This window comes from Anomaloglossus baeobatrachus, chromosome 4 (genome assembly GCF_048569485.1).
Source record: "Anomaloglossus baeobatrachus isolate aAnoBae1 chromosome 4, aAnoBae1.hap1, whole genome shotgun sequence".
Classification (NCBI taxonomy): domain Eukaryota; kingdom Metazoa; phylum Chordata; class Amphibia; order Anura; family Aromobatidae; genus Anomaloglossus; species Anomaloglossus baeobatrachus.
This window is the reverse complement of record NC_134356.1, coordinates 356,763,981-356,908,159: the sequence shown is the minus strand read 5'-3', so window position 1 is coordinate 356,908,159 and position 144,179 is coordinate 356,763,981.

Below are 144,179 nucleotides of genomic sequence, written 5' to 3'. Positions count from 1 at the left end.
GTGACCCCTGGGGTCCAGGGCGTCACACTTACCGCTGCCCTGTGCTTTGCTCCCTGCTTCCTGGTGCTGCTCTCCCCACCTGGTCCTAACTTAAGATCGGGTGGGGAGGCGGTGGGGGAGCGAAGCATCGGGCAGCAGGGAGGGAAACAGCACGTGGGGAAGTGAGGCAGCAGGGAGGGAAACATCGGACGGGAAAGCCGTCAGTGAAGTTTTACCTGGCTCGTGGTGCTGTTCCTCTACTTCCGGAGCCGCTCATTACACCTAATGTAATATGCACTGCATCACCCCACCCACTAAATGTGACAGCCGAGTGTGTAAATAAATAAATACATTAAAAAACGACATAGGGTCACCCCCAATTTTGATAGTCAGACAAAATAAAACAGACAGTTGGGGGTTGGTATTCTCCCCCTGGGAGGCACATAGTTATAGCCACCCCCTGGTAAGAATAGCAACCAGCAGCTGCCCCAGATTTGGCTCATCCATTAGATGCACCATACCTGGCTCATCCCAATTGCCCTGGTGCGATGGCAATCGGGGTAATTGAAGGGGTTAATAACAGGTGATAATTGACACCTGTAATTAAGCCCTGGATTGGTAATATTTAGGTTTCGATGAGACCTCCATATTACCAATCCTGTAATTAAATAGTTAATAAAACAAACACACAGACACACACACACACATATAAATCCTTTATTATTTAACAATAAACACACAAACACCCTCTTCATCAAGACTTCTGTTTTCCAATGCTCATTTTACCTGTGCTGTGTCCACTTGAACATAAAATAAAAGTGAAATATAAAATTCTGTACAGTTATGATTTCCTGCAAACATGAGACTCATCTTACAACCTCAACTCTTATTCATGCAAGATATTTCAAGATTCTGCTCAGACAGCAGTTACTTGTTAAAACAGACTAGAAGAAGAAGAAGAAGAAGACACTTCTGTTTCTTTCCTACTTCTACAGTCAGGTTGGAACTTTTGGAAAATATTCTCTTTTCTCTATTATTGAGGAAAAACGCAGAATAAAGTTTATTCTTTGTTATGTGGCAACAGTGGTATTGTATGGAAAGGCAGTGTGAGGTAGACTTCTAAAAAGCATAACAATATTTAAAAGTGGTAAAACACCAATAATACAGCTACAATTTGAAAACAGTAAGATTTTGCAAACAAAAACAGCAGTGTTTAATAGAGAATACAGTTGTTGCTATCCAGACTGTAAAGACAAAGCTTTGTCGGGTTTCATCTTCATAGCTGTTAGCTTAGGCAAAATTGCATAATACTTTTACCACCATCTTTCCATTGAGTCACTCTCAGCTGCAGAACGTAAATGGCTGTTATATTAAAAAGATCTCTGATCAACAGTATTTATTGTTTGCAATATATAAGGTGAGTTGCAAAAATAGCATTTTGGGCTTCCTCTTTGCAACTTTTTGTGCATTTTACATATTTGCCCTTGGTGCATCAAAGCTTTTATGGCAGAAATCTGGCATAAAAGCTTTGAATAGTTGGAATGTTGTCAACATTGTGATTTTTGGTGGTTTCACTCCGTTTTTTTCAACTCTGCTGAAATGGGTAGGATATGGTATTGCGTCTAATGCATGACAAGCTGTGGTGTTCCATATGACAGAATTCTTACTCCCAACTTTAACTGGGGTAAGATTTCTGGAATGGCACACAAAGTTACTCGTTACTTGTCAGACTCTCCAGAGTCATGAAGAGGCAAGTAGAGATGAACAAACCTGAGGTTTGGTTTTCAAACCGAACACCAACTTAATAAAACAGACCTCGGTTTCAGAGTTCGGATGCTTTATGTGCAAACTTAATTCCCATAAACAATGCTGTGCTTGGCTACGCTTGGTGCTCAGCCTTGTGCTAGCCACTTACAGTGTTTGAATGGCTGGTCGTGACTCAGGAGGAAGCAAAAGGAGGAGGAATAGAAGGAATATTAGGTGCTTCAAACATATAAAAAAGCCAAATTGTAAACGTAACAGCGATGAACACATCATTTGATTGTTGTGCCACAAAATCACTTGTTAGTAACATCATCAGCAGTAGCAGCCACAGAAGCCACAAGAAAGGTGTCAGAGACTGCAATAATGTAAGATCAATGTAGCACACAGAAAACTACACCAGTGCTAAGTCTTCACAGTCTGCGGCTGGGGTGGAAAAGTCATTGGAGATCCATGACTTGTTCATATTCATGAAAGTTAGGTGGTAATCACTTTCACGGAACAGCCACATCTGCTTATTCATCGGGACACCACCAGCAGCGCTGAAGACTTGTTCTGAGGGAACGCTGGCTGCCGAGCATGACAAAACCTTCAAGGCATGACTGACGACCTCAGGGAACTCATCCATTTTTTAAGACCAAAATAAAAAAGGGTTTAATCCCTCTGATGGCATGAATATTGAGCTCTACATACTCCAGCACCATCCATTCAGTTGTTCACCATGGGCCAGACTCGTACTCTGTTCTGCTGGTGCACAGGATTGTCTAAAAATGTGTGCCATAACTCATAAAAATTGCTTCTGCACTTAAACTGCTGCTGCTAATGTTTCTGAAATGATAATTCGATGTTCCCAGGGTTGGAAGTGCAAGTCTAGAACAGCAATGTACACTGTGTACCTCATTGCTGTCTTGGAGAAAAATACTTTTAAGATTATGTTCAAGTTGATTTCAATACTCCTGCATTCATGCATTCCTTTCTGGGGGGGAAAGCATCTGGCAATACCATGCATCTAACAGAGTGGCAACCAAGTAGTCAGCACTTCGTAATCCTAAAAATTCAGGAATCCTGTTGCAGATAGTGCAGCAAGAAGGCGCTCATGTGTCATGGGCTTTCATAGGGTCCAAGTCTATGCTGAGTTGGTCGCGGGGTAACACTCAAGCTTGCTTCCTCCCACCAAACCATGGACAACCGAGAGGGGATCAATATCTTATTCATCTATGGACTGGTGCGTGCCCATCATCTTTTCCTCCTTGACCTCCTTAATTTCTCCCTTGGCTCCTGCACCCTGCCTTACAGCTTGTCTGGCACTATGAGCTCTGCTTGATCGCTATACTATACTTACTCTTGCCACCCGCCTATGCAACAATGGTCCGGACCTTAGAGCTATTGATCTCCCTTCCGCATCCTCCTCTACTTTCTTCTCTTCACCTGAAACCATCCACTCCTCCCAAAAACTATTCAAATTATGCTCCAGCATGTGGATGACCGGAATAGTGATGCTGATGAAAGCATAGTTAGTGCTAACCATCTTAGTAGCCATTTGGAAACTCTGCAGAAGGGTGAAGAGGTCCTTCACTTTTGCCCACTCGATTTTCCCCTCTACCAGACTGCATTGTTCCATGTTATGCATCATGACGTACTGCATCAGGGCTCATTTCTGCTGCCACAGCCACTGCAACATGTGCAGAGTGGAATTCCACCATGTCGGCACATCGTATATCAAGGTAATTTTTAGACGAAAAGACCTCTGTAGCGATTCAAGTCGTTTAGCTGTGAGGTGCATACGGCAGAAGTGAACTCACAGCGATTATGCCTTCCACAGCAAGACATCTAGGCTGCAACAGGTGCCTAGAAGTTCTTAGACAGCCAGGTTGATGACATGAGCCATGCAAAAAACATGTGTGAGGTTGCCCAGGCAAAGATACACCACCAGGTTTGCACTGTTATCACACACGACCTTCCCTGGGTCCTGGTTCATTCGAGAGAACCATTGCCATATACAACTTTTCAGCTGTCTGACTGCATTCTCCAATGTGTTTAATTTTCAACACTGCCTGATTGCGGTGAGCACAGGCTGTTCTGTACGGAGGCCAGGGGGATTCTCGCCACACTGTTGGAAAGCGTGTTACATTAAAAGATAGGTTGAAGGCACAGATTGAGGCCTTAAAGGATGTGGATGTGGATGAGGCTGAAGCAGTGGAGGAAGAAGTAGATACTGTCCACAAGCCTTGGTGCCATGCTAGGTATGAGGAAGTACCAAGCAAATAATGAAAGGGAAGGGAAATTCTGTGTCTAGGGACGGGGAGGATAGTGACCATTGACCAAACCTACCACTGGTCCCTGGGTCCCTCACCACCCTAGATAAGTTCCACACCTATTCGCTGAGCTGGATATCTGATCCTAGGTATCCCCAGTGCTGGGCCACAAATTGAAAATGGATGCGATAAGCTCTTCATTAACCCCACTAAACACTATAGAAGACACAAGGAGGAGACACAGGGGAAAGTGCATGAACTACTTATACACAGATGACTCAGGTAGAAGTTCTATAATAAAGAGAAGAAAGAGGGCGCTTCTGTGTGGCACCTGGACTGTGGTAGCAGACTCCCAGGACAAGGACGGACACAGGATCAAACAGGACTGAGTCTCCAGTGCAGACAAAGACCCCAAGGGTGGCTCAAGGCAAACAGCACAGGCAGGATGGACAGGCAGAGTCTCTAGCTTCAGCAAGGCAGGACGGACAGGCAAAGTCAATAGTACCAACAAGGCAGGACTGGAACTGGATGCTGACAGAGCAGAATCGACTAGGACCAGATACAGTCAGGGAGAGTACTGGAACCAGGTGCCAACAGGCATGATAGGCTGGGACCAGGTAAAGGCAGCAACAGGATTGGAACCAGGTGCCATCAGGGCAAGATGAGCTAGGACCAGGTACAGGCAGGAACAGAACTCAAACCAGTTGCCAATAGGGAAGGATGGGCTGGGACCAGGTACAGACCGAGATATGACTGGAACCCGGTGCCAACAGGGCAGGATAGGCTAGGACCAGGTAAAGGCAGGAACATGACTGGAACCAGGTGGCAATAGGCAGGACAGACCGGGACTAGGTACAGGTAAGAACAGGACTGGATAGGACAGGACAAGCAGGACAGGAAGGTACAGGATGGGTGACCTGACAACTAACAAGACAGAATCAACTGACTAACAAAGCTAAGTGTGTTGAACAGACACCTCATCTAGTGGGAGCATGCCTTATATTTCCAGTAACTCTCAGCGATAGGCTGAGAGGCACTTCCTAGGAGTGATGCACTGGCACTTTAGGAGAGGGGCAGCGGCACTCATGCACTCCGTAGTAGCTTTCTCCAGAGGTCCTGTGATGCACACCCAGGCTCCAGGAGGGGGAAGAAGGAGGCACACACATGGAGGAGCGCAAGGATGTCGGGCAGCATAGTTGGAGCTGGCTGCAGCGGTGAGTGACAGTGACTCGCCCACCCCAGGGCCTTAGGTGACTCGGTGTCGGGCCAGACTAGTCCGGGGTAGTCAGCTGTGGCGGGGCCCAACTACTTGACCCTGGTGAAGTCAGTTAAGGTGGCGGTATTGGGGAGATGATGATAATGTTTATATGAATATTCGTGATGCCACCTGTGGTAATTTGCGAGACAAAAAAGCGGAGCGCACCACTTCAATTAATAATAAATCAAGGGAAGGTGCACCCTGGTGCAGAAGGGGAGAAGCATATACAAGAGAAAACAGATTCTGCACACGGAATCAGGGGCACACTGAGTAAGTATAATGAGCAAAAAACACCTTTATTGGATACACAAAAATGACATGTTAAAAGCATTTAAAACTGACATGAAGACAAAAAACATCCACTTGGCGGAGCCGAGCCCAAAATGTCACACCAAAATACCAATGTATGTGCAAAAAAGAAATCCGGCAGCATAAATAGTATACAATACAACAAATTGTGCAGTATCAAGTGTCATGTAACATGAGAGCCCTCTGGTAATATCATAGCATAACGAACCTGCATGGGTAAGGTATACAATCCTGAATCATAGAGCCAGCAAGGAGCCAGGTGTATTAGTAGCTATAGATGGTTAATGCACACACAGCCACAACAAGGACAAATGCCCTAGGGGAGCCAATAGGTAAATATAGTGTCACAGTAGCGGCAAAAAACATCAGAGCATATATACAAGGAAATGGTAAATGATAGACCACTGTGGCACAAAAATATATATAGGCCCAATGAAAAAAGGGGGCATGGAGAATCAACAGATAGGTACAAACCTATGTGAAACAGAGGTGGAAGGCAGGGAGCTCCAAGAGCTGCAGGATAGTGTGCTCAATACCAGAGCATGGCATGGGAAACAGGACAGGTGAATAGCAGCAGGGAGATCACCAGGGGGAGATGAAGATGATCAGGCACACATGGTTTGAGGTGGGGCAAGGCACAATGACCGCTCAAGGTGGATGGCCCGACGTGTATCGCCGCCGGAGCGGCTTCATCAGGGAAAGTAAGACAAGTACCAAACAAAGGAGTATATATACAAAGGTAGAGTAGGTAAGTACACGCACCTGTGCAGCAGCAAAACAGAATGCAGTAGGCGCTGTGTGACGTCATATGGGCGTATACGCAGTATAGAACAGTATGGAGACATGGTAATCGGCCGGCCGCAGGTAAGGCAACAACACTAGCGCGATTTGAGTAGTATAACATGCGCGCCTGCGCAGTACATAGAGATGGGGCGGCAAAAGGATAAAAAAAAAAAAACTGCTGGGAGCAGAGCATGAGAAGCGCGCATGCGCAAAGTATGTAAACAAAGCACACATGGTGGGATCAGCGCGGTGCACGGATACAAGCTCACCACGTCAGATCACAAGTCATAGACAATGATAATACATGCGTTCATAGGGATTAACCCTAATTGTGAAGACATATTGCAACTGAAAGCAAAACAATAAACATAGACAGCAGGGTAAAGAATAGAAAAGTAATATATAAATATATACATTGTAATGAAAAAACTGTGTGGGCCCACACAGACAATGTACATGTAGAAACTGTAAAATATAAAATAAAAAAAAAAATAAATAAAAATAAAAATTATAATAAAAAAAAAAATATATATGGGCCCACACAGTTTTCTCATTACAATGTGTATATTTATATATTACTTTTCTATTCTTTACCCTGCTGTCTATATTTATTGTTTTGCTTTCAGTTGCGATATGTCTTCACAATTAGGGTTAATCCCTATGAACGCATGTATTATCATTGTCTATGACTTGTGATCTGACGTGGTGAGCTTGTATCCGTGCACCGCGCTGATCCCACCATGTGTGCTTTGTTTACATACTTTGCGCATGCGCGCGTCTCATGCTCTGCTCCCAGCAGTTTTTTTTTTTATCCTCTTGCCGCCCCGTCTCCATGTACTGCGCAGGCGCGCATGTTATACTACTCTAATCGCGCTAGTGTTGTTGCCTTACCTGCGGCCGGCCAATTACCATGTCTCCATACTGTTCTATACTGCGTATACGCCCATATGACGTCACACAGCGCCTACTGCATTCTGTTTTGCTGCTGCACAGGTGCGTATACTTACCTACTCTACCTTTGTATATATACTCCTTTGTTTGGTACTTGTCTTACTTTCCCTGATGAAGCCGCTCCGGCGACGATACGCGTCGGACCATCCACCTTGAGCGGTCATTGTGCCTTGCCCCACCTCAAACCATGTGTGCCTGATCATCTTCATCTCCCCCTGGTGATCTCCCTGCTGCTATTCACCTGTCCTGTTTCCCATGCCATGCTCTGGTAATGAGCACACTATCCTGCAGCTCTTGGAGCTCCCTGCCTTCCACCTCTGTTTCACATAGGTTTGTACCTATCTGTTGATTCTCCATGCCCCCTTTTTTCATTGGGCCTATATATATTTTTGTGCCACAGTGGTCTATCATTTACCATTTCCTTGTATATATGCTCTGATGTTTTTTGCCGCTACTGCGACACTATATTTACCTATTGGCTCCCCTAGGGCATTTGTCCTTGTTTTGGCTGTGTGTGCATTAACCATCTATAGCTACTAATACACCTGGCTCCTTGCTGGCTCTATGATTCAGGATTGTATACCTTACCCATGCAGGTTCGTTATGCTATGATATTACCAGAGGGCTCTCATGTTACATGACACTTGATACTGCACAATTTGTTGTATTGTATACTATTTATGCTTCCGGATTTCTTTTTTGCACATACATTGGTATTTTGGTGTAACATTTTGGGCTCGGCTCCGCCAAGTGGATGTTTTTTGTCTTCATGTCAGTTTTAAATGCTTTTAACATGTCATTTTTGTGTATCCAATAAAGGTGTTTTTTGCTCATTATACTTACTCAGTGTGCCCCTGATTCCGTGTGCAGAATCTGTTTTCTCTTGTATATACCTGTGGTAATTTGCGGCTATGGCGCCGCAGCTGCTGGGAGGGACCTCCGGGGCTGGTGTTATGGCAGCTGAGGTGTTTCTTGCTCTCCACAGGTAGAGCGGATACCCCGAGGCAACCTTTGGGTGCTTGGTAAAGTCTATGGTGTTTGTTAACGAGATGCAGGATAAACCAGACGACACAGGGCTTGCAGTTAAGATGTTGTACTCACTGTTCAGTCACTACAGTAGACCGGTTACCCACAGAATGCCAGGATCCACTGTCAGGGGCTGCCGCCGATCCTGGATAGGTCAAGGGTCAGCTCCGGTGTACCCCTTTTTGTGTGTGCTTTTTTCTGACTGGCTTCCTAGCCTTCAACTGTTTTAGCTGGTCTTGGCCTCCACCACAGGGCCTGTACAAAGGGGGCTGACCGCAGTCGTATCTTGCCCTCTTCACCGGGGATCTGTGGCGGGAAGTGGGGCCCTGGGTGCTTGCAACGATCTCCCAGGCCTTCGGTTTTACTTTTGAGGAATTGTCTTTCTTTCCTCTGTCTAGGGACCGTCCCTGAATGCAGCCAGATCCCTCCACCCGGTGTTGTCAGTGGAATGGGTCACGGGACAATTGCCCTTCCGTGGCCCTGGAATACTTTCTTCCTTTCTTTCAGTTTCACCTGGGCCTAACTAGACCCCAGGATCTCCACCAGGAACTTCCTTTTGTCTCTGTCTTCTCTATCTGCTGTCCTCTCCTGAGAGCCCACCTCCTCACTCCTTCTCTCTCACTGCCTGACAGGCTGACTAAACTTGAACTTCCTAGTTCCCTTTGTCTACTCTCTCTTTCTGACTCCTCCCACACACACACCCCCACTGACTAGGCCCCACCCACACCATTGGGACCAGCGATGGGACTTATGGCCCCATGAGCTAAACATCTATGGGGGTTACTGCCACTATTCCTGACCCAGTGTATGCCTACCAATTGTTGTGTGCAAGTTTTGTCTGTACACCTGCAGTTGACCCCATTCTTACCCGGGATGGGATACCACACCTCTGGTTGAGTTGCAATATCTCTGTAGGGAGGAAGGGGTAGAAACAAATCCAGCACTGATGTCCATAAAAAAATATTTTTCTTTATTTCAAATTCATTATAAAAATTAGAATGAATCAATCCTTTCAAAAGCCCTGATTACGCCTAGGCGTAATAATTTTTTATGGACATCAGTGCTGGATTTGTTTCTACCCCTTCCTCCCTTCAATGATTTCTACACCTGTGGAAGCCAACCACAGACACCGTGCACTGGCCCAAATGGACATCTAGATCTACAGATTGTTGAGCTGGAATATTTACTTTTTTGGTGTTTTTCTACGCAATATCTCTGTGGCGATAGAAGCCTCAGGGGCACCACAACAGCATGTCCCTGAAGGAGGGAACAGAAAAGAGTGCAGGGATACAGTGTTACAGTATCCCCCTTACACTCAATCTTCCCTAGGGATAAAGAAGGGCTGCTCTCCTTGAAGTGCATAGTACCTGGCAGACAGGCAGAAATCAGGACAAGTTGGCAAGACAAAATCATATGGATCCAAGCCAAACCTAGAAAAAAACAGACAACATAGACGAGACAAAAAGAAGAGGGAGATATTCTCCAAGCGAGTATCTTCCACAGGTTCAGGAACAAGGCATCCTGGTTCAGATTGGAGCATTCCCTCCATGCACAACATCATCAAGCGCTTCAGGAGGCATCGGATGGGAACTTCGAGATGCACCACAGGTTCAGGAATGAAGTGAACGGGTTAGGATTTGTGCATTCTATCCATGCACGGCACTGACAAAAGTTTCAGAAGGAATCCCTAGTGGGAGCATGCCTTAAATACCCAGTACCTTCCAGCGATAGGCTTGCTGGTCCTTTAATAGATGGGTAGTGGTACACGCACACTCCCTAGGAGCGCTCCTGGACATCCTGTGACATGTGCAACAGCTCTTGGAGGGGAAAGGAAGAAGCTAGAGGGAGCTAGCCATGGTGGTGAGTGACAGTTCGTCCCTGCCCTGCAGGAGGGGAGAACAAGGAGTGTAGGGATGCAGCGCTACAATGTGTTTCCCCAGCCTAAGAATACCAGCCCCTAGCTTTTTGGCTTTATCATAAATGGGTATCAAAATTAGGGGTGACCGCATGACGTTTTTTAAATTATTTATTTAAATAACTTAAAAAAGCCACATGCGGTTCCTCCTATTTTGATACACAGCCAAGATAAGTGCATGGCTGGGGCTGCAGACTGTTATTGTCTGCTTTATCTGGGCTGGTTTCAATAGATGGGCAGACCTTACATCAATTGTTTTATTTATTTGTTTTATACCACGATAGAGACCCGCACACAGCATCTGTGATTGATTTGAGGGCGGAGTCTAAAAGCAGCCAATCAGAGATGCCGATGAATGTGGAAAGCAGTGAATATGGATGAGGGATAATTATTGGCCTCAAAAGTAGCATTGCAGCCGTGGGAGACTCAGTATGTACTGCTTTAACCCTTTTGAATTATTTTTTTATAGTGGTCAATCACAGCCATGTCAATACTTGACATGGCTGTGATTGACAGGGAGAGGTTTTGGTTTTTGCCATCCAAACATTTACTGATCCTTGGCAAGATTGACGACTTTTGCAGTAAATGATCAAATGTCCAATCCCAATCCGATCTGGCCAAAGATTGTACAATTTTAACATTTTCCGATCTTTGCCAATCAAGATAACTCATCTCTATTCTCAAAGAGTACACATGACATGAGAGAGTTTAGCGAAGGGGCACATTAGGCCATCGTCATAGTTGTTTCAATAGAAATAGCTCTGGCACACTAGAATGATTGATAACATGAGAAAAAAATTCTTTGAATGTTGAATATTCTTTATTTGTGCAAAAGGATAAGTGATAATTCATCCAACGTTTCGACCATATGACTTAGGTCTTTATCAAGGATAAAGTTATCTAAGATCATAAAAAGTTACAGAAAGTATAAATACACAATTAGTACATAGTATAACATTGACAATGCAATATAAGACATATTGGTACTAAATGATACAATAGGTCAATTGACCATAATGCGTCTCACTCAATAAGAATTAATCCATTGTGAAAATATATGCACCAAAAGGGAGAATTCCACATAACAATAACCTATCCGGAGAAAAAGATCCAGAGAAAATATGCATATAATTTTTAAAGCACAAAGACAAGTCAAGCAGGCAAGTACCCACCTATATGAACATCAGGACAATGTGCGTTCTATTGTTTAAGGTCATCACCATTAGAAGACAAATGGAAAACTTGCAATCCTATGCAGTAAATGAAATTAACAAATATCATATCCCATATCACAAGAACATGGACATGAGAAAAACTTCTCTGTTTATTCTTTTTTCTCTTTTAACTGCAGGAGAATGAACGTATATCTATATCTGTACCTTATGCACTTGATGATATTAGTAAGTAGATGGTAGAGGCCTGTTCCAGAACTGGAAGCGATAAACAATTGTGGTTGATTCTAAATATAAATTAGCACAAATGTTTACATCATCATAACATATGGGCTATAACAGGATGGACAATATGACAGAGGTAGAAGGGAGCAAAACTACCTTAAACGTTACGTAGTAGCCACTGGTAAGTATTTTTTGGAGGTTTAGAGGGAATAATGTGATTCCTTCACTGAAGGGTTCTCAGTTGCCTCAGGATCACAAAATGCTACAGACAAATGATACAGGAATGAGGGATATTCGTACACAAAAGGATAACACCAGTATAAGGTACATGTGGCATAAGACTTATTATATCCATATTACCCTGAACTATATGACACAAGTAGAAGGGAGAAAGTAAGACTACCTGAAATGATATGTAGTAGCCACTGTTAGGTTTTTTTTGGAGGTTTAGAGGGAATAATGCGATTCCTTCACTGAACGGTTCTCAGTTGCCTCAGGATCACAAAAATGCTATAGACAAATGATACCAGGATAAGAGATATTCATACACAGAAGGATAACACCAGTATAAGGTACATGTGGCATAAGACATATTATATCCATGTTACTTTTATGTAGCATGAGAGAATAATCATTTAGGCACTGATGCTATGGATAGGGGAGCAAAACGTCCCAGCAGGGCTCTATGGGGAACCTTATGGAGAGTGTATCATTAGTCACGACATACAAAATGCATAGGCTAATCAATATAGTATGGACCAGAGCACATACCTGGTATATAATAGTGGAAATACAAGGTCACATGCAGGCAAAGCGCTGTGATAGGGATCTGAGGGAAAGCATAAGGGGGAATGAGTGATGGTCTGCTGGGTATGGAAAGTAGACAGGAACTGAACATATACACATACCTCTCAGTGGTGATGCAGGGTATAGGCCCCAGGGAAGCGTGCATCCTATCGCGGTGGTGGTGTTATTTATATTAAAGGCTGGAAGGTGTTCATCGTCTGACTTCCTGGATGGTGGAACGCAGTGTGTGGCCGGTGGAGCGCACGCCGCGTATGCGCAGTGCCGTCTCGCGCACTACGCAGGCGCGGGGAGCGCAGCACAGGCCAGTGATGTGAAGGCATGAAAGGTGTTATGATTGGATGCCGCGTGTATCAGGGGCGTGTATAAACGTTGTGGGTGAGACTTCATGGAGGGCTGGACTGTGGATTGCACGCAGCACGCGCGCCGTGCCTGGCTATTTGCACAACGCACGAGCCGGGCACAGAACACAGGCCAGTGTGTAAACAAAGGACAAGTGGCTATGAAACGCTAAAGGGGACAGACAGATCCAATACACATTCAGTGAGACTGGATAGGGTGCCAGGTGATAGTCCTGTATTGGTGAGCGTGACACATAGCTGATGGATGACCGATGCTGGTGCAGGTTGATGAAGGGGTCAAGTGGAGGAAAGAGCCTAAAACAAAAAGAAAATGATTAGAGCAGGGTTTCTATATGATCAAGGTTATATCTCTACTAGTCCTTATACTGGGGTTTTACAATCTAATGCTTAAGAGGAACTGAGATACCATTAGGAATATAAAATACAGTCAGACCAAAGAGTCACTAAAACCAACAGACATCTTGAATAAAAGCAGTGTAAATAAAAAGTGAACCAGACCATCCTATTCCATAGGGAATATCATAAGCACATATCATGATCCCTGTTGAGACCTCTAGTTTCCAATGTATTGAGGGTAAAAATCAAATAGGATTCCCTTTCTTTAAGAGTAAGTATTCGATTGCCTCCCCTTCTGGGAGGAGGAACGTGTTCAAGTACCTGATATTTCAACTGAGCGATTGTATGACCATGTGTGATAAAGTGATATGGAATAGGTAATAGGATCTGTTTCCACCTTATTGTAGACTTATGCTTACTGATGCGGTCTCAAATATGTTGGGTGGTCTCTCCAACATATCCGAGACCGCAGGGGCACTTAATAAGGTACACAACAAAAGAAAAAAAAAGCGATGGGCTCAAATTTAGCACCACCCTATGCTAACATATATATGGCGCACTTTGAAGAGACTTACATCTACAGTCACCCGTTATGGTTAGAATATTCTGTCACCTGGAAGAGATATATTGATGATATCTTTATGATTTGGCGGGGTGACTTTGCGTCCCTATCCCAATTCTACACTGACCTTAATTCATTTAGACAGGACCTTTCTTTCACCATTCATTACGATCAGCATGAAATTAATTTTCTTGATACCATGGTGATATTATCCGCTGGAACCTTGAGCACTGACCTGTACGTTAAACCCACCGACCGCAATAGCCTTTTACACTACACAAGCTGCCATCCCCATCATACAAAACAAGGACTCCCCATCTCCCAACACAAACGCGTGGAACGCATTGTATCTGATCCCATACAACGTGATATAAGATCCTCAGAAATGAATAAAAAGTTCCTTCAAAGGGGATACCCAGTTGAGATTGCGGATAGGAGATCCTCCCAGAAACCTACTATCAATAAAAATACTCCACGGATCCCATGTATTAACACCTATCACCCTTTTTCTCCCTTGATCAGGAGCATCATATGTAGACACTGGCCACTTTTGAGCAAAGCCTACCCCGAAGTGAGCAAGTTCAACTCACCCCCTTTGTTCTGCAATAAAAGACCCCGCAATCTTCGTGATAATTTGGTCAGGACTGATATTGGTTCAAATAAAATCACCCAGAGACAGACCTTTTTAGGTACTCCCAGAAAAGGTAATTTCCCATGTCATCATTGCGTACAGTGCAACAACCTCATTAAGGGAGACACCTTCACCCATCCTTTGTCAGACCGTGTCTTTCCTATACATGGGTTTTTTAATTGTGAGTCTTCTTTTGTTGTCTACCTGATTAAATGCCCCTGCGGTCTCGGATATGTTGGAGAGACCACCCAACATATCCGAGACCGCATCAGTAAGCATAAGCCTACAATAAAGTGTAAACATATCCTATTACCTATTCCATATCACTTTATCACACATGGTCATACAATCGCCCAGTTGAAATATCAGGTACTTGAACACGTTCCTCCTCCCAGAAGGGGAGGCAATTGAATACGTAACCTTAAAGAAAAGGAATCCTATTGGATATTTACCCTATATACATTGGAAACTAGAGGTCTCAACAGGGAACATGATATGTGCTTATGATATTCCCTATGGATTAGGATCCTACATATATGGTCTGTTTCACTTTTTATTTACACTGCTTTTATTCAAGATGTCTGTTGGTTTTAGTGACTCTTTGGTCTGACTGTATTTTATATTCCTAATGGTATCTCAGTTCCTCTTATGTATTAGATTGTAAAACCCCAGAATAAGGACTAGTAGAGATATAACGTTGATCATATAGAAACCCTGCTCTAATCATTTTCTTTTTGTTTTAGGCTCTTTCCTCCACTTGACCCCTTCACCAACCTGCACCAGCATCGGTCATCTATCAGCTATGCGTCACGCTCACCAATACAGGACTATCACCTGGCACCCTATCCAGCCTCACTGAATGTGTATTGGATCTGTCTGTCCCCTTTAGCGCTTCATAGCCACTTGTCCTTTGTTTACACACTGGCCTGTGTTCTGTGCCCAACTCATGCGTTGTGCAAATAGCCAGACATGGCGCGCGTGCTGCGTGCAATCCACAGTCCAGTCCTCTATGATGTCTCACCCACAACGTTTATACATGCCCCTGATACATGCGGCATCCAAACACAACACCTTTCATGCCTTCACATCACTGTGTTCTGCGCTCCCCGCGCCTGCGCAGTGCGCGAGACAGCACTGCGCATGCGTGGCGTGTGCTCCACCGGCCACACACTGCATTCCACCGTCCAGGAAGACAGACGGTGAACGCCTTCCAGCCTTTAATATAAATAAAACCACCACCGCGATAGGATGCACGCTTCCCTGGGGCCTATACCCTGCATCACCACTGAGAGGTATGTGTATATGTTCAGTTCCTGCCTACTTTCCATAACCAGCAGACCATCACTCACTCCCCCTTATGCTTTCCCTCAGATCCCTATCACAGCGCTTTGCCTGTATGTGACCTTGTATTTCCACTATTATATACCAGGTATGTGCTCTGGTCCATACTATATTGATTAGCCTATGCATTTTGTATGCCGTGACTAATGATACACTCTCCATAAGGTTCCCCATAGAGCCCTGCTAGGATGTTTTGCTCCCCTATCCATGGCATCAGTGCCTAAATGATTATTCTCTCATGCTACATAAAGGTAACATGGATATAATATGTCTTATGCCACATGTACCTTATACTGGTGTTATCCTTCAGTGTATGAATATCTCTTATCCTGGTATCATTTGTCTATAGCATTTTTGTGATCCTGAGGCAACTGAGAACCCTTCAGTGAAGGAATTGTATTATTCCCTCTAAACCTCCAAAAAATACCTACCAGTGGCTACTACATATCATTTCTGGTAGGTTTGCTTTCTGCCTTCTACTTCTGTCATATAGTTCAGGGTAATATGGATATAATATGTCTTATGCCACTGTACCGACCGGTGAGCGAAGTGAAGCTAGCACACACAGGCAGGGCCATCGGACCCCGACTAGGCTTTGAGCCGCCGTCAACAGTCAAATCCGAGTGTGACAAGAACCCCAGGGGTTTCCTAACAGCCAAAGACCCGTTAGAAGGCAACCGTCCGCACCTTGAGGGTATACAGCCACTGCCAACGGCTAGAGACCCAAGGGCCAGCGCCTGCGGGCAAAACGGGCTCCTCCGGCATCCATACACCGGGGAGCGGACTACCGTTGGGGACCCATCGTAGTCAAGACAGTACACAAAGGTGCAGGGAAAGACAGCCGCCATCGCCTGTCTGGGAAGAGACACTGCAGCCGGCTGCGGGACCCGCCCATCCAGCCGTTTGGTTTATCGGAGACTTTTTGCATCTCTTGCTAAGTGAGTACACCCGTGCTATCTGGCACCGCGCCACGCTGTCCCTGCAACCCTGCACCCCAGCCATCCAGCCTCCCCGTCACACCACCGGGCCCCGGGACCACCAACCCCTACACACGGAGGGGGAAAACAAGATCCCAGCTGCTCCCTACCATCACTCCCGGGATCCCTGTTACCAGCAGCGGTGGTGCACATCTTCACCACAACCCGTGGGTGGCATCACGGACTAATCCCCAAAACAAACCAACCCCCTTTTCACTCACGGGCGAGGAGCGCCGCTCGAGTCCCCGGATCCGGCCCACCACTCGAGCCACCGAGCAGCAGCAGCAGCGCCGGACTCGAGCGTTAGCGAGCGCAGCGCCCCGCCGCCCGCGACAACTTGGCGTCAAAAACAGGATTGAACCCATCTACTTACCAGTAGAAGTGCACCTTGTGATCTCTGCCGGCAGCGTCCGGCCGAAAAATTTGAAGCGCCGCCATCTTTGGCGCGAAGATTTCTTGCTCAAGCGTCTTCCCCAAGCAGGGAAGGCGCGAAAAGCAAAGCCCTGCTCCCAAAGCGGAAGTGCTGAAGAGGACCGAGGGGGGACTGGAAAAAGATGTCTGCGCCCGACGGAGCTGTTGGAGTAGTGGCGGTCGCAGCCACCGCACCCGTAGATGGAAACGGGATAGCCCATGCTCCGGCCGCAGGAGCGGGGGAGGCCGCGGGCCCATCGGTTGCCCAAGTGATGCTGTTCTCCTTGCCCTATGTGCCCGGTGCTACCGCAGTACGATGGGAAGCCTGATGCTTTGCAGGTGTTCCGGAAAAAGATTAGCCAGGTCCTCGATTTATATCCCTTGGCTGATAGGCAACGGGCAACGGTAGTGCTAGGGCAGCTAACCGGCGCGGCTGAGCAGGAGGCGGAGACCTGGACCGACGCGGACCGGGCCTCGGTGACTACCATTTTTGAGAAACTACAAATCGCTTTTGAGACCCGCACAGAAGCGGAGCTGCGGATGCAGTTTTATCAGTGTTGACAGCGGCCTATGGACAATATAAGAGACTATGCCCTGCGCCTGCAAACAGCCCTCCGTACACTGAAGCGGGTGGACACTATTAATGATGCGGAACATCAATAAGATGCTAGTGGAACAATTCCTCCAAGGGCTGGGGTCCGCGGAAGACCGCAAGCAGCTGCGGCTGTGGGCCTAGAACACCCCAATCTGGACTTTGCAGTGCTGAAAGAACGGGCCATCAAGGCCCTGCAGGCTCCAACGCCAGGCGCTCCTGAGGTGGCCCCGTGGCTGGCTGAAACCACTCCCATCACGGTGGCACCTCCTCTCCCGGCTCTACCAGCCCCTGCAGCGCCCGTCGGGATGATGGAGGAGCTAGCTGCCCAGGTCCGCCGCATGGATGGAAACCTAGCCAAGATCCTCGCCGCACTCCAGCTGCCGTCGAGAGTCAAGCCCCCAGGGAGGATCCAGCTCGCCGACAGCCTGGAGGACGTCCCCTGGATGCATTGGAGAAGGACCAATGACTTACGGTACAGGCCTCCTATTTGTTACAGGTGCAGCAAGCCTGGTTACTACTCGAGGTGGTGCCCATTAACGTGCAACCCCTGGGGCCAAGGGCCAATCCTCAGGAGTAGACACCAACAGCCCCCCCGATTGGAGAGACCGGTACGTCGGAGCTCGCCCCATCATCCATCTGGCAGTGGATGGCATCCCGCTCATGGCCCTCTTGGACACAGGATCACAGGTAACCACTATACCATATACACTATACCAGTGGTATTGGGGTAACGACGAACTTGCCCCCTCTGATGATAGCCTGACCCTGGTCGCAGCCAATGGACTCCCTCTAACCCAAGTGTGATACAAACAAGTGACCCTGACCATGGGACGTGCAGAGTTAAAAGAGCAAGGGATGATTGTGGTGATGAATGAACCCAGTGACCATAACCCAAAAGTAATCCTAGGGACCAATGTGATGGAGCAATGTATGAGTGAGGTGCTGAGTCTGTTGCAGCAGTTGGCCGCCACAGCAGGAGGAGGCAGACAGAGGGCTGTGCAGCGTGAGATCTGGGCCCTTCTGTATCGGCAGCAAGTGAACTCAACTGGTGGAGAGATTGGGGGAGTAAGGGTGATGGATGTGGCCCCCTTGGTAGTGCCACCCCGAAGTGAGATGATGATTTGTGCAGGGCAGCAGTAGCCCCCCGGGGGCGCGACTACCCGGCGATGGTGGAACCCACTCCTTCTAAACACAGGCCCACGGTGATGGCGGCCAGAGGGGTGGTTGACGTTAAAAAGGGGAGAGTGCCTGTAAGAGTGCTGAATTGTGGGGAGGAGGAAGTCAGGCTCCCCCGTTATGCTACCCTTGCCAAGTTGCTCTCCCTAGACCCTCACACCATTCGCGAAGCCGTCCCTCTTACCTCAGCATCCCCTGCCAGTAACCATACACCCCCTGAACAGTTAGAGGAGTGGTGCCAGGAACTACACGTAGGTACTGAAACCACACCCACGCATCACAAAGAGGGGGTATACAAGGTAGTGCAAGAGTATGAACAGGTTTCCAGCAAGCACCCATTAGATTTCGGGAGGATTAAGGGGGTTCAACACCATATCCCTACAGGTCTACACCCACCCATCAAAGAGAGGTATAGGTCCATTCCGCTGGCACACTATCAATGCACCAAAGATATGTTGAGGAACATGAAGGAGGCCGGGGTCATTCGGGATAGTTGTAGTCCCTGGGCAGCCCCACTGGTGCTGGTAAATAAGAATGACGGCACCATGAGAATGTGTGTGGATTACCGGAAGATCAACCAGATCACGCATAAGGATGCCTATCCTCTCCCCCGTATCGAAGAGTCGCTAGCTGCGCTGAGAACTGCTAACTTCTTCTCTACCCTTGACCTTAGTAGCGGGTACTGGCAGGTAGCGGTCGCACCAGAGGACCGTGAGAAGATGACATTCGCCACTCCCATGGGACTCTGCGAGTTTAACAGCATGCCGTTTGGGCTGTGCAATGCCCCTGGAACCTTCCAACGGCTCATGGAGTGTTGCCTGGGACATCTCAATTTCGAAACTGTCCTACTGTACCTGGACGATGTGATCGTGTATTCCCAGACGTACGAGGCCCACCTGGAACATCTGGCTGAAGTGTTCGCGTCCCTAGCCAAATATGGGATGAAATTGAAACCCTCTAAGTGCCACCTACTGAAACCCAGGGTGCAGTACCTTGGGCATGTGGTGGGCACAGAAGGCGTCGCCCAGATCCCGAAAAGATCACTGCCATTCAGGACTGGCCGAGGCCGACCACGGTGAGAGAGGTGAGACAGTTCCTGGGCCTGGTGGGCTACTATTGCCGCTTCATTAAGGGATACACGAAGATGGCTGCCCCCATGCAAGACCTCCTTGTGGGATAGACCAAGGGTGGCAGGTCCCCTGGAACCCCGTTAGCGTGGGAAGAGAAGCATGAAGAGTCCTTCCACCAGCTGAAGACAGCCTTGACCGGGGAAGAAATCCTGGCGCACCCCGACTACAGTCTCCCATTCATCCTCTACACCGATGCCAGTAATGTAGGCTTGGGAGCAGTCCTGTCCCAGGTCCAGAATGGAAAGGAAAAAGTGATCGCCTACACCATCAGAAAACTCCGGCCCACGGAAAGGAACCCTGAGAATTACAGCTCCTTCAAGCTTGAGTTCCTAGCCCTGGTGTGGGCCATTACCGAGCGATTCTGCCACTACCTCGCAGAAGCTAAGTTCACTGCCTATACGGACAATAATCCGTTAACTCATCTGGACACGGCCAAGCTGGGCGCGTTGGAGCAGCGGTGGGTGGCCAAGCTGTCTAACTATGACTTCACGATCAAGTACCGAGCCGGCCGCAAGAACACCAACGTAGACGCGCTATCCCGGATGCCCCACCTACTGGATGAGGGGTCGGAAGGCGATGATCTCGAAGAAATCGAGTTGCCCGCATTTTACCGGCCACCAGTCTAGAAGTTGCATGTCAAGCAGCAACAGGCGAACCTGGACCCGCTACCCAGTCAGGGATGGCAAGAAGCTCAAGACCAAGCGCCTGCCGTCCAAGTGGTCAAGACCATGATTGAACAAGGTTCTGCTAGAATGGACCCTACTGCTCTTCCCGAGGCCCAACGGCTGTGGAAGGAACGAGCCCAGCTGCATCTGTACCAGGGGAAACTGTATCGGGAACTGATCAACCCGAAGACTCATGAGAAGGTTCGTCAGCTGGTGGTTCCTCAGGCTAGTGTGCCCACAGTTCTACGGGCTTACCATGACGGTGCCGGGCACTTTGGGTGGAAGAAGCTGGAGATGCTGTTGAGAGAGTCATTCTATTGGAGTGGGATGCGGGAGTCTGTGGAGACCTGGTGCCGAGAGTGTGGTCCCTGTGCACTGAGAAGAAGGGACGAGGCCAGCCAGAAGGCCCCTCTATGCCCAATCATTACCCATCAGCTGCTGGAGTTGGTCGCCCTGGACCACGTCAAACTCACCCCTAGCCGAAGTGGGTACACCTATGCCCTGACCATTGTAGACCACTATTCGAGATTCATGGTGGTTGACCCAGTCAAAGACCTTACCGGCCGTACCGCCGCTGGAGCATTCCAGGCCTACTTTTGCCGACTGCACGGGTACCCGGAGAGGGTGCTTACCAATCGAGGCCCGGCTTTTGAAGCGGAGGTGTTTCAAGAATTCTGCCAGTTATACAGCTGCAAGAAGATTCGGACCATGCCATACCATGCCCAGACTAATGGCATGTGTGAGAAGATGAACCATCTGGTCCTGGGTCTCCTTAAGACGCTACCGTTAGAAGAGCGGAACCTGTGGCCAGAAAAGCTGCCTAACCTGGTCGACATGTACAATAACATTCCCTCTAGCTCTACCAAATGTACACCAGCATATTTGATGAGAGCCCGGCCGGGCCGGTTGCCGGTGGACCTAGAAATGGACATGGAAGCTCCAGAGGCCCTTCCTTCGACTGCTGGTTGGGACACTCGGCGGAGAGCGCAGTACCGACAGGTCCAGGAGTACGTGGAAAGGAACCTGTGTCGGAGCCGGGAACAGCAAGAACAGTACTTCAACCGGCGGGCTCCAGCTGGTCCCTTTAAACCTGGGGATGTAGTGCTAAAACGGAAAAGAAACCATAAGCTTGATGACAAGTGGGAGAAAACCCCGTATGTCATACAGCCCACTGAATAAGAGAATGAGAAGGTCTACCAGATCAGTCGTGACCAGGGGAAGACTTCGGCCACAGTTTTCAGGGACCTGAAGAGGTGTCCATCTCCATTGAAGGTGGCAGCTGAAGTTCCGGCCCCCAGACCAACCGGAGAGAAAGAAAAAGAGGTGATCCACATGGTGATGGGTGACTTCCCAGCGGACTGGCCTACGCAGAATGGCGCGGTGATTATTTCGGTAATAATGTTCCCACAACCCGTGGAGGAAAAGGAGACGGAAGTAATCGCCAGTGAACCAGTGCCCAGGGTTGTACCTGTACCTAGTCCCCCTGGGTCTCCGCCTGCCCCACACGATATACGGGAAGAGGAACAGGTTGTCTCCTCCGTCCCCTCGCCTGTAACTACTGACATTGGGCCCCGAAGGTCCACATGCTCCAACCTAGGTAGGCCCCCGCTTAGGTATAGGGAAACCGACATTTAGGGGTGCAACCTGTTAATTGTGTAAATATGTGAGTGAATGAAAACTAATCAAACCAAAAAATCATCTGATTACCGTCCGAGAAGAGAAACGTCCCCGTTGGGACTGGAGTTGTCCTTGTTCAGTTAACACCACCCCCATACCCACATGAGAAACTCCTCATGAACATGGCCGAGAACTAGCAGGCCACCCACGAACTGGTGGGTTTGTAAATAGTGTTGTGGGATGGATACCGTTGCTGCCTCCGGAGAGACAGATTGGAGGAAGGGGCCCGCAGCAGAGAAGGCTGGGGCCCGGCCACCACCTGGAATGATGGCCATCCTCCGGGGGTCAGGGCTCCCCCTTGGACGTGGGGTCCCCTGAAGTGACAGTCGGGTGCGAGTTACCGTACCCATTCCCGCTCGGGCAGCCTGAACCTGGACTGGGGTCAAGGGGTGCTGCCCACTTCTTAGGGGCAGCATCAGGGCTAGGTTGCTTGGGTGGGAGAGCAGAAGACGTCCGTCCGTCCGTCCGTTATTAAAAATGTTTATATGTGTAACGTTAAAGTGACCTGAAAAGAATGCTTTTGTTTTAAATGTTTACCGTTACATGTTATTTATATTCTTACAGTTGAAAAATAAAACCGGTGATGGACGGGCAGCCCGTGGGCGGTCTGCATTTCACCAAGGGGGAATGTGGCGCCCTGGACTAGCCAGGTCATCACAGGTAACACCCCCACCCCCACTCCCCAGACAGTAACATTAGTCAGACACAAAACCCTTGTTGCCTCCCTCCAGGGTCTGATATCCACACCAGGTGGGGCGGAGCCAGGTGGTTGGCCCCACCCACCGAGGAGTTCACAGGCCTGGAGGCGGGAAAAGAGACGGAGTTTAGTTGAGGAGGTTGAAGTGAGAGGAGTAAAGTAGAGAGTGTCTGGGTTTGTGGCCCAGGCACTGAAAACAAGGTTGGCAGATGGTGGTGGCCGTCTGCAGGAGTGGTGGATCAACGCGGAACCATAGGACCGGGGTCGGGCGGTGGCCCGCCGGTACCGACCGGGGAGCGAAGTTAAGCTAGCACACACAAGCAGGGCCATCGGACCCCAACTAGGCTTGAAGCCGCCGTCAACAGTCAAATCCGAGTGTGACAGGAACCCCAGGGGTTTCCTATCAGCCAAAGACCCGTTAGAAGGCAACCGTCCACAACATGAGGATATACAGCCAACGGCTAAAGACCCAAGGGCCAGCGCCTGCGGGCAAAATGGGCTCCTCGGGCATCCATACACCAGGGAGCGGACTACTGTTGGGGACCCATCGTAGTCAAGACAGTACACAAAGGTGCAGGGAAAGACAGCCGCCATCACCTGTCCGGGGAGAGACACTGCAGCCGGCTGCGGGACCCGTCCATCCAGCCGTTTGGTTTACCGGAGACTTTGTGCATCTCTTGCTGAGTGAGTACACCCGTGCCATCCGGCACCGCACCGCGCTGTCCCTGCAACCCTGCACCCCAGCCATCCAGCCTCCCCATCACATCACCGGGCCCCGAGACCACCAACCCCTACCCACGGAGGGGGAAAACAAAATCCTAGCTGCTCCCTACCATCGCTCCCGGGATCCCTGTTACCAGCAGCGTTGGTGCCCATCTTCACCACAACCCGTGGGTGGCGTCACAGACTAAATCCCCAAAACAAACCAACCCCCTTTTCACTCACGGGCGAGAAGCGCCGCTCGAGTCCCCGGATCCGGCCCACCGCTCGAGCCACCGAGCAGCAGCAGCAGCAGCGCCGGACCCGAGCGTTAGCGAGCGCAGCGCCCCGCCGCCCGCGACACCACATGTACCTTATACTGGTGTTATCCTTTTGTGTACGAATATCCCTCATTCCTGTATCATTTGTCTATAGCATTTTGTGATCCTGAGGCAACTGAGAATCCTTCAGTGAAGGAATCACATTATTCCCTCTAAACCTCCAAAAAATACTTACCAGTGGCTACTACGTAACGTTGAAGGTAGTTTTGCTCCCTTCTACCTCTGTCCTATTGTCCATCCTGTTATAGCCCATACGTTATGATGATGTAAACATTTGTGCTAATTTATATTTTGAATCAACCACAATTATTTATCACTTCCAGTTCTGGAATAGGCCTCCATCATCTACTTACTAATATCATCAAGTGCATAAGGTACAGATATAGATATACGTTCATACTACTATAGCTAAAAGAGAAAAGAGTATAAACAGAGGTTTTTCTCATGTCCATGTTCTTGTGATATGTGATATGATATTTGTTCATTTCATTTACTGCATAGGATTGCAAGTTTTCCATTTGTCTTCTAATGGTGATGACCTTATACAATAGAACGCACATTGTCCTGATGTTCATATAGGTGGGTACTTGCCTGCTTGACTTGTCTTTGTGCTTTAAAAATTATATGCATATTTTCTCTGGATCTTTTTCTCCGGATAGGTTATTGTTATGTGGAATTCTCCCTTTTGGTGCATATATTTTCACAATGGATTAATTCTTATTGAGTGAGACGCATTATGGTCAATTGACCTATTGTATCATTTAGTACCAATATGTCTTATATTGCATTGTCAATGTTATACTATGTACTAATTGTGTATTTATACTTTCTGTAACTTTTTATGATCTTAGATAACTTTATCCTTGATAAAGACCTAAAGGCCCAGTCACACTAAACAACTTACCAGCGATCCCAACAACGATACAACCTGATAGAGATCGCTGGTAAGTTGCTAGGAGGTTGCTGGTGAGATGTCACACTAAGCGACGCTCCAGCGATCCCACCAGCAACCTGACCTGGCAGGGATCGCTGGAGCGTCGTAGAAGCATGCTGCGCTTGGTAACTAAGGTAAATATCGGGTAACCAACCCGATATTTACCTTGGTTACCAGCGTACACCGCTTAGCGCTGGCTCCCTGCACACCTAGCCACAGTACACATCGGGTTAATTACCCGATGTGTACTGCAGCTACATGTGCACAGAGCAGGAGCCGGCACTGACAGCTGAGAGCGGCGGACGCTGGTAACGAAGGTAACTATCGGGTAACCAATGTAAGGGCTTCTTAGTTACCCGCTGTTTACATTGGTTACCAGCGTCCGCAGAAGCCGGCTCCTGCTGCCTGCACATTTAGTTGTTGCTCTGTCGCTGTCACACACAGCGATGTGTGCTTCACAGCGGGAGAGCAACAACTAAAAAATGGCCCAGGACATTCAGCAGCAACCAACGACCTCACAGCAGGGGCCAGGTTGTTGCTGGATGTCACACTAAGCAACATCGCTAGCAAGTTGTGCATCAGCAGCGATGTTGCTAGCGATGTTGCTTAGTGTGACGGTACCTTAAGTCATATGGTCGAAATGTTGGATGAATTATCACTTATCGGATGAATTATCACTTATCCTTTTGCACAAATAAAGAATATTCAACATTCAAAGAATTTTTTTCACATGTTATCAATCATTCTAGTGTGCCAGAGCTATTTCTATTGAATTGACTCTTATTTTTTCTGAGCACCTACTATACACATAGTGAGTCAGACATATTCATTTTCCATCGTCATAGTTGTGGCTGGATTCTTCTTTGTCAAAAAAAAGGATGATGGGTTACGGACGTGCCTGGACTTTCAGGAGGTCATCCAAATAATGGTTCAGATCCTTATACGCCTCCACTCATTCCTGACCTTTTAAATCATATTGCCAGTGCTAAATGGTTCTCTAAACTTGACTTTATGGGGGCCTATAATTTGATTCAGGTCAAACAGGGTGATAAGTGGAAAATTGTGTGTAATACATCGGAAAGCACTTAAAAAAACAGACAGCTATAGGTGCAGAATTTCTCCAGCTGACCAAGAGCGACTGAGAACATTTTCAGACTGAGGCTCCATAGGTCTCTCATGGTTAGTGGCAGGTACAGAATTTCTCACAAGCATGAGAAATTCTGCGCCTGCTGCTGACTGAGAGTGACCTTTGGAGGGTACTTTCAGAACGGTCCGAAAACAAAGCTCCATAGAATTTGATGAGCGTTGTGGGATAATACACTATTGGATTACATCAGAACATTGAGGATTTTTTTAAATTAATAAATTTGTGAACAAGGGAGTGTGGAGATGTGTTTATTCAAATAAACTATTTTTTTTCCTGTGTATGTGTTTTCTAACTGTACACTTGTCATCTTAGTAATGGGGGTGCCTGACAGACATCTATCCATTACTAATTCTTGGGCTTGATGCCAGCTATCAATTCAAGTATGAATAAATTCACTGCACTCGTTATTGAACGTGAAATAATTTTTAATGAAACGTGGAAAAGAAAAAATATCCAACGACGTTTCGACCCACCGAGTCTTTATCAAGTCGCTGTCTGATAGGTGACTGTATAAGGTGAGGAATATAGTGCACTGAAGCACTAAGACAATTGAAAAAGGTGCCTTAGAGATAAGATGTGTAAGTGCAGCTGCACCGTTGCTGGAGAATACACTAGAATTCTCCAGCAACGGTGCGGCTGCACTTGCACATCTTATCTCTAAGGCACCTTTTTCAATTGTCTTAGTGCTTCAGTGCACTATATTCCTCACCTTATACAGTCACCTATCAGACAGCGACTTGATAAAGACCCGGTGGGTCGAAACGTCGTTGGATATTTTTTCTTTTCCACGTTTCATTAAAAATTATTTCACGTTCAATAACGAGTGCAGTGAATTTATTCATACATGACTTTTGGGTATTACCCCATTTTCACTTGCACGATCCTCAACTCAGCCTGAGTGCAGACCATTTATTTGTTATTAGCTATCAATTCAAGGCTGACATCAACCCAAAAAGTATTACCCCATTGCCAATACATCAGGGCAATCAGAATGAGCTGGACACAGCAACAGAAGTAGCTCATCTAATAGAATCCACCACTTATTTGGCAGCTGCATGCTGCTACTTTTAGGCTGGGCGGGGCAAAATAAAGAAGGCCCTCACATCCTGGTAATACCAGCGCCCAGCCTTCTGCTTTACCTTGGCTGGTTATCAAAAATACTGCAAAGCCCATAATGTTTTTTTTTAGTTAATTATTTAAATCATTTTTAAAAATGGAGTGGAATCACCTCTTTTTTGAAAACCAGCCAAGGTAAAGCAGGCAGCTGCCAGTTGCAGTCTGCAGTTGTGTGCTTTACCTGCACTGGTTATCATAAATAATCGGGACCCCACATCATATATTTTTTCATTCCCTATCTACATTTGATTGCAGATAAATGGCCCCCATTTTGCTTTATTTTGTAGCCCCATCATCCTTTTACGACTTTTTTTACAGCAATTTTAAAACGAAAAAGCTTGGGTACCCTTTGACTTATATTGGGTTCGGAGGGTATGGTCAAGTCCGGATCCGAACCGAACTTTTAACTAAAGTCCTGCGAACCTGAACTTACAAGGGTCCGCTATTCCCAACTTAAGACATGAAACTATATTAAAAAAGTTCAACTTTGTAGCAGAGCTTTTCCATACCCAGTTTTAAGTCTGTTACAAAACTGTTTCTTTCAGTTATTGACTGTATTCCAACTAGCATGTTTGGTATTATTGGTTAATGGTTACTCATACACTGAGTTTGTGCTAGTGTGCTTAAAGGAATTGATGCTATTTGAAAGTCAAAGTGTTTCAACACTAAACAATAATTTGATATATGTTATATATTTCGACTTTTCCCATTCATTTTGAATTTTAATTGAAACTATAAATACATCTATTTTTGAATGCAATCTTATTTTTCAGCATTTTTTTTACACCTGCCCAAAACTTTTGCCCAATATGGTACATTTTTTAGGTGGAGCATTGATAGAGGTTATTGTTTATTGTAGGTAGACTTTTGATCTGTTGAAAAAACAGAAGCCACGAGAAGGCTCTTAGGGCAGCAAACTGCCATTCTTCCTGAAAGAAGACTTATTTTGTGAGCCCTTCATTTAGGATGCAGCTGTATGAAATATACAATGAATAGAGGTGAGCAAATCTTCCAAAAACTGTTTTAGGCACATTGACTTAAATCAGCTGACAAATTTGATTTGTCCCACATAAAGTTGGTCTGAATTGAAAGTTCCCCAGAATTGAATTTAACATGCTGTAAGGTCTCTTCAAACCCCAAACATAATAAATGGAGGGCATAATAAACATTATGTATTCATATGTCCTAGACCCTTGCTTCAGCTGTCCTTACGCCTCTTCAGTAGAGATGAGCGAGCCTCTAGAGGCTCGAGTTCGGTTCGGTTCGTCAAACGGAGGCCGCTTTCGAGTTTGGTTTGGCGAACCATTCGACGAACCTCTCGAACCCCATAGAAAACAATGTGAGGCAATCACAAACACATAAAAACACCTAGAAAACAACTTTCAAGGTCTCCAAAAGGTGACAAACAACTCCCAAGACACCAGAAACACATGGGAAAGTGACTAGGACATATACTCATGCGAAAACAAAACAGCTGGACGAGAAAAAAGAGGAGGAGACACAGATATAGGCATGTCATGCCCTTCTAAAATCATGCAAAACACAGCAAGGGGACTCCAAGCGGAGTCTCCCTTTTTTCCAAAAATTGGGCCACACAGACACCCTTCAGTGGCATCACTTGTGCCCCAATTACAAACTTGACAGGTAGATTTGCATCAAGCACAGTCAAAAATACGCCAGCCTTAACTGTCCCCAGGATGACACCGGGGTAGGTAGCAAATTCTTTGCTGAACCATGACTTGTTCATTTTGGCTCATTTTTAAAAACACAGCAAGCAAGGGGACTGCAAGCAGAGTCTCCCTTTTTTCCAAAAATTGGGCCCCACAGACACCCCTTCAGTGGCATCACTTGTGCCCCAGTTGCAAACTTGACAGGTAGATTTGAATTAAGCACATTCCAAAATACGGCAGCCTTTACTCTCCCCAGGATGACATAGGGGTAGTAAAGTCCTTGTGGATCCATGACTTGTTCATCTTGATTAACGTTAGTCTGTCCACATTGTCACTGGACAGACACATGCGCTTATCTGTCAGCACACACCCAGCAGCACTGAAGACACGATCAGAGACAATGCTGGCTGCGGGACACAACAAAATCTCCAAGGCGTAAGTGGCGAGCTCAGGCCATTTTTCAAGATTGGAAACCCAAAATGAGCAAGGCTCCAGTTGAAAAGTCATGGCATCGATGTTCATTTGGAGATACTCCTGTATCATCCTCTCCAGCCGTTGACTATGTGTCAGACTTCTTGTCTCTTGTGGCCTTGCATTGAATAGTCTAAAAAAATTATGAAAAGATTCAATAAAATTGCTGTTACCAGCACCAGATACGGTGTTAGTGGTATGGTTTGACTGATAATGACGAGACAGTCCCATCCTGGCAAGTGACAACTGGGAGATTCACTCCGTGCACCACAGGTGTTTGGTGGAAAAGCCGAGCAAAGATTGAGTAACAGCTTCTGCTGATACTTCTGCATATGTGCGTCCCTTTCTATGGCTGGAATTATTTCGCCGAATTTGGACTTGTACCGGGGATCTAAGTGTGGCAACCCAGTAGTCATCATCACTTCTAATTTTGACAATCCAAGGGTCATGTTGTAGGTAGTGCAGCAAGAAGGCGCTCATGTGTAGAGATGAGCAAACCGGTCCCGGTTCGGCTCGAGGTCGGTTCGCCGAACGGAGGTCCCGTTCGAGTTCGGCTCGTCGAACGTTCGACGAACCGAACTCGAACTGCATAGGAAACAATGGCAGGCAATCACAAACACATAAAAACACCTAGAAAACACCCTCAAAGGTGTCCAAAAGGTGACAAACAACTCACAACACAACACAAACACATGGGAAAGTGACAAGGACATATACTCATGCGAAAACAAAACAGCTGGAAAAGGAAAAAGAGGAGGACACACAGATATATGAGTATATGCAAGGAAACGTCGATGCCATTACTGTGCAACTTGAGCCCTGCTCATTTTAGGCTTCCAATCTGGATAAATTGCCTGAGCTTGCCACGTATGCCTTGGGGATCTTGTCGTGTCCTGCAGCCTGCGTTCTCTCGGAACCTGTCTTCAGTGCTGCTGGGGGTCTGCTGGCAGATAAGCACACGCGTCTGTCTACTGACAATGTGGACATGGCTCTCAGAGGACTTTTCTTCCCCTGGCTCAGCCAGGGGACGGCAAAGGCACGCGTATTTTTGAGAGTGCTTCATGCAAAGCATCTTTTTCATCTTGAAAATGGGGGTCAACTGATGCCAGTCAAGTGGGGTGTGTGTGGCCCAATTAGTGGAAACGAGGGAGACTGTGGTTGGAGTCCCCTCGCTGTGTTTCTAAAAAAACCAAGATGAACAAGTCATGGCTCTCAGAGGACTTTTCTTCCCCTGGGTCAGCCAGGGGACGGCAAAGGCACGCGTATTTTTGAGAGTGCTTCATGTAAAGCATCTTTTTCATCTTGAAAATGGGGGTCAACTGATGCCAGTCAAGTGGGGTGTGTGTGGCTCAATTAGTGGAAACGAGGGAGACTGTGGTTGGAGTCCCCTCGCTTTTGAAAAAAAGAACCAAGATGAACAAGTCATGGCTCTCAGAGGACTTTTCTTCCCCTGGGTCAGCCAGGGGACGGCAAAGGCACGCGTATTTTTGAGAGTGCTTCATGCAAAGCATCTTTTTCATCTTGAAAATGGGGGTCAACTGATGCCAGTCAAGTGGGGTGTGTGTGGCCCAATTAGTGGAAACGAGGGAGACTGTGGTTGGAGTCCCCTCGCTATGTTTTACATGATTTTCGAAGGGCATGATGACATGCCTAAGAGGTTGAGTTTCATCATCTGCAACTTGTTGGCAACAGAAAGGCTGCCTTTACACCCTTTTGAGACCGAGGATTTTCGAGACCTTATGCCCATTGCAGTGCCCCAAGAGCCGATGGCCAGTCGTCACTCCTTCTCCAAGAAAGGCGTGCCCGCGCTACCACAGTAGGTCCCACACAACCTCACCGATTCCTTGAGAAACTCTGTGTGTGACAGGGTGCATTTCAACACAGATACTTGGACCAGTAAGCATGGACAGGGGAGTTACATGTTGCTGACTGGGCACTGGGTAACTATGGTGAGAGATGGAGAAGGGTTTGCTGTACAAGTCTTGCCGTCCCCACGACTTGTGTGTCAATCCTTCCTCTGTATGTACAAGTTCCTCCACTGCTTCTGCCTCGTCAACCTCATGTGGGTCCTCCACCTCGGCCCAAACCCTGTGTGGTCAGGCCACCCTTCCTTGTAACTGCGCCCAAGGAATCCCACACACCTCCTTACTATGCTGGCAGCAGAGCTCAAGGCCATCATGCGGTCAAATGTTTACTTTGAAATGTAGGGGAAATGTGAGACACCGCTGAGGAATTGTGGACGGTTAGCTCTGGAGAGTGAGACCGAGTTTCATCAATGGTTGTCTACAGTCAACCAGCAGTCAGGGAAGGTCGGGTGCGACAATGATGCAAACCAGTCTGCGACCCTTCTTCAGGGCAATGTGACACACGTGCCTTGTATGGCTCACGTGTTGAACCTGGTTGTCCAGCAATTTTTAAAACACTATCCCTGCCTACATGGCCTTCTGCAGAGGGCACGGTAACGCCTGCCTGGATCGACACACTCAGATGGGCTGTAAAGGATAGGCTAGAGGCAAGCCACTCACCAAGCTGGATACCCAGAACCCTGAAACCCTTTAACCCCTATACAGTGATTTGGAATTACACAGGGCCCACGTTGATCAATACCTGTGGAAGGCTGCAGTTCCAGAGAATAGTAGTCATGCAGGTTCAAAAACATTAATTGAGGAAGAGGAACAGAATGGGATGGCCAGGACTTAATCAGAAAACAAGCAGAGGTGAAATGCGGATCGGCCAACGAGGTACATAAACAGCAAGCAGGAAACGTAGTCAGGTAACAAGCACACAAACTCATAAAACTGAACTGGGGGTAACAGTAACAAGAGGTTCATAGCTTTGTCTGGCAGTGGTCTGCAGACAGGAGGGGCCTAAAAAAGGGTGTGGTGTCTTCCCATTGGGACCAGAGTACAAATTGATTGAGTGGACTACGTTGGTGACTTAAAAGCCGTGTGCGGCAATGATGCAAACCTGTCTGCGGCCCTTCGTCAGGGCATGTGACACACGGGCCTTGTATGGCTCACGTGTTGAATCTGATTCTCCAGCAATTTTTAAAATACCATCCCGGCCTACATGGCCTTGTGCAGCGGGCACGCTGCTATGTGGTCACTTTCATCCTTCGCACCCAGCAGCTCAACAACTTTCATCGCTCCGGAAGTCTTAGGGTCTGGCAGTTAAACGCCGGAAATGCGCTGTTCCGACACGCAGGAATTGGAATCTGCACATGTTGCAGCGTGTGTGGCAGCACCGCAGAGCCCTGCTGAAATACGGTATGACGTATACCCTGGGCTAACTTGATCCAGAGGTGGTGCAGATCACGCTGCTGGAGTGGTGTCAGATCAAGGACCTATGCACCCTTCTACACAGTTTCCAAATGTCGACGAAGATGTTTAGCACTGGCAATGCCATTCTCAGCGTGACAATTCTGGTCACCTACATGATGGAGCACACTGTAAGCATTATTCGGAGTCAGGTATTGGTCCAAGAGGAAGGTGAGGAAGTACAGGAGGAGTCATATGCAGAAGGGATAATAAGATCTACAAGGTCCATACGGTAAGCGGCACCTAGGCAGCAGTTATGGTGGGGGATAGGGATTAACAAGGGCGCATAGTATCAGCAAAAATTGTTGATGAAGGTGCAGGACCCATGAAGAAATGGAGGACGAACTTGCGATGGGCATGGAAGACTCAGCAGATGAGTGAGAGCTTGCTCACATTTCGGTTGTGCGAGGTTGGGGGGAGAGGGCAGAGGAAGGAGGCACTATTCTCACCTCTCTGCCACCAACACACCAAGGACTTGGTCCTCCTGGATGCACAAGACACATGAGCGTCTTCTTGCTGCACTACCTACAACATGACCCTCGGATTGTACGAATTCGAAGTAATGCTAACTACTGGGTTGCCACACTGTTAGATCCCCGGTACAAGACAAAATTTGGCGAAATAATTCCTGCCATATAAAGGGACGCACGTGTACAGGAGTATCTTCAGAAGGTGTTACGCAATCTTCGATCTGCTTTTCCACTAAACACCAGTGCTGCACAGAGTGAATCTCAACGGTTTGTCATGATAGGAGGAAATGGTCTTTTACTTGTCCACATCTGAGGGACCGAGGGGTGGCTGTTGTGCTGAGATGCCATTGAGTACGGTGTCCCTGCAGAGTTGCACTTTTGGTCATATACAAAATGAGTTGAAAAAGGACAGATGCGGGTGAAAAGGGGAACAGGTGTGTTGGAAAGGGGAAAAAAGTTTTGGTCCGTGGGTTTGGTGGTTAAGCAAAAGTAACATTTGATGAAGAAACACCATCTGTTACGGTGGGACTGGCAGATTTGGATAAGGTGGTATATACTATGTTACAGCTATATAACGAAAATTAATAAGAAAAGAAAGAGAAAGGTATATATCCCCATCAGCAGTCAGTGTCCACCGTGCTCCCAGATGGAAAAGGAGAGGTTGGCAACTGGAAGGTTCGGTGGAGGATACAGAGCTGTGTGGCTATAAAACTAATAGTAGCCTGAACCAAGTTAGACGCCACTCGGATCTTGAGACTGGGAGCCCTGTTAGCTTCACAGGGTCCACACGCCCACCCAGCCCAGGAACTCCCTGTTAACATCACAGGGGCCATTCAGTACGCTGACTGTGTGCATTGGGGCCACACCTGTGAACAGCAGGCGCATCAGCAGCAGCAGGTCTGTTAATGCCACTGGGCTGCACAAGCAGGACTTGTAGGACAGGAGCTGGTCTTAACCGTTCTGCGTTACCAACTGTGGTGGCGGCCTGCATCAACGCCCTATCCCTGCCTACCTCTGGCCTAAAGCCACAATGTGTTCAACACATGGAGGTGTGCTTTTTCGGAGCATAATAGAAGACTGCGCACCTCCTTGTTGTCTCCAGCACCTTCTATAACCTGGGTCCGCCCCAAACCAGGGTGGACCACAATGCACCTCCTGGAGACAAAAGCAGAGTGACACGTCATGAGTGGCATAACTAGCGTCCTATTTGGAACCGCAACTTCAATGATGACCTCATGGCTGTCATGACCCAAACACCTCACCAGTCATCGTCTGACCATCAATAATGAGGTGACAAGTCATAGGGGCGGGCCTCTGCAAGCCATTTGGGAGTGGCCTGGCCACATCGTCAGGACACCTGATGCCCTGTGGTCTAAATGGGCCCCCCACATCACGGGCAGGGCCAAAGAGTTCATTACCGGACCTAGTTTCTGATGCAGTAAGTGCCTGACCATAGTCAGTTGCATGAAATACAGTCTCTGAAAAAAGACTATCAGCTTTACCATGGTGTCTATGCACAACACAGGACTTAGACCCGTCACGGAGTGCAAGTACCTGTGCAAAGAGGCTTTTCGCACTAAGTGTGGGAGCATGCGCTGTAGCCCGAAATGAAGACTTAGCCTCAGGAATGGCACAGTCAGGCTGAGCATACTCACTAGGTGAAACACTGGAGTTAGGCTGCGGCTGGGGTAATTCGTCACACGCATGCGCACTAGCTGCCTCTCCACACTTACACGTGGAGGAGAAAGCAGCCAGCTGGACAACCCGAGGCACAGGCCTAAATGGCAGCTGATGCCTGGGCGCAACTGAAACCGCAGCAGGCTGCTTGCGTTTAAGGCGTCACCGTTTTGTAACAACAAATAACATCCAAAAGAACAGGTGTACTTCTTCCCATGGATAATCTGATATGATCCCTTTTTTCATGGACACGACCATCGCTAACAAATGTAGATGAGGCCAAATCAGCAGCTGCTTCAATGGATCTGAATTGCTCCATAAAGTGGCCTCTCCTCCACCCCAATTTCAAGATCCCAAATACTCCATTCCTCTGTGGTGTCAATCCAATCGCACTTGCTTCCTAACAGCTCTCAAGTTTCCACCAGCCCTGCTGAGTATGGGGTGACAGAGATGGTTGAGTTTGCATAGCTGTTCAGTCGCACTATAGCCTGGGAATCAGAGGTCTGCTCCAAAGCTGCAATGAGTACAGACAAGGAAGTTATTATTATTTGTATCATTATTGATTTATAGAGCATCATTGATTCCATGGTGCTGTACATGAGAAGGGGGTTACATACAGAATACATATACAAGTAACTATAGACAGACTGGTACAGAGGGAAGAGGGCCCTGGCCTTGCGGGATTACATTCTAAAGGATTTTTGGGAGGAGACAGTAGGAGTTGTTTAGGTTGAGCGTCAAGTACGTATGGTGGTGGTGTCATTGAAGGTTATAGTCATTTCTGAACAGATGAGTTTTCAGATTCAGTTTGAAGCTTGCGTGTGTAGCAGATAATCTAACGTGTTGAGGTAGCGAGTTCCATGAGACAGGAGAAATGATCTGCGCAGATAGCCTGAAGCTTTGTGACTGGGATACAGGCCCCGATGAAGAAGGTGCTGAGCCTAATCTACACCCTCATTTCCAAATAGTAAATCCTCCTGGTGGAGACAATGGGGAACATGATGAGGAGCACAGATACCTGATTGGAAGGGCAACTTTACTATTCGGTCAGGGCAGGAAGAGGTTGTCTCGGAGGACTCAGGACGAGGGGAATGAAAACACACAGGGTTATTGATGAGGTTGGAGACAACACTTACTGTCAAACCAAAGTCAGCCAGTCGATGAGGTCAGCAGAGGAGGTGGAGGAGGAAGCTACTGACGACGAGGTTACGTTGCGTCTTCCTGGCCAGAGACAAAGTACTGGAAGCACGTCAACAACTGAATCCTGGACCACAACTTTGACTCTGAGCAGAAGTCGTGTTGGCTATGCAGGTCGCATGGGCTGTAAGCCTTTCCTAGCCTGTGAATTTTTGGACATCGCAAAGGATCACCCAAGTCATGGAATCTGTAAGATTTGTCAACAATCTGTAAGTAGAAGGCAAAAACTCACACTTTTGAGTACTTCCTCCATGAAGTATCACATGGATATGAATTGACAGCGTGAAGGTGTATTGCTCAGGTTTAGCAACTGTCAACGCAATATGCTTATTTGCCGTTCATTGCATGCATTGTTGGAGACTACACACAAGGGGCTGCTGTTTTTTTGGATCTGCCTTTGGTCACTATAGCAATATAAAATTGCTCTTCGGGTGTGGACTTGGAGATGCTGTCTATGAACAGAAGGAAAAGCTAAAGGTGTGTGTTACAGCAAGGAGCCACCGCGGAAACACTTTGTTCAATTGTGAGGATAGTTGTGTTGTACTTTGATGATGAGCACTGTAACGTCAGTGAGCAGCATCCTGTGCCACAGACCAACATTCTTACAGTGCTGTCTATACTGTTTACCGTGAGAGGAGCGTAAAGTCTGTATTTCTGGCAACTGGACATTACAGTACCCGGGTACGGTAGGCTGTGCCCAGACAATAATGCGGGCACAAAACACTTTGTTTTATTAGCAAAACACATATCTGTTCTGGGTAGGCCGACTATATAGACAATAAGACTTGCTGCCTCTGCACTGTCAAATTGTCACGAACAGTTTAAATCATAGAGGGACAGCAACACATGTTTGCATTGACTGTTGCTTTTCAAGATTTCCATGACTGTGTTGCATAGCTGTGTGGTTTGCATTCACACTGTTATCATCTGCAATATCTGTGAGGCTTCAGCTAACAAGGGTATTCAGGGGGGGTCATGTGTTTTGTCTATGTTTAGGTAGATAACTTGTAAGCTCTTGTGATGCGCCACTGGTAAGTCGTGTTCGCACACACACACACACACACAAACACACGCACAAACACACAATTACTGCTACACAGAGGGATTAGCAGGTAGTAGGCAACAGAATAGATTGTTCAATTATTTTAATTGTATGCATGGTTCTTATTGTTTGTTTTGGTAAAGTTAAACAATCATTTATCAACCCAACTGGCTAGAGTCCTTTTCCTTTTGCCTGGTTTTGCTGCATACTGGGGAGCCCACCCTGTACACGACTTAAAATGAAGCATAAGTCGCAATGTGAATTTCACTGTGCTACAATGTGGACTAGCGTGCCTGTGCAACCACCGCCTGCCCCATCAAGTGCATCTGCGTGCTCTTCATCCTCTGTGACTGTGGGGACAGCAGTCACACATGGTTTTTCACACTGAACTTCCACTCCTTAACCCGCAACAGGGAGTGTGATTGGCAGGTCATCACTTGTTTTGGAAGTGGAAACAGAAGGTATTGTTGAGCTGTCAGACATCGAGAGAACCATCATTGGATGCAGGCTACATTATATCCACGCCTGCACCTTCGTCACAGATTGCCTGGACTACCTGCAGTTAATAATTGCATTCCAGAAATGGAAAGGAGTGTAGAATGCACATGTGTTGTACCTTACTTGGTAGCAAAGGAACACTAACTTAGTATTCCAGACAATTTTAGGAAGGCAGAAAAAGAGTCAGCTCTTTGTGCAAATTAAATAGCGTGGCAAAAGTGGACAGATGGGTACAGTGGCCGTGTTCTGTGGGTACCAGGACAGTAAAAGAAGCTTCACTTTCTATCCCTCATAATGATCAAATGCAGCAAGGAATTCCCTGAGTTTGCTATAAAATTAGCATAGCAAAATGGGCATGAGTGTAGAATGCAGAGGTGCTTGAGATTGCTTGGCACCAGTGGCACAATAAAGGAGTCCTACAGGCATTTTTTGTATACCACTAAGTGGCAGTATTTTTTGCTATAATTATAGCTTATTAACAACAGAGCAGGAGGGTGTCATGCAGAGGTGCTAGAAATAGCTTGGCACCAGTGGGGCACTAATGGAATACAACAGCCAGTTCTATGATGCCACTAAATGGCAGTATTTTGTGCTATAATTATAGCTTATTAAAAACAGAGCAGGAGGGTGTCATGCAGAGGTGCTAGAAATAGCTTGGCACCAGTGGGGCACAAATGGAATACAACAGCCAGTTCTATGATGCCACTAAATGGCAGTATTTTTTGCTATCATTATAGCTTATTAAAAACAGAGCAGGAGGGTGTCATACAGAGGTGCTGCACATAGATTTGCACCAGTGGGGCATTAATGGAGTACAACAGCCACTTCTTGTATGCCACTAAGTTTACTCAATTTTTGGTATTATAATGTATTAGTAACAATGAGTTTGAGTGTGCAATGCAGGCAGACGTGCTGCAAATATCTTTCCACTAGTGTGACTACACAAAAGTCCAATAGCCACGTTTAGGATGCCACTAGGTACACTGACTGTTTGCTAGTATAATGGCTTAGTTAAAAAGAGTTTGAGTGTGCAATGCAGGCAGACGTGCTGCAAATATCTTTGTACTAGTGTGACTAGACAAAAGTACAATAGCCACGTTTTGAATGCCACTAGGTACACTGACTGTTTGCTAGTATAATGGCTTAGTTAAAAAGAGTTTGAGTGTGCAATGCAGGCAGACGTGCTGCAAATTTCTTTCCACTAGTGTGACTACACAAAAGTCCAATAGCCACGTTTAGGATGCCACTAGGTACACTGACTGTTTGCTAGTATAATGGCTTAGTTAAAAAGAGTTTGAGTGTGCAATGCAGGCAGACGTGCTGCAAATATCTTTCCACTAGTGTGACTACACAAAAGTCCAATAGCCACGTTTAGGATGCCACTAGGTACACTGACTGTTTGCTAGTATAATGGCTTAGTTATAATGAGTTGGAGTGTGCAATGCAGGCAGACGTGCTGCAAATATCTTTGCACTAGTGGGACTAGACAAAAGTCCAATAGCCACGTTTAGAATGCCACTAGGTACACTGAGTGTTTGCTAGTATAATGGCTTAGTAACAATGAGTTTGAGTGTGCAATGCAGGCAGACGTGCTGCAAATATCTTTCCACTAGTGTGACTACACAAAAGTCCAATAGCCACGTTTAGGATGCCACTAGGTACACTGACTGTTTGCTAGTATAATGGCTTAGTTAAAAAGAGTTTGAGTGTGCAATGCAGGCAGACGTGCTGCAAATATCTTTCCACTAGTGTGACTACACAAAAGTCCAATAGCCACGTTTAGGATGCCACTAGGTACACTGAGTGTTTGCTAGTATAATGGCTTAGTTAAAAAGAGTTTGAGTGTGCAATGCAGGCAGACGTGCTGCAAATATCTTTGCACTAGTGTGACTACACAAAAGTCCAATAGCCATGTTTAGGATGCCACTAGGTACACTGACTGTTTGCTAGTATAATGGCTTAGTTAAAAAGAGTTTGAGTGTGCAATGCAGGCAGACGTGCTGCAAATATCTTTGCACTAGTGTGACTAGACAAAAGTACAATAGCCACGTTTAGGATGCCACTAGGTACACTGACTGTTTGCTAGTATAATGGCTTAGTTAAAAAGAGTTTGAGTGTGCAATGCAGGCAGACGTGCTGCAAATATCTTTCCACTAGTGTGACTACACAAAAGTCCAATAGCCACGTTTAGGATGCCACTAGGTACACTGACTGTTTGCTAGTATAATGGCTTAGTTAAAAAGAGTTTGAGTGTGCAATGCAGGCAGACGTGCTGCAAATATCCTTCCACTAGTGTGACTACACAAAAGTCCAATAGCCACGTTTAGGATGCCACTAGGTACACTGAGTGTTTGCTAGTATAATGGCTTAGTTATAATGAGTTGGAGTGTGCAGAGGACAGGAGGGTACAGTGCCAGGATTGTGGGGCTCTGGGTAGAGGAATGGAAGCCTGCCTTTCTATTCCCTCCTAATGGGGAAATGCAGCGACGAAATCCCTGACCTACTCTGTTTTCAGAACCTGTCACCTATGGCTCTGACCCTGCCGGTACGAGCCCTTAAAAGGACTTATAGAAAGTGCTCTCCCTAAGCTGTCCAGCGCTGTGTATACAGCAGTATCGGCGATAGGACTCAGGACGGAGTTGCGCCAGTGATGTCTGACACCAAGGACGCAGAAGGCAGATAATGGCGTGCTGGAGGAAAATGTCCGGTTTTATAATGCAGGGACATGTGACATGGACATCCTATCACACATGCCGTTGCTTCTCTGGCTAAAAGTCCACTTAGCTGTGTGTGTGTCTGGGATTGGCTGACATGCTGGCCCGCCCTACGAGACGCGCGCGCTTAGGGAAGGAAGACAAGGAAAAAAAAAAAAAAATGGCGATCGCCATTATACAAACAGCAGTGATCTGAAGGCGCTGTTCACGCACACTATACACTGAAATGTCATAATAGTGTGAGTCACAGAGTGACTTACACTATTACAGCGGAAAGCCAGCTAGGAATTAGCTGTTTTTTTGCTGCTAGAACCGTTCTCGAACGTTTCTAGAACTATCGAGCTTTTGCAAAAAGCTCGAGTTCTAGTTCGATCTAGAACAGGCCCCAAAATCACTCGAGCCTAGAACTGGAGAACCTCGAACCGCGAACCGCGCTCAACTCTACTCATGTGTCTTGCGTATTCATGCGGATCAAGTCCTCGCTGTGTTTGTGGAATAGAGGTGATAACTGTGCTTTCTTCCTCTGACATCTCCCCCCAACCTCGTTTGGAGTTTTCCATGTCTATCAAGAGTTCGTCCTCCATTTCTTAATGGTCTCCTGCACCTTGTTCAACATTTTGGCTGCTACCATGCGCCCTTGTTAATCCCTCTTTTCCACCGTCCCATGCCTGCCACCTTGGTGATGATGAACGTCTGGACCTTGTAGATGTTGGTATCCCTTGCGCATATGAATCCTCCTATACTTCCTCCCCTTCCTCTTGTCCCACCCCCTGACTACAAATAGTGTTTAGCATGTGCTCCAGCATGTAACTGACTGGAATTGTCATGCTGATAATGGCATTGTCAGCGCTAAACATATTCATCGCCATGTCGAAACTGTGCAGAAGGGTGCATAGGTCCTTGATCTGAGACCACTCCATCAGCGTGATCTGCCCCCCTTTTGCATCTCATTGGCCCAGGCTATACATCATAATGTATTGCACCAGGGCTTGGCGGTGCTGCCACAGTCGCTGTAACATGTGGAGAGTCGAATTCCAGCATGTCGCCACGTCGCATTTCAGGCGATAAACCTGCAGGCCGAAAGACTTCTGGAGCGATGCAAGTCAGTCAGCTGCGGCGGTTGAATGGCGGAAGTGAGCAGAGAGTGACCGTGCCCTGTGCAGAAGCCCATCTAGGCCGGGATAGTGGGTAAAAATTGCTGGACAACAAGGTTCAACACGTGAGTCATACAAGGCACGTGTGTCACCTTGCCCCGGCGAAGGGCCGCACCCAGGTTTTCAGCTTTGTCGCACAAGGCATTCCCTGGCTGCAGGTTGAGTGGAGACAACCATTTAGGAAACTCGCTCGCAAGAGCTGACAACAACTCATCCGCTGTGTGACTCTTATTTCCAAGACATTTCAAGGTAAAGACCGCGTGATGCCGTTGAGCTCTGCTGCCAGCATAGTAAGGAGGTGTGCATGATTCCTTGTGCGCAGTTACAACGCAGGTGGCCTGACCAGGCAGGATTGGGGCGGAGGTGCAGGACCCAGACGAGGTTGAGGAGGCAGAAGCAGTGGAGGAACTTCGACATACAGAGGATTGACGCACAAATCTTGGGGACGGCAAGACTTGTTCAGCAGACCCTTCTTCATCTATCACCATAGTTACTCAGTGCCCAGTCAGCGACATGTAACGCCCCTGTCCATGCTTACTGGTCCAAGTATCGGTGGTGAAATGCACCCGGTCACACACAGAGTTTCTCAAGGAAGCGGTGATGTTGTGTGTGACATGCTGGTGTAGCGCAGGCACACCTTTCTTGGAGATGTAGTGGTGACTAGGCATCTGGTACTGGGGCACTGCGACGGACATAAGGTCTCAAAAATCCTCTGTGTTCACCAGGCAGAAAGGCAGCATTTCGGTAGCCAAGAACTTACAGAGGGATAAAGTCAACCTCTTAGCTTTGTCATGGCTCGGAGGAAATGGCTTTTTATTTGTCCACATCTGAGGGACAGAGATCTGGCTGCTGTGTGGAGACGGTGGTGAGTAGGGTGTCCCTGGAAAACTGCAGGTCTGTGAGGAAAGTGCAGGCGGAGACATGATGTTGCCTTCATCCAAAGTTGTTGCTCTCGATGTCTGAGAGAGCTCTACACCACCACTTGTTTCCCCTTCCAAACCAACTAATGACCTGCCAAGCAAACTGTCTGTTGCGGTTAAAGTAGTGGAAGGTCCGCGTGAAAAAACAGGTGTGACAGCTGTCTCCACAGTCATAGAAGATGAAGAGCGCGCAGATGAACTTGAAGGGGCAGACAGTGTTTGGCCCGCTCCGCTAGGCCACATTGCAGCACGGTGAGCTTCCCACTGGGACTTATGCTTGTTATTCATGTGACAATTCATGGAAGAAGTTGTCAAACTGGCGAAGTTTTGGCCTCTACTTATAGATTGCCGACAAATTTTTACAGATCACATGATTTGGGACATCCTTTGCAAGGTCAAAAAAGGACCAGGCTAGGCAACACTTAGGCGGGCTTTGCACACTACGACATCGCAGGTGCGATGTCGGTGGGGTCAAATTGAAAGTGACGCACATCCGGCATCGCATGCGACATCGTAGTGTGTAAAGCCTAGATGATACGATTAACGAGCGCAAAAGCGTCGTAATCGTATCATCGGTGCAGCGTCGGCGTAATCCATAATTACGCTGACGCGACGGTCCGATGTTGTTCCTCGCTCCTGCGGCAGCACAAATCACTGTGTGTGAAGTCGCAGGAGCTAGGAACATCTCCTATAGGCGTCACTGCGGCTTCAGTAGGATATGCGGAAGGAAGGAGGTGGGCGGGATGTTTACATCCCGCTCATCTCCGCCCCTCCGCTCCTATATGCCGCCTGCCGTGTGACATCGCAGTGACGCCGCATGACCCGCCCCCTTAAAAAGGAGGCGGGTCGCCGGCCAGAGCGACGTCGCAGGGCGGGTGAGTCCATGTGAAGCTGCCGTAGCGATAATGTTCGCTACGGAAGCTATCACAAGGATATCGCAGCTGCGACGGGGGCGGAGACTATCGCGCTCGGCATCGCAGCATCGGCTTGCGATCTCGCAGCGTGCAAAGTACCCCTTAGAGCCCATGCGACCTGCAGAGCCACCCCAACTTGTGCTCAAAGGCAGAGTTGTTGCTGAGGATGCAGTTGTAGATGTGCTTCCAGTACTCCGACTCTGTCCTGGAAGGTGCAAGGTAACTTTGTCGTCAGTTTCATCCTCCTCCACCGCCTCTGGTGACCTCCTCGAGTGTTGTGAATGTCAGTTATGCTTTGGCTGCTGTAAGGCTCCCTCTTGTGGCCAGGAATAGTTTGGACAGAGACCAGGTGTGTTGAGCAATGGGTGTTTTCATTGCTAACGCTCTGCTTATTTAAACCCTGGTCTCATAGCAGGCTATGCCAGATGTCAGTTGTTCTTTGTTCACCAGCCTGCTTCATCCTGCTCCAGACCACATCTACCCCAGATAAGTGCTTGGCTCTTTATTTTTGTTTGGTTCTTTTTGTTCTTATCTGAGTTTGTCATTTGCTGTGGTTGTTTTCAGTTTATTTGCATGCAGGGATCTTCCCTCTCAGTTGCTTAGCTGGAAAGCTCCCTGCAGCTATGTTTGGACTATTGCTCCTATAAGTCCATGTGTTTGTTGCTTCTTGAATTTGTAATGGTTCCTGCTTTCTGTTCATTGGTATGACAAGAGCGCCTGGTATAGGACGGAGTTCAGATCTAGCGATCTGAGGTTTTTTTTGTACTATCAGGTTGTTGGATTTTTGCAAGGTTTTTCTCTGGCCACCATTAGTCCCTTTCCTGTTCTGTCCTATTTAGTCAGTAGGGCCTCACCTTTTGCTAATCCTATCATCTATCTGTGTATTGTGTTTTCCTATATCACCGCAGTCTTTGATTGTGGGGGGCTTGCTATTCTTTATCTATTTTCTGAGGCAGAGAGTTATTCATCTTTCCTTCCTTTAGGATAGCTAGTTTTCCGGCTGGGTTCGCGGTGCACAGGATGTTAGTTCACCCCTCGGCTACTTCTAGTTGTGATGGTTAGTAAGGGGATGGCAGCCAGATTAGTTGCCAATGCTCTTGTCACCTTTTACCAATGATTTATGGTTGTCTTCCATGGTTCTGTCTCATAACAGTACATTTGGCCAACAAATTTAAAGGGTACTCTTAAGAAGGAAAGAAAAAAAAAAAGGGAAAAAAGTCTGCTGATAATTTTTTTATGGTGTTTTTCCTCTTCTTCTTTAGGTTCCGTGGAAGATTTCTTTTTTCTAGCATGGATGAATTGGGTGAGCGTGTTGCTCATCTTGATGCTAAGGTTTGTTATATTGAGTCTTATCTTGCACAGACGCCCCTTGCAGAGCCTAAGATTCCCGTTCCTGAATTTTTTTCAGGAGATAGGTCGAAATTTTTGAGCTTCAAAAATAATTTTAAATTATTTTTTGACCTGCGCCCTAAGTCCTCAGGGAATCCCCGTACAGCAGGTTAAGATTGTCATCTCCTTACTGCGTGGTGACCCTCAGGACTGGGCCTTCTCTTTAGCGTCTGATGATTTGATTCTCAGTGATGTGGACTCCTTTTTTCAGGCCTTGGGTTTATTATATGATGAACCCAATATTGTGGACCAAGCAGAAAAGGCCTTGTTGTCCTTAACTCAGGGTTTGGATTCTGCAGAAACTTTTGGTCAGAAGTTTCGAAAGTGGGTGGTCCTTACCAAATGGAATGATGACGCGCTTGCGGCTCTTTTTCGGAAGGGTATTGCTGATACAGTGAAGGATGTAATGGTGGGATTCCCCGTCCCTTCTGGTCTTGATGCCTCTATGACCCTGGCCATTCAGATTAATAGACGGTTACGTGAGCGCAGGAAGATACCTGCTGGTTGTGTGCCTGTGGAACAGCCTTTGGGGCCTATGGAGTGTGATAGGGTCCTTTCTAATGCTGGTCGGCAGGGGTTCAGACGAAAGAATAGACTGTGCTTCTATTGTGGTGACTCTTCTCATAATATCTCTGTCTGCCCTAAACGTGAAAGGAGATTGGCTACTTCAGTTACTGTGGGTTCTTTGCAACCAAAGTTTCTTTTGTCTGTCACATTCATTTGCTCATTGTCTTCCTTTTCTGCATTTGCCTTTGTGGACTCAGGGGCAGCGCTCAATTTGATGGATTTTGGGTTTGCTAGGGATTGTGGTTTCCCCATGGTTCCTTTGCAAACTCCTATTCCTTTAAGGGGCCTTGATGCTACCCCTTTGGCAGAAAATGAACCCCAATTTTGGAACCAGGTGCCTATGAGAGTTGCACCAGCGCATCAGGAAACTTGTACATTTTTAGTATTGCATAATCTACAGGATACCTTGGTACTGGGATTTCCGTGGTTGTTGACCCATAATCCAGTTCTTGACTGGAGATCCTTGTCGGTAGCTAGTTAGGGTTGTCAAGGTGTGCATTAGGACCTTTCCGTGTCGTCCACGTCTGCTCAGGCAGTTGATGTTCCGGCTTTCTTGTCTGATTTCTGTGATGTATTTTAATGACCAGGAATATGATTCTCTGCCCCCACACCGGGACTGTGACTGTGCCATTGAGCTGGTTGTAAATTTCCCAAGGGGCGGATTTTCAACTTGTCTTTGCCCGAACATGATGCCATGCGGTCATACATCAGGGAATCATTGGAGAAGGGGCACATACGGCCCTCATCTTCTCCTTTGGGTGCTGGCTTTTTCTTTGTTGCTAAGATAGATGGGTCGTTGAGGCCTTGTATTGATTACCGTCTTCTTAATAAAATTACGATCAAATATCAGTACCCTTTGCCTCTGATGTCCGATCTTTTCTCTAGAGTGAAGAGTGCCAATTGGTTTACGAAACTGGATCTCAAGGGTGCGTATTAAGGAGGGTGATGAATGGAAGACGGCTTTTAATACTCCTGAGGGGCATTTTGAGTACCTAGTGATGCCTTTTGGGCTCACTAATGCACCCTCCGTCTTCCAGGCCTTCGTGAATGATATTTTTCGGGACCTTATTGGTAAATTTTCGATTGTCTATTTGGATGACATCCTGATTTTTTCTCATGGTTGGGACTCTCATGTTGGGCAAGTACGGGCTGTTTTTCAGATACTTAAGGATCATGCAGTGTACGTTAAGGGGTCAAAGTGCCTCTTTGGGGTGCAAAGGATTTCCTTTTTGGGCTTCATCTTGTCTCCCTCCGCTATCGAAATGGACCCGGTTAAGATTCAGGCTATTTACGACTGGGTGCAACCGACTTCTCTAAAATCCTTGCAGCAGTTTTTGGGGTTTGCTAATTTTTACCGTAAATTTATAGCCAAATTTCTGCCATTGTCAAACCTCTGACAGATTTGACCAAGAAGGGAGCTGATTCTGAGCATTGGACCCCAGAGGAGATTGTGGGCTTCCAGGAGCTTAAAAGGCGATTCACTTCTGCCCCAGTCCTGCAGCAACCTGATGTGTCTCGCCCATTTCAGGTTGAGATCGATGCCTCAGAGATCGGAGCAGGAGCTGTTCTGTCTCAACGAGATGCTACTTCGGGTAAACTTAAGCCCTGTGCCTTTTTCTCTCAGACGTTTGCTCCTTCTGAATGGAATTATGATGTGGGGAACCGGGAATTATTGGCTATGAAGTGGACATTTGAAGAGTGGAGACATTGGTTGGAGGGGGCTAGAAATCAAGTTGTGGTGCTACGGACCACAAGAATCTTACCTATCTGGAATCTGCCAAAAGGTTGATTCCTCGGCAGGCAAGGTGGGCTTTGTTTTTTACCCGGTTTAATTTTGTGGTCTCTTTTTTGCCAGGCACCAAGAATGTTAAGGCAGATGCCCTTTCCAGGAGTTTCTGTGCTGACTCTTTGGAGGTTGTCGAGCCGTCTACTATCCTGAATGATGGTGTAGTTTTCTCGGCCATTTCGCCTGATCTGCGGTTGGCACTGGCGGAATTTCAGGGGGATAAACCTGAGAGATGTCCTACGGGGAAACTGTTTGTCCCGGACCAATGGAGAAACCAAGTTGCCTCTGAGGTTTATTGCTCTGTTTTGCCGGGTCATCCTGGCATTTTTGGAACTCGGGATCTTGTGAGACGCTCTTTTTGATGGCCTTCCCTGTCCCGGGATGTGCGTCGTTTTGTGCAGTCGTGTGGAGTTTGTTCTAGGTCCAAGCCCCGTTGGTCACATTCTAGTGGGCTTTTATTGCCTTTGCCGGTACCTAAGAAACCTTGGACGCACATCTCTATGGATTTTATTTCAGAGCTTCCCGTCTCTCAGAAAAAGACTGTGATTTGGGTGATCTGTGATAGATTCTCCAAGATGGTCCACTTGGTTCCCTTATCTAAGTTGCCGTCTTCATCAGAGTTGGTGCCTTTGTTTTTCCAACATGTTGTTCATTTGCATAGTATTCCCAAAAACATTGTTTCTGACAGAGGGGTAAAGTTTGTGTTCAGGTTTTGGAGGATTTTTTGTTCCAAATTGGGTGTTCAGCTGTCTTTCTCCTCGGCGTTTCAACCTCAGACCAACGGTCAAACTGAAAGGGCTAACCAGACCCTGGAGACCTATTTATGGTGTTTTGTTTCTGCAGATCAGGATGACTGGGTTTCGTTTTTGCCTTTGGCTGAATTTACCCTTAACAATAGAGCTAGCTCTACCACATTGGTGTCCCCCTTTTTCTGCAATTTTGGGTATCACCCCAGGTTCCTCTTGGGGCAGCTTGAGGCGTCTGACTGTCCAGGGGTGGATTTGGTGGTACACAGAATGCAGCAGATTTGGGGGCAGGTAGTGGATAAATTGTTTCAGTCCCAAGAAACTGCCCAAAGATTTGCCAACCGGTGTCGGACTGTTGGTCCCCGGTTTAAAGTGGGGGACATGGTGTGGCTGTCCTCTAAAAATATTCCTATGAGAGCTCCATATCCCAAATTTAAGCCCAGATTTATTGGACCTTATAGGATTTCGGAGATTATCAACCCTGTATCTTTCCGTTTGACTCTGCCTGTGTCATTTAAGATTCACAGTGTCTTCCATATGTCCTTGTTGAAGAAACATGTGGAGCCAACAGTTCCTGCAGCAGTGCCTCCTGACCCTGTTTTGGTACAAGGGGATCTGGAGTATGAGGTTGAAAAAATTCTGGATTCCCGTCGCAGTAGGCGACAGCTTCGGGTACCTTGTGAAATGGAAGGGTTATGGGCAGGAGGATAACTCTTGGGTTGTGGCTTCTGACATTCATGCGGACAGGTTGGTTCGCACCTTCCCTCATGCTCATCCTGAGTGACCCGGTGGCGTTGGTGAGGGTTCGGTGACCCCTCCTCAAGGGGGGGTACTGTTGTGAATTTCAGTTATGCTTTGGCTGCTGTGAGGCTCCCTCTTGTGGCCAGGAATGGTTTGGACAGAGACCAGGTGTGTTGAGCAATGGGCGTTTCCATTGCTAACTCTCTGCTTATTTAAACCCTGGTCTGATAGCAGGCTATGCCGGATGTCAGTTGTTCTTTGTTCACCAGCTTGCTTCATCCTGCTCCAGACCACATCTACCCCAGATAAGTTCTTGGCTCTTTATTTTTGTTTGGTTCTTTTTGTTCTTATCTGAGTTTGTCATTTGCTGTGGTTGTTTTCAGTTTATTTGCATGCAGGGATCTTCCCTTTCAGTTGCTTAGCTGGAAAGCTCCCTGCAGCTATGTTTTGAGTATTGCTCCTATAAATCCACGTGTTTGTTGCTTCTTGAATTTGTAATGGTTCCTGCTTTCTGTTCATTGGTATGACAAGAGCACCTGGTATAGGACGGAGTTCAGATCTAGCAATCTGAGGGCTTTTTTGAACTATCGGGTTGTTGGATTTTTGCAGGGTTTTCTCTGGCCACCATCAGTCTCTTTCCTGTCCTGTCCTATTTAGTCAGCAGGGCGTCACCTCTTGCTAATCCTATCCTTTTTGCCGCTCATTTTGTTAGCGACAAGATTGGCCACTTAAAATGTGGATGCAAAAATTGAGAGGTGGTGTAGATTGCAGAGGTGGTCTAGCTTTATTGACAGATGAAGAAACAACACTGACTATCCCAGACAATTTTAGTATGGCCCTAACAGTGGCGGCATAGTTTGCAATTAGAATTGCATACCAAAAATGGACAGCTGTGTACAATGCAGAGGTGGTCTAGCTTTATTGACAGCTGAAGAACCAACACTGACTACCCCAGACAATTTTTGTATGCCACTAACAGAGGCAGCACAGTTTGCAAATAAAATAGCGTGGCAAAACTGGGCAGGTGGGTAGAGTGCCCGGGTTCTGTGGGTCAGTGGACAGTAAAGGAACACTAACTTAGAATTCCAGACACTTTTAGGATGGCACAAAAAGTGTCAGCTCTTTGGGCAAATAAAAAAGCGTGGCAAAACTGGGCAGGTGGGTAGAGTGCCCGGGTTCTGTGGGTACCAGGACAGGAAAGGAACACTAAGTTAGTATTCCAGACACTTTTAGGATGGCACAAAAGTGTCAGCTCTTTGGGCAAATAAAATAGCGTGGCAAAACTGGGCAGATGGGTAGAGTGCCCGGATTCTGTGGCTCAGTGGACAGGAAAGGCACAGTAACTTAGTATTCCAGACACTTTTAGGATGGCACAAAAAATGTCAGCTATTTGGGCAAATAAAAAAGCATGGCAAAACTGGGCAGGTGGGTAGAGTGCCGGGGTTCTGTGGGTGCCAGGACAGGAAAGGAAGCCTCACTTTCTATCCCTGCTAATGAAAAAATGCACCAAGGAATTTCCTGAGCTAAGGTAGGCAGACGCTGTTATCTAAAGCTGTACACAGTGTTTGTATGGACCTGCCTAGCAGCTATGGCTATGAACGCCTGGAAATCAGCCCTGAAAGGGGCTGAAATAACCAGCAGTCCCTAATCCCTGCAGCGCGGTGTAGATTGCACTATGTCTATAGCGCACACAGCAGGAGTGGGAGCAGCAGCGTGAGCGGTGACTGTCACCCACACACAGAAGGCAGATAATGGCGTCAACGGGGAAAATGGCCGTATCTTATAAGGCAAGGACATGTGACATGCACAGCCTATGACACATGCCCTTGCTTGTCTGGCAAAAATCCACTTAGCTGTGTGTGTGTCTGTGATTGGCTCACATCCTGGCACACCCCACTGCACGCGCGGTTAGAAAAAAAAAAGGTGATTGGCATTATATCAGCACTCAGCAGCAGCACAGATCTAAACCGCGTCCCCCCCACAAACTATACGCTGAAATTTGATAATAGCGTGAATCTCAGTGTCTCACACTATTACAGTGAAAAGCCAGCAAGTAACTAGCTAGGATTTTTGGTGATCGAACCGTTCTCGAACGTAACTCGAACTGTCGAGCTTTTAGCAAAAAGCTCGAGTTCGATCTCGAGCACCCCCCAAAATCACTCGAACATGAAATTGGCGAACCTCGAACATCACTCAACTCTACTCTTCAGCTCCCCAATCCTTCCTGCAGGCCTTCAGATGATCAGGCACGCGATTTGCCTCCCACGGCTATGTGGAGACTGTGGTGACGAATGAGTCTTGCAAATCAATTCTTGCATCAGAATCCAAAATTTGTGGGAAGTTTATCGAAAATTAGATAAGCTTTTAACCACTTTGTTGATCCATAAAAGCAAACAGAAAGAATTCTGTAGAAACAGATTTTGCTGTAGATTGAAACTCAATTTTTACCTTGTGAATTGCAGAAAGTGAACTTTGCTATGAAAACATATAATATAAATTAAAGGGAATCTGTCACCAGATTTGGTGACTAATAAGCTGCGGTGTCCATTAGTTGACTCTTATATACAGCATTCTAACATGCTGTATATAAGAGCCCAGACCACTGTGTGAATACAAAAATCACTTTATAATATTCACCTAAGGGACAGTGCGGTGCAAAATGATCGGATCGGTGTCTCTGTTCTTTGGTACGGGCACCTCCTCTTTCGTACATCTTTGTCCTCCTTCTTCTGAACCCTGGGTGCATGACGTGTCCTACGTCATCCACACTATCCGGCATTGAGGTCCAGCGCAGGCGCACTACAACACTTTGATCTGCCCTACTCAGGTCAGATCATAGTGTGCCTGCTTATAGTCACCAAATCTGGTGACAGGTTCCCTTTAACATACATTTAGCACAGATTTTTATGCCAATATTTAGGAAAACACACATCAAATGTGTTCTCTCTCAACATACTCTTAGGGCGGCTTTGCACGTTGCAACATCGCACGTGCGATGTCGGTGGGGTCAAATCGAAAGTGACGCACATCCGGTGTCACTTTCGACATCGTTGTGTGTAAATCCTAGATGATACGATTAACGAGCGCAAAAGCGTCGTTATCGTATCATCGTTGTAGGCTCCGACTTTTTCATAATTATGCTGCCACGACAGGTACGATGCTGTTCCTCGTTCCTGCGGCAGCACACATTGCTGTGTGTAAAGCCGCAGGAGCGAGGAACATCTCCTTACCTGCCGCCGGTGGCTCTACGGAAGGAAGGAGGTGGGCGGGATGTTTACATCCTGCTCATCTCCACCCCTCCTCCGCTATTGGCCGCCTGCCGTGTGATGTCGCTATGACGCCGCACGACCCGCCCCCTTAGGAAGGAGGCGGGTCGCCGGCCAGAGCGACAGTCGCAGGGCAGGTGAGTGCATGTGAAGCTGGCGTAGCGATAATTTTCGCTATGCCAGCTATCACAAGATATCGTAGCTGCGACGGGGGCGGGGACTATTGGGTGCGACATCGCAGCATCGGCTTGCGATGTCGCAACGTGCAAAAAGCCCGCCTTAGTACTCCTTTAATGAAGGAACTGATTGCCTGCTAGCCATCAGATGGAAAGTTACATCTATTGGCATTTCAGTTAATCAATCAGTTAGTTGGGGAAACTTTATATGATTTTTAGCATCCTGTAAATAAAATCCGCTTACTGTTCTAAATGCTTCTTTGTGTAGCATTATAGGTTAAAATCCCAGATAATGTGTTTGGTATTGATATAGAAACTCAACAGTAAACATTCAGTTATTAAAATATTAACCCTAGAACGCGCAACCATAGAAATCTACTATAGAAAACAAGTAACCTAGCAGGCCTGCGAGGCCCCAGGTATGCGTTCTAGGGTTAAAATGTGTGGCCAAGGTCTAATTAGTGATGTAATGATATGGTGATCAGACATACTATTCCTTTACTCAAATTCTTTTTCTAATTATTCTTCACTGAAATATACTTTTTACTGTCCACGTGTCAGACCAGTATGCATTCTGCTTAATTATTGTACGGCTTTAATATGAAATATATAAAAAGCATTAAAAAAAAATCAAATATGAAAGTTAAATGGTAAACGGCAATTTACCTTCCTTCTTGTGGCTATTTATTTTTCCCGATGAGCTTAGATGGATTTCATACAGCAAAGAATGTGTTAAATATTTTTAAAGCACACTGTTTGACTCTAACAGCTAATGCAATTTCGGTTTTAGGTGGTCTACACATATTTCAGGGGACGTATATTCTCGAGCTGGAAACCACATGGTAAGCAAAGGAGTTTTTTTTTCATCTGTCTGACATTTAATATTCTCAGTATTTGATCTTTCAGACAAACTGATGATTGTTCAATTTGTAAAACAGATCGAATTCACAATCTGTAGAACATCCAAGAAAAATGTTGGTCATTTTTTAGAGCTTAGGTAATCCACAACAAACATTGGGTTTGTAAAAAAAAGAGCAATGGTATTTAAACTTATATTCTTTTTGTTCTATCAAATGCTGTCAGTGCCAAGAGTAAAGGCAGAGATAAAATAAATTATATGTATTCTTTCCTCTGTTTTGTACAAAATAAAATAGATAGAAACTGTCTTTTTGTGCTTGATAACACCTCTGTATATCGAGATACAGAATATAACACTTTGTCTCAATAAATGGCATTTTTATCTCTTTTTTCTTAAAGAACATATATCTCTATCTATCTGTCTATCTATTTTGATATATATATATATATATATATATATATATATATATATATATTATATATACAGTATATATACTGTACAGTATATATATATATATATATATATATATATATATATATATATATATATATATATATATATATATATATATATAAAAACACATATACTGTAAATGCATGCTTTGAAAAACTAATAGTTTCCGTAAATGTTTCTGCATTTATTCACGTTACTACCAAAAACTTAAATGTATTTAATTGTGATATTATATGATAAGTAGCAACTAGCAAGCATTTGAGAAATGCAAAGGAAATGATAATGTATTGTATAAGGTATTTATTTTCAGCTCTCCAAAGTCAATAGTTAGAAGTAAAACCACCATTTGCTGCAATTACTGCCACAAGTCATTTGGAGTATGTCTACAGCAACTTTATACTTGTGAAGACTGAAATTTTTGTCTATTCTTCTTTACGTAGATCAGAGAGGTTGGCTGGAAAACATCTATCAACAGTAATTTTGAAATCTTACTACAGATTCTCAAAGGGATTTAGGTCTGGACTTTGATGGGCCATTCAAACTCATGATCCAAACCTTTCCATTTGAGCTCTGGCAGTATATTTTAGGTCATTATCTTAGTGAAAGGTGAAACTACACCCCAGTCTACAGTCTTTTGCAGTCTCTAATTGGTTTTCCTCCATAATTGCCTATATTTACCTCCATATATAAACTCTGCCCACTTCCTTGTCCCAAAGTGGATGAGGAAGTCGGGCTTAATGCTGCGTTAAAAAAACACAAATCGAGGAGATGTAATAGATTCTGGTGAACAGGTACCTGTCTTACCCTTTATACCCACCTGTCTATCGGATAAGACCCTATTTGCGCTTCTCTTCCACAGCTTTGCCCACTTCCTTGGCCCGACTGGGAAAAAGAATCCTCACAGCAGGATGCTACCATCACCATGTTTGATAGTGTTTTCAGGATTAAGTTCAGTGCTAGTTTTCCGCCACACACAGCATTTTGACTTTAGCTCAAAAAGTTCTACTTTGGTCTCATATGACCAGATCATCTTCATCCACAAGACATGTAGTGGACACAGCTAGCATGTGGAAGAAGTTGCTCTGGCCACATGAGACCAAAATAGACCGTTTTAGTGTGTTTTTTGTATCTTTGTATTTTTAGTACAGAATTTATATATGACATAATAATGACTAAAGGATTTAGCTATATCTATCTAACTATCTAATCTACTCTCCCTGACAGAAGTTCTGTCACTTATCCATGTTATGTAAATAAAAGCTTATAACCTGACTTTAAATTCATCCATTGGTTTTATAAATTACTATTTTGAAAGCTGAAACCCTCCCAAATGTGGTTCATGTTATGAAAATAAAGTTGCTGCAAAGCTGAAATATTGATCATTTAATGAACACAGAAATGTCAGAATTTGGCAAGACAAAAGTTTTGTCACCCACAGAAAGTAATGTGAAATTCAAACAAATAATTAACTTCTAATATAAAGATATGCTGTATAACATTGGTGAATGAAGTTGTGGTCCTATTAGAGCTATATTTAATATTTTCTGTGACTTCCATGAGTTTGAAGGACTGCATCCATGCGGTTCAACAATGATTCATACAATTTATTGATGAAGTCATCAGGAATAGCAAAGAATGCAGTCTTACATGCCTCCCAGAGTTCATCTAAATTCTTTGTTTTGGTCTTCCAAGCTTCCTCTTTCATCCTACCTCAAACATGCTCAATGAATTTTATGTCTGGTGACTGGGTTAGCCAGTCCTTGAGCACCTTGATCTTCTTTGCCAGGAGGAACTTTGTTGTAGAAATGGATGTATGAGATGGAGCACCATCCTGCTGCAGAATTTGACCCCTTTTATGATTGGGAATGTAAGAGGTAGCTAATACTTCAATACTTCTTGATTTTTTAGGCTATTGATATTGCCTTCCACCTTGCAAATGTTTTGCATACCCCCATACTGAATGTTATCCCAGACCATGATCTTTCCACCACCAAACTTAACTGTTTTCTGGGTGTATTTTGGATCCATACGGGCTCCAGTAGGTCTCCTGTAGTATTTTCTGCGGCTGTGGTGTAATTCAACTGTAGATTCATCAGAGAAATCTACCTTCTGCCACTTTTGCAGCGTCCATCTGTTTAGCAGGCTGTGGGACTTGGCAAATGCCACACGTTTTTTTAATTGCCTTTTGTTTAGTGCTGGCTTTTGGGCACTGATTCGACCATGGAGGCCATTTTGAGACAGAATCCTACAAACTGTTCTAGTTGACACAGGGACTTGAGGTGTCCAGGCCTGTTGGAGCTCTGCTGCAGTGGAAGAGGAGCTGGCTTTGGATTTTCTAACCAACAGACGTTCCTCCTGAGCAGTTGTCTTGCAGGGTCTGCCAGACCTGGGCTTGTCAAAAACATCTCCAGTCTCTTCAAACCTTTTTTTAATTCTTTGTACTTGACACTGAGACAGATTAAAGGTGCCAGCCATCTCTGCAGTGCATCTGGTCTTCAGCTTCTTGATAATCAAGATTTTGGTCATAGGGTTGATATTTGGCATGTTGTCAGAGGTCAAGTTGCAGTTCATGTGAAGGTCTGGGGTGTTGGGTTTCTTTTTATACACACCCACTAATTAAGCGATCATTTTGTGAGCACATGTGAGGATGTAAACTAGGATTTGGTGCATTATATGACAAGGCGACAAAACCTTTGTCTTGCCAAAACCTGATCTTTCTGTGTTCACTAAATAATCAATATTTCAGCTTTGCAGCAACTTTATTTTCATAACCTAAACCAAATTTGGGAGGGTTTCAGCTTTCAAAAGAGTAATTTATAAAACCAATGGATGAATTTAAAGTCAGGTTATAAGCTTTTATTTACATAATATGGGTAAGCGACAGAACTTCTGTCAGGGAGTGTATCTATCTATCTATAATCTAGAGAAAAAATTAAGACAGCACTCCATAAATTGCAAAAAGGAAAGACTTTACTTGGCCCCTAAAGTTTGACAGCAACCTTTCTCAAGCAGTCTGCTTGAGAAAGGTCTCAGGAACCAAAACATTGCTGTCACACTCTATGGGCCAATAAAGGTCTTTCCTTTTTGAAATTTATGGAGTGCTACCTTCATTTTTTCTCTAGATACTTTATGGTAATGGAATGGTTACCCTGAGGGTCTTGGATGGAATAGAATGGTTACCCGGACCGACATAGAAACATCAAGATCTCTGGAGATGGGCTTTTCACTTTGAGATTGTTTGTTTTTCAACAATGTTGGTTGTCAAGTCCTCAGACAGTTCTCTTCTCCTTTTTTGCTCTCCATGCTTAGTGTGACACACACAGTAACAAAATGCCAACATTGAGTCAATTTCTCCTTTTTTATCTAGTTTCCAGTGTTATTTTCATATTGCCCATACCTGTTACTTTTTTTTTTCCCCTGCATGTGCCAATCACAGTAATTCTAGTAGCAAAGATGGATACAGCATTACTGTTATTGTCTGGCAAAAATCAGGCACCATACATCTGGAGAGGGGACTAGAAACTCACAATAGAAACTCCCAAGGCGAATACCAAAATACTCAACTAGTAAAAAATATCCCAAATTCCTTAATATTCATGAGAGTAATGAATAGTGTAGTATCCTGTGGAGTCCCCTAAATATAATCCTGAATTTTGCCTCCAGTTGTCATCTAATTAGTAAATGAAGCCCCCTGTATGTAATTTATTTTTTGCATAGCTTTAGTTATTCTGTGAAGGCATCAAATGTTTGTTTGAAAACCTTAGGGATCAAAGAGCATCTTGAAAATCGACACACCAAACAGGTCAGGGAAAGAGATATGGAGAAGAGTAACACATTAACTAGGTTATACAAAATAGCCCTAGCTCTGAACAGCTCATAAGTAGAGTTGAGCGCGGTTCGTGGTTCGAGGTTCTCCAGTTCTAGGCTCGAGTGATTTTGGGGCCTGTTCTAGATCGAACTAGAACTCGAGCTTTTTGCAAAAGCTCGATAGTTCTAGAAACGTTCGAGAACGGTTCTAGCAGCAAAAAAACAGCTAAATCCTAGCTTGGTTTCTGCTGTAATAGTGTAAGTCACTCTGTGAATCACACTATTATGACATTTCAGTGTATAGTGTGCGTGAACAGCGCCTTCAGATCACTGCTGTTTCTATAATGGCGATCGCCATTTTTTTTTTTTTTTCCTTGTCTTCCTTCCCTAAGCGCGCGCGTGTAGTGGGGCGGGCCAGCATGTCAGCCAATCCCAGACACACACACAGCTAAGTGGACTTTTAGCCAGAGAAGCAATGGCATGTGTGATAGGATGTCCATGTCACATGTCCCTGCATTATAAAACCGGACATTTTCCTCCAGGACGCCATTATCTGCCTTCTGCGTCTTTGGTGTCAGACATCACTGTCGCAGCTCCGTCCTCCTGAGTCCTATCGCCGATACAGCTGTATGCGCTGCATACACAGCGTTAGAAAGCTTAGGGAGAGCACTTTCTAGCAGTCCTTTTAAGGGCTCAAACCGGCAGGGTCAGAGAGCCATAGGTGACAGGTCCTGAAAACAGCAACAGCGTCTGTGTAGCCAAGGTCAGGGATTTCCTCCCTGCATTTCACCATTAGGAGGGAATAGAAAGGCAGGCTTCCATTCCTCTACCCAGAGCCCCACAATCCTGCCACTGTACCCTCTTGTCCTCTGCACACTCCAACTCATTATAACTAAGCCATTATACTAGCAAACACTCAGTGTACCTAGTGGCATCCTAAACGTGGCTATTGGACTTTGCTATAGTCCCACTAGTGCAAAGACATTTGCAGAGCACGTCTGCCTGCATTGCAGACTCCAACTCTTTTTAACTAAGCCATTATACTAGCAAACAGTCAGTGTACCTAGTCGCATCCTAAACGTGGCTATTGGACTTTGCTATAGTCCCACTAGTGCAAAGACATTTGCAGAGCACGTCTGCCTGCATTGCACACTCCAACTTTTTTTAACTAAGCCATTATACTAGCAAACACTCAGTGTACCTAGTCGCATCCTAAACGTGGCTATTGGACTTTGCTATAGTCCCACTAGTGCAAAGACATTTGCAGAGCACGTCTGCCTGCATTGCACACTCCAACTTTTTTAAACTAAGCCATTATACTAGCAAACACTCAGTGTACCTAGTGGCATCCTAAACGTGGCTATTGTACTTTTGTCTATTCACACTATTGTAAAGATATTTGCAGCACGTCTGCCTGCATTGCACACTCCAACTTTTTTAAACTAAGCCATTATACTAGCAAACACACACTGTACCTAGTGGCATCCTAAACGTGGCTATTGTACTTTTGTCTATTCACACTATTGTAAAGATATTTGCAGCACGTCTGCCTGCATTGCACACTCCAACTTTTTTAAACTAAGCCATTATACTAGCAAACACTCAGTGTACCTAGTGGCATCCTAAACGTGGCTATTGGACTTTGCTATAGTCCCACTAGTGCAAAGACATTTGCAGAGCACGTCTGCCTGCATTGCACACTCCAACTTTTTTAAACTAAGCCATTATACTAGCAAACACTCAGTGTACCTAGTGGCATCCTAAACGTGGCTATTGTACTTTTGTCTATTCACACTATTGTAAAGATATTTGCAGCACGTCTGCCTGCATTGCACACTCCAACTTTTTTAAACTAAGCCATTATACTAGCAAACACTCAGTGTACCTAGTGGCATCCTAAACGTGGCTATTGTACTTTTGTCTATTCACACTATTGTAAAGATATTTGCAGCACGTCTGCCTGCATTGCACACTCCAACTTTTTTAAACTAAGCCATTATACTAGCAAACACTCAGTGTACCTAGTGGCATCCTAAACGTGGCTATTGTACTTTTGTCTATTCACACTATTGTAAAGATATTTGCAGCACATCTGGCTGCATTGCACATTCCAACTTTTTTAAACTAAGCCATTATACTAGCAAACACTCAGTGTACCTAGTGGCATCCTAAACGTGGCTATTGGACTTTGCTATAGTCCCACTAGTGCAAAGACATTTGCAGAGCACATCTGCCTGCATTGCACACTCCAACTTTTTTAAACTAAGCCATTATACTAGCAAACACACACTGTACCTAGTGGCATCCTAAACGTGGCTATTGTACTTTTGTCTATTCACACTATTGTAAAGATATTTGCAGCACGTCTGCCTGCATTGCACACTCCAACATTTTTAAACTAAGCCATTATACTAGCAAACACTCAGTGTACCTAGTGGCATCCTAAACGTGGCTATTGTACTTTTGTCTATTCACACTATTGTAAAGATATTTGCAGCACGTCTGCCTGCATTGCACACTCCAACTTTTTTAAACTAAGCCATTATACTAGCAAACACTCAGTGTACCTAGTGGCATCCTAAACGTGGCTATTGTACTTTTGTCTATTCACACTATTGTAAAGATATTTGCAGCACGTCTGCCTGCATTGCACACTCCAACTTTTTTAAACTAAGCCATTATACTAGCAAACAGTCAGTGTACCTAGTGGCATCCTAAACGTGGCTATTGTACTTTTGTCTATTCACACTATTGTAAAGATATTTGCAGCACGTCTGCCTGCATTGCACACTCCAACTTTTTTAAACTAAGCCATTATACTAGCAAACACTCAGTGTACCTAGTGGCATCCTAAACGTGGCTATTGGACTTTTGTCTATTCACACTATTGTAAAGATATTTGCAGCACGTCTGCCTGCATTGCACACTCCAACTTTTTTAAACTAAGCCATTATACTAGCAAACACTCAGTGTACCTAGTGGCATCCTAAACGTGGCTATTGGACTTTGCTATAGTCCCACTAGTGCAAAGACATTTGCAGAGCACGTCTGCCTGCATTGCACACTCCAACTTTTTTAAACTAAGCCATTATACTAGCAAACACTCAGTGTACCTAGTGGCATCCTAAACGTGGCTATTGTACTTTTGTCTAGTCACATTACTGCAAATCTATGTGCAGCACCTCTGCATGACACCCTCCTGCTCTGTTTTTAATAAGCTATAATGATAGCACAAAATACTGCCATTTAGTGGCATCATAGAACTGGCTGTTGTATTCCATTAGTGCCCCACTGGTGACAAGCTATTTCTAGCACCTCTGCATGACACCCTCCTGCTCTGTTTTTAATAAGCTATAATGATAGCACAAAATACTGCCATTTAGTGGCATCATAGAACTGGCTGTTGTATTCCATTAGTGCCCCACTGGTGACAAGCTATTTCTAGCACCTCTGCATGACACCCTCCTGCTCTGTTTTTAATAAGCTATAATGATAGCACAAAATACTGCCATTTAGTGGCATCATAGAACTGGCTGTTGTATTCCATTAGTGCCCCACTGGTGACAAGCTATTTCTAGCACCTCTGCATGACACCCTCCTGCTCTGTTTTTAATAAGCTATAATGATAGCACAAAATACTGCCATTTAGTGGCATCATAGAACTGGCTGTTGTATTCCATTAGTGCCCCACTAGTGACAAGCTATTTCTAGCACCTCTACATGACACCCTCATGCACATTTTGCTACGTTAATGTTATAGCAAACTCATGGAATTCATTGCTGCATTTCATAATTTGGAGGGATAGAAAGTCAGGCTTCCTTTAGCTTTTCCTTCTTTTCATAGACAGCATCTCCAAGATCAATTTCCCCTCCACGTCTTTGTGTGGAGAGGCAGCTAGTGCGCATGCGTGTGCCGATTTACCCCAGCTGCAGCATAATTACAGTGTTTCGCCTAGTGAGTATGCTCAGCCTGACTGTGTTATTCCTGACGCTAAGTCTTCTTTTCGGGATACAGCGCATGCTCCCACACTAAGTGTGAAAAGCCTCTTTGCACAGGTGCTTGCATTCCGTGCCGGGTCTAAGTCCGGTTTTGTGCCTAGACACCATGCTAAAGCTGATAATCTTTTTTCAGAGACTGTATTTCATGCTACTGAGCATGCTCAGCCACTTCCTGCATCAGAGACTAGGTCCGGTAATGAACTCTTTGGCCCTGGCCCTGATGTGGGGGTCCCATATAGACCACAGGGCATCAGGTGTCCTCCCAAATGGCTTGCAGAGGCCCACCCCTATGACTTGTCACCGCATTATTGATGGTCAGACGATGACTGGTGAGGTGTTTGGGTCATGGCAGCCATGAGGTCATCATTGAAGTTGCGGTTCCAAATAGGACGCTAGTTATGCCACTCATGACGTGTCACTCTACTTTTGTCTCCAGGAGGTGCATTGTGGTTCACCCTGGTTTGGGGCGGACCAAGGTTATAAAAGGGGCTGGAGCCAACAAGGAGGTGCGCAGTCTTCTATTATGCTCCGAAAGAGCACACCTCCATGTGTTGAACCCATTGCGGCTTTAGCCCAGAGGTAGGCAGGGATAGGGTGTCGATGCAGGCCACCACCACAGTTGGTAACGCAGAATGGTTAAGACCAGCTCCTGTCCTACCAGTCCTACTTGTGCAGCCCAGTGGCATTAACAGGCCTGCTGCTGCTGATGCACCTGCTGTCCACAGGTGTGCCCCTACGCACACGGTCAGCGTACTCAATGGCCCCTGTGTTGTTAACAGGGAGTTCCTGGGCTGGGTGGGCATGTGGACCCTGTGACGCTAACAGGGCTCACAGTCTCCAGATCAGAATGGCGTCTAACTCGGTTCAGGCTACTATTAGTTTCATAGCCACACAGCTCTGTATCCTCCACCAAACCTTCCAGTTGCCAACCTCTCCTTTTCCAACTGGGAGCACGGTGCACACTGACTGCTGATGGGGATATATACCTTTCTCTTTCTTTTCCTATTAATTTTCGTTATATAGCGGTAACATAGTATATACCACTTTATCCAAATCTGCCAGTCCCACTGTAACAGATGGTGTTTCTTCAGCAAATGTTACTGTTGCTTAACCACCAAATCCACGGACCAAAACTTTTTTCCCCTTTCCAACACACCTGTTCCCCTTTCCACCAGCATCTGTCCTTTTTCAACTCATTTTGGTATATGACCAAAAGTGCAACTCTGCAGGGACACCGTACTCAACGCCATCTCAGCACAGCAGCCAGCCCTCGGTCCCTCAGATGTGGACAAGTAAAAGACCATTTCTTCCTATCCATGACAAAGCGTTGAGATTCACTCTGTGCAGCACTGGTGTTTAGTGGAAAAGCAGATCTAAGATTGCGTACCACATTGTGCAGATACTCCTGTAAACGTGCGTCCATTTCTATGGCAGGAATTATTTTGCCAAATTTTGTCTTGTACCGGGGATCTAACAGTGTGGCAACCCAGTATTCTGGATTACTTTGAATTCGTACAATCCGAGGGTCATGTTGTAGGTAGTGCAGCAAGAAGGCGCTCATGTGTCTTGTGCATCCAGGAGGACCAAGTCCTTGGTGTGTTGGTGGCAGAGAGGTGAGAATCGTGCCTCCTTCCTCTGCCCTCTCCCCACAACCTCGCACAACCGAAATGTGAGCAAGCTCTCACTCATCTGCTGAGTCTTCCATGCCCATCGCCAGTTCCTCCTCCATTTCTTCATGGGCTACTGCACTTTCATCAACACTTTTTGCTGATACTATGCGCCCTTGTTAATCCCTCTCCCTCACCATGAATGCCGCATAGGTGCCGCTGACCATCTGGACCTCGTAGATCTTGTTATCCCTTCCGCATATGACTCCTCCTGTACTTCCTCCCCTTCCTCTAGTCCCAACACCTGACTCCGAATAATAATTACAGTGTGCTCCATCATGTAGATGACCAGAATTGTCACGCTGAGAATGACATTGCCAGTGGTAAACATCTTCGTCGACATTTGTAATCTGTGTAGCAGGGTGCATAGGTCCTTGATCTGACACCACTCCAGCAGCGTGATCTGCACCACCTCTTGATCAAGTTATCCCAGGCTCTATGTCTTACCGTATTTCAGCAGGGCTCTGCGGTGCTGCCACACACACTGCAACATGTGCAGATTCCAATTCCTGCGTGTCGGAACATCGCATTTCCGGCGTTTAACTGCCAGACCCTAAGACTTCCGGAGTGATGAAAGTTGTTGAGCTGCTGTGGGCGCACGATGGAAGTGAGCACATAGCGAGCGTGCCCGCTGCACAAGGCCATGTAGGCCGTGATGGTGTTTTAAAAATTGATGGAGAATTCGGTTCAACACGTGAGCCATACAAGGCACGTGTGTCACATTGCCCTGAGGATGGCCCGCAGCCAGGTTTTCATCATTGCCGCACACGGCTGTTAAGTCACCAACGGAGTCCGCTCCGTCAATTTGTACTCCGGTCACCAGGTGACAACGTGTTCCTTTCATGAATAGTGCTGATGATGGGAGAGGAGTCGATGCCAGCGGCGCAGGTGGACGCAGGTTATGCTCACCCACTGGGCTGCATTACCTTGACAGATGCAGAATCTCTGGCTGAATGTAGCTGGTGGGTATCTCACAGATGAAATACCATCATTCAGCTACAACCAATGGGAAGACACCACACCCTTTTTTATGCCCATCCTGTCTGCAGATCACTGCCAGACATAGCTATGACCTCTGGTTACTTTTACCCCCAGTTCAGTTTTATAATTTTGTGTGCTTGTTACCTGACTACTTTTCCTGCTTGCTGTTTATGTACCTTGTTGGCCGATCCGCATTTCACCTCTGCCTGTTTTCTGATTAAGTCCTGGCCGTCCCATTCTGTTCCTGTTCCTCAATTAATGTTTTGACCCTGCCTGACTACTATTCTCTGGAACTGCAGCCTTCCACAGGTATTAATCACCTTGGGCCCTGTGCAATTCCTAATCCCTGTATAAGGGTTAAAGGGTTTCAGGGTTCTAGGGGTCCTGCTTGGTGAGTGGCTTCCCTCTAGCCTATCATTAACAGCCCATCTGAGTGTGTGGATCAAGGAAGGCGTTACACCGTGCTCTCTGCAGAAGGCCATGTGGTCCAGGATAGTGCTTTAAAAATTGCTGGACAACCAGGTTCAACACGTGAAACACACAAGCCATGTGTGTCACATTGTCACAGCGAAGGGCCGCACCCATATTTGCATCATTGTCGCACCCGGCCTTCCCTGGCTGCTGGTTGAGTGGAGACAACCATTGATGAAACTCGGTCTCCAGAGCTAACCGTCCACAACTTCTCAGCGGTGTGACTCACATTTCCCATACATTTCAAAGTAAAACTTTGACCGCCTGATGGCATTGAGCTCTGCTGCCAGCATAGTAAGGAGGTGTGTGGTAGTCCTTGTGCGCAGTTACAAGGAAGGGTGGCCTGACCACACAGGGTTTGCGCCAAGGTGGAGGACCCACATGAGGTTGAAGAGGCAGAAGCAGTGTATTAACTTCTACATACAGAAGAAGGATTGAAACAACTCGTGGGGACGGCAAGACTTGTACAGCAGACCCTTCTCCATCTCTCACCATAGTTTGCCAGTGCCCAGTCAGTGACATGTAATGACCCTGTCTATGCTTACTGGTCCAAGTATCTGTGTTGAAATGCACCCTGTCGCACACAGAGTGTCTCAAGGAAGTGGTGATGTTGTGTGCGACATGCTGGTGTAGCGCGGGCATGCTTTTCTTGGAGAAGCAGTGGTGATTGGGCATCTGGTACTGGGGCACAGCGACAGACATAAGGTCTCAAAAATCCTGTGTGTCCACTAGGCGGAAAGGCAGCATTTCGGTAGCCAACAGCTTACAGAGGGATAGAGTCAACCTCTTAGCTTTGTCATGGGTCGCAGGAAGTGGCCTTTTATTTGACCACATCTGAGGGACAGAGATCTGGCTGCTGTGTGTAGACGGTGTTGAGTAGGGTGTCCCTGGAAAAATGCAGGTTTGTGAGGAAAGTGCAGGCGGAGACATGATGTTGCCTTCATCCAACGTTGGTGCTATCGATGTCTGAGAGAGCTGTACACACTCACTTGTTTCCCCTTCCAAACCAACTGACGACCTACCAAGCAAACTGCCTGTTGCGGTTACAGTGGTGGAAGTTGTGCGTGGAAAAACAGGTGTGACAGCTGTCCCCACAGTCCTAGAAGATGACGAGCGCGCGGATGCACTGGAAGGGGCAGGCGGTGGATGGTTCGCTCCGCTAGGCCGCATTGCAGCACGGTGAGCTTTCCACCGGGCCATATGATATTTATTCATGTGACGATTCATGGAAGAAGTTGTCAAACTGCTGAGGTTTTGACCTCTACTAAGAGAACCATGACAAATTTTACAGATCACATAATTTGGGCGATCTTTTTCTATGTCAAAAAAGGACCAGGCTAGGCAAGGCTTAGAGGCCATGCGACCTGTTGATCCACCCCGAATAATGCTCAGAGGCAGAGTGGTGGCTGAGGATGCAGTTGTAGACGTGCTACCAGTGGTCCGACTCTGTCCAGGAAGGCGCAAGGTAACTTCGTCGTCGGTTGCATCCTCCTCCACCGCCTCTGTTGACCTCCTCGAGTGTCTGACTGTGGGTTGACAGTAGGTGGGATCTAGAACTTCATCATCAATTGTTGTGTTTGCACTCCCCTCCCCCTCAGACCGAGCCTCTTCTTGCCCTGACCGAATATTTAAGTTGTCATCCCAATCGGGTATCTGCGTCTCATCTTCATCAGTATGTTCCTCATTGTCTATAACCACAAGTGTTGGAAAGGCAGCATTTTGGTAGGCAACAGTTTGCAGATGCTGAAAGTCAACCTCCAAGCCATGTCATGCCCTCAAAAATACGCGTGCCTTTCCCGTCCCCTGGCTGACCCAGGGGAAGAAAAGTCCTCTGAGAGCCATGACTTGTTCATCTTGGTTCTTTTAGAAACACAGTGAGGGGACTCCAACCACAGTCTCCCTCGTTTCCACTAACTGGGCCACACACACCCCACTTGACTGGCATCGGTTGACCCCCCTTTTGAAAAAGAAAAAGATGCTTTGCATGAAGCACTCTCAAAAATACGCGTGCCTTTCCCGTCCCCTGGCTGACCCAGGGGAAGAAAAGTCCTCTGAGAGCCATGACTTGTTCATCTTGGTTTTTTTAGAAACACAGCGAGGGGACTCCAACCACAGTCTCCCTCAATTCCACTAACTGGGCCACACACACCCCACTTGACTGGCATCGGTTGACCCCCCTTTTGAAAAAGAAAAAGATGCTTTGCATGAAGCACTCTCAAAAATACGCGTGCCTTTCCCGTCCCCTGGCTGACCCAGGGGAAGAAAAGTCCTCTGAGAGCCATGACTTGTTCATCTTGGTTCTTTTAGAAACACAGCGAGGGGACTCCAACCACAGTCTCCTTCGTTTCCACTAACTGGGCCACACACACCCCACTTGACTGGCATCGGTTGAGCCCTCTTTTGAAAAAGAAAAAGATGCTTTGCATGAAGCACTCTCAAAAATACGCGTGCCTTTCCCGTCCCCTGGCTGACCCAGGGGAAGAAAAGTCCTCTGAGAGCCATGATTTGTTCATTTTGGTTCTTTTAGAAACAGCGAGGGGACTCCAACCACAGTCTCCCTCGTTTACACTAACTGTGCCACACACACCCCACTTGACTGGCATCAGTTGACCCAATTTTCAAGATGAAAAATATGCTTTGCATGAAGCACTCTCAAAAATACGCGTGCCTTTCCTGTCCCCTGGCTGACCCAGGGGAAGAAAAGTCCTCTGAGAGCCATGTCCACATTGTCAGTGGACAGACATGTGTGCTTATCTGCCAGCAGACCCCCAGCAGCACTGAAGACAGGTTCCGAGAGAACGCTGGCTGCAGGACACGACAAGATCCCCAAGGCGTACGTGGCGAGCTCAGGCAATTTATCAAGATTGGAAGCCTAAAATGAGCAGGGCTCAAGTTGCACAATAATGGAATCGATGTTTCCTTGCATATACTCATATATCTGTGTGTCCTCCTCTTTTTCCTTGTCCAGCTCTTTTGTTTTAACATGAGTATATGTCCTTGTCACTTTCCCATGTGTTGTGAGTTGTTTGTCACCTTTTGGACACCTTTGAGGGTGTTTTCTAGGTGTTTTTCTGTGTTTGTGATTGCCTGCCATTGTTTCCTATGCAGTTCGAGTTCGGTTCGTCGAACGTTCGACGAGCCGAACTCGAACGGGACCTCTGTTCGGCGAACCGGCCTCGAGCCGAACCGGGACCGGTTCGCTCATCTCTACTCATAAGTAGAGATGAGCGAACCGGTCGCGGTTCGGCTCGAGGTCGGTTCGCCGAGCCGAGGTCCCGTTCGAGTTCAGTTCGTCGAACGTTCGACGAACCGAACTCGAACCAATAGGCTATAATGGGAGGCAATCACAAACACATAAAAATGCATTATAAATGTACACATACAGTTAATAAACTTCGCCAAAACACTTACCGGTCTCCGCGATCCCTCCTGCACTCTGTCTCCTGCCGCTATTCCATCCGATGATCGCTGAATCCTCCCGGTGACCGGCACTGCCAGCAGAGATGCAGGACCTATCGTGACGTCAAAATAGTAATGTGACCAGTCACGTGGCTATTATCTCATTGGCTACAGACTGGTCACATGACTATGACGCCTCATGTAGGACCTGCGAGTGCATCTCTCCGGTACACAGTGCACATTTGTGTATCGCCGTGTACCAGCGACATGCTCTAGCACACGGTCGACTCCCCGCTCCGTTAGGGACCGGCTGACACAGCCGGTCATTAACGGAGATCACCGTTGCCATAGCAACGCAGTTAGCGGTGACGTCACCGCTAACCGCGGCACCGGGAGCACCGTTGCTATGGTAACGTGTCTGTCAGCGTTACCGCTGTTACCGCTAACAGCACTGATCACTCACGGAGTGAAGGCTGCACGCTACTTCTCGTGCAGCTTTCACGGAGTGAATGCTCCACGGGAAGCAGCGTCTTCCCCCATGCAGCAGTGATGTAGCAGAGCTGCATTTGTTGAACGAGAAAGACAGAAGACCATGGATCGTGGAGGGCTGACAGGGGGTAATAAAGATGGAGTCTCTAATGTGTCTGTGTATTTATTTCTATTAAAGTATTTTTTCTCTGTGTGGTGTCTTTTCTTTAACCCTTTATTGGAGATTCTTAATGGCCGGGTCAAACCTGCCTGACATTAAGAATCTCTGGCTTATTACTGGCTAGTAAAACAAAGCCAGTATTAACTCATGATTACCCAACAAGCCACCCGGCTCCAGGGCTGTTGGAAGAGTTGGATACAGCGCCAGATGATGGCGCTTCTATGAGAGCGCCATTTTCTGGGACGGCTGCGGACTGCAATTCGCAGCAGAGGCGCCCAGAAACCTCGGGCTAACCTGTGCTGTGGATTCCAATCCCCAGCTGCCTAGTTGTACCTGGCTGGACACAAAAATGGGGCGAAGCCCACGTCATTTGTTTTTTAATTATTTCATGAAATAAGTGAAATAATTAAAAAAAACGGGCTTCCCTATATTTTTGGTTTCCAGCCGGGTACAAATAGGCAACTGGGGGTTGGAGGCAGCCCGTGGCTGCCTGCTGTACCTGGCTAGCATACAAAAATATGGCGAAGCCCACGTCATTTTTTTGGTGGGCAAAAAACTTCTGCATACAGTCCTGGATGGAGTATGCTGAGCCTTGTAGTTCTGCAGCTGCTGTCTGCTCTTCTCCATACAGACAAACAACAGCTGCAGAACTACATGGCTCAGCATACTCCATCCAGGACTGTATGCAGAAGTTTTTTGCCCCCTGAAAAAATTATGTGGGCTTCGCCATATTTTTGTATGCTAGCCAGGTACAGCAGGCAGGTACGGCTGCCCCCAACCCCCAGTTGCTTATTTGTACCTGGCTGGGAACCAAAAATAAAGGGAAGCCCTTTTTTTATTATTTCATGAATTTCATGAAATAATTAGAAAACAAATGACGTAGGCTTCGCCCCATTTTTGTGTCCAGCCAGGTACAACTAGGCAGCTGGGGATTGGAATCCGCAGCACAGGTTGGCATGAGCTTTCTGGGCCCCACTGCTGCGAATTGCAGTCTGCAGCCGCCTCAGAAAATGGCATTTTCATAGAAGCGCCATCTTCTGGCGCTGTATCCAACTCTTCCAGCACCTGCCTGCTATACCTGGCTAGCATACAAAAATATGGCGAAGCTCACGTCCTTTTTTTGTAGTTTTTTGGCAAAAAAAATAAAAAATGCTTCCCTGGATTTTCCATTGCCAGTGAAGGTAACACCAAGCAGTGGGAATTAGCAGCCAGTAGCTGCTTGGATTACCCTTAGCTAGCAATACAAAAAATGCAGCGGGAGCCCATATATATTTTTTTTAATTATTTATTTAAATAACTAAAAACAAAATGGGCTTCCCTGTATTTTGATTGCTGGACATCACAGTGCTGTAAAAATAAATCTTTAAAAAAATGACGTAGCGCTCCGCGGTATTTTTGATTCTCAGCGCAGATAAAGCAGACAGCTATGGGTTGCCACCCCCATCTGCCTGCCGTTACCTTGGTTGGCAATCAAAATACAGGGAAGCCCATTAATTTTTTCCATTTAAAAAATAGTTAAAAAAAAAAATGACGTTGGGTCCCCCCATTTTTGATAGCCAGCTAGGGTAAAGTAGACGGCTGTAGCCTGAAAACCACAGCTGGCAGCTTTACCGTGGTTGGGGATCCAATGTGGAGGTCCCCTCAGGCTCTTTTTTATAATTATTTTATAAATATTAATAATTACACAATAAAAGTAGGGTCCCCCCCAAATTGGATCACCAGCCAAGGTAAAGCGGACAGCTGTGGTCTGGTATTCTCAGGGTGGGAAGGTCCATAGTTATTGGGCCTTCACAGCCTAAAAATAGCAGGCCGCAGGCACCCCAGACGTGGCGCATCCACTAGATACCCAACATCATAAAATGTCAGTACTAACAAAAACAAAAATCGACAAAAGAAATTTATTTGAAAAAACAGTCCCCAAAACATTTCCTCTTTCACCAATTTATTGTAAGAAAAAAAATAAAGGGGTCTCACGACGACTCTGGACCGTCTAGAATATGGGGGGTAGACACTCAGGGAACGTATCCCCCATTTTCTAGGAGTGCGGACCCTTCATGTGAGGAGTGTGGGTGCAATGAATCTGCACTCACTCTCCCCAGGTCCAGAGCAGCAGTGTCCATGTCGTAATGGTTGCTACCAAAGCTGCAATGCCCTGCTCATGAGGTAAGGGTCCTAAGTAGTTCTCCTAATCAGGAGAATTACTGTAGAGGAAGCTCTGCTCACTGGTATATAGGTGCTCAGAGGTAATAATAGATAAAATTAGTGAGTAACCTCGGCACTCTAAATCTCCCAGACTAAGTCAGTAAGTCACAACGGATAGTAATGCAAAATCACTCTTTATTGGTCCGTATTAAGAAATTTTTTTTTTCATAAGCATATATGTTTTTGTCCAAAACAAGTTACAAATGACGTTTCGGCCTGAGCCTTCGTCAGATTGGACTTATCTGCATGTAATCATGAAAAATGACAATAATCAGTATCACATAAGAGTGAGAGAACAATAACATAAACTCGAACAATGCAGAGGTACAATTGGGATGCAGCAAAAAAATTGCAACACAGCAACAAATGAAACACATGATACAAATGTCATAATACAGTACAAGGACAATATAGTAATGACAAATATGGGGTCAGAGTAGGCTTAGACAGCTCTGGTACGAAAGACATGTCAATCATAAAGTAACATGTGCAGTAGGTGTAGAGCTACACTATGCATGGCAGAGCTAATGGGTAGACCGACCATAGAAAAAGAACGGAGAAAAAGTGGAGAAAAAGTGGAGAAAAAATGTAGAAAAAAATGGAGAAAAAAATGGAGAAAAAGTGGAGAAAAAGTGGAGAAAAAAATGTAGAAAAAGTGGAGAAAAAATGTAGAAAAAGTGGAGAAGAAGTGGAGAAGAAGTGGAGAAAAAGTGGAGAAAAAGTGGAGAAAAAGTGGAGAAAAAGTGGAGAAAAAGTGGAGAAAAAGTGGAGAAAAAATGGAGAAAAAGTGGAGAAAAAGTGGAGAAAAAGTGGAGAAAAAATGGAGAAAAAGTGGAGAAAAGGTGGAGAAAAAGTGGAGAAAAAGTGGAGAAAAAGTGGAGAAAAAAATGGAGAAAAAAATGGAGAAAGGTTGAGAAAAAAATGGAGAAAAAGTGGAGAAAAGTGGAGAAAAAGTGGAGAAAAAAATGGAGAAAAAGTGGAGAAAAAATGGAGAACAAGTGGAGAAAAAGTGGAGAAAAAGTGGTGAAAAAATGGAGAAAAAAATGGAGAAAAAAATGGAGAAAAAGTTGAAAAAAAGTGGAGAAAAAGTGGAGAAAAAGTGGAGAAAAAATGGAAAAAAAGTTGAAAAAAAGTGGAGAAGAAGTGGAGAAAAAGTGGAGAAAAAGTGGAGAAGCGGAGAAGTGGAGAAGAAGTGGAGAAGTGGAGAAGAAGTGTTTGTTCATGCCAGATGGGAAATAAATAATTTTTTACCGGCGCTGTCATTTACTGTAACGTGATCATCGGTGTACGGTGTATACCTGTGATCACGTGAGCGGGGACCGGAAAAACCGTCCTGAATCATGATCTCCAGGGTCTCAGCTAGCCCTCAAACCCCGGAGGAGATTTTCTGACGCTGGGGGGCGTTATTCACTTATTCCTGCCTGCTGTTTATAAACGGCAGATCAGAATAAGGCTACATTAACACGACCGATCCATTTTTGCGGTCTGCAAAAAACAGTCAGTTTTCTTTCACGGGTGCATCCGTGTGGCATCCGTTTCCGTTCCGTAGACGGTCCGTATGTCATCTGTTTGTCATCCGTATGCCTTCCGTTTTTTTTGTGTACTGCAAAAAAACTGAAGGAGGGTAAATGCATAAATTTACCCAGGATCCATAGCTTCATCCTACATGAGGCGGTCACATGTTCCCTCCAGTGTCATTTTCTACTGGTTTTTACAGCGTAGAGCGCTCTGGTGATTTTCCTGTGCTTGTGCACTTCATATCAGTCTTTTCTGTCATTTTAATGGCAGAAAGACACATAATGTCCCACTCTCCTGCATTTTGTAATTTTGCACCCTTTGGTGCCTTTCATGTGGCACTAAGGGGTGCTTAGCTTTGTAATTAGCCAAAAAAATGAAAAAAAAAATGACGTAGGTTTCCCCCTAGTTTTGTAGCCAGCTAGGGTAAAGCAGACGGCTGCAGCCTGCAGACCACAGCTGACAACCTCACATTGGCTGGTAATCCAAAACTGAGGGCACCCCACGCTGTTATTTTAAATTAAATAAATAATTTAAAAAAAAAAACACGTAGGGGTCCCCCCAAAATTGGATCACCAGCCAAGGTAAAGCAGATAGCTGGGGCCTGATATTCTCAGACTAGGGAGGTCCATGGTTATTGGACTTTCCCCAGCCTAAAAATAGCAGGCCGCAGCTGCCCCAGAAGTGGCGCATCCATTAGATGCGCCAATCCTGGTGCTTCGCCCCAGCTCATCCCGCGCCCTGGTGCGGTGGCAAACAGGGTAATATATGGGGTTAATACCAGATGTGTAATGTCACCTGGCATCAAGCCCTGGGGTTGGTGAGGTCAGGCGTCTATCAGATACCCGACATCACCAACCCAGTCAGTAATAAAAAAATAGCCGACAAACACATTTTTATTTGAAAAAACACTCCCCAAAACATTCCCTCTTTAACCAATTTATTAGAAAGAAAAACAAATCCAGGTCTGGTGTAATCCAAGGGGTTGCCATGACGATCCACACTGTCCCTGTCAATGAAGAGCAGAATGTTCCCCATTGGCTGGGAGAGCAGTGCAGTGACCTGAGCTAACATCAATAGGTCAGCCCAGGTCACTGCAGGGCATGACAAGTGCTTCTGTCAGCGAGGTACCTTACCTGCGCTGATCTACTGCACTGCCGACAGCACCTGTCACTGAGTTCAATGACTGCCGCCTTCACAGCCAAGTATCGCGAGAGGCCCGTGACGTCACCGCTAGTCAGTCTCGGGTCGGAAGCGAGAGAAGGTGATGTGACAAGCGGCGGCCATGGAGGACAGTGACAGCGCTGAGGTCGGGATGGCGGGACTTCATCATCGCAGGTAAGCCGAGCGGGGCCATGTGTGCAGAGTGTGTGTGTGTGTGTGTGTACGTGTGTACATGCCGCGGGCAGGAGGGGGTGGAGCGAGCTGAGCGGGGAAGTGTGGGCTTCCTGCACGTAACTAGGATAAACATCGGGTTACAAACCAAAGCGCTTTGCTTGGATACCCGATGTTTATCTTGGTTACCAGCTTCTGGCAGGCTGCCAGCGATGGCTCCTGCACACTGTAGCTGTAAAAAGCCCTGCTTTTTGCTGCTAGAACCGTTCTCGAACGTATCTAGAACTATCGAGCTTTTGCAAAAAAGCTCGAGTTCTAGTTCGATCTAGAACAGCCCCCAAAATCACTCGAACCGCGAACTGGAGAACCGCGAACCGCGCTCAACTCTACTCATAAGGTACTGTTCAATCCATCATCAGAAAATGGAAGGCAAATGGCACAGAAACGGAGCTGCACAAGATAGATCTGAAAACGGCATAATGACCCCAACTGGATTTTGCATATCTACTCCCTAAATGAATCAGCATGGGGTGGATGTGTAATACCTGGCCATGGTACTGTGTGTAAATTTAGGTCAGATAATATAGAAGAGCATTATGTGTGTGTTGGTGTATCTAGGCTGCATTTTTTATTTAGCTGAACACTATTTGTTAATTTAACTGATCTGTGTGATTATTGATGTTGTAGAGATTCATGTGTAGCAGAGATTTGTGTGCTGTTGTTCCAGAGTACAGTGTATTGATGTAACATAGTTGTGTGTGTTAAAGCAGCTGAGCTGTGGTGTGTGTTTGTTTCTGTACAGTATGTAGATGTAGCAGAGTTGTGTATGCTGACATAGTAGTTTTGTGTTTTCATGTAGCAAACAACTGTGTGCAGATTTGTGTGCGTTGATGTAGCTTATCTATATGTCTTGATGTAGCTGAGCTGTATGTGTTAAAATAGCTGAGATGTGTGTGTATTGATGTTACATAGATTTATTTGTAGCACAATTGTGTCTGTTTTTGTAACTGAATACTCTATGTTTATGTAACAGGATGGAGTGTGTTGATGTAGCAGATTTTTTTGTTGATATTGTTGAGCTGTGTGTGTTGATGTTGCTGACCTGTGGGTTGATGTTTTAGAGTGGTATGTCTGTCAATGTAAGAGATTTGTGAGTATTGATATAATAAAGTTAAGTGTATTGATGTAGCAGAGGTGTGTGTTAATATTGCAGAGCTCTGTGTATCAATGTAGTAGAATTGTGTGTTCATATTGCAGAGCTATATTTGTAGACTAAGGGCCACTCTACACGCTATGACATCGCTAGCAATTGCTAGCGATGTCGAGCGCGATAGCACCCTCCCCCGTCGTTGTAACGATATGTGGTGATCGCTGCCGTAGCAAACATTATTGCTACAGCAGCGTCACACGCACATACCTGTGCAGCGATGTCGCTGTGACCGGAGAACCACCTCCTTTCTAAGGGGGCGGTTCGTTCAGTGTCACAGCGACGTCACAGTAGCGTCACTGAACCGCCGCCCAATAGAAAAGGAAGGGAGGAGATGAGCGGCCGGAACTTGCCACTCACCTCCTTCCTTCCTCCTTTTCTGGTGGATGCAGGTAAGGAGATGTTTGTCGTTCCAGTGGCGTCACACATAGCCATGTGTGCTGCCGCAGGAATGACAAACAACATCGTTACTGCAGCAGCAATGATAATTGGGAATAGGGGGGCATGTCACCGATGAGCGATTTTGAATGTTTTTGCGACGATTCAAAATCGCTCATAGGTGTCACACGCAACGACATCGCTAAAATGGCCGGATGTGCGTCACAAATTCCATGACCCCAACGAGAGCGCTTTAGCGATCTCATAGCGTGTAAAGCCACCTTAAGGAAAAAGCGTGCAAATAGGGTCTTACCAGATTAAAAAATAGAGGTGTATACGAAATAACACTCACCTAGAAAGGTTATGAAAATCACAACCCCTATGAAGGCTTAAAAGATGATGGTGGCTGCTGCAGCCCCACGGGGGTTTGTATTTGGTGCTGAAGAGGAGAAGCGGGGTTAACGGTGCGCTACTGCCAATAAGAAAGATTGTTGATTATTAATAAATTGTTTTATTCCATAGGAAAGATTGACCATGTTGAACTATGGAATAAAATAATTTATTCAACAATCTTTCTTATTGGCGATAGCGCGCCATTAACCCCAAGTAAAATCCTTTAGGGTTTTCTCGGAGATCCTGCACTTTCTCAAGAAGAAGAACCTCATCATGACCCAGTATCAACATGGGTTTATGAGGGATTGGTCCTGTCAAACTAATTTGATCAGTTTTTATTTGGAAATAACTTCCAGACTGGACCAGGGAAATGCAGTGAATGTTGTCTATGTGGTCATTTTAAAGGTGTTTGATACAGTGCCACTCAAAAGGTTGTTACCTAAAATAGGAATAGAGGAAAATATATGTAACTGTCTTAGGAACTGGCTTAGTGCTAGGAAACAGAATGGTTATTAATGGAACACACTTGGACTGGGTCAAATTTTACTATGGAATACTACCGGGGTCAGCACTGGGCCCTCTTTCAAACATTTATTAATGACCTTGTAGGGGGCATATACTAGAATTTCAATATTTGAAAATTATACTAAACTCTGTAAGGTAACCAGTACAGAGGAGTGTAGTTTAACATTACAGAAGGACTTATGTAAGCTTAAGCCTTGAGCTATGAAATGGCTATTGAATTTTTATGTAAATAAATGTAAGATCTTGCTCTTGGGCAGAGGACATAAAATGTATAATTATGTACGTAATTGAAAAACACTGGGTAAAACTGTCACTGAAAAATACATGGGATATATGGGTGGACAAACTCAACTTTATTGACCAGTGTCAGGCAGCTGCTGCTATGAGGAGATAAGGTATGCACACCAGTGACTATGTAAGGGGAATACATGAAATAGCAGAAACTGCTGTGTGAATACTGACTTGAAAAATCCAATAGCTATATGCAAGAGTGAATATGTGAAAAATGGAATCTGCATTACTGCCATAAACATATGAATCAAGAGAAATTTAGCTACTGAATTGATCGATGCAATAGAGCCCCAACACTACGCCAAAGTATTTCTCTACGTTGGGGTCCCTAGCTTGTGTGTGTCCTCTCATGCAGTTAATAAACCTACCGTATATGGGAAGCTGAGACCCAGGCTATTTATGCGTATGATATGGATTGGCAATAGGTGTGGTTGGGGAGGGTTCACAAACGAAAAATACTAACAAATAGGAATAACGTTTGGAACACCATTCTAAGTCCGAACTGGGTGCAAAAACCTAAAAAAACATCACTATGGGGAGATAAGGTATGCACACCAGTGACTATGTAAGGGGAATACATATCATACGCATAAATAGCCTGGGTCTCAGCTTCCCATACACGGTAGGTTTTTTAACTGCATGAGAGGACACACACAAGCTAGGGACCCCAATGTAGAGAAATACTTTGGCGTAGTGTTGGGGCTCTATTGCATTGATCAATTCAGTAGCTAAATTTCTCTTGATTCATATGTTCATGGCAGTAATGCAGATTCCATTTTTCACATATTCACTCTTGCATATAGCTATTGGATTTTTCAAGTCAGTATTCACACAGCAGTTTCTGCTATTTCATGTATTCCCCTTACATAGTCACTGGTGTGCATACCTTATCTCCCCATAGTGATGTTTTTTTAGGTTTTTGCACCCAGTTCGGACTTAGAATGGTGTTCCAAACATTATTCCTATTAGGCAGCTGCTGCTGTGACGCCCTGGGCAAGCCAGGGGTCACAGGTCATCACACCACCACACCCTACATCCCAGTCAGGAACACCAAGGCTACCAAAATCCTTGTTGCCTTCCTCCAGGAGCTGATGTTCACACCAGGGGGTGGGTCAGGCAGTTGGCTCCGCCCACCGAGGAGTACACAGCCCTGGAGGTGGGAGAAACCAGGCAGTGCAGTTTAGGGGAGTGAAGTAGAAGGAAGTGGTAGAGGAGCTAAGTGAAAGTGAAGTAGTAGTGAGTAAAGAAGAAAAGGAACAAAAGGGAGCGTAGAAAGGCCTGAAGTGAGTCCAGCTAAGTGCAGGACAGGTCAGCAAGGTCAGCAACAGCGGTGATCGTCTGGAGGGGGACTGCTCGGAGGTTGCTGGAAGGACCGCGGTCGAGTAGTGGCCCGGCAGTCTGGAGCAGTATACGAAGGACAGTCAGCACCAGGGCAGGGGTCTCTCGGACCCCGGCAAGGCTAGGAGTCGCCATAATTTGCCGAATCCGTCAGTGAAGGGGACGTCGATCCCCCAACAACCAAGTCCCGATGGAAGACAACCGTCCAACCATTAGTGAGGAACACCGCCACCGCCAGGGCACCAGTTCCTCAGGGCCAGCGTCTGCGGGCAAAGTAGGGCTCATGCGGCACATATCCAAGCCGGGGAGCAGGTTACCGGTGGGAACCCATCGCTACCAACTTAGAAACATCAGGTGCAGGTCAGAGGGACATCACTGTTACCTGCTGGGAGAGCAAGTGCAGCCGTCCGTGGGAACCGTCTTTCCAGCCGTGTGGTTTACCATAAAACTGTGTCAACGTCTCAGGCTGAGTGAGTACCACAGTGCCGCAAGGCACAGCGCTGCCCCCGCGTCCCTGCGCCCACCAGGCCCTGCACCTTCCACACCATCCCTGGGCCCCGAGATCACCAACCCCTACCCACGGAGCGGCAACACAACACCTGGCTGATCTGCATCACCACTCCCGGGATCCCCATATTGAGCAGCGGTGGTGCTACAAATCACCACAACCGTGGGTGGCGTCACGGACAATCTCCCCAACAAAATATCCCCTTTTCACTCACAGGCGAGGAGTTCCGCTCGAGAACCCCCGGGATCCGGCCCACCGCTCGAGCCACCACTGAGCAGCAGCAGCAGCCGGACCCGAGCAGAGGGGTGAGCGTGGTGCCGACACCCTCCTTCCCGCCCGCGACACTGCCAAGGCTAATTAAATAATGGGGCACATTAAAGAGGCCTAGATGCTCATGAAAAGAATATATTTTTACCCGTATACAAGTTACTAGTGCAACCACACTTAGAAAATTGTGTACAATTTTGGTCTCCGGTGTATGAGAAAGATATAGCTGAACTAGAGCAGGTGCGGAGAATAACAACCAAGGTTATCAAAGGATTGGGTGGACTGCAATACCAATATTAGTATTTAAACTTGGGGTTATTTAGTTTGGAAAACAAAGACTTTGGGGTGAGCTTATGAAATGACAGTACAGAAACCTTTCTAATGATCTTTTTAAACCTAGGTCTACAACTTGGACAAGGGGAATTATTTACATCTAGCAGTAAGAAGGTTTAATCATAATCACAGATTCAGATTATTTACTGTAAGAGTAGTGAAGCTATGGAGCTCTCTGCCACATGATGTTCTAATGGTTGATCCATAACCAAAATTTAAGAAAGGCCTTGATGCCTTTCTTGAAAAATATAATATTACTGGTTATGTGCACTACATACAGTTAGGTCCAGAAATATTTGGACAGTGACACAATTTTCGCGAGTTGGGCTCTGCATGCCACCACATTGGATTTGAAATGAAACCTCTACAACAGAATTCAAGTGCAGATTGTAACGTTTAATTTGAAGGTTTGAACAAAAATATCTGATAGAAATTGTAGGAATTGTACACTCCACATTTTAGGAGGTCAAAAGTAATTGGACAAATAAACCAAACCCAAACAAAATATTTTTATTTTCAATATTTTGTTGCGAATCCTTTGGAGGCAATCACGGCCTTAAGTCTGGAACCCATGGACATCACCAAACGCTGGGTTTCCTCCTTCTTAATGCTTTGCCAGGCCTTTACAGCCGCAGCCTTCAGGTCTTGCTTGTTTGTGGGTCTTTCCGTCTTAAGTCTGGATTTGAGCAAGTGAAATGCATGCTCAATTGGGTTAAGATCTGGTGATTGACTTGGCCATTGCAGAATGTTCCACTTTTTTGCACTCATGAACTCCTGGGTAGATTTGGCTGTATGCTTGGGGTCATTGTCCATCTGTACTATGAAGCGCCGTCCGATCAACTTTGCGGCATTTGGCTGAATCTGGGCTGAAAGTATATCCCGGTACACTTCAGAATTCATCCGGCTACTCTTGTCTGCTGTTATGTCATCAATAAACACAAGTGACCCAGTGCCATTGAAAGCCATGCATGCCCATGCCATCACGTTGCCTCCACCATGTTTTACAGAGGATGTGGTGTGCCTTGGATCATGTGCCGTTCCCTTTCTTCTCCAAACTTTTTTCTTCCCATCATTCTGGTACAGGTTGATCTTTGTCTCATCTGTCCATAGAATACTTTTCCAGAACTGAGCTGGCTTCATGAGGTGTTTTTCAGCAAATTTAACTCTGGCCGGTCTATTTTTGGAATTGATGAATGGTTTGCATCTAGATGTGAACCCTTTGTATTTACTTTCATGGAGTCTTCTCTTTACTGTTGACTTAGAGACAGATACACCTACTTCACTGAGAGTGTTCTGGACTTCAGTTGATGTTGTGAACGGGTTCTTCTTCACCAAAGAAAGTATGCGGCGATCATCCACCACTGTTGTCATCCGTGGACGCCCAGGCCTTTTTGCGTTCCCAAGCTCACCAGTCAATTCCTTTTTTCTCAGAATGTACCCGACTGTTGATTTTGCTACTCCAAGCATGTCTGCTATCTCTCGGATGGATTTTTTCTTTTTTTTCAGCCTCAGGATGTTCTGCTTCACCTCAATTGAGAGTTCCTTAGGCCGCATGTTGTCTGGTCACAGAACAGCTTCCAAATGCAAAACCACACACCTGTAATCAACCCCAGACCTTTTAACTAACTTCATTGATTACAGGTTAACGAGGGAGATGCCTTCAGAGTTAATTGCAGCCCTTAGAGTCCCTTGTCCAATTACTTTTGGTTCCTTGAAAAAGAGGAGGCTATGCATTACAGAGCTATGATTCATAAACCCTTTCTCCGATTTGGATGTGAAAACTCTCAAATTGCAGCTAGGAGTGTGCACTTTCAGCCCATATTATATATATAATTGTATTTCTGAACATGTTTTTGTAAACAGCTAAAATAACAAAACTTGTGTCACTGTCCAAATATTTCTGGACCTAACTGTACTTTGATTGTTCGTTGATCCCAGGGACTAGTCTTATTGCCATATGTGGAGTCGGCAAGGAATTTTTCCGTTATTATGGATCTTAATTTCTGCCTCATGGGATTTTGGCTTCCTCTTGATCAACATGTTAGGCTGTAGTTTGAACTCAATAGACTTGTTTACCTTCAAACTTAAAAACTTTGAAACTATTAAACTATGAAAGGGGTATTTTCCCGTTCCATTAATCTTCATTCAAGAGTACAATTTGCCAAAAAACATACAAACCAGTATGTATAGTATAGTGTCTGGAATTACCCATTTCGCTGACATCACGACAACAGTGCATCCGTCAATCAGTGAGCTCTGTAGCTCTGCCCGTGTAGACTGAATGTTGCACACAGAGCTGCTGAGCTAACTACCTGGCTGCTGCACTGTTGCTGTGACGTCAGTCAAACAGTCAATGCCAGTCTCATCAGTTGTTTGCCAGTCTGTACCTCATGAGTTATTTTGCCCTTGCAGGTTTATTAATATGTTATTAGACCTCATATTTTGGATGGTGATCTGTATGGGGCACAAGGGATCCCTTCAGCTGGGTGTGCGCTGAGGTGCAGCTCAACAAGTGGGGACAGCATTAGAATTTACATAGATTCTCAATGTACAGAAGTGGCTTTTGTGTTTGCTGCAGTCTTTCTGAGTTAAGCGGGCTTTACACGCTGCGACATCGCTAGCATCGGCTAGCGATGTCGAGCCCGATAGCACCCGCCCTCTTCATACGTGCGGTATTGTGTGATCGCTGCCATAGTGAACATTATTGCTACGGCAGCATTACACGCACATACCTGTGCAGCGACGTCACTATGACCGCCAAACAATACCTCCCTCAAGGGGTTGGTGCGTTCTGCGTCATAGCGACGTCACTGCGGCGTCACTAAGCGGCCGGCCAATAGAAGCGGAGGGGCAGAGATGAGCGGGACATAACATCTCGCCCACCTCCTTCCTTCCGCATTGCTGGTGGAGGCAGGTAAAGAGATGTTCATTGCTCCTGCGGTGTCACACATGGCGATGTGTGCTGCCGCAGGAACGACGAACAACATCGCTAATAAGAAATTAACGATTTTTTTATTCAGGATGACCTCTCCATGGTGAACGATTTAGGCCACTTTTGCGATCGAATAAGGTCGCTCGTACGTGTTACACGCTGCGATGTCGTTAACATCACCGGATGTGCGTCACAGACACCATGACCCCGACGATAATACGTTAACGATATCGTACCATGTAAAGCCCACTTTAGGCCTCTTTTCAATGTCAGTTTTTTATGAGTTTTATTCGTGTTTTTTACAGATATAATTTCTACCTCCTAGAGTCTATGAGACTGATCACATGTTCCACTGTTTATGAAGACTTAGTGGTCCGCACAAAATCACAGATGCATTTCTGATTTTGATCCAAATCATGGATTAATCAAACCAATGCAAGTCTTTGGATCCATGAAGAAACTGAACAGCATTTGGATGCCATCAGTCTGCTTTTTGATATGAGAAACTGGAGAACCATCCATGAGTTTCTTTTTTTATCCAAGAAAAAATAATGAAATTCTGACTAAACTCTAATGGCAAAGATTGTGTATGTGAAAACTCACCAAACATTTAAATGAGTCCTTCATTAGACCATGTTCACACTAGTGTATTTCCGTTTAAGTGCTGTCTGTAAAAAAAGCAAACATGACAAACTCCAAAAGTGAGCAATGTTTTTCAATGGGGCAGTGCAGATGAGCACTTTTTTTTCGCAGACCTAATCTGCGTGTGAACAAAATCATAGCATGCGCTAGTTTCTAGCCTAAATGGCCTTGTGAATTATAACATCAGTGTTGGTCTTTGTGTAGACATTTATTTTCAGTTATAGCTTGGTCATCTTCTGAGTTTTCCCTATAGGCCAGAATCACACTTGCTAGTGTCTCGCGTGTAACTCGCGCGAGTCTCTCATGGTAGAACCCGGCATGGCCGCACACTATGCATGCAGGAGCGTCTGAGCTGCATAGAGATACATGCAATCGACCCGCTCCTGTCAGGGGAGTGTGCGGCCAAGCCGGGTTCTACCATGAGAGACTCACGCGAGTTACACGCGAGGCACTAGCAAGTGTGATTCTGGTCATATCCACAATTAGGGTGGGCAATTGCAGTTGTAATCAGGGTTACCGATTAGGAGCTTACTCAGATGCTTTGCACTCTCCTGAGCTGAACCTCTAGCTACGTCTCTCAGATCAGATGATTTCCCAATCCATTTTAGGAGCTTTATTTTCTTTTTTTCTGAAACCAATTGAGAATTTCCTTGGCTGTGTTTGGGATAATTATGTTATAGAAATGTCAACCCTTCATCATCCTGGTAGAAGGCAGCAGATTTTTATCAGGAATGTCTCAGTACACTTGTGTATTTAAATTTCTTTCAATTGTATGAAGTTTTCCAGTGCCATATGCTGAAAAATCGTCCCATATCATGTTGCCACTTCCAAATTTCACTATGGTTATGGTGTTTTGGGAGTGATATGCAGTTAATGCTGGCCTCCAAACATTTTATGTATTATGGCATCCAAATAGTTAAATTTTGGTCTGATGTGACAAGATTTGTGAGCGTGCATACAGGCCATGGGGGTTAAGTGGATTACTTATTGTTTTCTTAAACACAATTGTACCTTCTGATTCCATGTCTTTCAGCAGCTCTACACAAGTTGTTTTTTACTCCCAGACAATTTTTCTGATTATTTTCACTCCTCTGTCTGAAATCTTGTAGGGAGCATCTGTTACAGCCTGTTTTTGTATAAATTATATTTCCACTTCTGGATTATGGTCCCAACAGTGCTCACTGAAACATTCAGTAGTTTACAAATTCTGTAACCATTGATTTTGCAACAATAAGGTTGTGAAGGTTTTGAGACAGCTCAGTGGTTTTACTTATCATGAGATGTTTATTGTGCAGCACCTCGGTAATGAGATACTTTTTATAGACTGTGATGGTGGAATATGGGGGGTTGTGTATCATGTTGTGTAGGTTTGCATTTTAGGCATGGTTCACTGTCAATTATCTGTATTGCTTGTGTGTACATTATATTGTCTGTAGGTAGTCACCCCCTGTAGTGTTCCTGTCTCAAGGTCTGGGGAAGGGGGGCCTGGGATCCACGTAAGCTCTCTGCTTACCTGAAGAATTGGTCAGTCTGTTTGAGAACTTCAAGAGAAGCAGGATCAGTCATCCTCTTGGGCAGTATCTGTGTCTCCCCAGAGAGACCTGGACATTTATCGATTACTGGACTATATTCGTATTTCTAGACTATTTTTACCCTCTGTATGGTGGATTATGTTGTGAACTGTTTGATTTGCTTGGAATAAATGTTCTTTGGATTGTTCCATCATCTCTCGCTCTGTTGATTGTGTGATATGGGAGAAGGACCCCGTCACATAGGCCATTAATTTAGCAAGCTGATATTATTTTTCACTAAGTGGCAAGATTGCTTTCTGGTTACTGATAGATTATAGCTGGTGTCATGACTTTCCATGGCTTTTTGCTTCTCTCTTTCTTTATGTGTTTAATGCTTTTTCCATGTCATTACTCATTATTATCACATAACAATTTATTGCCATCAATGGTTTGATTTCTTTGCCTATGTGGATTGGATGGGGTGTTACTGACATATCACCTTTAGAAATATGTTACTCAGAAAATTGGTGACGTGTACTCTTTCACTTTCTGTATATAATCAAAACTGTAAAAAATGTTTTATGCAGGCATGGAAAAATACTGTGAAGTAGGAATGATTTAAAAAAAATGAAAGTGATAATAGCTTATTTTTATTAACAGAAATGAAGGAACAAAAGACAAATTAAAATCAAATTAATATTCAGTGTGACCACCAAAACAGTTTTTTTTCAAAATAATATTCTCCATCATACAATGACATCAGGTAACCATCTAATTGTCTACAAATATATTCTGAAGCAGAAAAATGACATAAATCATATAGCAAATACCAATAAAAACTATCTTCGGTGTAAAGAAGAACAAAGAGTCATGAAAGTGACTTTACGGCCCTGTAAGAGTAAGTTTAACTATAACTTACATGTTTCTAGATTTCAATCAATAGCGGTAAGAAAAGAAGAATATACAAAGCCATGTGATGTCCAATCATCTACATTGAAATTGAGAAACCTTTTTCAATTTACAGCTTCATGAATACAGTTATTCCATGCTTTAACTTGGGTGCTTCTAAAATAGTAACAAAAACTGTAGGAGAATGGAACAGCAAACTCTCTGAATTTGTGGAGATCTGCAAAGTTTTGAAAGTTCACCATGGTTTGTCCATGGATCAATCCAATTATCTCTATTTGTGTTGATGGGTCAAAAAAAATGCCCAGTGCCATTTCACATATTACAGAAGAGTCATATGTCAGGTAGAGCCAGTCTGGCTTCCCCATAATGCTCTGCAACTATCACTATGGTTTAGTGCATCCAATCAGGGGGGCTTTCACTGGTAGTATGAAAAATGAGAGGCTGCCAAGTAGTGCCTTTTTATGATTTTACAATGTAGAGATTAGAGGGCAGAATGCACAGGTCATTCCACATAGAAAAAGAAAAAGATCAAAATTAGATTGTGCTGTACTACTGTACAAATGAATCACATTGAAAATGGTAGTAGCAGCCTGGAACTAATTCACAGATTCATGTAAAACAAGAAGGTAATGTACTGGCTTAGTTAGAGTGACTGTGTACTCATTCACCTTTGTCATGCAGTTGTAATAGCACAGCACCTTAGTTACAGCATTTTTTTTAATTTTTACCCGCTGAACTTTCAAGACAGGAGGGTAATTTAATACATATGTACTAATTTTGGTAGCAAAAAACAATGCTAAAACCTAGGTTTGTGTATTAATGACACAGAAGCAATAATTTGTTTATTTTTTTTTAAATGCAAACAATAATCCTCCAGAAATATAAATATTTTCCTTTTTTGTACACTTTTTTTGTTGTAGTAGGCTAAAATTACTACACTAGAATACATGTTACAGGTACTCACTTTGGGATGCAAACCTAACAAGGTTTTCTTGTCCTGTTCTTTTTTTGGAAATTACAGGGGATGTAACACCATTTCTATTTTGTTGCCAGGCATGAACCTACATGTAACTTCGATGCAAAGCAGCATTTTGGATGACGCAGCATTTTTGTTCAAGGAAGAGAATACATTAAAAAACATGTTAATATTTCAAAACGCAACGTGTCTTTTTTTTTGTAATTTTATATCATGTTCAGTTATGCACCTGTTCACATTGCAGTTTGGTGAGTGCCTTCAGTCTTTTTGTCTAGATTAATGAGGGTCATACCTTCTGACTGTGCACCCCTCCCCCACTAGCGCCACAGTAGATTTTATCCTATATAGCATATTCCTACTTGCCCGTACAAAGGAAGTTTTTAAACCCAGAGAGAGGCTTCACTATAGAGTAGGTACCCAGTTTCGAGAAATGCCATGATGTGGAGACTGGGCAGATATACAAATGGCAGTTTTTGTTTGCTAAATATCTAAATTTTTCCTAGATTTCCTTTAGCAGCAATGCATATCTATTTTCACACTTTAGCATTTCAGAGTGCATAAGGTCTCTTTTTTTTTGTAATTACTTTATGGGGAATCCATCAATTGTTTATTTTTTTAAAATACAATTGAGAATCCTCCAGAATTCAGAAATATAAATATTTTCTTTTTTTGCGCATTTTTTTTTTGCTGCAATAGGCTAAAATGACAATAAAATACACCTGTTTCAGGTACTCAATTTGGGATGTAAAACTAACAAGGATTTCTTGTCCTGTTCTTTTTTTGGAAATTACAGAGGATGTAACACTATTGCTATTTTGTTGCCAGGCATGAACTTAGATGTAACTTCTGTGCAAAGCAGCATTTTGGATGACGTTGCATTTTTGTTCAAGGAAGTGAATAAATACAAAAAAATATTAAAAAAAATAGTATTTTGGGGTTTTGTGTGTTAAATATTTGGCAAGTGGTGGCAACTAAAAAAATGTAAAACAACAAACAAGTTAATGTTTTACAACTGTTTTAGTAGCAAAATTCAACTACTATACGTACCATAACAATATTGAATATTGTTTCCCGGAAATACCTACCCATTCCTAACAAACAACAAAGCGTTATGCTTTAGGTGTGTCTAGTGGAATATTAGTGTTTTGAAAAACAAAAAATTAGATTTGAAAACATTATGAGCTCAATTTACTTTTTGTATACCTGTTTTACTATTCCAATTTGGCATCTATATGCCCCCTAAGTATACTGTGAGCTATCGCAACAGGAAAACAAAATATTGTCAGCTCACTATGCCACAGCGCATGTAATGTCTGGAGGAATCTAATCAATCCGGGACAGTGCAGGGAACTTGATTCCGGATAATCACAATGGCCTTGATATTCCTAGTTTGTGGTTCCAGCAACTCATCCAGGATGTTAAAAAAACATCTTTTAGTCCATTTCTTTAAAATAACTAAAAAAATAACATGTTAAAAAACATAGGTTCACCAATGCAAGGGATACGCTTGTGAGCTATCACAGTATTTTAACTCCTTCCCAACATATCATGTATGTCATAGAGATTATAATTATGGTTATTTAATTATAGAGCACCATTGATTCCATGGTGCTATACATAAGAACTGGTTACATACAAAATACGTATATAAATTACAGTATACAAACTGGTACAGAGAGCAAAAAGGCCTTGCCCTTGTAGGCTTACATTCTAGAGGATAATCCAGAGGAGGTTGGGGGTGGTATATGGCAGCTCCAGTGGTAAGGTGGCAGTGGGGTCATGCAGTCTATAAGTTTTCCTTAAGGGATGGATTTTCAGGTTCCGTTGGAAGCTTGCGAGTGTGCCAGAGGGGCACATAATTCTAGAGGTTGATCGATACTCGGGAAAAGTCTTTGAGGCGGTTGGATGAGGAACAAATAAGTGTGAAAGAGAGAATGAGGTCTTAGTATGACCAGAGATGACATGTGGGAGTATATCCAGAGATTAATTCGGAGTTATATGGAGGGGACAGATTATGGACAGCTTTGTAGGTCAGTGTTGGTAGGCTATAGGAGTCATTCTTCCCTAATTGCTTCCAGGTGCTCGGTTTGACTGACATCTAAACTCCAGCTGTAACCGCCATTGCCAAAATCCAAAACATGCACTGCCCCCTGGCTATTTAACCATCTAAATAGCAAGTAATAGCAATAGCAACCAATAGCAATCATGGCATTTAGAAGGCTAGGAGATAGAGGAGGCTCTTTCTCTGACTTGATCAGCACGCCCACAACGTAACAAGCTGCTAATGATAGCCATGAAAGGCTCTGGCAGCTTGTTAGACCATGCCAGTAACAAGGTCTAAAAGGATTTATGTTAGTGTCACACTAACAGCTGTAAAGAATTGCAGTATATGTGTGTTGCTAAGTAATAAAAAAAACTATAGCCTTTAAAATATGGTAATGAAAAAAATGTTTATTTTGATTTGTTCATTCTGCCTCCAAAAGATTGCAGAAAGGTTTGTCTGACATTTATCTTGCACTTTATGGTGAGCACATGAGCATACAATGTGGGATTCTATGTAAATCTCTGAAATACTTGATTCAGACAAAACCGCTGATGGAAAATTCACTGTAAGGAGGCAGAGAAAGTCACTTTTAACTACCATCTGGCATATGATCTGTGTGTCCTTTTTTATGCCTTTTTATGCACTAAAGCTTGGTCAACTACAGTTTTGTCCACCTCTGAAAAGATGGACATGGTTGAACAGAGACTAGACATAGCCTATAGTAACTCAGCTTCCTTCATCACTGAAAGGATCCTTTGAGGGTTTCAACTTAATCATACTTTTCAGAGATTTACATGGAAACCTTGATGAAGTGTTCAGTGTAGAGTACAGTATAAATGTGAACTTATCCAAAATGTTCTGCACCCCAAAATGGTAGTAAACTCATCCCATAACTAACAAGTTATCATTCATGTCTGTGATTTCTTTATGGGAATGTAAAATACTCCCATATTACTGGTAGCATAAATGCTCTGGATACGTGCCATGGCTCCTGTTCCTCCCGTCTTCAAAGAAGATCCAGAAAAATCTGCATTCCCAGATCAAAATGCCCCCCTCCTTCTGTGCCTCACACTGTGCCTAGACTAGTAAGGATCTATGTTTCTGGCATTACTGTTGCAAAGAGACCCACTTAATTTACTGGGTCCATGCCTTCAGAAGCATATGTTAGGCACAATATCATGGAGGCTACAATATATGGGGCACTGCAATGGCATATTTGTAGATTTAATTCTAGAACATTCACTATGTTTTACTCATAGGTGTTTTCAATAGAAAAAAATTGTCACTAAGGCGATATATGAATTACCAAAGCGGTATATTTTCCAATATTGGGACACTTGAAGGTATTTTTGCTTTTTTGGCACCTTTTCCAGGAAAATCATGATCAAAAAGTCAAATAGCACTTCTTCTTTCCAGAACCCTGCCTTCTGGCCAACAGTACTGAAGAGACCTATATGGGGCATTGCAATATTTAGGAGAATGTGTGTAAAAGAAATTCTGTTGTAATTTTAACCTATTTGCACTTTGACAAATTTAAATCCGGAGCAAAACCATTATTTAGTAGTAAAAAATAGGTTTAAAAATGATGTTAATATCAAATAGGTATATGGCTAATGTTATTTATTTTTAGAGGTATGAATATCTGTATTAAGAGCATGAAAATTAAAACTTTAAAAATTGAAAATTTTTCTAAATTTTCATCAAATTTCTAATTTTTTCAAAACTCAACGCAAATTATATCAAACTAAGTTTACTACTTCTACAAAGTAGAATATGTCATGAAATAATAGTCTCAAAATCCCTACAATATGTTGAAGAATTTAAGACTTAAGCCTGCTTTACACGCTGCAATGTATCTTACAATGTGTCAACGGGGTCACGTCGTAAGTGACGCACATCCAGCATTGTAAGTTACATTGCAGTGTGTGACTGGTACGTGCGATTGCGATTGAACAGTAAAACGTTCATCACATACATATCGTACCTGTCTCTAAAATTACATGTCAGATTGTTCATCGTACCCGGGGTAGCACACATTGCAGTGTTTGACACCCGGGGAACGATGAACAGATCTTACCAGCGTCCTGCGGCTCCCGGCCCACAATGCGGAAGGAAGGAGGTGGGCGGGATGTCTATGTACCGCTCAGCTCCGCCCCTCCGCTTCTATTGGCCGGCTGCCGCATGATGTCAATGTGACGCCGAACGTCCCTCCCACTCCAGGAAGTGGACGTTCGCTGCCCACAGCGAGGTCATATGGACAGATAAGTATGTGTGACGGGGTTTACTTGTATGTGCGGCACGTTCAACAAATTGAACGTGCCACACATACGATGGGGCGTTGCAAATCGCATACGCTATCGTATGCGAAATTGCAACGTGTAAAGCAGGCTTTAGAAATGAAAAACTGGCCAAAGTGAAAACAGATTTCAACAGTCAGGGGTTAAGGCTGTGTTCTCACCTTCTGACATCTGTTTATGTTCGATGTTCCTTCTTTAGGCAGAGGTAAGTAATTTGCTATTATCAAATATTTGAATGCAAATAGTTAAAATAAATTATTAGATTTAACAGTACTGTTTTGGCACACCTATTTAAATTTTTAAATTAGTAACATTTATTTGCTAGAATAATATCCTAGGCAGGGTGATGTTACATTAGCTCTCTTAGCCGTCATATGAATCTTGCCATGCATTTATGGTTGACTCTTTGCCTTCTTTGATTCTTCTTTGAATATATGTCAAAAAAATAAGAGTCTTTGAGCTCCTTAAAATTACGAATTTATTTGTAACAATTCAAGAAAATCGAATCCATGGGGCAGTAAAATCAACGTGTATCAGAAACAACACATGTTCTTTGCCAAAGCTAATACAAGGATATTGCTTCTTAAATATGTATAATTGTACAGCCAATAAAATTAATTTTGATAATCACATGATACAGATAGTAAATAACATTTAATTGGGATAAAAGCAAAACAAAAATAAAAAAGCAATATTGACAAGCAACAACCAATATTAATATTGAAACATAACTTCTCTGCATCCATTCAAACCATAAGGATGACAGGTGTTCAAATGGTTTATCCAAAATGCTTTACGAGTAAAAAGCTCCCTCTTTATATCTCCTCCTCTCTGATCACAAGACATCCTTTTTATACCAAAAGCTTTGAAGGAACCAGTTTGCCGATTGTGATGTGAGACAGAATGCTGCAATGCATGAAAAATGTTGTGATTTACACCAGAAAAAGAAACATCAGTTAAGTGCTCAGAGATACTAATCTTACATTTTCTCATAGTGCACCCAACATTCATTTTGTCACATTCAGTGCATATAATAATGCATACAAGATGTTGGGTATTGCAATTTATGTACTGTTTAATTTTAAACTGTTGAGACTGATCATGATTCTAAAAATCACGAGTTATTGAGGAGTGTTGACATGTCCTGCATCTACTACTACCACATTATAAAAACCTTGAAAATTCAACTGTGCTGGGATAGAGCTTTTAGATTGAAACAAGCCAGGGGAAAGAAGATTGCCAAGATGACAGCCTTCTTAGCTAAGCAACCCTGATGTAGCATATCGGACAAGAATTAATCCTCATGTAAAAAAGATAGGTGTCTACATATGATATTTTTCCATTAATACCTTCCAACTGTCAATCAAAAAACCAGATTTTTGTAGGCTGAAAGTAAAAGAAAAATTACAACAGTTATTATTTATGTAGTCAGCCTAAAAAAATCATATAGGAGGAATAGGTCCTTACCTTTAACAACTAATGCTACAGCCTAGATATTATCAAAAATCCAGCAACTATTGGCTGACTATCTAAGGAAACAGGTAATTGACAAGTATATGAATATCTAATTAATCATCATCCCATTACCCCATTATTATATATTTTGAACAAAATCCACAAAAATGTCCATAATCCGACAGGATGCCCAATTGTAGTAATATTAGATACGAGGCACTCCCAGATTAAGTGAAAATAATTAATTTATCCAATATTCAGTGCAGTTAGTTAGTTATAACTGCACTGAATATTGAATAAATTAATTATATTCACTTAACCTAGGAGTGCCTCGTATCTATTATTACTACATATGGTTTGGAAACCAGTCGCGGTTCGGCTTGAGTTCGGCGAACCACTCGAACCGCATAGGAAACAATGGGAGGCAATCACAAACACATAAAAACACCTAGAAAACACCCTCAAAGGTGTCCAAAAGGTGACAAACAACTCACAACACAACACAAACACATGGGAAAGTGGCAAGGACATATACTTATGCGAAAACAAAGGAGTTGGACAAGGAAAAAGAGGAGGAGACAGATATAGGCATGGCATGCCCTTCTAACATCATGTAAAAGACCACAAGGTTACTCCAAGCGGAGTCACCCTTTTTTCCAAAGATTGGGCCACACAGACACCCCTTCAGTGGCAGCACTTGTGCCCCAGTTATACACTTCACAGGTTACTCCAAGCGGAGTCTCCCTTTTTTCCAAAAATTGGGCCCCACACACACCCACCCATTCAGTGGCAGCACTTGTGCCCCAGTTGTACACTTCACAGCTAGATTTGCATGAAGCACATTCAAAAATACGCCATACTTAACCGTCCCCAGGATGACACCGGGGTAGGTAGCAAAGTCTTTGCTGAACCATGACTTGTTCATCTTGGCTCCTTTTAAAAAACACAGCAAGCAAGGGTTACTCCAAGTGGAGTCTCCCTTTTTTCCAAAAATTGGGCACCACACACACCCACCCCTTCAGTATCAGCACTTGTGCCCCAGTTGTACACTTCACAGGTAGATTTGCATCAAGCACATTCAAAAATACGCCATCCTTAACCGTCCCCAGGATGATACCGGGGTAGGTAGCTAAGTCTTTCCTGATCCCAGCTCTGTTCATCTTGGATCATTTTTAAAAACACTGTAAGCAAGGGTTACTCCAAGCGGAGTCTCCCTTTTTTCCAAAAATTGGGCCCCACACATACCCACCCCTTCAGTGGCAGCACTTGTGCCCCAGTTGTACACTTCACAGGTAGATTTGTATTAAGCACATTCAAAATCCACAAGCATTTACTCTCCCCAGGATGACACAGGGGTAGTAAATTCATTTTGTATCCATGACTTGTTCATTTTGATGAATGTTAGTCTGTGCACATTGTCACTGGACAGATGCGTGCGCTTATCTGTCAGCACACACCCAGCAGCACTGAAGACACATTCAGAGACAACGCTGGCAGCTGGACACGACAAAATCTCCAAGTCGTAAGTGGAGATCTCTGGCCATTTTTCAAGATTTGAAGCCCAAAATGAGCAAGGCTCCATTTGCAAAGTCATGGAATTGATGTTCATTTGGAGATACTCCTGTATCATCCTCTCCAGCCATTGACTATGTGTCAGACTTGTTGTCTCTGGTGGCCTTGCAAAGGATGGTCTAAAAACATTATGAAAAGATTCAATAAAATTGCTGTTACCAGCACCAGATACGGTGCTACTGGTACGGGTAGGACTGTTGAAGATGACGAGACCGTCCCATGTTTATCAAGTTACAACTGGTAGATTCACTCCCTGCACCACGGTTGTTTGGTGGAAAAGCCGAGCTAAGAACGAGTAACAGCTTCTGCTGATACTCCTGCATACGTGCGTCCCTTTCTATGGCTGGAATTATGTCATAAAATTTGGACTTGTACCGGGGATCTCATAGTGTGGCAAGCCAGTAGTCATCATCACTTCTAATTTTGAGAATACGAGGATCATGTTTGAGGTAGTGCAGCAAGATGGCGCTCATGTGTCTTGCGCAGCCATGCGGACCAAGTCCACGCTGTGTTTGTGGCATAGAGGTGCTAACCGTTCTTTCTTCCTCTGACATCTCCCCCCAACCTCTTTCAACAGAAATTTGACCAAGGTCTCCCTCATCCGCTGAGTCTTCCATGTCCATGGACACTTCGTCCTCCATTTCTTCATGTTCTCCTGCACCTTCCTCAACATTTCGCCTGCTACTATGCGTTCTTGTTGATTCCTGTCCCCCAGGGTCCCATGCCTGCCGCGTTGGGGATGATGAACGTCTGGACCTTGGTGATGTTGCTGTCCCTTGCGCATATGAATCCTCCTGTAATTCCTCCCCTTCCTGTGGTCCCACCCCCTGACTCCGAATAGTGTTTAGCGTGTGCTCCAGCATGTAAATGACTGGAATTGTCATGCTGATAATGGCATTGTCAGCGCTAAACATATTCGTTGCCATGTCGAAACTGTGCAGAAGGGTGCACAGGTCCTTGATCTGAGACCACTCCATCAGGGGGATCTGCCCTACCTCTGAATCTCGTTGGCCCAGGCTATACGTCATGACGTATTGCACCAGGGCTCGACGGTGCTGCCACAGTCGCTGTAATATGTGGAGAGTCGAATTCCAGCGTGTCGGCACATCGCATTTCAGGCGATGAACCGGCAGGCCGAAAGACTTCTGGAGCGAAGCAAGTCGCTCAGCAGTGGTGGTTGAACGGCGGAAGTGAGCAGACAGTTTTCGTGGCCTGTTCAGAAGGCCATCTAGGCCGGGATAGTATGTTAAAAATTGCTGGACAACAAGGTTCAACACGTGAGACATACAGGGCACGGGTGTCACCTTGCCCAGGTGAAGGGCCGCACCCAGGTTTGCAGCATTGTCGCACATGGCCTTACCAGGCTGCAGGTTGAGTGGAGACAACCATTTATTAAACTCAGTCTCCAGAGCTGGCCACAACTCAGCCGCTGTGTGACTCTTAGTTCCAAGACATTTCAAGACAAAGACCGCCTGATGCCGTTGCGCTCTGCTGCCAGCATAGTAATGAGGGGTGCGTGATTCCTTCTGCGCAGTTACAATGCTGGTGGCCTGACCAGGCAGGCTTGGGGCGGAGGTGGAGGACCCAGACGAGGTGAAGGAGGCAGAAGCAGTGGCGGAACTTGGACAGAGGGTTGACACACAAGTCGTGGGGACAGCAAGACTTGTGCAGCAGACCCTTCACCATCTATCACCATAGTTACCCAGTGCCCAGTCAGTGACAAGTAACATCCCTTTCCATGCTTACTGGTCCAAGTATCGGTGGTGAAATGCACCAGTTCACACACAGAGTTTCTCAAGGAAGCGGTGATGTTGTGTGCGACATGCTGGTGTAGCGCAGGCACACTTTTCTTAGAGAAGTAGTGGCGACTGGGCATCTGGTACTGGGGCACAGCGACAGACATAAGGTCTCTAAAATCCTGTGTGTCCACCCGGCGGAAAAGCAGTATTTCGGTAGCCAAGAGCTTACAGAGGGATAAAGTCAACCTCTTAGCTTTGTCATGGGTCGCAGGAAATGGCCTTTTATTTGTCCACATCTGAGGGACAGAGATCTGGCTGCTGTGTGTAGACGGCGGCGAGTAGGGTGTCCGTGAAAAAATGCAGGTTTGTGAAGAAAGTGCAGGCGTAGACATGATGTTGCCTTCATCCAACGTTGATGCTATCGATATCTGAGAGAGCTGTACACATGCACTTGTTTCCCCTTCCAAACCAAATGACGACCTACCAAGCAAACTGCCTGTTGCGGTTACAGCGGTGGAAGATGCGCGTGGAAAACCAGGTGCGACAGCTGTCCCCACAGTCCTAGAAGATGAAGAGCGCGCGGATGCACTTGAAGGGGCAGGCGGTGGATGGTTCGCATTGCAGCACGGTGAGCTTCCCACTGGGACATATGATATTTATTCATGTGACGATTCATGGAAGAAGTTGTCAAACTCCTGAGGTTTTGCCCTTTACTAACAGAATCACGACAAATTTTACATATCACATGATTTGGGCAATATTTTTCTATGTCAAAAAAGGTCCAAGCTAGGCAAGGCTTAGAGGGCATGCGACCTGCTGAGCCCCCCCCGACTAGTGCTTATAGGCAGAGTGGTGTCTGAGGATGCAGTTGTAGACGTGCTACCAGTACTACTCCTCTGTCCAGGAAGGTGCAAGGTAACTTCGTCATCAGTAGAATCCTCCTCCACCGCCTCTGTTGACCTACTCGAGTGCCTGACTGTGGGTTGACAGTAGGTGGGATCTAGAACTTCCTCATCAAGCATTGTGATTGCACTCCCCTCACCCTCAGACCGAGCCTCTTCTTGACGTGAACCAATATTTAAGTTGTGATCCCAATCTGGTATCTGCGTCTCATCGTCATCAGTATGTTCCTCATTGTCTATAACAACAGGTGTTACAGTTTGTGAATAAGGGTCAACATTATGCTCAGAAACTTGGTCCTCACGGCCTGAATCTGAGTCACAAAGGTTCTGGGCATCACTGCAGACCATTTCCTGGTCTGTACTCACTGTAGCTTGGGAGCAGACCTCTGATTCCCAGGCTATAGTGTGACTGAATAGCTCTGCAGACTCAGCCATCTCAGTTACACCATACTGTGCAGGGCGGATGGAGACTTCAGAGCTGGGAGAAAGCAAGTGTGATTGGGATGACAACTCAGAGGACTGGTGTTTTTTGGATGCGGTAGTTGAGGTGGCAGAGAGGGCGCTTGTTGGACCACTTGAGATCCATTGAAGCATTTTCTTTTTTTGGCCATCATCTACCTTTGTTCCAGTTGTTCGTGCCCGTAAAAAAGGGAGCACATCGGATTGTCCACGGTAAGTAGTAGACATCTTACTTTTGCTGGAAGATGGTCTATATTCAGCAGATGTTAATGGAGCTTTGCCACCTTCCCCACGGACAAACCCTTTTTTTTTCCTTTTCCAACACGCCTCTTCCCCTTTCCACCAGCATCTGTCATTTTGCCACTCATTTTGATTGCGACAAGATTATGCACTTAAAATGTGGTAGTAAAAATTGAGAGGTGGTGTAGATTGCAGCGGTGGTCTATCTTTATTAACAGCAGAAGAAACAACAATAACTATCCCTGACAATGCAACTACGGCCCTTAAATTGGCAGCATAGTTTGCTAGTATAATGGCTTAATAACAATAAGTTTGAGTGTTCAATGCAGTGGTGCTGCAAATAGCTTTGCACTAGTGGGACACTAATGAAAGTCCAACAGCCACTTTTAGGATGCCACTTAGTTTACTCAGTGTTTGCTAGTATAATGGCTTAGTAACAATGAGTTTGAGTGTGCAATGCAGTGGTGCTGCAAATTGCTTTGCACTAGTGGCACACTAATGGAAGTCCAACAGCCACTTTTAGGATGCCACTAAGTTTACTCAGTGTTTGCTAGTATAACGGCTTAGTAACAATGAGTTTGAGTGTGCAATGCAGAGGTGCTGCAAATAGATTTGCACTAGTGGGACAATAATGGAAGTCCAACAGCCACTTTTAGGATGCCACTAAGTTTACTCAGTGTTTGCTAGTATAATGGCTTAGTAACAATGAGTTTGAGTGTGCAATGCAGAGGTACTGCAAATAGATTTGCACTAGTGGGACACTAACGGAAGTCTAACAGCCACTTTTAGGATGCCACTAAGTTTACTCAGTGTTTGCTAGTATATTGGCTTAGTAACAATGAGTTTGAGTGTGCAATGCAGAGGTGCTGCAAATAAATTTGCACTAATGGGACACTAATGGAAGTCCAACAGCCACTTTTTCGGATGCCACTAAGTTTACTCAGTGTTTGCTAGTATAATGGCTTAGTAACAATGAGTTTGAGTTTGCAATGCAGAGGTGCTGCAAATAGATTTGCACTAGTGGGACACTAATGGAAGTCCAACAGCCACTTTTAGGATGCCACTAAGTTTACTCAGTGTTTACTAGTATAATGGCTTAGAAACAATTAGTTTCAGTGTGCAATGCAGAGATGCTGCAAATACATTTTCACTAGTGGGACACTAATGGAAGTCCAACAGCCACTTTTAGGATTCCACTAAGTTTACTCAGTGTTTGCTAGTATAATGGCTTAGTAACAATGAGTTTGAGTGTGCAATGCAGAGGTGCTGCAAATAGATTTGCACTAGTGGGACACTAACGGAAGTCCAACAGCCACTTTTAGGATTCCACTAAGTTTACTCAGTGTTTGCTAGTATAATGGCTTAGTAACAATGAGTTTGAGTGTGCAATGCAGAGGTGCTGCAAATAGATTTGCACTAGTGGGACACTAACGGAAGTCTAACAGCCACTTTTAGGATGCCACTGTTTACTCAGTGTTTGCTAGTATATTGGCTTAGTAACAATGAGTTTGAGTGTGCAATGCAGAGGTGCTGCAAATAGATTTGCACTAGTGGGACACTAATGGAAGTCCAACAGCCACTTTTTCGGATGCCACTAAGTTTACTCAGTGTTTGCTAGTATAATGGCTTAGTAACATTTAGTTTCAGTGTGCAATGCAGAGATGCTGCAAATAGATTTGCACTAGTGGGACACTAATGGAAGTCCAACAGCCACTTTTAGGATTCCACTAAGTTTACTCAGTGTTTGCTAGTATAATGGCTTAGTAACAATGAGTTTGAGTGTGCAATGCAGAGGTGCTGCAAATAGATTTGCACTAGTGGGACACTAACAGAAGTCTAACAGCCACTTTTAGGATGCCACTGTTTACTCAGTGTTTGCTAGTATATTGGCTTAGTAACAATGAGTTTGAGTGTGCAATGCAGAGGTGCTGCAAATAGATTTGCACTAGTGGGACACTAATGGAAGTCCAACAGCCACTTTTTCGGATGCCACTAAGTTTACTCAGTGTTTGCTAGTATAATGGCTTAGTAACATTTAGTTTCAGTGTGCAATGCAGAGATGCTGCAAATAGATTTGCACTAGTGGGACACTAATGGAAGTCCAACAGCCACTTTTAGGATTCCACTAAGTTTACTCAGTGTTTGCTAGTATAATGGCTTAGTAACAATGAGTTTGAGTGTGCAATGCAGAGGTGCTGCAAATAGATTTGCACTAGTGGGACACTAACGGACGTCCAAGAGCCACTTTTAGGATTCCACTAAGTTTACTCAGTGTTTGCTAGTATAATGGCTTAGTAACAATGAGTTTGAGTGTGCAATGCAGAGGTGCTGCAAATAGATTTGCACTAGTGGGACACTAACGGAAGTCTAACAGCCACTTTTAGGATGCCACTAAGTTTACTCAGTGTTTGCTAGTATATTGGCTTAGTAACAATGAGTTTGAGTTTGCAATGCAGAGGTGCTGCAAATAGATTTGCACTAGTGGGACACTAATGGAAGTCCAACAGCCACTTTTAGGATGCCACTAAGTTTACTCAGTGTTTGCTAGTATAATGGCTTAGTAACAATGAGCTTGAGTGTGCAAAGGGCAGGAGGGTACAGTGGCAGGGTTGTGGGTCAGTGTACAGGAAAGGAAGCCTTACTTTCTATCCCTCCTAATGGGGAAATGCAGCGAGGAAGTCCCTGACCTTAGCTACACAGACGCTGTTATCTGTAGCTGTTAAAATGTGTTTCCACGGATCTGACTGTCACCTATGGCTCTAAGCCTGCTATCCCTATTCTGTATAGCGCTGTGTGTAGAGCGTACACAGCCGTATCGGAGACAGGAGGTACGCCAGCGGTGACTGACACCCAGACGCAGAAGAGATAATGGCGTCACATGTGACATGGACATCCTATCACACATGCCGTTGCTTCTCTGGCTAAAAGTCCACTTAGCTGTGTGTGTGTCTGGGATTGGCTAACATGCTGGCCCGCCCCACTACATGCGCGTGCTTAGGGAAGGAAGACAAGGAAAAAAAAAATGCCGATCGCCATTATCCCAGCAGCAGTGATCTGAATGCGCTGTTCCCGCACACTATACGCTGAAATTTCATAATAGTGTGAGTCACAGAGTGACTTACACTATTACAGCGGAAAGCCAGCTAGTAATTAGCTTGTCTTTTTGCTGCTAGAACCATTCTTGAACGTATCTAGAACTATCGAGCTTTAGCATGGTGAAATGCAGCGAGGAAGTCCCTGACCTTAGCTACACAGACGCTCTTATCTGTAGCTGTTAAAATCTGCTTCCACGGACCTGACTGTCACCTATGGCTCTGAGCCTGCTGCTATTAGCCCTTACAAGGGCTAAAAGAAACTTCTATCCCTATTTTGTATAGCGCTGCGTGTAGAGCGTACACAGCAGTATCGGAGACAGGAGCTACGCCAGCGGTGACTGACACCCAAACGCAGAAGGCAGATAATGGCGTCCTGACGTGTCTTGGATTGGCTGACATGCTGGCCCTCCCCACTACACACGCGCGCTTAGGGAAGGAAGACAAGGAAAAAAAAATTGGCGATCGCCATTATCCCTGGAGCAGTGATCTGAATGCGCTGTTCCCGCACACTATACGCTGAAATTTCATAATAGTGTGAGTCACAGAGTGACTTACACTATTACAACGGAAAGCCAGCTAGTAATTAGCTTGGCTTTTTGCTGCTAGAACCGTTCTTGAACGTAACTAGAACTATCAAGCTTTAGCAAAAAGCTTGAGTTCTAGTTCGATCTAGAACAGCCCCCAAAATCACTCAAACCGCGAACTGGAGAACCACGAACCGCGCTCAACTCTAGTGAACACCCCAGCAATGGAACTTGTGTGGAAGTGCTTATCCTATTGAACAGGATGACCAATTGTGGCATCCACAGAGTCTTCTTTCACCATTATCCATCTTGTTAGAAAATATATTGTCTACACTAAAAAAAAAATCTCCTTCATTCATCTTAGACATAGGTGACTTTATTAATCAAATTAAGAGTTAAGAACCTATTTCTCCTTCTCTTCTCATGACCTGTGATGTCAACTGCATCTATATCACCATACCACATAGTAGACATATGGAGGCTTTTAAAACATTATTAAAACAATATTCAATTGAAAATGAGGTCATCAGTTTTGTATGGAACTTCTTGGTATAGTACTACTTGATATTTTTTTCTTTTTCAGGACACTTTTTATTTACAGGTACATACAGTCATGGGGTTCACTGTAGCCCTGCCATATGCTAATACAATATAATAATATATGTTTTTTTTAAGGAAAAACACCTCTTCATTACTACTGTTTGGCCTGAATTCAATTTCCTTTACACTACGATTATGAATCCATCAGTTTTTTAGATACACGCGTCAAAAAAAACCAGACAGTAGTCTAAAAATGTATATATAAATCAAAAGAGACGGATAGGAATAGTTTGCCACATTTCTATAGCTGCTACTATATAGCAACAAAAAAAAAATTCTTCCCTGTTCACAATTCAAATATCATATTGTGTCTAATCCTTTTACCAGCAAAATTTGCATTGACTAAATGAGATCTAAATTTATACAAGAGGTTACCCTCTAGGATTTTAGTAGAGAGCATAAATTTATCATCTGTTAGAGAAAAAGCCACGATTCCCAGAATTCCCTTTGTTCATACCTTTCACCCCTTCATGTACAAACTACATAATACCATCAGGAAACAGTGGCCCCTTTTGAGTCACAGCTATCCACAAATTGCAGTTTCAATCACAATTTTAACCATGCTTTAAAAGACCATATATTCTTCAAGACAAATTAGTATGTGCTGACATTGGCTCCACACAGAAGGTTTCCAGACAGAGATTCTTGGATACCCCTGATTCTGTGTTTGTTGTATATGCTGTGAAGTGTCATTGTGGTCTCGTATATGGGGTTAGACCACCCAACCAGACCTCATATCTCAGCATCAAATATCTCAAATCAAATATCCATTGTGGGAAAACATATCTCCCATTACCCCACCATTTTTCACTGGCCAGACACAATGTGGCCCAATTGGGATTTCAAGTAATGGAACACATTCCCATGCCTAAAAGGTGTGGAAATAGATTAAAATTACTTAAAATCCATGAAGCTTATTGGATTCACTCACTGGATTCCCTTGAACCTAAAAAGGACGATGAGTTTACTAGTTTTCTTTAATTTCCATTCATTAATTTACATGTCATATACCCTATTTTGTTCTTTTTGTAGAAACAGTTGGACTGACTCACTACCGTCCATCCCCCACATGGCATTTGGTTCATTCACTTCATTTTTTTCCTTCTTTTTGTTTTTCCTTTTCCCCCTTTCCTTTCTTCTTTTTTATTTGCTTTTCCTTTCCCCCTTCCCTCTTCTTCCTTTTTACCCTTTTCCCTCTTTACCCCCTTCTCCTCCCATCCCCCCTTCTCCTCCCTTCCCCCTTTCTCCTCCCTTTACCCCTTTTCTTCGTCTTCTTTCCCTTTAATTCTTTTCCTCTCTTCTTCTGATGTTCTACTATATGTATTCCTAGTTTTCATTACAAATAGTTACTACGCACACCATCTCTATAAAATAATATCTTCTTCAGTTATGTGCATGCCAGTATCTATGGCTGCCTAGGTGACGTTTTTTTCTTCTATGCATAGCAATATGTCCATCCCTGTGATGTTTATGATGGCAAATGCAGTTTCGCAATGCAATATCCATTACTATATTTTAATACGCTCCTTTTGGCCATGCCTACACACTTGGATGAGAGATACATGCCACTGTTATCACCTCCCCGTCACCGTACATTGCATCATATGCCAATCCTGGACATATATGTGGTTGCATTTATTTAAAGCAACAGCATCAGCTTGTACACAGCGCTTTCCCTCCAGCACATATTAATCTGAAACCTGATTGAATTCTTTTCAGCTAATGCTATCCTGTGAGTACTTGTTTTGTTTTATTTCCTATTCCAGGTTATTTCACTCTTATTTCCATGACTTCTGGGAGGCATGGTGCGGACAGCCCCCATCTGGAAACACCATTATTGACCTCTTACCATCGCATATAATTTGTTATTCAAATGGTTGTTGCTTATACTCTTTTCTGTGTTTTTTTTATACTTTTATACAATACCTTATGATGATAAATATGTCTGATTCTTCCATTGTACTTGTATCCCTGTATGATACATTGTCCAATTCATTGCTTAAAATTCCCTTCATCTGTAATTTTGTGTATATAGTTGATGATCATTTAAGAATGCATATGATTGATAATATGACTCTATAAGTCTAAAATATATTTAATTTGTTATATATTTCAGTTCTAATGAAGGACTAGAGGTCGAAACCTCACACTGGGTACTCCCTTGCTGCTCTCAGTGAAAGTTGAAGCTGTTGCTGGACTGTCAGAATGGGAAAGCGAAAGTGCCACCATATTGTAAGACTGCAGGACATGGACGTGATCTGCAATCTGACAGTCCAGCAGTACTTTGACTGAAAGCAGCGGGGGAACCTGGATGTGAGCTCCAGTGAAATGAGTGATATCATCTACTCACAGCTGGGTCCCCCATCGTCTGTCAGTGATTCCCGGAGCTTGCAGAGAGTGGGCATGTTTTCTCTCTAGCAGGTTCAGGATGTAGCAGAGCTGAAGATCATCATGCTACTTCATATGGATTACATTGGACCTTCAAGAGTGTTTTTTGAGTTAATAAAGGGGTGAAAGAGAGTGTGTGTTTTTAATTTCAAATGAAGGATTTTTCTCCGTTTTAGTGTTTTATTTATTTTCACTCACAGGATTAGTAATGGGGGTGTCACATAAATGCCTCACATTACTAATTAATGGCTTTATGGTAGCTGTCATTTTTTACAAATCCCAGGTGCCATTAACCCCTTTTATTACCACGATTGCCACTGCACAAGGGTAGTCGGGATGAGCTAGGTAAAACACCAGGATTGGCACATCTAATGTGATGTGCCAATTCTGAGCAGCTGCGGTTTGGTATTTTAAAGGCTGGGGGGTGGCCAATATCCATAGCTCCTCTGATCTACATAAATCCAGACCTCTTCTGTCTGGTTGTCAAAAATGTGGGGATCCCAACCCTATTGTATTAAGTTATTTAACTATAGGCCTAGGCTTGCCACTACAGTAAAGCTCACAGGTGGGACTGCAGCTTGTAGCAGTGGTTTTACCTGCACTGGCTATCAAAATAGAGCAGGTGCCTCCGTCATTATTTTTTTGTTACAGTGATTGCCCTGGCCAATCACAACCATACCAATACTTGACATGGCTGTGATGGGTCCGGAAGTGCCCACACCAGAAAACTCTTGCTGATTGGCTGCTCTACAACCTTTCAACAAGCTTTATTCAGATGAAAAACTGGAACGGAAATTGTATATACATGTCAAAATTTGTTTTCAGGTCCAAGACTCTGACACCTGGTGTCCAGTACAGAACTTGAACTTTAAAGTTTGTGTTCACTCATTCCTAGCTTAGATGAAAGCATATTTATGTATCTGAATAGCCCAGTTAAAGTCCAGACTTAAATACTATTGAGAATCCATGGTAACACTTGAAAATTGCTGTTCACAGATGCTGTCCATCAAATCTTACTGACAGAGAGCTATTTTATAAAGAAGAATGGGCAAACATTTTAGCCTCTAGATATGCAAGGATGGAAGAGACATACCTCAAAAGATATGCAGTAGTAATTGCAGAAAAAGGTGGTGCTACAAAGTATTGACTTAGGTTGACTGAATGCAAATGCATTCCATGATTTTCATATACATACAGTGAGGAAAATCAATATTTTATACATTGCTGATTTTGCAAATATTCCCACCTAGAAAGAATGGAGAGGTCTGCAATTTTTATTGTAAGTACACTCTGGTTGTGGCAGACAGAATCCCGTCAAAAAAATCCAGAAAATCATATTGCATGATTTTTAAATAAATAGTTTGCATTTTATTGCATGAAATAAGTATGTGATCTGGTACCAACCAGCAAGAATTTTGGCTCTCAGGCTGTCCTGCAGGCTCCCGGTGCATCAGTGTTAGCGCAAACTATTCCATCAAATTTAAATGAAAGTAAATGCTTTGGCAGGAGACCCAGGGAAACCCAATTGCTGAAACAGAGACATAAAAAAATAGCACTGCAGTTTGGCAAAATGTGCCTGAGTAAGCCAAAAATCGTTCTGGGAAAGTGTCTTGTGGACAGATGAGACCAAGATAGAGCTTTTTGAAAAAGCACAGTATTTTATTGTTTACCGAAAATGGAATAAGGCCTAAACAGTAAATATCACAGTCAAATATGGTGAAGGTTCAAAGATGTTTTGTGGTTGTTTTGCTGTCTCTGGCACTTTGTGTCAAGACTGTGTGTGAAGCATTATGAAATGTGAAGATTGACAAAGGATTTTGAATTCCAATGTAGTCCTAAGTGTCATAAAGTTGGATTTTCATCCTAGATTTGCATCCATCATGAAAATAACTCCAAACATACCTCAAGAAGCACCCAGAAAATGATGGAAATAAAGTTCTGGAGATTTCTGTAGTGGACAGCAATGAGTCCTGATCAAAGTCTCATTGGATATCCACAGAGAGACTTGAAAATTGCTGCTGTGGTGCTACTACTTTTGCCCATGACTGTAAATATATATATATATATATATATGTATGTATATATATATATATATATATATATATATATATATATATATACTAGCTATACTACCCGGCTACGCCAGGGTTAATAACTGCTGCTAACAAAATAGAATAAAAAACACCAAAAAACTGAGCTGTGACAAATGTTCAATAAACATGCAACATTACAAGCATGTGAATTGCAGCCTCAAGACTAGAAAAAAACCAAGGAGAAAATTGTAGAAAAAATACCCTGACTATAAATAAATAAATTGCAAGTGCTTAATACACAGGGTACTTAGTATATACATTTTTGCAAAAAGGTAAGAAGCTGTCTCACCTCGTCACGGTGTACCCATCTGAGACAGTCCCTAACCTACTAAAGTTAAAAACATATTCTGTACCTGACTAGTGTCATGTCAAAACTTCAATATGGATGGTAAAGTGGTTAGCTGGGTCCCAGATTAAATACACAGCAAAAAGTGAGAAGCAGGTAATTGTTCAGCCTCAGTATCAGGAGGGCTGCACCCCCCACTTGCATTAAAGCAAGATAACAGACAAAAAACACCAAAAAACTGAGCTGTGACAAATGTTCAATAAACATGCAACATTACAAGCATGTGAATTGCAGCCTCAAGACTAGAAAAAAAACAAGGAGAAAATTGTAGAAAAAATACCCTGACTATAAATAAATAAATTGCAAGTGCTTAATAAACAGGATACTTAGTATATACATTTTTGCAAAAAGGTAAGAAGCTGTCTCACCTCGTCACGGTGTACCCATCTGAGACAGTCCCTAACCTACTAAAGTTAAAAACATATTCTGTACCTGACTAGTGTCATGTCAAAACTTCAATATGGATGGTAAAGTGGTTAGCTGGGTCCCAGATTAAATACACAGCAAAAAGTTTTTGCTGTGTATTTAATCTGGGACCCAGCTAACCACTTTACCATCCATATTGAAGTTTTGACATGACACTAGTCAGGTACAGAATATGTTTTTAACTTTAGTAGGTTAGGGACTGTCTCAGATGGGTACACCGTGATGAGGTGAGACAGCTTCTTACCTTTTTGCAAAAATGTATATACTAAGTACCCTGTTTATTAAGCACTTGCAATTTATTTATTTATAGTCAGGGTATTTTTTCTACAATTTTCTCCTTGTTTTTTTTCTAGTCTTGAGGCTGCAATTCACATGCATGTAATGTTGCATGTTTATTGAACATTTGTCACAGCTCAGTTTTTTGGTGTTTTTTGTCTGTTATCTTGCTTTAATGCAAGTTGGTGGTGCAGCCCTCCTGATACTGAGGCTGAACAATTACCTGCTTCTCACTTTTTGCTGTGTATTTAATCTGGGACCCAGCTAACCACTTTACCATCCATATTGAAGTTTTGACATGACACTAGTCAGGTACAGAATATGTTTTTAACTTTAGTAGGTTAGGGACTGTCTCAGATGGGTACACCGTGACGAGGTGAGACAGCTTCTTACCTTTTTGCAAAAATGTATACACTAAGTACCCTGTTTATTAAGCACTTGCAATTTATTTATTTATAGTCAGGGTATTTTTTCTACAATTTTCTCCTTGGTTTTTAACAAAATAGAATGTATTAACAAAAATGGTCCCCCTTGTTCACATCTGGCAGCTGTCAATTTGCCCCCAACACTTTTCGTTTCACTTTTTCCCCATTATGTAGATAGGGGCAACATTGATTGGTAAATTGGAACACGCAGGGTTAAAATTTCACCACACAACATAGCCTATGACGCTCTCAGGGTCCAGATGTGTGAGCGTGCAAAATTTTGTTGCTGTAGCTGCGACGGTGCAGATGCCAATCCCGGACATACATACACACACACATACATACACACGCCTTGGTTAATAACTGTTGTTAACAAAATAGAATGTATTAACATTCCCGGGATAGAATGTATAAATAGAATGTATTAACACCCGGAATAGTAACTGTCTCTCTGTTTCTTTTCCAATCTCTTTCCCTGTCTGTCTATCTATCTCTTTCCTTGTCTGTCTATCTCTGTCACGTTCCCTGTCTGTCTCTTTCCCTTTCCGTCTCTTTCCCTCTCTTTCCCTCTCTTTCCCTGTCTGTCTCTTTCCCTATGTCTATTTCCCTGTGTCTATCTCTTTGTCTGTCTCTTTCCCTGTCTTTGTCTGTCTCTTTCCTTCTCTTTCCCTGTCTGTCTGTTTCCCTGTGTCTGTCTCTGTCTCTTTGTCTGTGTCTGTCTTTTTACCTGTCTGTGTCTGTCCCTTAATCTGTCTTGTCTTTCCCTCTCTGTCTCTTTCTCTGTCAGTCTGTCTCTTTGTCTGTGTCTGCCTCTATGCGTCTGTCTCTTACCCTGTCTATGTCTGTTTCTTACCCTGTCTGTGTCTGCCTCTTTCCCTGTGTGTCTGTCTCTTTTCCTGGCTGCATTGTGACACGCCAACATTCCATTTAAGGGCGTGGCTGCGCATTCTTCTGAAGTTCTGGCTGCACTGTGGCTCCCAGCTCCATTTGCTTTAATGGAGGCAGGTTTTTTGCTGAATAACTGTAAAGCGCAGTGTTAAAATTTCCCCTCAAAACATAGCCTATGATGCTCTCGGGGTCCAGAAGTGTGAGTGCACAAAATTTTGTGGCTGTAACTGCGACAGTGCAGATGCCAATCCCGGACATACACACACACACACACACACACACACACACACACATTCAGATTTATATATTAGATATATAAAACCTATATAACTTTTTTCACTCAATCCTTTGTTGTCATAGTAGCATCTCACATTGGTTCCCTCCATCAGAACGGCAGGCTTCTGCTGTCATTAAAATATAATTTTTGTGTCGTTTTTACAAATGAAGCCTAAAATATTGTCAGTGTTTTGTTTCATATTCTGTACCTTAGCAGCATTTGCCATCTGTTTTCCACTAGCCAGGTAGGTTGATGTCACTTGAAATTTGCTAAGAATTTGTATGCATTAAAAAGCACAAAAGGAGTTTAATACAGTCCTGGGAGACCTCTGACTGTTATACATGTATTTAATGGGAATTAGAGAACTTGCTAAATTTAGACTCACACTGAATTTAATTGCTAAAATTTAATTTTTGTTTAAATATCAGCAAAGTTGGTAAATTTAAATATTAAAACATCCACTAATCTCCGAGTTTAATCATATGTTGAGAGTGCCATGGTTTCTAGAATAACCAAAAAAACCATCTGCAGTCTGACATGCTATAATTTGTTAACAATTAATATATGATGTTAGAAGTGGATTACTGCTATAGAAACTATGTTAAAAAATTAGGCATTTAGAGTAAAAATTGGTCAATTCATAAGATCCCAGCCAATGACCTGGCGTTCCTCTTTGTTGTGACCCAAATCTTCTATGCCTCTGGCACGTGAAAGCCTCCAATTTTAAGTGCAAGCAGGATCCATGTCTAATTAAGAATGTTCCAGGCTGATAGGAGGAGTTCTCAATCAAAAAGTATACTACACATATTAAAAAACTGACCTGCATTGCCAAATAGAATAGGACAAGTGTAAAGAGCTGCAAGCCAAGACAACTAGTCAATATAACCAAGAAAATACAGCTGCACTCTGTAATGCTATTATATAGAAACATTGAATTTCTATATAACTAGAGTTGAGACTAGAGACTAGAGTTGAGCGCGGTTCGCGGTTCGCGGTTCTACAGTTCGCGGTTCGAGTGATTTTGGGGGCTGTTCTAGATCGAACTAGAACTCGAGCTTTTTGCTAAAGTTCGATAGTTCTAGATACGTTCGAGAACGGTTCTAGCAGCAAAAAGCAGGGCTTTTTACAGCTACAGTGTGCAGGAGCCATCGCTGACAGCCTGCCAGAAGCTGGTAACCAAGATAAACATCGAGTATCCAACCAAAGCGCTTTGGTTAGTAACCCGATGTTTATCCTAGTTACGTGCAGGAAGCCCACACTTCCCCACTCAGCTCGCTCCACCCCCTCCTGCACGCGACATGTACACACACACACACACACTCACACACACACACTCTGCACACTGCACTCTGCACACATGGTCCCGCTCGGCTTACCTGCGGTGATGAAGTCCCGACCTCAGCGCTGTCACTGTCCTCCATGGCCGCCGCTTGTCACATCACCTTCTCTCGCTTCCGACCCGAGACTGACTAGCGGTGACGTCACGGGCCTCTCGCGATACTTGGCTGTGAAGGCGGCGGTCATTGAACTCAGTGACAGGTGCTGTCAGTGTGCTGGAGATCAGCGCAGGTATTTTACCTCGCTCCTGACAGCAGCACTTGTCATGCCCTGCAGTGACCTGGGCTGACCCATTGATGTTAGCTCAGGTCACTGCATTGCTTTCCCAGCCAATGGGGAACATCCTGCTCTTTATTGACTGGGACAGTGTGGATCGTCATTGCAACCCCTTGGATTACACCAGACCTGGATTTGTTTTTCTTTCTAATAAATTGGTTAAAAAGGGAATGTTTTGGGGAGTGTTTTTTCAAATAAAAATGTGTTTGTCGTCTATTTTTTTTTCTTACTGACTGGGTTGGTGATGTCGGGTATCTGATAGACGCCTGACCTCACCAACCCCAGGGCTTGATGCCAGGTGACATTACACATCTGGTATTAACCCCATATATTACCCCGATGATGATGAGCTGGGGCGAAGCACCAGGATTGGCGCATCTAATGGATGCGCAACTTCTGGGGCGGCTGCGGCCTGCTATTTTTAGGCTGGGGAGAGTCAAATAACCATGGACCTCCCTAGTCTGAGAATTTCAGACCCCAGCTGTCTGCTTTACCTTGGCTGGTGATCCAATTTTGGGGGGACCCCTACGTGTTTTTTTTTTTAATTATTTATTTAATTTAAAATAACAGCGTGGGGTGCCCTCAGTTTTGGATTACCAGCCAAGGTGAAGCTGCCAGCTGTGGTCTGCAGGCTGCAGCCGTCTGCTTTACCCTAGCTGGCTACAAAACTTGGGGGAACCCTACGTCATTTTTTTTTTTCATTTTTTTGGCTAAATGCAAAGCTAAGCACCCCTTAGTGCCACATGAAAGGCACCAAAGGGTGCAAAATTACAAAATGCAGGAGAGTGGGACATTATGTGTCTTTCTGCCATTATAATGACAGAAAAGACTGATATGAAGTGCACAAGCACAAGAAAATCACCAGAGCACTCTACGCTGTGAAAAGCAGTAGAAAATGGCACTGGAGTGAACATGTGACCGCCTCATGTAGGATGAAGCTATGGATCCTGGGTAAATTTATGCATTTACCCTCCTTCAGTTTTTTTGCAGTACACAAAAAAAACGGAAGGCACACGGATGACAAACAGATGACATACGGACCGTCTACGGAACGGAAACGGATGCCACACGGATGCACCCGTGAAAAAAAACGGACTGTTTTTTGCAGACCGCAAAAATGGATCGGTCGTGTTAATGTAGCCTTATTCTAATCTGCCATTTATAAACAGCAGGCAGAAATAAGTGAATAGCGCCCCCCAGCATCAGAAAATCTCTGGGGTTTCAGGGCTAGCTGAGACCCTGGAGATCATGATTCAGGACGGGTTTTCCGGTCCCCGCTCACGTGATCACAGGTATACACCGTCCACCGATGATCACGTTACAGTAAATGACAGCGCCGGTAAAAAATTATTTATCTCCCATCTGGCATGAACAAACATGATAAATCTCCTCCCCGGTCCCCTCCGGTCCCCCGGTGTCGCCAAAGTGCCCCCCCTGATGCCCTCCCAGAAATCCAAGATGGTCGCGGGCACAGCAGCGCGCCGGCGGCATTCACCCTACTCCTCTGATTTCTGTCGCATGTGCCATGACACAAGCGACAGAAAACCCCTCCCCAGGCCCTGCCAGGTCACCCCCTATAACCCCACCGGTGTTCCCCGGTGTCCCACGGTACCTGTGCAGCGTTGATCCCCCCACGGCCCTCTCCTTTACAATAGACACTGCCGCATGCACAGAGCGGCTGTCAGCTCAGCTTCCTGTGTTCAGACACAGTGAGTGGTGGTTATGCATCTGTAAGCTAAATGGGCGGTACAGTGGCTCAGTGGTTAGCACTGCAGTCTTGCAGCGCTGAGGTCCTGGGTGCAATTCTCACCAAGGACACCATCTGCAAGGAGTTTGTATGTTCTCCCCGTGTTTGCGTGGGTTTCCTCCAGGTACTCCGGTTTTCTCCCACACTCCAAAGACATACAGCGCTATGGAATTAATAACGCTATATAAATGAATAAATTATTATTATTACTGCAAATCCCTGCTCATGAGGTAAGGAACATAATTGATCAAGAGAGCTATACTACATTTCCAAATGGAGGGATTTGCTTTTATAGTTGCCCTGCTGAATGACTACCAAACATGAGAATCCGTTATACGCCACAAGAAAACACATCTAAATAGCGAGCTCTGTTGTTAAGTATTAATTCAGCTGGATAACTGGACTTAAAGGGGTATTCCATCTCCAAGATCCTATCCCCAATATATAGTAGGTGGAATAGCAATAATATCAGCAAATACCAATATTTGGAAATGTAGAATAGTTCTCCTGATTAGGCATGCCCTTACCTCATGAGCAGGGCATTGCAGCTTTGGTAGCAACCATTACGACATGGACTCTGCTGCTGTGGACCCGGGGAGAGTGAGTGCAGATTCATTGCACACACACTCCTCACATGAAGGGTCTGCACTCCTAGAAAATGGGGGATACGTTCCCTGAGTGTCTCCCCCCCATATTCTAGATGGTCCAGAGTCGTCGTGGGACCCCTTTACTTTTTTTTCTTACAATAAATTGGTAAAAGAGGGAATGTTTTGGGGACTGTTTTTTCAAATAAATTTCTTTTGTCGATTTTTTTTTTGTTAGTACTGACAGTTTATGATGTTGGGTATCTAATAGACGCCATGACATCACAAACTGCTGGGCTTGATGTCAGGTGACCTTACAGCTAGTATCAACCCGATTTATTACCCCGTTTGCCACTGCACCAGGGCACGGGATGAGCTGGGGTGAAGCGCCAGGATTGGCGCATCTAGTGGATGCGCCACATCTGGGGTGCCTGTGGCCTGCTATTTTTAGGCTGTGAAGGCCCAATAACTATGGACCTTCCCACCCTGAGCATACCAGACCACAGCTGTCCACTTTACCTTCGCTGGTGATCCAATTTGGGGGGGACCCTACTTTTTTTGTGTAATTTTTAATATTTATAAAATAATTATAAAAAAAGAGCCTGGGGGGACCTCCACATTGGATCCCCAACAACGGTAAAGCTGCCAGCTGTGGTTTTCAGGCTACAGCCGTCTGCTTTACCCTAGCTGGCTATCAAAAATGGGGGGACCCAACGTCATTTTTTTTTAAACTAATTTTTAAATAGAAAAAATTAATGGGCTTCCCTGTATTTTGATTGCCAACCAAGGTAACGGCAGGCAGATGGGGGTGGCAACCCATAGCTGTCTGCTTTATCTGCGCTGAGAATCAAAAATACCGCAGAGCGCTACGTCATTTTTTTTAAAGATTTATTTTTACAGCACTGTGATGTCCAGCAATCAAAATACAGGGAAGCCCATTTTGTTTTTAGTTATTTAAATAAATAATTTAAAAAATATATATGGGCTCCCGCTGCATTTTTTGTATTGCTAGCTAAGGGTAATCCAAGCAGCTACTGGCTGCTAACCCCCACTGCTTGGTGTTACCTTCACTGGCAATGGAAAATCCAGGGAAGCATTTTTTATTTTTTTTGCCAAAAAACTACAAAAAAAGGACGTGAGCTGCGCCATATTTTTGTATGCTAGCCAGGTATAGCAGGCAGGTGCTGGAAGCGTTGGATACAGCGCCAGAAGATGGCGCTTCTATGAAAGTGCCATTTTCTGAGGCGGCTGCAGACTGCAATTCGCAGCAGTGGGGCCCAGAAAGCTCAGGCCAACCTGTGCTGCGGATTCCAATCCCCAGCTGCCTAGTTGTACCTGGCTGGATACAAAAATGGGGCGAAGCCTACGTCATTTGTTTTCTAATTATTTCATGAAATTCATGAAATAATAAAAAAAAGGGCTTCCCTTTATTTTTGGTTCCCAGCCTGGTACAAATAGGCAACTGGGGGTTGGGGGCAGCCGTACATGCCTGCTGTACCTGGCTAGCATACAAAAATATGGCGAAGCCCACATAATTTTTTCAGGGGGCAAAAAACTTCTGCATACAGTCCTGGATGGAGTATGCTGAGCCTTGTAGTTCTGCAGCTGCTGTCTGTCTGTATGGAGAAGAGCAGACAGCAGCTGCAGAACTACAAGGCTCAGCATACTCCATCCAGGACTGTATGCAGAAGTTTTTTGCCCACCAAAAAAATGACGTGGGCTTCGCCATATTTTTGTATGCTAGCCAGGTACAGCAGGCAGCCACGGGCTGCCTCCAACCCCCAGTTGCCTATTTGTACCCGGCTGGGAACCAAAAATATAGGGAAGCCCGTTTTTTTTAATTATTTCACTTATTTCATGAAATAATTAAAAAAAAAACATCGTGAGCTTTGCTCCATTTTTGTGTCCAGCCGGGTACAACTAGGCAGCTGGGGATTGGAATCCGCAGCACAGGTTAGCCCGAGGTTTCTGGGCGCCTCTGCTGCGAATTGCAGTCCGCAGCCGCCCCAGAAAATGGCACTTTCATAGAAGTGCCATCATCTGGCGCTGTATCCAACTCTTCAAACAGCCCTGGAGCCGGGTGGCTTGTTGGGTAATAATGAGTTAATACTAGCTTTGTTTTACTAGCTAGTATTAAGCCAGAGATTCTTAATGTCAGGCACGTTTGACCCGGCCATTAAGAATCTCCAATAAAGGGTTAAAAAAAAGACACCACACAGAGAAAAAATACTTTAATAGAAATAAATACACAGACACATTAGAGACTCCATCTTTATTACCCCCTGTCAGCCCTCCACGATCCATGGTCTTCTGTCTTTCTCGTTCAACAAATGCAGCTCTGCTCCATCACTGCTGCATGAGGGAAGACGCTGCTTCCCGTGCAGAAATCACTCTGTGAAGGGTGCATGGAAAGCAGCGTGCAGCCTTCACGGAGTGAGAGATGAGTGCTGCTGGCTGCTGGCGGTGACAGACGCGTTACCATAGTAACAGGGCTCTGACCATGTGATTCCCGGAGCCGCGGTTAGCGGTGACGTCACCGCTAACTGCGTTGCTATGGCAACGGTGATCTCCGTTAATGACCGGCTGTGTCAGCCGGTCCCTAACGGAACGGGGAGTCGACCGTGTGCTACAGCATGTCGCCGGTACACGGCGATACACAAATGTGCACCGTGTACCGGAGAGGTGCACTCGCAGGTCCTACATGACGCGTCATAGTCATGTGACCAGTCTGTAGCCAATGAGATAATAGCCACGTGACTGGTCACATGGCTATTTTGACGTCACGATAGGTCCTGCATCACTGCTGGCAGTGCCGGTCACCGGGAGGATTCAGCGATCATCGGATGGAATAGCGGCAGGAGACAGAGTGCAGGAGGGATCGCGGGGACCGGTAAGTGTTATGGCAATGTTTATTAACTGTATGTTTACATTTATAATGCATTTATATGTGTTTGCGATTGCCTCCCATTATAGCCTATTGGTTCGAGTTCGGTTCGTCGAACGTTCGACGAACCGAACTCGAACGGGAGCTCCGTTCGGCGAACCGACCTCGAGCCAAACCGCGACCGGTTCGCTCATCTCTACATATCACATTGGAGTTGCATTACTGCTATAGAAGCTGTTAAATATAGAGGCATTTAGCACACATATTGGCCAATTCATCAGAGCCCAGCATCCAATGAAACAACATACCTCTTTGTTGGGACCCTTGCCTTACATTTTTCTCCTGAGCTTAAAACCTACAATTTTAAGGGCAGGCAGGATCCAGCTCTTTTTTTAATAAAATAAACAAAAAAACCCTAGGCTGCTGTGAGGAGTGCTCAGTCAGAAAACAGTATACTACAAAAATAAAAAAAATACCTGACTAGCACCTCCAAATGGAATAAGACAAGTGTGAACAGGTGCAAGTTGAGACAAAAAACATATTCAGCACTCCAGATTAGTATCTTGCTCATAGTGAGAGAACTCAATTCTTTGAATGAAACCCCATGTCATTACCCATTAATTAAATTGACAAGGCAGATGAAGTGAATGTTTTGAAAATAATTCCCCATATGGACTGTAAAACTCTTTTCAAAGAAAAATGTTTTAAAGGGAACCTGTACAGTTTTTTTGGCCTATAAGCTGCAGCTACTACCAGTGGGCTCTTATATACAGCATTCTAACATGATGTATATAAGAGTCCAAGCTGCTGTGTAGAACGTAAAAATGACTTTATAATACTCATCTAAATCGGTCACTGCGGTGGATGTGGGTCAGATGGGCGTTTCCGTTCTACGGTGCCTGCGCCTCCTCTTTCGGCCATCTTTGTCCTCCATCTTCTAAAGCCGCGGTGCATGATGCGTCCGACGTCAACACACGTTCATGGCATTCAGGTCCTGAGCAGGTGCACTTTGATCTGCTCAGGGCAGGGCATCTAAGCAGGGCAGATCGAAGTATTGTAGTGCGCATGCGCGGGATCGGCGAGTGTGTATGACGTAGACGCGTCATGCACACAGGCTTCAGAAGGAGGACGAAAATGGCCGAAAGAGGAGGCACCGGAGGATGAAGACACCCATTTGATCCACATCCACCGCAGCGACCGGTTTAGGTGAGTATTATAAAGTGTTTTTTTATGTTCTACACAGCGGTATGGGCTTTTATATACAGCATGTTAGAATGCTGTATAGAAGAGCCCAGTGGTGGTGGCTGCAGCTTTTAGGGCAAAAAAATGGTGACAGGTTCCCTTTAATGACATTTAAATAGGACATTAAACAATGATTGATAAACATTGGCCTTGGAAAACTAAAGGCACAAACTCTGCCTGCTAATTAATAGCATCCAGCAAGACATTTTCTGGATATTTGTGATTGGCAACTTACAGTAAATACATTTTATTTTACCATCCTCAAAAGTACAAGAATGTAACTGTGTATGATGTTGAGCATATATTTCTGCTTTTATTTTTTCTTTATAGTCTACTAGAAGTAAGAGTTTAGAAAGGATATACAATACTTTATTTAGTCATCTGGCATGCCCTATGTGTAAAAGTGTTAGTGTTATCATTTAATAAGTGTAAAAATAAAAAGAAACGTCTTTCAAGCACTGTAGATCTGCTGAGACAGTTAAGTAAGGTCTGTTACCTCAATTATAGATAGTGAAACAGGCATTAAGAGTAGAAAGAGGTTTCATTAAATTTCATGTTCAAATTCTGATTTGCAGTGCCTAATAGGTGAAGTTGCAAGGTGTAAAAAATCATTTTATTCTTTCTGAACAAGAACTGGGTTTGATAAGAAATAAAAGTGAATATATTTTATACAGACTATATACATTCATGGACAAATATGTTGAGATGGACACAAATATTGTTTTTCACAAAGTTTGCTGTTTCAGGGTTTTTCTATCTTTTATATAAATGTTTGTATGGTTTCTGAAGTACAGTTATAAGAATGTCATGAGGGTTTCAACTTTCATCAACAAATATATTAAGCTTATGCAAATACTACCTATTTTTCAAGACTTCTGCATTTCACCATGGCATGCTGGATGTCATCTTCTGAGCCAAATACTGACTGATGGCAGTCTGTTCTTAGGCGTGGAACAAGCATTTCAATGGTTTGTTCACTTTTGCCTTCTGAGATGGTGTTCTATCTTACTGGAAAAAGCATTGCTCATCACCAAATTACTCCAAGATCTTAGGAAGAATTTGCTCTTGTAAGATGTAAAAATACTAGTAATGGGTGAGCAATAAAATGCTTGTGTGCTCGGTACTTGAGTCAAGCATTTTGTAATAACAAGCATAGTGAAAGTCAATGGGAAACGCACTTTTTCCTGAAGACCCTCCCAGGAGGTCTGGGGGGTATGATGAAATGGATGGAAACAGTGCTCAAATGGAATGGGAAAGATGCCAGGACTAGTGATGGGTGATCCTGATCACAAGATTTCTTGGGAAGCTCGTGTTACAGAGCTGGTCCAGGGGCTGTAAAAAAAAAAGCACATTATTAAGAAACATTATGATCATACTTACAGGTCCCGCGACGCGTCCTGCAGAGTGTGTCTCTTCTGTCGCTTCTGCTTCCGCATCCGTCCGATCATTGCTGTGCCTACAGGTAATAACCTCAGACTAAAAGGACCTTCCATGATATTATAGCCATGAAACCAATCAGGTGTGAATGTTGTATTACCTCATTGGCTATAGACTGGTCGCATGACTATGACGTCATCAAAGGTCCTGGTAACTGAACTTTCATTGTCACTGTGCGAGTGTTGCATTGCATCACGGTGCACAATCTCCTGACAGAAGCGCGTTAACTGCATAAATTTCCATGCAGCTGAAGCGCTCCTGTCCTGTAAGCATCAGGTGCGGGGTGATGCAATGCGAGACTGCATGAGTCATACCCTCGCTGTCAGGCTGATTCTCGCTCCGTACAGAGCGATGTAACAGAGCCGATATGGCTCTCTGTGCTTCTCACTTTGTATAGAATGTGTCTGTGCACAGTGGTGAAGCAAAGTTGACATTGCTATCCCTGTGGATTCCGTCATACTAAGGATTGTTATTGTAATAAAGATAGAGTCTCTACATTTTTTTAATTTTATTTGTATATATAAAAAAAAATTGTGTTGTGTTTTTTTTTTTTACTGTTTACTAGAAATTTATGGTGGCCAAGTCTAATTTGGCGTGACACTATGAATTTCGGGCTTAATACCATCTAAGAATACAAAGCTGGTATTAACCCCTTTATTACCCAGCGTGCCACCTGGCACCAGGGCCGCTGGTCAAGCCAGGTAAAGCATCTGGAAATGGCGCTATAAAACAATGCGTCATTTCCAGGGGCGGCTGCGGAGAATCCCAGCCGTTGCCTGGCTTTAACTGACTGGCGATCAAAATACAGTGGGAGTCCTCGCATTTTTATTTAATTATTTTTTTAAATAATTAAATGAAAAATGAATGGGCTTCCCTGTATTTTGATCACCAGTCAGGTAAAACCAGTGAGACAGAGGGGGGGGGTGCAGCCTGCAGCCGTCCGCTGTACCTGCACTGAGAATCAAAAATATCGCTGAGTGCTACATCATTCTTTTAAATTATTCATTTAGATATTGTGAACATATATATATATATATATATATATATATATATATATATATATATATATATATATATATATATATATATATATATATATATTTATATTTATATACACAACTCAAAAGTTAAGAGATCACTGCAAAACTTTCTGTTTTTCAGATTTTTCTCTTTATAGGTATGTTTTTGAGTAAAATGTAAATTGCTTTTTTATTCTATGAACTAGTATTTTCAGAAAATAAATACAAAATTTACTGCTTGGAAATTCGAAGACACGTTGTCAGTAGTTTATAGAATAAAAGAACATTTTACATTGTACTCAAAAATATACCTATAAAGAGAAAAATTAGAAAAACTGAACATTTTGCAGTGGTCTATTTTGCAAAAAAATTATTTAAAAAATATGTATATGTATGTGGATTTTTGATTCTCAGCACACATAAAGCAGACAGCTACGGGCTGCCACCCCCATCTGCCTGGCTTTACCTTGGCTGGCCATCAAAACACAGGGAAGCCCATTATTTTTTTTTTAGTTATTTAAAAATATAATTTAAAAAAATGTGTGGGCTTCCGCTGCATTTTCTATTGCTAGCTAAGAGTAATCCAAGCAGCTACTGGCTGCTAACCCCAACTGCTTGGTGTTACCTACACTGGCAATGGAAAATCCAGGGAAGCCCTTTTTTTTCTTAAGTTTTTTGCCACAAGACTAAAAAAAAATAATGTGGGCTTCGCAATAATTTTTTATGCTAGCCATGTACAGCAATACGGGCTGCCCCCAACCCCCAGCTGCCTATTTGTATCCAGCTGGGAACCAAAAATATAGGAAAGCCCTTTTTTTTAATTATTTCATGAAATAATTAAAAAAACCGAAGTGGGCTTTGCTCAATTTTTGTGTCCAGCGATGTGCAACTAAGCAGGTGTGAATTGGAATCTGCAGAAAAAGGGTGGCTCAAGCTTTCTGGGCCCCCCACGCTGCGAATTGCAGTCTGCAGCCGCCCCAGAAAATTGCGCTTTCATAGAAGCGCCACCTTCTGGCACTGTATGAAACTCTTCCTCAGCCCTGGTGCTGTGTGGCATGCTGGGTATAAAGGGATTAATACCAGCTTTATTTTACAAGCTGGTGTTAAGCCCGAGATTCTTAATGTCAGGTCAAGTTTGACCCGGCCATTAAAAATCTCTAATAAAGGGTTAAAAAAAACACACCACAAAAAGAAAAAATACTTTATTAGAAATAAATACACAGACACATTTAGGGATTCCATCTTTATTACTCCCTCTTACCCCTTCGCGATCCTGCTGTTCTGTCTTCTGTCACTGATCTAGGTCTGCTATATCAGAAAGCTTGGGAGGAGGAAGGACGCTTCTGCTCCCCGTGCAGTCTAATCACTCAATGAGTGAGCAGAGACTGCGGGTTGGTAAGTGGTGTTGTCACCACTGCCACTGTTGCCATAGTACCGTAGCAAGTGGGTTACAATAGCAATGGTGATCTCCAATCACCTGATTCCCAGTGCTGCTATTCACCAGCTGAGGCATTACAGTGTGTGACAGCCAATTCCTGCATGTGGGCTGACTCTGTAAAGAGCGCCAACATGCAGGGAGGAGGAGCAAAGCATGTGCTTGAGCATCTCGTCGATACTCGGTGCTCGCTGAGTATCTCGAGTACTGAGATGCTCGGGCGAGCTCCGATTACCGGTGAGCTTGCTTGCCCATCCCTGTCCACTGATACTACAGGACCTTTCATGATGTCATAGCCATGTGACCAGTCTGTAACCAACGACGTAATACAAAATTCACACCTGACTGGTCACATGGTTATGATGTCACGGATGGTCCTGTAGTCAGTGGTGGTTACCGGGAGGGCACATCAATGATCGGACTCGGAAGCAAAAGCGATGGGAGACAGAGTCTGCAGGATGCGTTGCAGGATGTGTAAGTATAATGACAATGTTTATTATTACCTATATTCTTTATTTTACAGCTCCCTCCCACCCCATCCCATAACTTTAATGCTCGAGATTGGTGATTGGATGCTAGATTGTGTTATCTTGATCCTGATGTTTACAAAACAGTCGGGTGAGTCTCCCCGGTCCTGACCATCGGGTGGATCGCCCATCATCTGGGACACATCTCTGAATCCAAGGTCACTGCTGGGACCAATGTTATCAGAGTTTTACGCCACTTTTATGGACTGACAATAAAACATTCCAAACTGAAGATAACATGGAATTAACAGGAAAAAAATATTTGGAAACATTCCTTCCTGTAAAATTACCTGTATGTAAAGCAAATTTACCTAGAGAGAAAAACTGCCTCCTCCACCCCTTAGGCTATGTTCATATGTAGCATTTTAACTGCATTTTTGCTCTCTCATTACTTTCAATGGTGAAAAAAATGCTGAAAATACGCGTCAAAAACAGCATTGAGTTGCTCCTTCTTTCAGAAGAGCAGCATTTTTCCATTTCTCAGAGTACAAGCGGCACAAGGACCTCCAGACATCTGACTCTGATTTTGCTTTAATCTATGTGAAGCCTCAGATAGCCCCAAGGCTTCAAATAGATTGAAGCAGGGGTTTCCAAACCTCATTTTTTGTATCTCTTTGGAGACCATTGCCATTGAAATTTCATCAACAATGGGAGGGACGTCGCCAACCCATTTCGTAGTAAAAAACACTGCAAATCCTTTGTCCATTTATTCACACAAGAGGTGTATTTGGTTCTTTCTCCCATTGAATGAATGCATCTTTATTTTTTTACATGGAGTTGAGGCAAAACTGAGGCTCGCAGGCACAGTCATTGCTCCCTCCAAAATGAGGTTGATTCCATGCGTTTTTAATGCCCCTATTAGCATACAACCAATAAGTGCATAATTCTGTCAAATAAAAATGCTAACAGGCTGACTTCTCTCAAAATAATCAAGGCACGAATTGACCCTGACTTCTCAACCCCAGATGATGACATTAGCAGAACATAAAGCCAATTCAACTGTTTGTTTTCTTTCTGGTGTATTCCTATGCACCCCTTCCAATCTCAAAAAGGGAATATGGTTCATGGTTTATTATATTTCTTGTCCTACTCCTCCTTACTCATAATTTTACCTGCCACAGACTTTTGTCAAATCAGACTATGGCACGCTACATTTACAGCTCCCTTCATGTTTAAGTTGATTCCATATTTTTTTATGCCGCCTGGGGCATAATAACCAATAGGTACATCCGTCAGTTAGCTAAAAATGCTGACAAGCTGATTTTTCTCAAAATAAATAAGGCTTGGATTGGCCCAACTTCTCATCCCAAGCAATTGACAGAAGCAGAATATAAAGTATATTTAAATTGTAATGTTGGCGTGTCACGCACATGACTAACAGGGTTTAACAAAATACCCACAATCCCCCAGTAGGTGCAACTGCATACAGGGTACATGGAGGTCATGATACAATGGATCTCTCTGGTGCTAGGGAGAGAGGAGCCGGGTTACCACCTGGACTCACCTGCAGCTGAAACCTGCACTCCCTGACATACCTAAAAGGGTTCCCTCAATCCGTCACCGGCCATGTTACTGAGCCCTCACTTGCCCTAAACTCAAACTGGCTAGTGAGCAGGATGACATGATTACTACAATACAGAAACACAAGGGTACGAAAACTGATGAGGGAAATAGATATGACAAGGAAAAACACTCAGGCAACTTTAATGCAGCTGACACCACCACTGCACACAACATGACAAACTTCCTCTAGAGTAGGCTCCTTCCAAAGTGGACCACATAGAAATAAGGATTCTGTTTCTATCACAAGCATCATGTGATCAGGCGCATGATCTTACAGCCAGCGACCAGGCATGAAAAGGCGCTAAACCCTTGCAGCACCACTAGCAAGAAGATGTTAGTCAAGTAATAGCAGTGGATCTAACAGCAGCAAGGCGCTGAGACCTTCAGATCCTGGATTCAGCCGAGGTCTCCTTCCAGGCGGGACCCACTCATAAGATGGCGTCCCTGCAGCAAATACACCAATATACTTACTGCTTTCGCCGGCAATCTCCCGTGTCTCTCTGTGGATGTCCACATGTGTTTCTGCTGTCTACTGCTTCTGGGGCCTGCACATGCTGCACAGGATTATGCTAAAGGCATGCATCCTCCTCTTAAAAGGCTAGCGCTCTTTCGCCCAGAAGTGTCTCTCAGTCTATGGATAAGAATTGTTAGGTATTTAAGGCATTCTCCCACTAGAGGAGGGGCGTGTGCAATGTGGTATATTAGTTAATGTCTGCCTAGCTAGCTAGTTGTCTCATACCTGTTACCTGTCCCTATTGCACCCTTACCATACATATCAGTATTTGAGGTGCCCTCCGTTCCTGTCTGTGTCAGCCTTCCTGTCTACCCATAGTCACTAGAGACTGTATATGCCTTAACTCCTGAACCTGTTCCCGACTCTGCCCTGGGGTCATCTTCCATACTCCCAGACACTACCCTGGGAGCGGCACCTGGTGTCTACCATCAGGTAAGTCCATTCTCACCATATAAGGCTTTGGTGTATACCTGGTGAGTAGTTAAGCCCCTTCAATGTCAGGGTAAGCCCAGGTCCCTTTTGGTTGAGTGGGTCCACTCCCACTCACTGCCTCAACAATGGTGAGTATTACATAAATGCTCTTTTTTTATTCTGCTGTATTCTCATGGAACCCTTCAAACCCAAAAGGGTATATGGTTCATGTTTTTTTTATTTTTCTTGTCCTCCTCCACCATATCCAAAGAGTCTTGCAGTACTCACTCATACCTTTTTAGAGGTCCAGCAGCCGTCCCTCACTCATAATTTTTAGAGGACTAGCAGGCAACCTTCACACAATTTTTAGAGGGCCAGCAGTTGGCCCTCATGCATAATTTTGACATTGTACTACCGATCTGATGTTTGTGCCCCCTGCACACCAAGAGATCATTTATCGTTTTCATTTAAATGTCTATGTGTTTATGTAATTTTAATCATTTTTGCTGAATAAAAATTGGATATGCTTGTTATAATTGTTTCCTTTGAATATTTTTTTGGCCTTTTTAACCCCCCAAGTTTAGTGGCTGAAAAAATTCACAGGTCAGGGACTTGAGCATGGCGCCAAAGTACCATGATACTCAATCAATTATCGAGTACTTCAAGCTTCTTGATGCTCGATCTAGTACTGAGTAGTGCCGAGCTCGCACGCCCACCACAAGTATATACCATTTATTTTATTTATTTTATGGTAACAGGATATGCAAAATGGCTTTGATTAATATATAGCTTAAGCATATTTATCCATACTTCTTGAATTTTCAAGGAGGCATACTCATGTGGCAATTTAATTCCACTACATACCTTTCATCAGTTCTGCGACCACACTCATATTATCCTGCAATAACATGTTTATAGTTTTATAAAGCTTTCTCCTGGCATTATCAATTTAAGTGGACTTGGTATGTTATACACATTTCTTAATAAAACAAATCTGGAACCATTAATGACTTTTGTCAAATAGTAGAGATGAAGATGAGTCAATCGATTTACAAAGGATCTAGTTTGAATCAAATTGCCTTAATTGTTTAGTTTCATGCAAATTTGAATATTGAGAGATTCAATTTTTCTGTTCACAGAAAAAACTTGACCAGTGCCATTTCCCACACTGCTTAAGCATCAGACAGCATTGAAATGTAGTTTTACATTGCCTCGTGGGCTTTCCCATAATTCCCTGCAGCTATGCCATCAAATGAGTTATCATACCTTGTCAAGTGGTTCTGAGTGGAGCACAGTTTGTACAGGTCAGTCATTTTCCATCTCCAGAGTCATTGGGTTACTCTCTCTCTACTGCAGAGTATAAACTCTTATGTTCACTTTGGTCCCCTTGATCTGCTCTTGCAATGTGCACTATATTAACAATTACAAGTGTTCGAGCATTGAAATTCAGATTCATTTATTCACTGAAAATCGAAGTTTTGAGAAAAAACTGTTGAAGTCAGTGTATTAGACTTTAAAAAGATCTGCTAATTTCTACCAATTAGCTCTTGGAGAAGTACTTAAGGCAGCATTAAATTTTTTTTATAGAAAAATAGCACTGGAGTGGTGCTTTAAATCTAAGTTCCATGCTCTCTGAGATATACTCACCTTCCGGCAGCTTCACCTTTTACCAGCGTGGCTCTGGACCCGCGGTGCCATCTTTTGCCTGTAACTTCTGTCTGACCAAAAGTCAGAAGTTACATCAAAAGGTCTTTGAGAGCCAGAATGTGGCCAGAACAAGGCTGTTATACACTTGAGTTGTGATCTCTCGCGCTCAATACGGAACACTGAAATATCCCTAGGTCTAAAATCACAGGAGAATGACCAGAACGCTGCTGGAGAAAATGAAGACACTGGAAGCTGAGTACAGTGGGGAAAAAAGTATTTAGTCAGCCACCAATTGTGCAAGTTCTCCCACTTAAAAAGATGAGAGAGGCATGTAATTGACATTATAGGTAGACCACACCTCTGAGAGACAAAAAGAGAAAGCAAATCCAGAAAATCATCTTCTCTGATTTTGCTAGATTTTACTTGCAAATTAAGATGGAAAATAAGTATTTAGTCACCTAAAAACATGCAATATTTCTGTCTCTCACAGACCTGTAACTTCTACTATAAGAGGCTCCTCTGTCCTCCACTCAATACCTGTAGTAATGACACCTGTTTGAAGTTATCAGTATAAAAGACACCTGTCCAAAACTTTAAACAGTCACACTCCAAACCCCACTACACTGTGTGCAGAATTATTAGGCAAATGAGTATTTTGATCACATGATACTTTTTACACATGTTGTCCTACTCCGAGCTGTATAGGCTTGAGAGCCAACTACCAATTAAGTATATCAGGTAATGTGCATGTCTGTAATGAGGAGGGGTGTGGTATAATGACATCAACACCCTATAAAATATGTGCGTAATTATTAGGCAACTTCCTTTCCTTTGGCAAAATGGGTCAGAAGATAGATTTGACGGGCTCTGAAAAGTCCAAAATTGTGAGAAGTCTTGCAGAGGGATGCAGCAGTCTTTTGAAGCATGATCACCAAACAATCAAGCGTTTCATGGCAAATAGCTAATAGGGTCGCAAAAAGTGTGTTGGGCAAAAAAGGTGCAAAATAACTGCCCATGAATTGAGGAAAATCAAGCGTGAAGCTGCCAAGATACCATTTGCCACCAGTTTGGCCATATTTCAGAGCTGCAACATTACTGGAGTATCAAAAAGCACAAGGTTTGCCATACTCAGGGACATGGCAAAGGCAAGGAAGGCTGAAAAACAACCACCTTTGAACAATAAACATAAGATAAAATGTCAAGACTGGGCCAAAAAATATCTTAAGACTAATTCTTCAAAGGTTTTATGGACTGATGAAATGAGAGTGACTCTTGATGGACCAATGCTCCATCACATGCATCCAACTACTCCACAGCGTGGTTGGCCAGTAAAGGTCTTACAGTAAAGGTGCGTAAAGGGGCACGTCAGACCGTGAAGGTCACCCAGTTAGCGTCACTGGGTACCCAAAGATGGCACACACATACACACAAGTCTGCCACTGCAGACAGGGCGTGTGCATAGGGGGCCCATCTTGTCCGGAAGGACCCTAATCCCTCACAATGCTGATACACAGTTTGTACCTAGATATGAGTACCTGATGCCGGCGGCTGCCCTAAAGTCACAATCACACTGCACATATACAAGGATCTGCCACAAGCACTGCAGACTTACAATGGCGCTGGAACCCACTCACTCTGACAGCCGGGAATACAGCTTTGCTGTCAGCATGCATAATGATGCTGAGCGCACCGATGGGTGAAGCTACAAACCTTTTATAGCCGCCATCCTGGCCCAGACCACAAGGCATGTGGTAATGGCGTCGGCTGCAGCCATACAGTGGCTGCCATGTCATTGCTGAAGTCATGATGACCAATCAGCGGCTGCCACTTCATTGCTGATGTCACTGATGACCAATTAGAAGCCGCCTTGTCATCAATGACATCACTCACATGCTCAGTGTGGCTGCATGAGCACTTAGGCTCAGGATAGTACAAAACTCTAGCCACCTGATGCCTCAAACGACGGCCAGGTGGTGCTGCCCGCTGCAGAGTTAACCGACCCCAATGTGGGAGTCAATGACCGGACTAGGCTGGTTCGAGGCACAACCATAACCTTACCTCCCCGTCTAGGGCCCCCCCCATTCCGGTGCTCGAAAGCTGCCACCCAGGACCAATGTTTGGGGCCAAGACCATCTCAGTCCTTCACATATCGTCACCTCCTAGGCCTCAGTTTTGATCCGACCCGCACGCAAGCAGACCGTTCCCTAGCCGGGAAAGCGGGGCTGGTCGGGGGATCCTTGGAGACCCTGGTACAACGAACTGGCATGGGATTTGGTGTATGGGGGTGTAAAAGCGAGGATGATGTCTCTGCTGACTTTTTGGAGACCCCCTCAACTGAGGAGGGACAGTGGTGTGGAGGCTTGAGCACCTTCACTAGGTCAGCAAACAATGACCCTCTAGTTGTCTTGGACAGACAGGTTTTTTCACATGCGGTAACCCAACTAGAGATATTCCCTGTGCCCCCGTCAAACTGCGGAAAATGCTGCTTCAGCCAGGGGAGCCTCAACAAGATCTCATCTATACCATCATTCATAACCAGAAAAGAGGTGGTCTCCTGGTGCCCTGAAGGCATAGTGAAAACCAACTGGACTGTCTGGTAGCTGACACCCTCTGGGAGGACGTCCAGCTACCATCAGCTACTCGGACAGATAGCGACTTGGGCAGCACGGTAACGGGAATCTCATGTAGACGGGCAAACTCAGAAGACACAAAATTCCCGTCTACACCGGAGTCTGTACATGCTGTAACTGGTACAGTGGTGTTCTCAAACGCCACCGTACCATTGAAGGACAATTTAGGGTTTGAAGCAGGCGCGTCCTTTGTCTCACTGTTAACAGACGTGACATACACCTGCTTCTCGACCTTTTTAGGGCACTGGTTGGCATAGTGACCTGTCTGTTTGCAAGTGAAGCAAACTGGTTTCACCGCTGGCATTGAGCACCTAGCAGCTGTCTGCCCGATGTCCATGGGCTCATGTTTGGGTTCAGGGTACGTGGCTGATGCTTCGGGTTTGGGGAAAGAGGGAGCCAGTCGCACACGAGAACTACTGAGCCTGCTCTAACTGGTGCCCAGAGTGAGGTTTGTCGATTCTTGTAGCAAGTGAAATCAAGGTCTCCAGGTCAGGTCTTATCTCCCTGGTGGCCAATGCGTTTTTTAAATGCCCCGACAACCCTCTCCAGAATACCGGTAACAGGACCTTCTCTGGCACTGGCCAGAGTCCTGAACTCTATGGCATAAACAGATACCAAAAACGTCCCCTGAACCAGGTCCAGAAGACGTAAGGCAGAGTCATGTACCACCTGGGAACCCAAGAACACTGCCCTTAACGCCTCCAAGAAATCAGTAGCCCAGTTAGTCACTGGATCATCTCGCTCCCAGAGCGGAGTGGCCCATGTCGGTGCTCGATCAGCAAGGAGCGATATCAAACTCCCCACCTTAGCTCTCTCTGGGATGTATTGTGAGGACAAGAGCTCCAGGTGTATCGAACACTGATTTATGAAACTCTGACAAGCCTTACTATCCCCTGTGAATTTAGTGGGAAGGGACAGGTGGAGCATGGGCTTAGATGAGGACAGTGACAGTCTGAATTGCAGTCTGTTTAATCAGAGCTGCGATATACACAGCTGGAAAGGACTCTTCCACATCCCTTAGATGTGTTTCCAGCTGTTGAATATATCTCTGTAGTTTCTGAATGTCCGCCATGTCCGGGAGGACTGTTGGCGAGAGCGTACTGTTACGGAGGGGCCAAATGAATATAAAAATAATATGAAATCAATCGTTGCCCACATCCACCGGGCAAGTGTTAAAGCCACTAAGGACAGAAGGACAGATTACAGTAACTCAGGAGACCAAAACAGAAACGAAGGAGATGTTGTAAAGACACACTCCTACATGTAGCGTGTAAAAAACCAAAACAAAAAACTCCTAAAATCAATTTTTATTTTATTAATGTTAAAAATGCTCAAAACAAGAGCACAGTAACTCTTATATACTCCAGTACACTGGTCAAGTGTGGTGGAAGAAAGGGCAAAAAGAGGTATGAGCCAAAGTGATAGGAGGAGCTCTAATTCACTCAATACTCAAGATAGAGTTATGGATAGCATATCTTCAATGATATAATTTTGTAAAAATGAAATGCCCTGTTATTCTAGGGGATATAGAAAGAGGGATAATCTGACCCTCCCTTTTATCTACCTACCAGCGGAGGTGCACCATAAGTTATTGGGTACCCCCCGCTCCTCGTCGGCTTTCCCTATTCTGTCCCTTTAACCCGCAAGTCGCAGGAACAACCACCACCAAGAATAAAGGTGCAAATAGTCAGAGGTCACTATAAATATGGTTACCTGGATTGGCAACCCTAATACAGCTTATCCTTTATAAATAAAGGAGAAAAGTAATGCTTCTTGATGTAATAGCAAAAACCTTGGAAAATCCATATAAGATATTAACTCTTAGCAACATACTTGGAAAATCCACATAAGTTATATACTAGGGCTTGGTCACCATAAATATGATAGCCAAACTACAGCTGTACATATAAATATTCCTGCACAGCTATAACAAATTGGTAATAATATACCGATGATATAAGTGATAACAAGATAATAGCATGTGGTCCCAACAGGGAACTTATCTGTTAGAATCACTGATTACAAATCCCAATCCCGACACTTTTCCCCCCTATTTATATCTTTAGGGGTTCATCAGGGGAAAAAAAGAGGATCTCATCATATCCACATCATCAGTATCATAGATTTTCTTGACATTAAAAGACGCCGGCGAGGAAGGGTATGCTGCTCCTCTACCCGGTGCTCTGTTTTTTGGGGTCATTATACCCGGAGCACTAGCGGGTTATGCTTGCCTGACATTTTTGCCCACCACTTAAGGCTACGGATGTCAGCCCGATATCATGAGGAAAGCCAAACTAACCAAGAAAGAAAATCTATGATACTGATGATGTGGATATGATGAGATCCTCTTTTTTCCCCTGATGAACCCCTAAAGATATAAATAGGGGGGAAACGCGTCGGGATTGGGATTTGTAATCAGTGATTCTAACAGATAAGTTCCCTGTTGGGACCACATGCTATTATCTTGTTATCACTTATATCATCGGTATATTATTACCAATTTGTTATAGCTGTGAAGGAATATTTATATGTACAGCTGTAGTTTGGCTATCATATTTATGGTGACCAAGCCCTAGTATATAACTTATGTGGATTTTCCAAGTATGTTGCTAAGAGTTAATATCTTATATGGATTTTCCAAGGTTTTTGCTATTACATCAAGAAGCATTACTTTTCTCCTTTATTTATAAAGGATAAGCTGTATTAGGGTTGCCAATCCAGGTAACCATATTTATAGTGACCTCTGACTATTTGCACCTTTATTCTTGGTGGTGGTTGTTCCTGCGACTTGCGGGTTAAAGGGACAGAATAGGGAAAGCCGACGAGGAGCGGGGGGTACCCAATAACTTATGGTGCACCTCCGCTGGTAGGTAGATAAAAGGGAGGGTCAGATTATCCCTCTTTCTATATCCCCTAGAATAACAGGGCATTTCATTTTTACAAAATTATATCATTGAAGATATGCTATCCATAACTCTATCTTGAGTATTGAGTGAATTAGAGCTCCTCCTATCACTTTGGCTCATACCTCTTTTTGCCCTTTCTTCCACCACACTTGACCAGTGTACTGGAGTATATAAGAGTTACTGTGCTCTTGTTTTGAGCATTTTTAACATTGATAAAATAAAAATTGATTTTAGGAGTTTTTTGTTTTGTTTTTTTGCACTACTACTCCTAGTTCTTCACTTGTTTTGGTTTCTATACATGTAGCGTGTCCCTGTTAGCCTCACTGGTGCACAAGTAATGGTCACGTGTGTAGGAACACGTCAAAACCAACAAAACACAACAGAGAATGGTCAAGTGTGTAAGAACACAGCAAAACAGAAAGGTAACCCAGTTAGCATCACTGGGAAACCTGGGACGTAACCACTGAGCCAGTCACGTGCGTACAGGGGCATGTCAGACCGTGAAGGCTACCCAGTTAGCGTCACTGGCAACCTGGAACGTAAACACTAAGCTGGTCATGTGTGTACAGGGGCACGTCAGACCATGAAGGTCACCCAGTTAGCATCACTGGGTACCAAAAGCTGGCACACACATACACACAAGTCTGTCACTGCAGACTGGGCGTGTGCATATGGGGCAGGTCTTGTCAGGAAGGAACCTAATCCCTCACCGTGCCGAGACACAGTTTGTACCTAGATATGAGTACCTGGTACTGGCGCCTGCCCTAAATTCAGAATCACACTGCACATAAACAAGGATCTGCCACAAGCACTGCATATTTACAATGGCGCTGGAACCAAGTCACTCTGACAGCCGGTAATACAGCCTTTGCTATCAGCATGCATAATGACGCTGGCGCACTGATGGGCGGAGCTACAGACCTTATATAGCCGCCATCCTGGCCCAGACTACATGGCATGTGGTAATGGCGTTGACTGCAGCCATACAGGGGCTGCCACGTCATTGCTGAAGTCATGATGACCAATCAGCGGCTGCCACTTCATTGCTGATGTCACTGATGACCAATTAGAAGCCGCCTTGTCATCAATGACATCACTCACATGCTCAGTGTGGCTGCATGAGCACTTAGGCTCAGGATGGTACAAAACTCTAGCCACCTGATGGCTCAAGCAACGGCCAGGTGCAGAGTAACCGACCCCAATGTGGGAGTGAATGACGGGACTAGGCTAGTTTGAGGCACAACCATAACAGCTTTCCTATATATTTGGTTTACAGCTGGATACAAATAGGCAGCTGGGGGTTGGGGGCAGCCCGTACCTACCTGCTGTACCTGGCTAGCATACAAAAATATGGCGAAGCCGATAACCTAGGACTTAGTGGCAGCTAGGAGCTGTCATTAACTCCTTATTACCCCAATTGCCACTGCACCAGGGCAATTCGGGATGAGCCGGGTAGAATCCCGGGACTTTCGGATCTAATGGATGCGGCAATTCCGGGCGGCTGCTGGCTGATATTTTTAGGCTGGGGGGCTCCCCATAACATGGGACTCCCCATCCTGAGAATACCATCTTTCACCCGTGTGGCTTTATCTTGGCTGGTATAAAAATTGGGTGGGGACCGCACGCCGTTTGTTTTTAAATTATTTATTTATTTATTTTATTGCACTACATAGATCCGCCCACCAGTGGCTGTGATTGGTTGCAGTCAGACAGCTGTCACTCCGTGTGGGGGTGGGTCTGAATGCAACCAATCATAGGCACCGTGGGCGGGGGAAGCAGTAAATACGAGATAGAATAATGAACGGCCGGCATTTTCAGAAGCAGGAGAAGCTGCCGCACTGTGACAGCTGTGCAGCGCTGCGCCGGTGATCGGTCAGTGATCGGTGAGTATGAGAGAGAGAGAGGGAGGGAGAGGGAGAGACAGATAGACAGAGAGAGACCGACGAACAGTCTATCTACACCGCCAGCTCCTACCAGCTCCCCAATGACTGGGTGTTCACAAAATGGCCGCTTGCATATATAGCCTCTATGACGCTGTGCAGCCAAGACAATCACAGTAACACCACAACAAAGATGGCTGTGGCGTTACTGTGAGGGCAAGCAACGTCAGATGTGTTCATTGGCTGGAAAACAGACACCAGGAAGTGAGAAATGAAAATGAAAGTATCAGAGCGCATGTTGTTTTATTTGTCGGATACCGAATGTCTCGAATAGCTTGTTATCCATCGGATACCGAGTAGTGGCGAATACATTCGCTCATCCCTAGTAAGTGCCTATGAGTTGATCTACAGTATCAGCTGCCCCTTTGTGGCATTTTAATGTAAAATCATGTCCGCCTTTCTGTCATCTCGATTACTGGTTGCACTATCATGGTGTGTTGTGCTCATCAGAATGACATGTTTGTGCTTTTTGGGAACGTAAGAAACTATTGTGTCCTCTGTAAAATAAAACATATAACCATAAAAGTCTCTATTACTGAGAATACCTTGCTGCAGTTCTGGCTTGTTTTTATTAACAGTACCCAGCATGGTCATTTTTCTTTTCAGCAACATCTTCCCCAGTTGGTATGATGTGAAAAAATTGTAATATTTTGTCCTTTGAGTCCGTGTGTCAAATCCAAAACTACTCGCATACCTTGATTTTCTTCAGCTCTTTCTCCGGTGTTTTTTTCCTATGTATCCCTGAACTATTTCTAAATGAACAGCAGGGTAAATAAGTTACAGTGAAAAAATTTTGCACATAACTGGAAGCAAATCCATCAGCAGCATCGTAATTTGAAAATGTATGTATGTCTAAATCTGCATGGACCAAAAGGACATAGATACATTGATAAATAGTAGATGGAATATATAGTCCTAAATGACATTATAACTCCTTTATTTTACTCAAAAAATGGCTGGAGATTAGTATAAAAGGCTATCGGTCATATTTGACCGAACAGTACAAGTGTAAAAAAAAGGTGGAGCAAAAAGTAAACAAAAAAAAATGTACCCATAGAAAAAAACCCTCAAATGAGGAAAAGTCAATTACCCAGAATAACGAATATTTAAAAACAAATTCAAGTTTCAAATTTGATCATTTTTGACTGAACAGAACAGCAGGGTTAAAAACACAGCTTCACGTCTGTATCAAAAACGCATGAAATACTGAGGAAAAGGCATAAAAAATGCAGCACTAATGCAATAATTAGAGAAGATTGTTATTATATAATCTGGTGGAGATATGGGCAGAAAACAAAAACACCGGATGTCTGCAATATGTGAACATGGCCTTACAGACACAAAGAAAGACCATGACATACAGTGAAGCTTACATAAATATGAGAACGTTCTGGCTGATACGATTATGAATAAATGAACAGTCTGGGGCATCAGCTGAACATCCCTCACTGCCAAATGGGTGTGGCTTGTATTGTGGCTAGGGGCACGGTCAAATTTTGACATGGCGTGCTACATGTGCTGCATACTTTGTCCCTATTTCTATTCTTCCAAAATTGGGAAGTATGCAGCTGAGATTTATATGGATAGCGTTCCTGTGTCTACCACAAACTGTAGCTGAGTGAGTGGATCTACCACACCATCTATCTATTCTATGTATCCTATCAATCAATTCTACCTATTTCATCTATCTATTCTATCTATCTATCTATCTATCCATCTATATAAATCTATCTATATTTTTTCTATCTTTGCACATCTTTTACACATATAAAACCATTTATTTCAGTAACATCCATTTTTTTACAGTACGTGTCACACGGATGTCATTGTACCTGTGCTGCCGGAAACAAAATGACTTGTCTCCATGAGAATCACCAGGAAGATTTCATTTGAACGTAATTTGTAGCATGTAAACGTGTTGGCGGTACATGTGAAAATGGGCACCATATAGGCCAGAGACATGGATGTGTGAAGGGGGCCTTGAAAGTATTTGGAATGAATTAGCCCATGGCTAAAATTTAAAAACAGATTGCCTGGTAATCAAATTATGCCTTGATAAACCCTTTTGTGAGAAAGAAGTGAAGAAGTTACATAATTGATGAAAAAAGAAAATGTTATGCATTGTATTTGAGATAAATCTTTCTGTCATTATACTGTCCATTTTGTGCTGACTTATCTAACAACTGTGTAATATCTATCCGTCATCTGACTTACACTTTAAGGGCAGCCACCTTCGTAGTCATTAGTGTCATTAGTTGTGGGAAATGCACTAGAAATAGAAAGCTGAGGCAGCAGTTCTGTGTAGCATATGCATAAGCTTATGAGAAGAAAAAAACTCTTTTATAAGATACCAAGATGTATACTTTAGCACTGTATAGAACCTGTCCTCTCATTAAAAAAACTATTTAAAGGGTGAAGAAAGAATTGGTCTTTAGGAAGCAAAGATTTTTTTTATAAATCCTACTACTCAGTTCTGATAATCGTAACAAAAAGAATCAAAATTAATTTCTAGCTAGCATTAAGTGCAGCTTCACAGCTTTGTCACCCTTAGGACTCGTGTGCACGATGCGTACTTACATGCATTTACACTGCGTATTGCACTGCGGCATAAATGCATGCGTCCTGCGTACCCTGCACAATCTATGTAGATTGTGCATGATACGTGCGCACGTTGCTTTTATGAATGCAGCGATTTGGATGCTAAAATTTTGACCAAAATCCGTGCGTTCATAAAAGCAGCTCCCACTCTGTCTATGGTGGGGGCAGCAGCCAGAGCGCATGAAATCGGCTTTTTTTAACAAAAATACTGCATTCATTATGCAGTGATTCTGCAGCAATTTTAAGCGCACATGTGCTGTCAAATCGCTGCAGAATATTCAGCAGTTATGTGCGCATGAGCCCTTAGGCTGGAATCACATGATCATATGAAATAACTGTCCCATTCTCATCCAGGAGAGTCGGACGAGTGGTATCCATGTGGTATTCCGTTTGTACTGCAAGTGCTATGCGAGTGGGTGATTTTTTTCCTCATTTTTCATCCTTGTGTAATCCATGTGCAATCCGTTTATTTCTCAGCAACTATTAGTCATTTACAGTCATTTACAGGATCATTTACAATGTTCTGTACTACATGATAGTAATGTACCCATAATAACGCACGCCACTAGGATGGTCCATCTGCCGTCTTTGTGGTGTCCATTTTTTTTCTTACATCCATTGACTTGTGTTGGCAAGTCTCGCATGATTTCGACATCTAATAGCAGCATGTCAGGACTTTTCTCTCATCCAGAATCTGGATGAGAAAAAAGCGGAACAACGGCTCTGCCTCAATGATTAACATGTACAATTAACATTGGTCCGAGTGCAATGCAAAATTTTATCGCACCGGAAAAATGGAAAATAACCCAGGGGTGAAGGGGTTAAGATGTCCAGCAGAGACATCAACACAGTACTCACAGCAAACAGTGGGAACTAGCTAGCCTCATCTAATGTATCTTAGGCTATGTGTCCACATTGCTTTTTACCTGCTTTTTTGCTGCTTTTTCAACTGCAGCGTTTAATGCCAAAATGGATGTGTTCTGCCTTTCAAGCATAGTCTATGGGAATTTTGGGTTTCTTGTTCTCACTCTGCTGTTCAAAATGCTGCCTTTTTGTGGTAGAAATTTGGGCAAAAACTCTGCTGGCACAGCACATGGGCAAAACACACACACACACACACATACACACTGATGGGACAGTACATGGGCAACACACACACATAGCCACACACACAGTGATGGCACAACATAGGGGTGACACACACACACAAACACACACAGTGATGGCACAGAACAGGGGCAACAGACATACACAGTGACGGCACAGCACAGGGGCAATAGACATACACAAACAGTGATGGCACAGCACATGAGCAACAGACACACACACACACACACACACACACACAAAGTGATGGCACAGCACATGAGCAAAACACACACACACTGATGGCACAGCACATGGGCAACACACACAGAGTGATGGCACAGCACAGGGGCAACAGACACACACAGTGATGGCATAGCACAGGGGCAACAGACACACACACAGTGATGGCACAGTAAAGGGGTGATGCACACAAAGTGATGGCAAAGCACAGGGGCACCAGACACACACACACACACAGTGATGGCACAGCACAGGGCAGTTTTTCTGTAGTGTTACAGGCAGACATTTGTACATTATAATACTCACCTTCTCCTGTGCTGTGAGAGATGATGATAGTGATTCCGACCTTCCTATTGCATGCACTTCCTGTCAATCCTCCTGGCTGCTCCTCCTCTCTTTTGTTTTTGCTTTCTATTCTTACTGTTCTCCGCTGCTCACTTACTGTTTTTCTGCTCTATGTTTGCTTTTCTCTCTTTTCTATGGTATCTACTCCTCCTCCACTCCAGGACTGTGTTTTCCTCTTTATTTCATTCTTCCACGGCTGTACTGACCAAGCTCCGCCCCCTCTCCTGATTGTCTGTTCTCCTCCTGGCACCTCTCACTGCTCTCTGACTGGAAAAAGCTGCGGCCTGGCCTCTCCCTCCTCTTCAGCACAGGCTGTGCACAATGTGCCGTGTGGACAACTCTGAATCTCTGCATTGGCCAGCCTGCAGCTATACAAACAGTGCTGGCACCCAGCGGCATTAATCAGCTGCTTGGTGACAGCTCGGGGGCATGATGCATGAAAGTGAAAACGCACACCGCGGGCAGCCGCCCCGAGCCCCTCCAAATCACGGGCCCCGTAGCAGTGGCATGGTCTGCGTCTATTGACGGTATGCCACTGGTCTGACATGAGACAATGGCTAACTTCTCTTGACCTTCCAAACAAAGGAACCATACACCTGGCCGAATTAAGAACAATTCAACCCCAACAATAAAAAGCAGCATTTTAGTTGCTAAAAAAGAAAAAATAGGGCAAACACACCTTTAGTATTAAATTAAACAGTTATTCCCAGCTTTAAGATCCTATTCCAATATGTAGTAGGTGTAGTAATAATAATAATAATAATAATAATAATAATAACAATAGCAAACCACTCCAATTAGAAATGTAGTACAGTTCTTCTGCTTCACTATGTCGCTTACCTTATGTTCAGGGCCTTAGATATTCATCGTTACGACCAGGCATATAGTCATAGTTAGTTAGCTGCTAGTGGTCATAACCATCAATACCTAAGGTCCTGCTTTACCCTGAACATGAGGTAAGTCACATAGGGAATCAGAAGAACTATACAACATTTCTAATTGGAGGTATTTGCTAATATTATTATTATTATTACACTTAATACATATTGGGGTTGGATATTGAATATTGGAATACTCCTTTATTTTAAAATGTTTTGATCAAAAAGTGCAATAGGTATTCATTAACATTAAGATGTACCTTCAAAATAGATGATCCCTATCATTAATGTCTCACCTCTTCATTTGCTAAATAAGGCCACATCAAATTTGGAGAAATCAACCCCCAAAGATGCATTACTGAAAAAGGGTGGATTTAAAGCAGACTTAAAACAGCAACATAGAAGGGATGAAATAATTGAAATGCATTATCAAAAATATTTAACCAAAATTGTTATCTATATAACTAATACTAAACAAATGCTGTGTCATGCATTATATTGAGAATGATCTTTGAAACTATATATACTGCAACAGTTGAACATGTTGACATACTTATTGTATTTTCCGGATTATAAGACGCACTTTTTTCCCCAAAAAAACTGGGAGGTAAAAATGGGGGTCCGTCTTACAATCTGGATATGGCTTACCACGGAGGCGGTGGTGGAGTGGGGTCATAGGAGGCAGGGTCGGCAATACTGAGGACTCAGAGGAGCAGTGGAGCAGCTCAGGGGGGTCACAGGATGGGGTGTCTCAGCATTGGGTGCTATTGATCTGACTGCGGGCTTCATTGAAGTGCCCTCGGTTAACGCAAGGGACTTCAATAAAATGTTAGATAAAGAGAAAAAAATTGAAACCAGCACTTCAATAAAATGGCTGTGCAGATGGTGCGTGCACAGATTCATGATATGGACTTCAAGAAAATGACCACAGAGTCCTATCTGTGCATGTGCCACCTCTGCAGCTATTTTCTTGCAGTACATCCCGTGAACTGCGGGTGATTCAACAGAGCCCGCAGTCAGATCAATGGCACCCACCGCTGGGACACTCCATCCTTTGACATTCTTGCGTCACTCCACTGCAGTGACACCCCCGCAACCCAGTGGCAGATCAATGGCGCCTGCCACAACACCCTCGTAGCCCGCCAGCAGATCAGTAGCGCCCACTGCCATGACACTTTGAGCCTGCAGTATCGCTGACCCTCCTGACCTGCAACACCCTCTACTCTGAGCCTGCAGCATTGCTGACCCTGCCTAGTGTGACCTTCCTGACCCGCTGCACACTCGCTGCTCCCCCTGGTGAGCATTAGGATTAAGATGTACTAAGATTATAAGACAAACCCTCATTTTAACATTAAAAATTGATTTTTCCTATTTTCCTCCTCTAAATTTGGGGGGTGTCTTATAATATGGTGCATCTTATGAAATGAAAAAATGTAGTAAACTGTTTTGGTTTATCCATTTACTCATGTTAGAATTTTTATTTCTGCTTGCATTTCATCCTCACTTCTTGTCTATTAGGGCTCACTCACACAGGTATGTTACATGGTTGAGTGCTATACAATGTTTTATTGGATTCCTCTAGGACCAATTTTATACTATGGAGCAGTACTGACCAGCTATTTTTTTCTCATGTCTATTCAGCGTGAGAAAAAAAATCACAGAATATTGCCATTGGTAACATTTATTGGATCACGCGCACCAATACAAGTCTAAGTAAAACATTGGACTGCACTCAAGCGTCATGGAGAAGATGGAGAAAAAAGGTTCTCTGCTCTCTCTATGATTCTTTCACGTAGAGAATTGGATCATAGTACATGACAGATCAGAGAATGATCAGCGTTTGAGCCGAGTGTCATTAGCATAATTGGCCAGATTCTCTCACGTCAGCGCAGTCTTAAAGTGGTTGTCCGATAAACAAAGTTCATTTTAATCAATAGATCTTGGAATAATAATTTCAACAATTATTTATTTTTTTTTTTTTTTAAATGTTCCTATGCAGAGATAATCTTACATATGTCCCTGGTGTGTACTGTGTAATGGCTGGGTCTGACTGTACAGGAACATGGTCTGATCATACCACAGCTCCTGGGCAGGCGGGGAAGTAAAACAGTATACAACATTACAGCATGGGCTTGTATATTATTTTTTCTTTGAGGTAAAATAATAATTTTTTTTAAAACAGCTAGGGAAATGTTTTACCTCAGATAATGGATCAGCTGTGATCCCGTGCTGTAATGTCTTTAAACTCTTTTGCATCCTCCCCTGCCCAGGAGTGGTATGATCAGTCCATGTCTCTGAAAGGTCAGATACGGCCATTACATAATAAGTATCAGGAACACATAAATAAAATTATCTCAAGACTGGGACATTTTTTTTAACATATCCAATTGTGGGAATTATTATTATTCCAAGATCTATTGACTAAAATGAACTTTAAAATCAACTTTGTTTGTGGGGAAACCCCTTTAAATGTAAAATGCACTAAGAAATTGTGTAATCTACCAATAACACATTGCTTAATCTAAGGCACAAAACATTTCATATACAGTACAATGCCACCAACATATATCTTAAAAAAGAAAGCCTCAACTGGACACTTAGGGCAAGAAGAGCAATTAAACATGCCAAGTGAGGTGTAGAGTTACAACTTTCTACATCAATATATTTTGCTGCATTGGGCTGTATCATGTCAGTCAATGCTATATCTGTAATGTAACAGACAACAATACAATCACTGAAAGATATACCTCCTCATAACATTTTCAGTTGACTTGTTTGATGCCCTTACAATGTTATTTTAATTGTCTCTCCAGTAAAGGAGACAAACTCTAGCACAGCGCCACCTATTGGAAGTAGCGATCCTAAAAGTCACAAGTGGATTTTCGACAATCCTTTGCAATATGACTCAGGATATATAAGCCAGATCAGAATCCCAATTTGCAGACACGGTGTTTCGGGGTGCTTGCCCCTCGTCAGTGCAAAGTATGGGGGTGTCTGATCTGGCTCATGAGAAAGCTATGTGGGGACCACGGGGGAACACTATTCTCCTTAAGGAGACTTTGCAAGCCAGTCTGGCTGCCAGGTAAGGGGACTTATAGCTGCAATGCCCCTAAAATTCCACGGGGGAACACTATTCTCCTTAAGGAGACTTTGCAAGCCAGTCTGGCTGCCAGGTAAGGGGACTTATAGCTGCAATGCCCCTCTGGGAAATATTCAAATTGTCTCTCCAGTAAAGGAGACAAACTCTAGCACAGCGCCACCTATTGGAAGTAGCGATCCTAAAAGTCACAAGTGGATTTTCGACAATCCTTTGCAATATGACTCAGGATATATAAGCCAGATCAGAATCCCAATTTGCAGACACGGTGTTTCGGGGTGCTTGCCCCTCGTCAGTGCAAAGTATGGGGGTGTCTGATCTGGCTCATGAGAAAGCTATGTGGGGACCACGGGGGAACACTATTCTCCTTAAGGAGACTTTGCAAGCCAGTCTGGCTGCCAGGTAAGGGGACTTATAGCTGCAATGCCCCTAAAATTCCACGGGGGAACACTATTCTCCTTAAGGAGACTTTGCAAGCCAGTCTGGCTGCCAGGTAAGGGGACTTATAGCTGCAATGCCCCTCTGGGAAATATTCAAATTGTCTCTCCAGTAAAGGAGACAAACTCTAGCACAGCGCCACCTATTGGAAGTAGCGATCCTAAAAGTCACAAGTGGATTTTCGACAATCCTTTGCAATATGACTCAGGATATATAAGCCAGATCAGAATCCCAATTTGCAGACACGGTGTTTCGGGGTGCTTGCCCCTCGTCAGTGCAAAGTATGGGGGTGTCTGATCTGGCTCATGAGAAAGCTATGTGGGGACCACGGGGGAACACTATTCTCCTTAAGGAGACTTTGCAAGCCAGTCTGGCTGCCAGGTAAGGGGACTTATAGCTGCAATGCCCCTAAAATTCCACGGGGGAACACTATTCTCCTTAAGGAGACTTTGCAAGCCAGTCTGGCTGCCAGGTAAGGGGACTTATAGCTGCAATGCCCCTCTGGGAAATATTCAAATTGTCTCTCCAGTAAAGGAGACAAACTCTAGCACAGCGCCACCTATTGGAAGTAGCGATCCTAAAAGTCACAAGTGGATTTTCGACAATCCTTTGCAATATGACTCAGGATATATAAGCCAGATCAGAATCCCAATTTGCAGACACGGTGTTTCGGGGTGCTTGCCCCTCGTCAGTGCAAAGTATGGGGGTGTCTGATCTGGCTCATGAGAAAGCTATGTGGGGACCACGGGGGAACACTATTCTCCTTAAGGAGACTTTGCAAGCCAGTCTGGCTGCCAGGTAAGGGGACTTATAGCTGCAATGCCCCTAAAATTCCACGGGGGAACACTATTCTCCTTAAGGAGACTTTGCAAGCCAGTCTGGCTGCCAGGTAAGGGGACTTATAGCTGCAATGCCCCTCTGGGAAATATTCAAATTGTCTCTCCAGTAAAGGAGACAAACTCTAGCACAGCGCCACCTATTGGAAGTAGCGATCCTAAAAGTCACAAGTGGATTTTCGACAATCCTTTGCAATATGACTCAGGATATATAAGCCAGATCAGAATCCCAATTTGCAGACACGGTGTTTCGGGGTGCTTGCCCCTCGTCAGTGCAAAGTATGGGGGTGTCTGATCTGTTATTTTAGGGATACATATTGTATAATGTTATTTTTTTTTACTCAGTTTTATGTATTTTATATGTCGAGACGTAAAAGAATAAAATAATTACTAGTCCGTGAGTCTTATACAACAGCCTTGTAGGAAACAGTCTTTAAAAGGGTTGCTAGTAATTGCTTAATTATTCATAAGTATATCTATCCAGCTAAATGTTAAATTTAATTACAGTTGATTTGGCACCCGTTTATAGTCTGCTATGTCATGCAGAAAATTACTGTATTTTAGAACTAATTTCAAGTGTTAAATGTCTGAGTTTAAATTCCATCTTAGGGAACTGTATTAAAATCTAGACTTACAATTTCCTATATGTCACATCTAGTATGGTTGTACCCAAAGCCATAATGGAAATTGTTAAATCTTTTTAATTGGTTTTCTTTCCATACTATTACAAGTACTATTGCTTTGACACAGCATGAGCAGACGATAGAACACCTCTCACGTTAGCAAACAAGTACTTTTATGGTAGTGACAGCTTACAAAATACTATTCGGAGTAACATCTAACAACAGTTTGAAATCAGAATCTAAAAATGACCAATTACCATATGCCACCTGATTATCTATCTATTTATATATCTATCTATCTATCTATTTATCTATTTATTTTGTTATTTTATAGAATGTCAAATTATAAATGCTTGAGGAATTGTCACATTTTAACCACATTGCATTAGGTAAATCATTGATGATTTAAGCATTTAAGTGACAATCAGATTTTTACTGTTAAGGCCACTTTACACACAGCGACATCGCCCCCGTCAGTTGTGTGTTACAGGAAAATTGCTGCCTGTGGGGCACAACATCGCTAGGACCCGACACACGTACTTACCTGCCTAGCGACGTCGCTGTGGCCGGTGAACTGCCTCCTTTCTAAGGGGGAGGTTCGTTCGGCGTCACAGCGGCGTCACTGAGCAGCCGCCCAATAGAAGCAGAGATGCGGAGATGAGCAGCCGGAATATCCTGCCCCCCCCCCCTTCCTTCCTCATTGCCGGCGGCCGCAGGTACGATATTGTTCATCGTTCCTGCGGTGTCACACATAGCGATGTGTGCTGCCACAAGAACAACAAACAACCTGCGTCCTGCAACAGCAACGATATTTGGGATTAGAACGACGTGTCAACGATCAACGATTAGGTGAGTCATTTTGATCGTTAACAGACAATGATGCGTTTCACACGCAACAACGTCGCTATCGAGGCCGGATGTGCGTCAATTCCGTCACCCCAATGACATCTCATTTGCGATGTCATTGCATGTAAAGCCCCCTTTAGAGTAAGGATGACAGCAGTTACCTTGCTTTTTAGTTTTCCATTCGCAAAGTTTTTGAGTAATAAAATTCCATAGTTCCATAATCCCCAGAATGTGAGCTCCAGGTTGGTTATGTGTGTGTCGCCCCGGCGATGTCACTCCAGCTTCAGGGACGCTACAGGAGCTTCTTCTGGATATTTGGCAACAGGTACGTTTTTATTATCGTGACACCACTCATGGTTTGCAGTCAGGGATTTGGGTAACCGCCAATGCAGTTTTAATGAGCGTCTGGGGCTGATGGGGTCTGAAGTCGGATGGTGTAGCCTCCCGTGAGTGAGGCTGGCCCCAGGGGCTCAGGTGTGTAGAACAACAGGTCCCAGAATAACTCAGTCAAATAGTCTTTTTTTTTCTTTTTTTTACTCACTGTACTGTTGTTGTGAGCTGACCCGGGCGATGCTGCAATAAACCAGGTAGAACCAGGTATCCTTTGGGCCAGTCTGAGGGTAACAGGTAGCTCGCCATCCTAGCACTTCTGTTTTCAGATGACCCCTGACTTGAAGTACCATGGGGTCTATCCAGGGAGTCGCAACTGCCTTTTCTCCCCTGTGATCAGCCCATTTGCCAGCAGCGTGGACCAAGGAAAATGGCTACAGGCTCTGTCTCCTTTATGGGTCCCTGCGTTGCTACTGAGGCTCAGACCTGTGAGGTTGGTGAGGTACTTGTAGTTACCCTCACCGGCAGGTTTAGCAGATAGTTAAACGGGAGTCTGCTATTGGGACCTGTATCCCGTATGTGCCTAGTCACCAGAGCACCTTTTCAGCATCCTCACTCGATCACCATTCTCCCCCACTAACTGTCACTACACGCGCAGGGTCTGATTAGTGTGAGCATGCGTCTGCATCTCCTAGCAACTGCCACTCTCCACTACCAGACTGGCTCTCCTATCTCCCTGACAACCACTGCACTTTAGCTCCCAGCCCCTCCGCTACACCTCTCAATGAGATTTGAAAGCTAGCCCCCCTCTGGAGACTACCCAAGGGTCCCCTCTGAAGGTGTGGGAGACCTGGTTGCTATGTGTCTGTGCGTACACACCTCATTCTGGCCTTTAAGATTACCAGGAAGTACTCTCCCAGCATGGGTGCAGTACTCAGTGGTGCCTGACCAGGTCAGAGGCACCACATTTGCATCAGCTGTGGTCCTGCAACTCCTGCTGCATGATCATCATGTTTTTCTATTGTGGGGTGATTATTAACAAGGGATCATGAGAGATATATAGCTCATAAAGCAATAACGGTTAAAGGAAAGTTCACACACAACACATTTGTTGAAGACTAAAAAACCCACTGGGTGGAATTTTTATTTTCTGAATGTACATGGATTTCAGCAAACCTCATTCAATAGAAGAAATATTTAGTGTAAGGCTGGAGTC